The 144,179-nt window shown below is 40.2% G+C and overlaps 3 protein-coding genes, 1 long non-coding RNA gene and 1 pseudogene across 11 annotated transcripts; 2 read left to right on the top strand and 3 right to left on the bottom strand.

Annotated features, from left to right (window-relative positions):
- Positions 1-50,896: 50,896 nt before the first annotated feature.
- LOC133042366 (uncharacterized) lies at positions 50,897-69,884 on the bottom strand. Its single transcript, XR_009689479.1, has 3 exons — positions 69,752-69,884; positions 52,280-52,373; positions 50,897-51,602 (listed from the first exon to the last, which is right to left on the bottom strand). It is a non-coding gene; the product is annotated as an uncharacterized LOC133042366 (long non-coding RNA).
- A 6,897-nt stretch (positions 69,885-76,781) lies between these two features.
- CIBAR1 (CBY1 interacting BAR domain containing 1) lies at positions 76,782-99,980 on the top strand. Of its 2 annotated transcripts, XM_061123800.1 has the most exons (8): positions 76,782-76,910; positions 77,400-77,634; positions 80,191-80,259; positions 81,171-81,272; positions 85,256-85,360; positions 94,134-94,247; positions 97,990-98,109; positions 99,730-99,980. In XM_061123800.1, exons 1-8 carry the CDS (start codon positions 76,885-76,887, stop codon positions 99,817-99,819), a joined length of 861 nt encoding a protein of 286 aa, XP_060979783.1. In that variant the 5' UTR covers positions 76,782-76,884; the 3' UTR covers positions 99,820-99,980. The 2 variants fall into 2 exon arrangements, with proteins under 2 accessions (XP_060979783.1, XP_060979784.1); XM_061123801.1 differs by lacking the exon at positions 94,134-94,247.
- Positions 85,380-111,850, bottom strand: RBM12B (RNA binding motif protein 12B). 7 transcript variants are annotated; one of them, XR_009689592.1, is made up of 5 exons: positions 111,682-111,850; positions 108,454-108,498; positions 90,643-90,695; positions 87,411-87,643; positions 85,380-86,278 (listed from the first exon to the last, which is right to left on the bottom strand). XR_009689592.1 is itself a non-coding variant. In XM_061123798.1 (3 exons), the coding sequence occupies exon 3, from the start codon at positions 107,860-107,862 to the stop codon at positions 104,884-104,886; it is 2,979 nt and encodes a 992-aa protein (XP_060979781.1). In that variant the 5' UTR covers positions 107,863-107,890; positions 108,454-108,498; positions 111,682-111,847; the 3' UTR covers positions 100,568-104,883. The 7 variants fall into 7 exon arrangements, 2 of the variants coding, with proteins under 2 accessions (XP_060979781.1, XP_060979782.1); XR_009689590.1 differs by having other exon boundaries at positions 85,380-87,643; XR_009689591.1 differs by having other exon boundaries at positions 85,380-87,628.
- Positions 111,851-122,526: 10,676 nt separating this feature from the next.
- Positions 122,527-123,356, bottom strand: LOC133042365 (large ribosomal subunit protein uL30-like). Its single transcript, XM_061122868.1, has one exon. It carries the CDS (start codon positions 123,335-123,337, stop codon positions 122,591-122,593), a length of 747 nt encoding a protein of 248 aa, XP_060978851.1. The 5' UTR covers positions 123,338-123,356; the 3' UTR covers positions 122,527-122,590.
- Positions 123,357-126,793: 3,437 nt separating this feature from the next.
- Positions 126,794-128,052, top strand: LOC133042816 (large ribosomal subunit protein uL3-like; annotated as a pseudogene).
- Positions 128,053-144,179: the final 16,127 nt, after the last annotated feature.

Genomic DNA, 144,179 nt, shown 5'->3' with positions numbered 1-144,179 from the left:
ACAGGACTGATCACACAATAACAACCCTTCCAGATAGCTCCTCTAATTTGATATCGCTGCCTGTTCTAAATTACCGTGGAGTTTTAAAGAATACAGTGCATTTGTTTTTGAATACACAGTGTATTTTCCTCTAATTACATTCCGATCACATTTCACAGAGGAAAATACATCTGGCCTATCAATGGCATAAAATGGGTATTTCCTCAGGGGTGTGTAAAGGGTATATAAATCTCAGCTCCTGCCTGAGATTTGCAGAGATGCTAATACACAGGTCACTTGCACGCTGATTTTTCTTTGTGATCGGGAGCAATGCTTGTAAGCTCTCTGCAGTGTAATGAGATGGTCGGCAGTCTGGCTTACGTGGATAAAAATTTAGCTCTTTTGCAAGCAGTCCCTCTGCCCCTGTACGTTAGGTTCCTACATCGCCTTAATGTACCAGCCTCCCATTTCCATTTATTTGGGAAAAAAATAAAAACAGTATTTCCTTTAATTTACTCAGACTCACATGTATGCATACAGTTGTGTGCTACATAGATGATATTAAATAAATACATTACAGTGGCTTTCATTTTTAATGGCTCGGTTTTTTTTTTTCCTTTGATTGCTTTCACCAATAAAAGGGTAGTCTGTAGAAAAGCACCCTTCCGGATAATCCATTGTCTCATTTTAACTCATTTGTATCATGGAATTCCCCCTGCAGCCATCGCCACTGCCAGCCATTAGCCGTGCACATCTGCCCGCGGTAATGACCACTCCTGTGTACATACCTGCCTGCCATCCAATTTAGACCTCACCCACAGGACACTCACGCCACGTTCTCCAGGGCCAGCTAAATTCTAGACTGGTGGCGCGTTACGGTTATCACTTCATCTGGTCCTTGGAAGTGAATTAAGAGCCCCTGAGGTTGAAACTGGGTCAAATCCTTATGTGGGGGGCCCCTCATCTCACCCACGTGCAGGCTCAGGTATGTTCTTACAGAGTTTGCGTCAACATCACAGCCCCCAGAGCTGCAGCTGGGGTCAAAATAGCAGACCTTTTCAACCCAGTCCCTTCCTCTGTACAAGTGTAGGTACGTCAGTGTGATCACAAAGAAACATACTTTGCATCCATAATAGATCACTTATTAAAATGTGTGCTCTCTGACTTGTATTTCTCTTTGTTCTGTTTTCTTCTGTGAACGTGTCCCAATTTAAAGGAATTATTTAACTAAAGCAACAGAAATTAAAGGGATAATTTCAAAATTCTCATAAAATGCATCCATATCCCTGGGTTCAGACGCTGAACCTTCCATCTTTTCTAACTAAATTGTAAAGGACTAGAAGGCAGGGGCCCTAGAAGGACACTGTAGTCTCTCCTAAGGTGGGTGGACCGTCAGAAGACGTCAGCAAGGACCGTCCTAAAATGCCACTTGAAGGAGCCACTGAACAAGGGCGTTACTGGAGATGAGAATGGTCAAGAGGCAACCACAGGGATCCAGACAAGAAAGCATGATGCTTTGACTAACGCTAAGGATGTTTCAACAGATATTTTGGAAAAAGAAACAATAGGACTTGGATATGGACAATAAGGTTCTGGGAATGAGGCAGACTTCGACCTTAGCTCTGACATATAAAAATCTCAGAAGTCATCACTCTCATCCTTAAACGAGAAAAATCTGAACAAACTGACAGTCCCTTTTCTCGGATTTATCATAGAACAGGGGTAATGGGTGCGTGTCAAGTCGCCTCAGTCTTGTCCGACTCTTTGCGATTCTATGGACTGTAGCTCACCAGGCTCCTCTGTCCGTGGGATTCTCCAGGCAAGAATATTGGAGTGGCTTGCCAAAGGGTCTTCCGGGGACTGAACCCATGTCTCCTGCCTCTCCTGCATTGGCAGGTGGTTCTTTACCACTAGTGCCACCTGGGAAGCCATAGAACTGAGGTAGTAGGGTAAACCCAATTCCCTTCCATCTAGAGAGAGAGGCACATCCCAGGGAAGTAAAATTATCAAAATCAGTTTCCCCTGGAGCAGAAGCCACAGAAACCATAAACTTGTGCAACACTTAACAAGTAATGTTGACAAATTGCTGGAGGCTCAGTGTAGATGATGGAGAAGGCAATGGCAACCCACTCCAGTGCTCTTGCCTGGAAAATCCCATGGACAGAGGAGCCTGGTAGGCTGCAGTCCATGGGGTCGCTAAGAGTCAGACACGACTGAGTGACTTCACTTTCACTTTTCACTTTCATGCATTGAAGAAAGAAATGGTAACCCACTCCAGTGTTCTTGCCTGGAGAATCCCAGGGACAGGGGAGCCTGGTGGGCTGCCATCTATGGGGTCGCACAGAGTCGGACACAACTGAGGCAACTTAGCAGCAGCAGCAGCGTCAACGAGTGTAAGAGTGAGAGATTCCTGGGCGAGGAAACTTTCCTGAGCTTCCCCCCAGGAACCCCACCAGGTTCTCACACTGAGGATCTGAGAAAGACCTCGTCCCTCTCCGAGCCCTGGCATGGGGAGGGAAGGAGTAACTGCTGTGCAACCTACCCAGAGCCATCTCCACAAAATCCTCATCACCAGGGGAAAGGGCTTCACCTGAACACAATTTTGAAACCTTACCTCATCTGGGGAAGGAATTCCTTCCCATCCAGACTCCTCAAGTCTTCCTGTCACACAAGATTAAGGCGGGTGGGGGCAGAAATCCCATATTCACAAAGAATCAAGTTTCAAGAAAATTGATTGAGAAAACTGCAGCCCAGGAATGGAGTAGGGGGTATACATACCACTGGGGAAAGGATGGGAACCTTTGCAAAGGCCACAGCCTTGAGGTATAGGTTCCCTATGAGCCTCTGACTGAGACTTGAATTGAAGATGACAGAGCACCTCCCTCCCCCTCCCCCTACCACTGCACCAGGAGGCTCCAGTATAATGATAGTGAATTACAGCTAAAGAGCCAGAGATTAAATTGCCAACATCCTCTGGATCATCAAAAAAGCAAGTGAGTTCCAGAAAAACATCTACTTCTGCCTTATTGACTATGCCAAAGCCTTTGACTGTGTGCATCACAACAAACTGTGGAAAATTCTTAAAGAGATGGGAATACCAAACCATCTGACCTGCCTCCTGGGAAATCTGTATACAGGTCAGGAAGCAACAGTTAGAACTGGACATGGAACAACACACTGGTTCCAAATAGGAAAAGGAGTACCTCAAGGCTGTGTATTGTCACCCTGCTTATTTAACATGATGCAGAGTACATCATGAGAAACACTGGGCTGGATGAAGCGTAAGCTGGAATCAAGATTGCTGGGAGAAATATCAATAACCTTGGATATGCAGATGACACCATCCTTATGGCATAAAGCGAAGAACTAAAGAGCCTCTTGATGAAAATGAAAGAGAAGAGTGAAAAAGTTGGCTTAAAACTTAACGTTCAGAAAACTAAGATTATGGCATCTGGTCCCATTACTTCATGGCAAATAGATGGGGAAACAATGGAAACAGTGACAGACTTTATTTTGGGGGGCTCCAAAATCATTGCAGATGGTGACTGCAGCCATGAAATTAAAAGATGCTTGCTCCTTGGAAAAAGAAAAGCTATGACCAACCTAGACAGCATATTAAAAAACAGAGACATTACTTTGCCAACAAATGTCCATCTAGTCAGAGCTATGGTTTTTCCAGTAGTCATGTATGGATGTGAGAGTTGGACTATAAAGAAAGCTGAGCACTGAAGAATTGATGCTTTTGAACTGTTGGAGAAGACTCTTGAGAGTCCCTTGAACTGCAAGGAGATCCAACCAGTCCATCCTAAAGGAAATGATTCCTGAATATTCATTGGAAGGACTGATGTTGAAGCTGAAACTCTAATACTTTGGCCACCTGATTCGAAGAACTGACTCAGTGGAAAAGACCCTGTTGCTGGGAAAGATTGAAGTCAGGAGGAGAAGGGGATCACAGAGGATGAGATGGTTGGATGGCATCACTGATTCAGTGGATGTGCGTTTAAGTAAACTCAGGGAGTTGGTGATGGGCAGGGAAGCCTGGTGTGCTGCAGTCCAAGGGGTCACAAAGAGTCCGACACAACTGAGCAACTGAACTGAACTGACAGCTAAAGAAGTGAGAGATGAAAACTCCCTCCAAGGAGCAGAACATAGGGAAGCCTCAAAGCCAAAAGAGAACAAAAACAAGAACTAAAGGAAACTGAAGCCTCTGGCACATACAGCTGAAGTAAAGATTAAACACAGCCCAACTCTTACCCAGATTAATATAAATCCTTCCCCTAAAAACCCATTTCTCTCAATTCATAGTTTCCAAAACAACATGCCTGGCTTTCAACAAAAATTACTAGGTGTGACAAAAGACCAGAAAAAATAGTCTGAACAGAAAAAAAAAAAAAATCATCAAAACCATACACAAATTCCAACTCATATTTGAGTTGGAAGGCTACCCACATAGTATTCTTGAGCTTCTCTAGAGGCTCAGTCGATAAAGAATCCATGTGCAAGGCAGGAGACCTGGATTCAATCCCTGGGTTGGGAAGATCCCCTGGAGGAGGGCATGGCAACCCACTCCAGTATTCCTGCCTGGAGAATCCCATGAACAGAGGAGCCTGGTGGGCTACAAAGAGTTGGACACATGGGGTTGCAAAGAGTCGGACACAACTGAGCGACTGAGTACATAATATGTAAAGGGCACTAATAAAAAAATTTGTGGCTCAGTTGGTAAAGAATCCGCCTTCAATGCAGGAGACCTGGGTTCAATCCCTGAGTTGGGAAGATCCCCTGGAGAAAGGAAAGCCTACCCACTCTAGTATTCTGGCCTGGAGAATTTCACGGACTGTATAGTTCATGGCGTCGCAAAGAGTCGGACACGACTGAGCAACTTTCACTTCATTTCATACAAGAAAAGATGGGAAATGTAAACAAGGAGATGGAAATTCAAAGAAAAAGAAACAGAAGGAAATGATAGAAATCATAACACAGAATAGAAATGAAGAATGTCTTTTCATCAGTAGAGAGAGTGGAAGCTCAGCCTCAGGCGACAGAGCAGATGGTGTTGGCATTCAGCAAGAAAGGGAGACACAGACAGAGGAACCAGCTTAGGCCAAAGGTGATGTTTTTCATTTTTGACCTCAAAGAGGTGGTTTCCCAGGCAGGTGGTCATGAGGGCTAACAAGTGGAGATAAACTGAAAGAAGACATTCAAAAAGAAGGAATGGTTACGATGTCAAAAGAAAAGTGGTTTTAAAAAACTGTAAAAGTGCACCCTGTGTTTGGCATTAGATGGTTACTGGTGGTTAGAGTCAGAACATAAAAGCCAAGGCAGCTTCCCCGGGATGCTGGGGCAGGATCCAGATTGCAGGGGTGGTAAGGGGAAGCCAAGGAAGAGTGAGAGTGCATGCAGGAAGCCTGGGCTCCTCTTGAAGACTCCTGACGGGAATGGGGTGTGGCGGGGCGGAGAACAGGAGACTCAGGATGAAGAACTGGAGAAGGTTTCTAAAAATGTAAGCGTTGTGGGACTATTCATAAGTTTAGCACAAAAGATTAAATGTGTCAGTACAAAGAGAACTGATTTATGGAGGACGTAGTCAATATGAACTGGTAGGACTGGAACCCTAAATGCAGGAGAAAGAACCACCTTCAGAAAGAAGGCCATTCCTTCCACTGAAAGATCTCTCAATAGCAGGAGTGAAGGGGGAAATGAGGCTATGGATACAGTTAAGTGTGCAGAGGCAAGAAACCAAAGCATCCATGCAGACTGCTTGAGAGAGCCAGATTATTCTGTAGACTGGTCACTTTCAAACACTTTTCATTTTGTACTTGATTTGAGCACCTCCTCAAGATACGTATATCTACTTATATATCACACTAATGCCACTGTCAATATTTATTTAACTAAAGCTTAATTTCTTTCTGTGTCCAGATTAAAAGGCATTGTATACTCCATACACCACATACCCTAAGATCACTGTGCTCCCTCCCTACAGCAAGCATGAGGAAGGTACCGGTCTGCAGCAGTTAATTTTTTAATGGCTATGTGAGAGGAACTCAGCTACCAGAAGCCTAACTCTTCAACTTAGTACCTGAATCAACCTGACCGGCCACATGGACCTCAGCACAGCTCTCCCCAACACGCATGCCCACATGCCTTGGAGACCAACTCTTGGTACTCCAGCATCCATCTTGAGCCAAGCAACATTTGCCCAGTTTCCTATCCCAGCTTCCTTCCCAGGTCAGAGCTCTCTGATTTGGCAAATTGATGAACAACATTTAGAGATTCACGTCCTCCTGGCTTTATTCCCTCCGATGTCCCCTTCCTGTATGTGGTGCCTAAAGGCAATCCCCACACAGTCTTTCCTGGACTTGCAGACAACAGTCAACAATTCTGAACTAGTCTACAGCAGACCTGCGCTGCTGGCTGAGTTTTGTTGTGCCCTCTCTTGCTGTCAGCTGTCATTTCCCTCTTCCATTAGTATGATTGCGACTTGTAACTTCCTTGCCCTCTCCTAATCTGCTGTTTCTTAGCTGCTCTGGGCTGGGGACAAAAGACATCTGCAAATGTTGAGGCTAGAATACTAAGCGGGAATTGAGAATAAGTGCTGCAGGGCCCGGCTTTCCTGCACAAACATGACTCTCCTGCCTCATATCTTTAAGGCCGTTTCCACTTAGCTTTTTAGACCAAAGCTGTGCTCCAGACTGGCCTCTACATAAATGACATATCACCATATGTATCTCAAGTTTTCTTACAGCAAACTAAATATTCCTCCAACTAATAAAAAAATAAATAAATAAAAAACAAAAAAATAAAAAAAAATTAAAAAATAACCTCCAACTAATAAAAAAAAAAAAGAAAAAAGAAAAAAAAATAAATAAATAAAAAATAAATACCAACCTTCTTTATAATGCCAGCATCATGATCAAGCTGCAACAAAAGAAACAATTTATTGCCTCCCAAGAACTTGATAGAGAGAAGTTGTTCCAACGTAATGTATTCTTCACCCAGTTTTCTAATAAAATTAGTACAAATGGTCACCACTCATATACTTATGTTCTCCTTTAAGCTTTTATGTTAGGAGCGGCTCGTTTCACTCTGTACAATATGAACCAGTCGACAGAATTGATCACCATCTTCTGGGCGACCTTGACTCTGTGAAACCCAGAGAAGAGTTAAGGAAGCAAACACCCACGGAGCTGATTCCCCAGGAGTGCCCGGCTACAGAAGAGAGAAGCGTCTGGTCACTACTTCATCCGTGCCCACTCGCCTCATTTTTATTATAAGCCACAAATGGCAAAATCAATGGGGAGAGATGAAACTGGAATATAAAGAGGCCTGAAATGGCTGCAAATCACTGCTCTGCCCTAGGAGGCCTGAGCGGAAACTCCTTGGAGGGTTTCTCTGAGAGGCTCTGCTATTCAGCCACACTACTGAGTATCTCCCCTAGGACCTTACTCCCAAGTGGACAAACAGGCTCTGTGCTGCTCCCCGACCACCTGGCAAGGGAAGAGCGTCCCAGGCCCCAAGCTTCTGTAAGCCCGTGCCCAGGGGCGAGACCCACACACCAGGGAAGGGAGAAAAGCACAGCTGCTCTGCTTACCGAAGGCAAAGCAGCGCTTGGCCCTAAGCCTCCAGCCAGCAGGAAGGGGACCCAGTGGGCCAGCCACGGGGGTATAAAACAGGGTGGGGGGGGAGGGCTCACCCAGCTAGGCTGACTGTGTTCCTTGAACAGTTCCCTCTTGCTATGAAGAGAAGGGAATCACCCCAAAGTGGAATGCCTTCTAGCTCCCTGCTGCTCTTGACAGAAATCTTCCCGGAAATATCCAAGTCCCTCTTCTCCTAAATTCATTTTTAATTCTACAATAATTCATTCATCCACTATTCCAAATATTTAACAAAGTTTTAATGTATCATGAGAAACGCTGGGCTGGAGGAAGCACAAGCTGGAATCAAGATTGCTGGGAGAAATATCAGTAACCTCAGATATGCAGATGACACCATCCTTATGGAAGAAAGTGAAGAAGAACTAAAGAGCCTACTGAAGAAAGTGAAAGAAGAGAGTGAAAAAGTTGGCTTAAAGCTCAACATTCAGAAAACGAAGATCATAGCATCCGGTCCCATCACTTCATGGGAAATAGATGGGGAAACAGTGGAAACAGTGGCTGACTTTATTTTTCTGGGCTCCAAAATCACTGCAGATGGTGATTGCAACCATGAATTTAAAAGACGTTTACTCCTTGGAGGGAAAGTTATGACCAACCTAGACAGCATATTAAAAAGCAGAGACATTACTTTGCCAACAAAGGTCTGTCTAGTCAAGGCTATGGTTTTTCCAGTGGTCATGTATGGATGTGAGAGTTGGACTATAAAGAAAGCTGAGCGCCGAAGAATTGATGCTTTTGAACTGTGGTGTTGGAGAAGACTCTTGAGAGTCCCTTGGACTGCAAGGAGATCCAACCAGTCCATCTTAAAGGAGATCAGTCCTGGGTGTTCATTTGAGGGACAGATGTTGAAGCTGAAACTCCAATATTTTAGCCACCTGATGTGGAGAGCTGACTCATTTGAAAAGACCCTGATGCTAGGAAAGATTGAGGGCAGGAGGAGAAGGGGATGACAGAGGATGAGCTGGTTAGATGGCATCACCAACGCGATGGACGTGGGTTTGGGTGGACTCCAGGGGTCAGTGATGGACAGGGAGGCCTGGCATGCTGCAATCCATGGGGTCGCAAAGAGTCAGACATGACTGAGCAACTGAACTGAACTGAACTAATATGTATCAGGCATTTTTCCAGGTGCTGAATCCCTGTACATCCTAGATAGAGAACAAAAAGGCAAATAAATATGTAGTTTTAAAAAAAAGGAAATAAGTCAGGTGCCATGAAGGAAAATCAACAGGGTTAGTTATGGAAGAGAGAGCAATGGGGGCAGAAATGCCTCTCTAAGGAGATAAAGTCTGAGCAGGACCATGAAGAATAAACAAGAGCAGCCACAGGCAGATCTGGGAAGAAAGCTTCAGAGGGATTAGCAAGTAAACACAAAGTGTCCTAGTGGAAGCCAACAAGAGGTGCTAGTGGCTGGGATTAACCTGGCAGTGGTTAAGATAAGAGAAGTGGTTACATTCAGGACAGGTTATGAAACTGTAACAGACAGGATGTAATGTGGAGTAAAGGAGCAAGAGAGGAGTCAAGGAAAGCTCCAAAGGACTAAGCCTCGACACATGGATATATGGTGGTCCTCCCAGCAGAGATGAGGAAGAGAAAACACAAGGATGAACAGTGGTCCTCCATACCCAGATGGGGAAGCCAGAACACAAGGATGAATTGTGGTCCTAGAGACAGTGAAAAGAGACTGGATGGATGAATAGCGATCCTCCCAACATAAAGGAGGAAAAGCGTAAGGGTGAATGGGGGTCCACCCAACAGAGACAGGGAAGACTGAAGGAAGCACAGATGTGAAGGAGGTAAGCAAAAACTGCATTAGACCCTTTGATTAAGATTCATTATTCTGCCTGTCAAGGGAATCACAGCTGTTAGAATTCTGCCCCTTCCAAGTATGTTCATAATATAATATTTCCACTTCTTGGAACTAACTAATGAAAAGTGGGAAAGAATATATTCCAGGACCATCATTTGTTGTTCAGTCACTCACTAGTGTCTGACTCTTTGTGACCCCATGGATTGCAGCAGGTCAGTCTTCCCTGTCCTTCACAATCTCCTGGAGCTTGCTCAAACTCACGTCCATTGAGTCGGTGATGCCATCCAACCATTTCATCTTCTGTCATCCCCTTCTCCTCCTGCCCTCAGTCTTTCCTAGCATGAAGGTCTTTTCCAATGAGTCATCCATTCACATCAGGTGGCCAAATTATTGGAGCTTCAGCTACAGCACCAGTCGTTTCAATGAAGATTCAAGGTTGATTTCGTTTAGGATTGACTGGTTGGATCTCCTTGCAGTCCAAGGGACTGTCAAGAGTCTTCTCCAACTCCACAGTTCAAAAGCATCAATTCTTCAGTGATCAGCCTTCTTTATGGTCCAACTCTCACATCCATATGTGACTACTGGAAAAACCATAGCTTTGAATATAGGGACCTTTGTCAGCAAAGTGATGTCTCTGCTTTCTAATATGCTATCTAGGTTTGTCACAGCTTTTAATTTCATCTTTTAATTTCATGGCTGCAGTCACTGTCTTCAGTAATTTTAGGGCCCAAGAAAATAAAGTCTGTCACTGCTTCCATTTTTTCCCCCATCTATTTGCCATGAAGTGAGGGGATCAGATGCCATGATCTTAGTTTTTTGAATGTTGAATTTTAAACCAGTTTTTTCACTCTCCTCTTTCACCTTCATCAGGAAGCTCTTAGCTCCTCTTCATTTTCTGCCTTTAGCGTAGTATCATTTGTATATCTGAGGTTATTGATATTTCTCCCAGCAATCTTGATTCCAGCTTGTGATTCATCCAGGCTGGCATTTTCATACAGCTGCATACAAGTTACACAAGCAGGGTGACAATATACAGCCTTGAGGTAATCCTTTCCCAATTTGGAACCAATCTGTTGGTCCATGTCTGGTTCTAACTGTTGCTTCTTGACCTGCATACAGGTTTATCAGGAGGCAGGTAAGGTGGACTGGTAGTCCCATCTCTTCAAGAATTTCCCACAGTTTGTTTTGATCCACACAGTCAAAGACTTTATAGCATAGTCAACGAAGCAGAAGTAGAGGTTTTTCTGAATTTCCCTTGCTTTTTCTATGATCCAATGGATGTTGGCAACTTAATCTCTGGTTCCTCTGCCTTTTCTAAATCTATCTGTACATCAAGAAGTTCTTAGTTCACATACTGTTGAAGCCTAGTTTGAAGGATTTTGAGCATTACCTTGCCAGCATGTGACATGAGTGCAATTGTGTGGTAGTTTGAACATTCTCTGGCATTGCCCTTCTTTGGGATTGGAATGAAAACTGACATTTTTCCAGTCCTTTGGCCACTGCTGAGTTTTCCAAGTTTTCTGGCATATTGAGTGCAGGACTTTAACAGCATCATCTTTTAGGATTATATGTGCACAAAATATATAGATGGCCAGAAAGAAAGAGTGAGAGGGAGCAATGAGATGAGGTCTGTGGGCCAGGCAGGAGCCAGATCATGAAGCCTTACCAGCCGTGTTACAGCAGATGGCTACTTAACCCTCCTGGGCTTTAGTTTCTACATCTGCAAAATCAGGATGATGATAATAGTACATACCTGGGACTATTCATGAACTATGATTTGTAAAGTTCTTAGAATAATGACTAACATGCAATTAGTATTACAGAAAAGATTTTAATTTAACAAATAAGTAAAGTTTTGATCTCTTGCTAAGCAATGGGAAGAAATTATCAGGGAATGACATGATTAGATTGTACTAATAAAAAGAAAGCAAATGAACATTTAAATGTATTTTTTAGTTTAGTAAACAAAGTAGTGATGAAGATTATGGTATCTATATTTGAGAAGTCACTAAAATAATTATTAATACATTCCTTTTAAATACATTAAATTATAGCCTAGTGACCAAAATGATCTCAGGCCTACAAACTGTGTATGTAGAAACCAAAGCTTATATAAAGAGTATTTCCCAGATTCTGGACATGGAAATTGTCTCCAGAGCCCTTCCCAGGGTTCAGCAAATTCTCAAAGGCTTGTTTTTGTTCTTCTTACATACACTTTGGTGGGAGAATTGGTAACAATGAAGCATTTAAAAGGTGGAAAGTCAAAAGGAAGGAGAAATCTATGACCCTGGTGAAGATTGTCACTAGTCACCTTCTATCTCTGACCAGTTATTCTAAGCAACCCATGTGAGTGGCCCCCTTACCCAGTTGCTGAAGCACCTTATCCAGTGGCCATGTCACACTCATTTATCCAGGGATAATAAGACACGTTTGCCAAGCACATGTCTTATTCCTGGACAGGATATGACCATGAAAGGCTCTGGTTTACACACAGCCTCACTGAGAACAGTACAAAGATCAAAAGAGGTTTTCATGGGGAAGCAATATGTTGGCTTGTGTTTTGGACCAATAACCAGCAGGAATATGGAGGACGTGGAGTTGGGGAGATGGATTAAGAGGCTATGCATATAATCTAAGCCTAGTGATGAGAACCTGAGCTAAATCCTTAGCCATAAGGAAGCAAAGAGGAAGCTGAGTCCTGCTGACTGTAGAGAGGCAGACTGGACACATCTCCCCAGTTGTTTGGATACAGGTGAGGTTTCCAGCTTAGGACACTGGGGGATTGTGAAGTCCTGGAAAGAGGTCAGAACACAGGAAGACAGAAGTTCAGGAGGGAGGAAGCTCGTGGAAGTGGCTTCGGCCATGGTACACTCAAGCTCCGTGTAGCCAAAGTTGTGCCACAGTCAGTAGGTCATAGCCTCTTTCCCGTGTATTAACACCTTTCTGTCTCAAGAGCCATTCAGACAAGGGTGCAGAGTAGTTCAACAGTTTCATTAAACACCTGCTGTGTTCCATGACTGACGCAATGCTAAGCATTCATTATTTCACTTCGTCTACAGCCTCATCCCGTAGGTTTGTCAGCTCCATGTTGACATATGAGGAAGCTGTAGCTCAGAAAGCTTAATTAATTTTCCCAAGGCCAGAGAGTTCTTTGTGCCATGCTCTCCTCACTACTCACCTCTATAGCAACCCTGGGCTCCCCATTCTGGGTTCTCCCCATCTAGTCTCATGCTCTGAGTCCTTGGGGAAGAAAGGTGGTCCTCCATTTTTCCTGATTAGAAGTTTAAGAAATACTTGTGCTCAAAGAACTCAGGAGAAGAGTCCTCCTAAGCCTACCTCACAACTGCCGACCATTGAGAAGCAGCAGAGCACAGTGGTGATGGGCACAGACTCTGAAGTCAGCCTCCTGCCTTTCCACCCCTGCCCTCCCAATTACTAGCTGTGTAGCCTGTGGTAGGTTCTTTAACCTCTCTGTCCCTTGCTTTACCCACTTGTAATAAAGTAGTATTAGTACGAAACCAATATTGTTATTGTGGATATTGAGTTAACATAGAAAAAGAAAGTACTTAGAATAACATCTGGCACATGATATGTACTGTATACAGTATGTATACAATATACAGTATATATATATACAGTATACAGTATATTGTATACAATATGGAGCCATATTATGAAACTGACAGTCCTGTTAGAATATTCCTAGAGATACCAGTTTTACTGCCAGTCTCCTTGAGATTCTGTGGTCTAACAGAAGCTGGCAGGCAACCTGTGCCCTGGTAATAACTAAAGATACATCACTAAACTTTGTTATTAATGCTTCTTGTTAAATTTTTTATTCTACCTATTTAAGTCTACCCATTGATTCTGCAAAATCTTATTAATCCAGTGCAAAGTACCAGATTAGAGGTTGGCAAACTTAAGAAGTGAATCATAAAAATACCTGTTCAGAAGTAACTTACAGTATTAAGTAAACTCAGTCAAACACAGTGATCAACCTGTTTGAACAATCAGCCAATTCAGTAAAACCTGTTTTTTGGTCTATGTTTCCTTTTTCCTTAATCAGAACAAAGACAGGGTTTGAAGATGGTTCTTACTGATTTGGACATCAACATGGCATCACTATACTCTCAAGGAAGTTCAAGAAATCTCCCGCAGGTTCCATGGGGAAGTGTGAGCCACAGATGAGAAATGGTTTAGCCAAAGCCACCAGTCTGATCCCATCACAGGTGGAAATGAAATCCATCTCTCTAACTCCAAACATGGGGAGCTTTCCACTAAAACATGCTGATTTGATTTTCCACTCCCCTCTCTGCTAAATCACTGCTCAACATCCTTTTTTGATCCTTTTTTAACCCTTTTAGTAAAAAACAATTGAGCAGACAACACATATATGCATTATAAATATTCTACTATACCAATACATTAATTACACTATAAAAATGACACAAAACTATCAGTTTAAGAGTTGAGCTTTTTCTTGTGACCTAAGTGGATTATCTTGGGCACACCCAGGACATGATTCTCTCACTTTCAGAGACCACAGAGCTGTGTGCTGTCCAGAAAGCCCCTGGAAACAATATGGGACTATATTTGTATTCTATTGTCATTATAACTGATCATCACAAATTTAGCAGCTTAAAACTGCATATTTATTTTCCGAGCTCCATGAATCAGGAGTCCAGACATAGCAAAGCTCAGTTGGTTCTCTCTAAGTGTCTCACAAGGCTGAGATCAAGATACTGCTTTCCTCTCTGGAGGCGCTAAGGGAGAAGTCAGGTCCCTGAGGTTGTAGGACTAAGATCCCCATTTCCTTGCCAGCCTTTGACCAGGGATTGGTCTCAGCTTCTAGAGGCTGCTCGTCTTCCCAGGCTTGGAGCCATTCATCTTTGAAGCCAGAGATGGTAGGCTGAATCTTTCCTAGACTTCAAATCTCTCTGATTTCCCTTCTGCCTCATCTCTCTGACAGTCAAATCAGTCACTGAGACTCAATTTCTTCAACAGAAAAATAAGGAAAATAGCATCTACATCAGATAACTGATTTGAGGATTAAATGCAATAATAGATATGAAATTATTTTGAATACTGTGAAGCAATAGATGTGAGGAGAGGTGGGACTTGGGGAGAATTAAAAGGAAAAAGGACAAGGAAGCTTTCTCCACATTTAAGATGATTAGTATGACTCTGATGACAGAAGAGTAAGTGTCCACAGAACATTAAAAGTAAGGGAGATATTATGTTTAAAATAATTTGTAAGTGCTATAGTGATACATAAAAGTTGGAAATGTTTATAAAACATCATACACCACATGAAACACAAATTAACTTTAGGGTTTATAGAGATTTACCCTGTATCCCCAAAAGAATCAGAATTTAAAATATAAATGAGTAAAAGCTGAATATAAGCCTGCACAAGACCAGAGAGCCTGTAGATATGCAAATCCCATTTGGTGAGAACAAGTGTGTCTTGGGGTCAATTGCTTAACTTCATGTTTCAAATGTAAAATAGGAAGAATAATAACAATAACACCTATCTTAGGGTTGTGAGAATTAAACACACATGTAGGACACTCAGAATGGTACCAGTCTATAAATATTATCTATTACTTTATCATTGGACTCAAAAAAATGAGACTATGATCAGTGAGTCATAAAGCCCAAAGTAGGGCAACCAATAATCTATTGCTAACTCACAGCCCTTCAAGGCAATAAAAAGACTCACGTATCCTTCAAAAAATGATATGCAATAAGAATAAAAATCTTTCAAGTCACTGTAGATAATGGGTGTTTTACCCATTGTGTACCCTGATGCTGTCTTTTTTGTAGCTTGTAGAATTTGGAGCAATAATTCAGCTAAAGGCAAACGGTTGTATGAATTTGCAATTCTGGAAGATGCTTCCAGCAGGTGCATCTTCATCCTAAGAAGATTTAGTCAGGGCTCTGTTGCCTAGATGGTTAACACCTGGTGGTTTTTATAGCACATGCTCAACTAAGAGTAATGGCAAAGGAGAGGACCAGGCCTAGACAGATGTATTACACTCTGGGCGTGAGTAAACGCTGCGTTATCCAGCTGCACTTCACACATGCGAGGATTATACACACCGCAGCAACCATGCCCCAGTCCTGGCAGAATTTCAAGATGCTCTGAGCTTGAATGCCCCCCGAGAGACCTGTTGAGGAACCAAAAGAAAGTAAAAAGAGAGATTTAAAATATCAAATGCCTTACTGCCTGATGTGTTACTGTTTAACGGATGTAATTTAAAATGAAAATCAAAGGACTTATCCTTTCAATATGACAGGCCCAAGGGAAACTCTTAAAGTAGAAAATATGAAGCAAATCCAAGTAAAGATTCCGTGAGAAACAAAAGAAAGACAACACTGAGGGGAAAGTCAGTGAAAGAAGAACTATAAAAGGATAACTTATAAAGGAGACTTCAGAACGGCCAGAAATTTGGAGACTATTTGAAAAAATTCATTTCTTCATTGATGTTGTTGTTGTTCGGTCGCTAAGTCGTGTCTGACTCTGCAACCCCATGGACCGCAGCACGCCAGGCTTCCCTGTCCTTCACCATCTCCGAGAGTTTGCTCAAACTCATAGCCACACAACAGGCATTAAGTAAGCACCTACGGTGTATCAAGCCCTATGCTTGATAGAGAGAGCCTCAGAGAGCGAACCTACGGGGGGAGTCCTTAAACAGAGACGTACACTTCACGGCAAGAGGAAGTAAAAACAGAATGACCGGGAAAGGACAGAGAAGGGGCACCTAGCTCTGTGGCATCAGGGAAGCAGGAAGAAGATAAATGCGGGGAGACAAACGATGGTGAACAGAAGAGGGAGATAGAGTTGCCCCGACCAGAGGGACAACTCTCTGGCCCTCAGTTGTCCCAGGTATCAGAGAAGTGTCTCGGGCTGTGTAATTAGCTCAGGAATCCTGGGAATCCTGTAAGCAGAGGGGCGTCATTAACTCCTCTCATTCTTCACACTCCACCTTCAAAATGCTGGAAACGCCTCTCATTAAAAATCTATATCCAGAGTCTGACCTCTCGCTCTCCCCACCCACAGCTATCCCGGAGCCAAGCCAACGTCCCCTCTTGTCTGCCTTGATGCTACAGCCTCCTCACCAGGCTGCTTCTTACACTGCATCCTCAAGAGGAACAGGAGCGAGTCCATCCCCCAGGAGCATGGCCGTCCTCTGCCAGAGCGTTGCAATGCCTCCCCACTGCCCTCGGGCTCACGGACGCTACACCACTCTGCTCCACGTGACCTCCACTCGCCTCACCCCCCCTCACATGTTCCTCTCCTCTGGCCTATTTGCCATTCTTCCAACTCTCTCGCCTGGATGTCCTGTCTCTGCTCCAGCAGTTCCCTCTGCCAGAAAGGCCCTTGCTCTGGTTTCCCTCTGCTGATGTTCTTGACTCCCTCAAGGCTTTTCTCAAATTTTGTCACTGGGCTTATGGGGGCCTTCCTGGGACAGACCCCTCCCCTATAGCCTCTGCTTTAGCTCCTCTCTGAAGGACCTAGACAATAGCATCTGATGCATGTTTCCTGAGTTGTTTTACAGATTTGAAAACTTCCACCACATGGAAGATGTTAACCACTTGACCAAGAGCACGAATCCCCCAGGCCTCCTGGAGCCTCAGTTCAGCTCAGTTCAGTCGCTCAGTCATGTCTGACTCTTTGCAACCCCATGGACAGCAGCACTCCAGGCCTCCCTGTCCATCACCAGCTCCCAGAGTTTACTCAAACTCATGTCCATTGAGTCGGTGATGCCATCCAGTCACCTCATCCTCTGTCATCCCCTTCTCCTCCCGCCTTCAGTCTTTCCCAGCATCAGGGTCTTTTCCAATGAGTCAGCTCTTCACATCAGGTGGCCAAAATACTGGAGTTTCAGCTTCAGCATCAGTCCCTCCAATGAATATTCAGGACTGATTTCCTTTAGGATGGACTGGTTGGATCTCCTTGCTGGAGATCCTGGAGTCTGAGGACTGATAATGTCACTTCCCTTGTTACTTCACCTTCAGTCAACTGGAGAACTGTGCATGAGCTGGTTGGGATGCCCCTCCCCACCTTGCCTTTAAAAATTCGTTACTGAAAGCCATCAGGGAGTTGAGGTGTTTGGGGCGTTAGCTGCCCTGGACTCCTGGCAGGTCCTTGCCTTGGACCTGCAATAAACACTGCAGTTTCCTTCACCACAACATAGTGTCAGTAAATTGGCTTTACTGTGTGCAGAGGAGCAGACCCAAGTTTGATTTGGTAACAATTTCACCTTCTCTGCAAGGTCTACTCTAACCAACCAGGAAGCCCTACAAACAATCTACCCCTACATTCCTGATCCTCATCAGGAATTACTTATCTGTTGTGTGTATTGTTTACTGTCTCCCTTCTCTCCTCTAGAATGGAAGCTCGAAGAGGGGAGGGATCTTTCTTTTTTTTTCTTTTTCAATTTGAGGATAACTACTTTACAATGCTGTGTTAGTTTCTGCCATACAACTGCATGAATCAGCCATCCAACATACATTCCCTCCCTCATGAGCCTCCCTCCCAAACCCCCATCCTTCCCCTCTAGATCATTGCAGAACACCTGTTACACAGCAGCTTTGCTCTAGGGATCTATTTCACACGTGGTTTGTGGTGGCTTAGTTGTTCAGTCGTGTCTGACTCTTGCGACCCCATGGACAGTAGCCTGCCAGGCTCCTCTGTCCAGGGGATTCTCCAGGCAAGACTACTGGAGTGGTTTGCTATTTCCTTCTCCAGTTTTACACATGGTAGTGTTTATATATCAATGCTCCTCTCCCAGTTCATCCCACCTTCCCCTTCCCTTGCTATGTCCACAAGTCTGTTCTCTACGTCTGTGTCTCTATTTGAGGGCAGGGATCTTTGCCTGCTTTGCTAACTACTTATCTAGGACACGATAAACACTTGATAAATTATTTGTTGAGTGAGCAAATACACCAATCTGAAAACAGGTACAAAAGCTAGTAAATCACAGGATCTGCTGGTAAGGCTCCTGGTCATCTTCTTCTTCATCCAGGTCTCTGTGCTTAATAGAAGATAGGAGGGAAGAAGACAGGGCCTTACAGAGCCAGTGCCCCAGAGAGCCTGGCAGAGGGGAAGGGTACCGCTTCGGTTCAGTTCACTCGCTGAGTCGTGTGCGACTCTTTGCGACCCCATGGACTGCAGCACGCCAGGCCTCCCTGTCCAACACCAACTCCCAGAGTTTACTCAGACTCACATTCGTTGAGTTGGGGATGCCATCCAACCAACTCATCCTCTATCATCGCCTTCTCCTCCCACCTTCAATCTTTCCCAGCATCAGGGTCTTTTCAAATGAGTCAGTTCTTTGCATCAGGTGGCCAAAGTATTGGAGTTTCAGCTTCAGCATCAGTCCTTCCAATGAATATTCAGGACTGATTTCCTTTAGGATGGACTGGTTGGATCTCCTTGTAGTCCAAGGGACTCTCAAGAGTCTTCTCCAACACCACAGTTCAAAAGCATCAATTCTTCGGTGCTCAGCTTTCTTTATAGTCCAACTCATATCCATACATGACCACTGGAAAAACCATAGCTTTGACTAGACAGACCTCTGTTCACAAAGTAATGTCTCTGCTTTGTTGGCAAAGTAATGTCTCAGAGTACAGTTTAGGTTGTCTGAAACAGGATTCTAGTTTTGATTTGGCCACTTCTGTGTGACCTGGGCTTCAATTTTCTTGTTTATAAAAGTAGAGGTTAGATTAGACCAGGAAGAGGCTGCCTTGAGGCCAGATCCAGCCCACTTCCTGTTCTTAGCACATTGTCTAGAGCTGCTTAGTGTTGCAACTGCAGAGCTGAGCCGTGATGGAGACAGTACAGTCTTCAGAGCCTAAAAGGCTTACATTCCCAGCCCGTTTCAGAAAAAGTCTGCCAGCCCCTGGGCTAGACCACCTGAATATAAGAGCCAGTAAAGCAGACTTTGCTTAGTTCACCACTCTCCCTCCAATACTTAGACCTGGCACAAGGCAGGTGTTCAATATATATTTGAAGAACTCAAAGTTTTCAGGCTGTTTCACCGAGGCTTGAGCAGTTTACATAACAATAACAGTAGCTGATAGTATCAATACCACTTGTAAGACATGGCCTGGGGTCTTTTCTCATAGCTCAGTTGGTAAAGAATCCGCCTGCAATGCTGGAGACCCAGTTCGATTCTTGTGTCAGGAAGATCCACTGAGAAGGGATAGGCTACCCACTCCAGTATTCTTGGGCTTCCCTTGTGGCTCAGCTGGTAAAGAATCTGCCTGCAATGAGGAAGACCTGGGTTCAATCCCTGAGTTGGGAAGATCCCCTGGAAAAGGGAAAGGGTACCCACTCCAGTATTCTGGCCTGGAGAATTCCATGGACTCTATATAGTCCATGGGATCACAAAAAGTCAGACACGACTGAGTGATTTTCACTTTCAAGGCATGGCCTAAAAATGTAACTTATATCAACAACCCCATAAGAGAAGTTTTATTCTTATCTTCCCCATTTTATAGATGGAGAAATTGAGACACAAGAAGATTAAATAACTTGTCCTTCTAAGTAAGTGGGACAAGTCAGGACCTGAACTCAAGCTGCCCAACGCTACAGTTCATACTTGAACCGCTGTACACACTGCCTGTCACTTGGCCATAGGGACAAAGGCAGTTGCTCATTTATCTGTTTTATCTTTTGGTATCTACACTTGCTTTTCTTTAAAGAGGGGGTCTCTAAATTTTTTAAAGTTTGAAAATCTAATTAAGTCACTTCAACAGTCTAAAATATAGCTTTAGCAGAGTTACTCTAAAGGAGAAAGGAAAATTGCATCCTTCATCTTCGCTCTTCTCTTTACACATGGAGCCCTAAAGACATCTCTGCAAATTCCACAGCAGGACACCATCCCTCCCCCAACTGCACAGAATGAAGAAGATTCTCTGCTTCTCAAAGAAAGAAAAACTAAGAAAGCAATGGCAACTTTTATGTCCACTGCACTCTCTAAAAAATATAGGAAAGAACAGACTCAAAGGGACTTAGAACCTAATTCAACTCTCAATTGATTCACTTGTTGTAGAAGCTTAGAGGATGAGCTTGAAAGGTGCACAACCTATGAAGAATTCCAAATACTGAATCTGCAGCTAGGATAAGCACAGAGTGGCATGAAATTTCACTCCAAATTTCAAGGCTACTGCTCATGGCCCTGAGCTGCTCTCATTTTTCAGCATGTGAGCACATGTTTTCCAACACAGAGACATCAATAAGTCAAGCCAAGGATAATCTCTAGGTCATTAATTAAAGCCTGTGTACAGGCATGCACACGATATCATCATACATAGCATACGGAGCCATAAACACTACGTGGAACCAGCAGCTATAAATTATGAGCATATAATTCCCTTGAGCTTCATAAACCATAAAAATGAAGCTCAAGTGGTTTGTGTAGTCATTTGAATCCCAGAAGGAAATACAGCACCACGATTCAAAAGTTGCTTATTGTTTATTTTTATATAATGGATGGATCCTACTTGTCAATTCACGCGTGCCCTCCTCCCACCGGGGCCGTCCATCCTCACACTGACTCTCCGTCAGCCATCCCCTCCCAGCCTGGCTTTCCCCAAGGTCTCCCTTCTTCACAGAAAAGGCCCCCCTCCATGGCAGGAGCAGAAGCAGCAGCCTGGTGGGAGTTTGGGGCTTCTCATCCCACTAGCAAATGTTAATAATTCACGAGAGCAGTGTAACTCTGCAAATCATCAACAACTTTTTTTCATGGGATGCAGCATTTGAAACACTGCATTCCATGTATTATGACTTACTTACAGATTTGGAAAAACAACAGCTATTGAGCACTAATGTCTTCATGAAAGTATTGTTTTAAATGATGTCTTCCCAATCCCCTGTCCCCAAATTCCTCAAGTCTCCACTCAAAAATGTGAAATCCTTTCCTTAAATCCTGTGCATTCATCCACTCATTAACCTAACAACAAGAAATCAAATATTTAGTGATCACTGATTATATACTTGGAAATGTGCCATGCTTAGAAGGATGTTTTCCTCTCTCGAGAATGTGCAATCTGGTTTAAAAGTAAAATAAAAATACACTGCAGAGAATGAGAATTGGAGTCAGGTAAAAGAAAGTGAAAGTCGCTCAGTCGTGTCTGACTATTTGCAACCCCAAGAACCATACAGTCCATGGAATTCTCTAGGCCAGAATAGTGGAGTGGGTAGCCTTTCCCTTCTCCAGGGGATCTTCCCAACCCAGGGAACCCAGGAGTCAAGTAAACCAGGGTTATATTTGAACTCTGCTGCTTCTTAACTGTGTGGTATTAGGTATGACACTTAATTTCTCAGAACAATCATCTTCTCATCTAAATAAGTGAGGATGATAATATTTGCCTTTCTGAGTAGCTGAGAGTTAGTAACATATACCTCTTACTTGCTACATGCCCTTGGGTAAATTATGTAACCGCTCAGTGTCTCCATTTCCTAAGTCTGCAACATGGGGATTGTAAGTGTTCTTCTCATGTTATTCTGAAGATTAAATGTGTTATTAAGTGTAAAACATGCAGAAGAGAGCTTGATACATCATAAAAGCTCAACTGATGTTAGTGGCGCAGGTTGTTTCTCTACATAAAGTGCCTATATCATACCATTTAGTAGATATTTAAAGTATTATAAAATAATGTCAGTAACAAATGAGACAAGAAACTATTTCATACCAAATTATGTAACATAGTCTAAAATAATTTTTTTAAATAAACACCCCCCAAAGGACTGAACACAGGGACTCAAACCTATACATGTATGTTAATAGCAGCATTATTCACAACAGTCAAAAGGTAGAAGGAAACCAGGTGTCTGTCTACAGGTGAATAAACAAAGGTGGTACATACATACAGTGGGGTATTACTCAGCCTTAAAAAGGAAGGAAATTCTGACACATGCTACAACATGGATGAAAGCTGAAGAGTTTATGCCATGTGAAAGAAGCCATTTGCCCAAAGGCGCAAATATTGTACCTATTCCAGGCCCCTTTCTTTGTTATACCATCTAGAGGGCCCTATCTTCACAAAACAAAAAGGCTCATCTTCAAAGCTACTTCATGACCAGAATTTAAAAAATAAAAAAGTAAGCTCAGTTATATACAACGTTCAGCAGGAGATGAGTAGACCAGGTTCCTCTTTTCCTCCTTGAACAAAAGAGGAACCTGGTCTAAACACCAGAGGAATTTCTTTGAAGGCCCCTGAGTGACTCTAAGCAAGGGAGACACATTCGCTACTTACCGTCTCCGGCTTCAGTGGCTGCTGGGCCAATGCTACCTTCCGTCTCCTGCCTGACGAGAGGACTGGTCAGAAAGCTGCCAAAGCTTAGAGGTCTTACACGTTCTAATGGTCCAAAGTGCTTTCCAGTAACAGTTTCCTCTTAAGGAACACTGATTATTTTCCAGTATGTATGCTGCAGCTTCGCATCAAGGAATTTTGGCTACAGGTAGTGGGAAGCTCCCGGTCTAAAGATACATGGATGTTGAGGACAGTTACATGAGGAAATTACAACAGGTCGATGGATGGATGCTGTTATTTATGCCTCCAGGAGATGACAGTCTCGCTATTATCATCCCCCAACACAAAGGGGGAAACCAGGTCCCCTGAAAACAGGTTTGCCTATCAAGTGTAGACTGAGGGATGCAGATAGCACCATTGCTGTGCTAGGAGCACCCTCAGAACACCAAAAGGCTACACATGCCAAAAGGCTATGGAAAGAGAAGCAGAATTGTGTAATAATTAAGACAGTGTTTGCCGGTGCTGGACTTCCTTGGGGGAAAATTATTTCTCAGACAATCAACAAATAATTTTAGATGGGTGGACTACCCGCCGACTGATAATGGAGATTTTCACAAAACTCAAGTCATAAAACTCCAGGAAATGAAATAAAAAAGCAAGGTAAATCACCATCAGTTTATTTATGTTATTCGTAACATGCTAATTGTAAAACTCGATCTAAAGATGATCATCCCAGCAGGTTTCCAAGGTTCCATCTCAGCGCTCCCCACTGTTTCCAAATGCACACACACTCCTGCAAGCCCTCCCCCCACACACAGCAGCTCAGTGGTCCCCCAAGAAGGTGACGAACAAAGAGTTGGTCTCCCCTCCAAGCCCTGCATCACGAGCACCACTAAACAAAGGCCCTGGGGACCCTGAGCCTAGGAGAGCACACGTTTATTAGCTCTCTTCCAGAAAAAAAAAAAAAACCAACAAGGATCATAGAATGAATTCTGGAAAGACTCACTGATTTCTAAATGCCACTCCTAGGACCTGTGACCCTTTCTTACCAGTCCAAGGAAAAATGAGGAAAATAAGGATCATAGGATAAGTTTTCCAAAAGATAAGTTTGTTAAAGAAAAGGGTTTTTGGAGAAGGAAATGGCAATCCACTCCAGTATTCTTGCCTGGAAAAGTCCATGGACAGAGGAGCCTGGCGGGCTGCAGTCCATGGGGTTACATGACTGAGCATGTGTGCATGAGGGTGGAGGGAGATGGATTGGTAGTAATAAACTGGTAGAACTTAAAAAAAAAAAAGAAAAGAAAAAGTTTTTTTTATATGCTTCCTGTATTTTACAGATATGAATGTCATTTTATTCATAAAATGAAGGTTACACATCATATTAGATTTTTTTAATGCCTTTACAAAATATAATGGTCAGTCTCCAAACATTGCCTTTGAAATATTGCTGGCTGATGAGATTAAACAGGTTGGGAACTGCCCTCTGATCCAGCTTTTCTTTCTTTGCTTTAATCTTTCGGGCCACGGGTGACCCCTCAGCCCATGGAGTACTACCATCATCAATCCACACAAGGCGCCTCCCCTCATCCCTGTTTATATTCCTCCTCCACTCCTCCAGCTAAGCCCACCTTCGTAATAGTTAGCAAAAAAGATAAGCAACAGTCCATGTGCATTAAAGGAGTGTTTACACACAAGCATTATCATGTATTTTATAAGTATCTATATACACTTCCAAGAACCTACAGCAGTTCTCTCATTTTATGAATGGAGTCATTGAGGACCAAAGAAGCATAGTGACTTGCCCTTGGTCACAAGAAGGTATCTTGTACTCTCTCTATTTTTCAATAAGATTTTTGGCCATTTCCCTAAAAGAAAATACACATGTACACACTTTTAAAACCTCCATCATTAAATATCAAAATCAAAACTCCCCATGAATCTAGCTATTTCTCTAAGGTTATGCAGATCACTTGAAAGGTCATGTGGACTTGATTCACCTAGGATATCACAAATTGAAAGACAACTTAATAGGCATATTTTTAATGTAATATGCATAAATTATCTTTAGGGATCCCTTATGGGTCCTCAGAGGAGTTTTTGTTAAAAAAAAAAAAAAATGCACGGAACATTTTAAGCAAACAATGTCAAAAGTGATCTAGGATGCCTCTTAGCTCACCATTTTTCCAAGGCTCAGGTTCTATCTTCTCTGGTATTTCCTTCCCAGATCCCAAGAGAAAGCATTTTTCTCAAGGCTCACCACCACTTGCATTTTGCTTTCTATTTTCAAAGTTGGCTTTAGAAAATGTCTCCTTTAGATACGTCAGTGACACTGATGGTGTCTGTCAGTTTCCCCCATTGGATTTGTCCACAGCTGAAGCCACAGGTTAGAGCACAACTCTTTTATCACACTCTGATTCATGAAGTAACCGACTCCAGTATACACACCCAAAATATTTATAATTTGTTACTTCCAAATACACATCATAGGATAATTTCACCTGTTTAAAAATACTGTAGAGTAGCATCCTAGTGTTGCCTGTCCATCCACAAAAAACAGCGCCTTCACTGACTTCACCCTGTCCCATAGGTTCTGTCAAAGGATATGGCTTAATTGAAGACTTGTTTATTTTATAATGACTAGCAGGAAAAGCATCCCACTCTTGACTTGGAACTTAAACTGAAATCCCTCTGAAAGCCGGTAACCAATTCTATGACCTAACAGAGCCCAGCAATATATCACTGCAAGTCTGTAAAGCCAAGGGCAACCTTGAACATCTGCACTATCTCAAAAGCTTTAGTACTCCTTGGTTGAGAAGTGTCACAAGAATTAGGTTTTCCAATCACCAGCCTGAGACTGACACTGTGCAGTTTATTTCAGCAGAAGGGTTGCTATTTCACAGCAAGAATGGCTTTCACTGCTGTATGAAAGCAGACTTCCTTGTTTAACTATTTGCATCCAGCACTAATTATAGTCATCTGACTTCTTTCTACAAACCACTATCTGTTCTCAGCAGGACTATCCATCTATTAAAACACTTGGGGGTTAGATTCCTTCTTCCTTGGCTTTTCTGTGACCTCACTCTGAAGGAGGAGGCTTTAATCTCTTACACATATTGCTTCCACTGTATTTGTACACAGTAAACCTTCAGATGCAGTACTTGATGTTTTAAAAGACAAAACAGTGTTAAAATGAACAGACTTCTCATGGAATTTGATCCATTAAGGATAGCCACATAATCACTAATCTGATCTTTACACCAATTACAAAAGAAGGCCTTTGGGTCCATCTGCTTTGAGTAGCCATCCTACTTGGAAGGAAGGAAGGCCTGGTGCTAACCAGGGCTTGACAGCATGATGTGTATCCCCTGTGTACCTTGTTTTACATCCCCTCTGGGTAGGAGCCCAGAGTCATGCACACACGTGGATGACCTTTTCTCCAATCCAATTTCCCACCATTCTGAACAACCTTAAACCTGGATGCTCACTGGACAACAAACAGGGGTACCTGGAAATCCAGAGAAGCCCACGGTGTCATGGCTCCTGACCTGACCTCTGGGTCCACAGCTTTTCTCACATTTACTGACCACGTGCGTCCAAACCTACCTTACCAACCACAGACAGATCTGCAGCATGAGCAGCAGCTGCCTCTGTCTTCCAGGCTGCCACCAGGTTCAAGAAGGGGTGAGTAGAAAGATGGAAGGGAATCGAATCAAATAGAATCGCTCTTCATCCTTCCAGGGGATATAAGCCTCTTTGATTAAGTATAAACAAAATGTATGAAAACAGGACATCATAATCTTATCTCATTGGTTTGTTTGTTTGTTTTTCCCTTGTCACTCATGTCATAAGCAGCGTGGCTACCTAAAATGACATGTGACTTGAGAGTAGGTAAAAGGGCACACAACTCTCCCTAAGAAAAGATAAACGATGGTGAAAATAGATAGGCGTGGATACAGAGGAATGTAATTTTCATCCTTTAAAAAGAAAGAGGGAGATCGAGTGAGAAACAAAGAAACGTGGCCAGTGTCCTTGGTGACCCACACAGATCAAATTATACAGGATGGGGTAATGTGCTTGCTCGTTCTCAAAACAGCCCGCAGACCCGCCGCTGCTACTGCATGAGCTTCGAGTGACGGCAGAGCCCTGCTGGAAGTCCTACTAAAAGGGAATTACAATAATCAAGCCAGAAGCTCCGTCAGGGCGTGTGTTACTGCAGCAAAATTAAGGACAGAAGCACAACCTGCCTGAGGCCTCTAAATCACAAAACCATTGTCTTAACCTTCCAAACACTGTTCATTGAAAGAAGGGGTATCATTTAAAAAAAAAAATTAAGATTGAGCACAGCAGTCTTAGGCTGATTTTTTTTTTGTATGCATTTAAATCATTGGCTCCATTCATCTTTGCTAGTTCTTCCCCCTGATGGCCCCGTCCCTTGTTTATGCTACCCACTCAATCTTGACTTTCAGTCATGAGATTTCAATCATAAGATTGAAAGTCAAGGATTTAGAAATCATTTCCTTCACAGAACATTTTAAATAAAACATGTGTGGTAAACAGTTTTTATACACCTCAATAAATACACTTCCATCATCAAAAGCCATCTTGGAGCTTTTGAATAAAACGAACTAGAATCTTAGCTTTAGAAGAACTAAAGCTTCAACCACTAGGGAATCTGGTCGGTTCAGTCAAATCATTTTTACGTGCATGAAAACGTCAGTCAAATTCATCTTCACACTCTACGGATTAGTGATTTTCAAGCTGTGTTCTCAGAGCCGGAGAACTCCAGAGGACGAGCAGAGATTTCTCACCCTCAGCCCGGCCAACTCTACCTACCCATCTTCCCCATCCCACCCGTCACGTCTGTCACCACCGGGTACCAGCACTGTCCTTTCACCCAGACCACTGCACAAGCCCCTTACAGATTCCCTTGCTTCTTCACCGGCCCACTTCCATCTGTTTTTCACATGGCAGCCCCAGCATTCCTTTTAAAACATAGACTAGCTCATATTTCTTCCCTGTCTAAGCCCTTTCAAGGACTCCACATTTTATTTCAAAGAAAATTGAAGCTCCTTGCTTTGCCTTAAAAAACCCTGCAAAACCCATCCTCCAGTTTGTGCCCCTCTCTCTGACTCACAAAAGCTGCAGCTGAGAAAGAAAATACTTGCCCTTCTGTGCCTTGAAAACACCAGCTCCTTCTCACCACAAGGAGTGCAAACCTCAGGGCCTTTGCACATGCAACTCACTGTCTTTGCAGAGCTGGCCCCTCATCATCTTAAGTTTGAGCCTCCATGCCCCCTCCTCAAAAAACCTGTCCCTGACCACCCTATCAAGCCGTTTTTTTCCCCAGCATTGTTCTCTGTCACTGTATCCTGTTCATCTCTTTCACAGCAGCCATCACAAAGTGATTTATTCAACTTACTGATTTCACTGACTGTACCCCAACTAGACCGAGCTCCATGAGCAGTGACGCTAATGCCTGTTCACAGGTTCCTTGTGGGCCATGCACCTGCCTTATTTCACCATTAGGTTTTGGCAAAATGATAACACAATTGATGGTTGTAGCTAAATGAAGGAAGGAAGAAATCTATGGCTGACTCATGCTGATGTTTGGTAGAAACAAACACAATACTGTAAAGCAATTACTCGTCAAATAAAAAAAAAAAATAAGCAAATGAAGGAAGGAAGAAATGAGAGATTAAATCAGTCCATTTGTAACAAAGGCGTAAAAGGAGAACATATACAATAGGTAGGCTTCACCACTGCACTCATGTCATTACAGCCTGAAATTTAAATTGAAGGGAATTCTGCATAATCTGAAGTTTCTTTACATGCCCTTTCCTCCTACATTTTAGGGGAAGAGGACAATGAAAGGGATTAGAAGCAAGTCTTGGATCTGGTTCTCCCCACCCCAACCAGCCTTGCCTCCTGTTTGATGCGGACAAAACAAGGCAGGCACCTGGTTGAGCCCTTCCCCCAGCAGCTCTCGGGGTCCTGGTTTTGGCAGCAGCCTTTCCTTACTGGCCAATGGTCTTCCTTGCGTGTCACTCAGGCAGCAAGGTCCATGCTTCCTACCCAATTCTGTGAGGTCTCTTAGAGCACATATAACATCTGGCAGTACCCTGAAATCACAGGTCTGGATGTTGCAAAGGTATCTCCATATATCACCCTCCTGCTCTGCAGGGAAAAAAGTTATTTTTTCAGTTATGCCAGGTCAGAGGAAGTTCATCATCCCCATTGTTCAATTTTCCTCTGAGTCAATTTTTTTTAAATTTTGTTTTGCTCTAAAATTAAATATTTTTAATCTTTATTTTACATAGATATATAGCTAAAAGCAAAAGCATGTGTTTGAGACTAATGTACAAGAATGACTATGTACACATGCATATATATATATATACATATATATATATAAATTAAGTCATTTTAAATTCTGATCCACCATACAATGTCAATGGTTTCTACACAACCATTTATCACACAGTTTATCAATACAACTTACCATTTTTTTCAATTCTGTCTTCATCTGGAAAGATCAGCTACTAGAAAGTTTTAACTCAATACTATGAAGAGAGAAGAAACTGATTTATTGTCATAATTTTTTTTTTATTATTATTATTTTTTTTTCCAGTGGGTTTTGTCATACATTGATATGAATCAGCCATGGATTTACATGTATTCCCAATCCCGATCCCCCCTCCCACCTCCCTCTCCACTCGATTCCTCTGGGTCTTCCCAGTGCACCAGGCCGGAGCACTTGTCTCATGCATCCAGCCTGGGCTGGTGATCTGTTTCACCATAGATAGTATACATGCTGTTCTTTTGAAATATCCCACCCTCACCTTCTCCCACAGAGTTCTTAAAAGCTTTTGCACTACAAAGGAAACTATAAGTAAGGTGAAAAGACAGCCCTCAGATTGGGAGAAAATAATAGCAAATGAAGAAACAGACAAAGGATTAATCTCAAAAATATACAAGCAACTCCTGCAGCTCAATTCCAGAAAAATAAATGACCCAATCAAAAAATGGGCCAAAGAACTAAACAGACATTTCTCCAAAGAAGACATACAGATGGCTAACAAACACATGAAAAGATGCTCAACATCACTCATTATCAGAGAAATGCAAATCAAAACCACAATGAGGTACCATTACACGCCAGTCAGGATGGCTGCTATCCAAAAGTCTACAAGCAATAAATGCTGGAGAGGGTGTGGAGAAAAGGGAACCCTCTTACACTGTTGGTGGGAATGCAAACTAGTACAGCCGCTATGGAAAACAGTGTGGAGATTTCTTAAAAAACTAGAAATAGAACTGCCATATGACCCAGCAATCCCACTTCTGGGCATACACACTGAGGAAACCAGATCTGAAAGAGACACGTGCACCCCAATGTTCATCGCAGCACTGTTTATAATAGCCAGGACATGGAAGCAACCTAGATGCCCATCAGCAGATGAATGGATAAGGAAGCTGTGGTACATATACACCATGGAATATTACTCAACCATTAAAAAGAATTCATTTGAACCAGTCCTAATGAGATGGATGAAGCTGGAGCCCCTTATACAGAGTGAAGTAAGCCAGAAAGATAAAGAACATTACAGCATACTAACACATATATATGGAATTTAGAAAGGTGATAACGATAACCCTATATGCAAGGCAGAAAAAGAGACACAGAAATACAGAACAGACTATTGTCATAATTTTAAAAGAAAGTGATATAATAACAAACAAATGACATTCATTTTATTTTTTATTTTGATATTCATTTTAAAATGTAATGTCCATGCTCAGAGTTTGCAGACAAAATTATTGAGCATTCTGTCACCTTTACAGGCTAACAAAATTATAAAGCAATGTTCACACTATTTGGAAGAAATCCATGTTTTTCCATTTCTGTTTCAATAATTTGGTCAAATGTTGAGAAAATGGGACCTCAAAAGAATCATAAACTGTGAAAAAAGAATGATGATTGCAGGTCTTTTAAATACTGAAGTTAAAATCAAGCTAAATGGATTTTCTTGAAAAATAATTTGTGGCAGATATAATTTAAGCTCCCAAAAGAAAGAAATCATTTATCTGAGGATAACGATGTTTACATAGAAAGCTACGTGGTGACCAAACCCAGCTCTGTTATATTTTATTTCCTAAATCTTTCTCTTTATTTCTTTACCAATTAATAAATACTTTTCTCTTTTTCCTTTAATTTCCTTCTCCTCTTTTTCATTGCTTTGTGAAAAGTAAGAAGGGAAGAAGAAAAGGAAAGAAAAACTTAGGAGCGAGGGAAAGATTCCTCCATGCATAGCTTTTCCTGGGTCGTGTGATGAGTTGTAAGCACCAAAACATTTCCTGTCAAGGATGGTCACTTGAAAAATGGGGGCCTGGGCACACTGGGTCTTTGGCAGACCTCCCCCCCATCCACATCCTCCTTCCAGATGTAAGAGGCTTGCCTTCTCCCCATAGAGACACCCACTCTCCCATTCTAAATTTGGTTTGACTATTATTACAGTGCTTACCCTCTCAAAGCAATGTCTGACTGTTGCCTCCTCTCTACCTCCTTATTTTCATAATTTACTGACCTTGTGCCTCATTCTTTCAGAAATTGCCTTTCCGGAAGGCACTGAGACTCAGTGGAAAAGTGGACTCTGGAGTTAACACCTCTGAGTTTGAGTCTTAGCTTTGCAACTTATAGCTGTGTGACTTTGGGCAACTTACTCACCATCTCTGAGACCCAATTTCCCTGGATGTAAAAGTGGGGATAAGAATTTCTTCTGCATCTATTGTTAGGATGCTTTAGTATAATAAACTTACTGTGAAGGGATTTTTTACAGAGGCCGGCATACAGTAAGCACTTGATAAATGAAGATGGTAGCTATAATAATACTTGACATTTTAAATCTAACTTTCACTTTAGAAAATGTCTGATCAACAAATAAATGTAAACATATGAAGAGCTCATATAGAATAATGTTTTAGAACCTGTACTTTGCATTTTTCATCCTAAGGTCAGGCTTGAGTCATTCACAAAAACACTATGGGAAAAAAACATGTTTTATACTCATAAAGTTCCAGAGAAACGTGGTTGTAAATCAGAGCAACAATATTGAGATGAACAAATGTTTAGAAAGAAGGCACCAAAAAAGAGGAGAAGTATGCTATTATCCAAGAAATTTAGCCATTTATTCAGCAAAATTCACTTCAGGTCAGCAAACCCTCATAAAGGACCTGCCAAACACCGGGAATAGAGAGAGAATTAAAACACGCTCCCTGCCCTCGAGGAATCTGCACACCAGTGAGGGACACACATCAAACTGCTTCAGAAGATTTGGTTAAATGAAATTTACATGCTTCAGGGAGCAAAGAGGAGGGACCCTTCACCTAATCTGTGGTCAAGGAAAGGCTTTCCAGAAAAGTCAACACCTGAACTGTCTTTTTTTTTTTTTTTTAATTAGTTGGAGGCTAATCACTTCACAACATTTCAGTGGGTTTTGTCATACATTGACATGAATCAGCCATGGATTTACACGTATTCCCCATCCCCATCCCCATCCCCGCTCCCACCTCCCTCTCCACCCGATTCCTCTGGGTCTTCCCAGAGCACCAGGCCCGAGCACTTGTCTCATGCATCCCACCTGGGCTGGTGATCTGTTTCACCATAGATAATATACATGCTGTTCTTTCGAAACATCCCACCCTCACCTTCTCCCACAGAGTCCAAAAGTCTGTTCTGTATTTCTGTGTCTCTTTTTCTGCCTTGCATATAGGGTTATCGTTACCATCTTTCTAGATTCCATATATATATGTGTTAGTATGCTGTAATGTTCTTTATCCTTCTGGCTTACTTCACTGAACTGTCTTTAAAAATGAATCCAAGCGACTTGTGTGAAGAAGGATGGGCAGGCAACCACTGCAGGCAGAGCAAACTGCTGAAGGGAAGCAGGAAGCGTCAGAGCACGTGTGGAGAAGCGTCCAGCAAGAAGGTGTTACTAGAACGTCCGGCGTGCGGGGGACGGTGAGGACGCAGGGCCCGCGGAGCAGCGCGGCTCCACGGTGCCCGGAGGCCTGCTCTTGACTCTCGCCGGGACAGAGGCACGTGGAAGGGGCCCGCACGGGTGGGTTTGGTCTTGACGGATCGCGCTGGCTTGGGAGTGAAGACACAGGCTTAGGGACGGGGTGACCGGCAAACGGCCCACGAGGGGCGCAGAAATAAAGCCAGGCGTGGACGGCGAAACTCCAAGAGAGAGTCCCAGTTCTTCACCTGAGAGATGTTACAAGTGGGTTCCCGGAATGTTCAGAAAGCAAAACCGACAAGTTACACGTAAAACCTTGAAGAAATAATAAAGGTAAAAGCAAATATCAAAATGTCAGACTCTGACTGTGTGTGTGTGTGTGTGTGTGTGTGTGTGTGAGTGTGTGTGAGTGTGTGTGAGTGCATGCTAAGTCGCTTATGTCGTGCCTGACTCTTTGTGATCCTATGGACTATAGACAGCCAGGCCCCTCTGTCCACAGGGATTCTCCAGGCAAGAATACTGGAGTGGGTTGCCATGCCCTCCTCCAGGGGATCTTTCCGACCTGGGGATGGAACCCATGTCTCTTGTGTCTCCTGCACTAGCAGGCGGGTTCTTTACCACTAGCGCCACCTGGGAAGACTAAGACTTTGCCTAACAATTTCCAAACACTGGAAATGTTCACAAGAACACAAGGTACCCATATTAACTGCAGCTCCTGATTTGTGATCTATAAATCAATGTAATCATTACTCTCTACACCAGGAACATCTGTTTAATAAAATATTTTAAATTTCTATTGTCAATTTTTAACAAGCACATGGGGCTTTGGAAACTAGACACATAGCTAGATTCCAAAGTGGTGCTCCATTGAAATTCTTTTTGCATTAGGTCTTATTCCTTTCCCACCAGTTTTTAGATTAATTAATGTAAATATAAGACTATCCACACACTCAAATTATTTGATAAACTTGAATAAAATAACAAATGTTCTTGATCAAATAATCGCTTTTAACAGTGTTGGAAAAACTAAATTGACTCATCAATTCAATCAAGATGAATGAATTAGTTGTTCTGTTGACACAGTTTCTTTCAAAATAAAAAATGATCTGCCATTGCACAAAAGCCAAATGTTCTGCATTGGAGTTCGATGCATCAAAAAACAAACAAAAATTTCAAATGAGTGCCTAATCAAGGATCTTTAATCATAAGTGAGTACCAGGAAAATGTATAATAGATTTTTTAATCCATTAAAAATTAGTTGATAACTTTCCCTTAATAATAACCACACTGTTGAATAGAGATGTCCTAATGCATTCAGTATTTTAAAACACTGGTGGGTTAAATGCCAACCAATAGTGGAGTGGCTGAAAAATGGTACAAGGTTTCTTTTGGAGGTGATGAAAATATTCTAAAGTTAGATGGTGGTGGAAGTTATGTAACTCTGTAGGTATACTAACTAAAATTTATGAATTTGCATACTTAAAACAGGTATACTTTATAGTATGCAAATTATATCTAAATAAAGCTGTTTTATCTTAAAGCCAAAAGAGGAAGCAGCATTTGAAATTACACACCAGTCCTCTCTGAAGAAATGAGAGATTGCCAAATGAATAACAACCATAGTTTCAGGGGCAAAGATCAGTTGGAGGAGCAGTCATCAGAATCCTGAGGGAGAGAACAAATGCAATTGTCAACAACAACAACAAAGAACATATGGTGGGTAATTTGAAAAAAAAGATAATATTCTCAGCCTCAGGAATCTGAAATATTCTTGGGACGTTGCAGTGGTCACATGAGGCCATAATAAGAACACAAGGAAAGTCACGGGCTATCCATTAGAAATGCCAGCAAAGAACTTGCAGGAGGGAAAGGGCCATGTGGGCGCTGTTTGGGTAATAGTGCAGCTTTCCTGGGATTTGTTCCACATTTTGAATGAAGAATATGCTGAATTTGAGTAGTAAAACAAAGCTGGGTCAAAAAAGGTACGAAGAAGACCAAGAGGCGAAATGATGAAGGAAAGGCGTGCAGAGGCAGCAAGAAGTGCTGTCATTGTGGGGCTGGTAACAAGAATGACGCCGGTAAGGCTGGCATCTGTTATGATCTACCAGCAAAGTCTGTCTTTGCTCTTACCAGCATGCGTGTGCTTGCTATGTTGCTTCAGTCCTTTCTGACTCTTTGCAACCCTATGGACTGTAACCCACCAGGCTCCTCTGTCCTTGGGATTCTCCAGGCAAGAATACTGGAGTGGGTTTCCATGCCCTCCTCCAGGGGATCTTCCAGTCCCAGGGATCAGAGCCACATCTCTTATGGCTCCTGCATTGGCAGGTGGGTTCTTCACCACTAGCACCACCTGGGAAGCAGAGTCTAAACTTTTAAGTTCTGGGGAAGGTGAGAAAGAAATGTAAAAAACAATGTTGTGAATAGCTAATTTGAATTTTGACCCGTCAAATCCAGATGTGAAGAGGAGAGAATGAAAATATTTCAATAACCGAGAAGAGGAAATGTTTCAGAGAAAGAACCCAGCGACCACAAGAATTTAGAAGAGAAACAGGATAGAGGGAGAAGACTTCAATGGCCCATGGTTTCTGAGCCTGAAGGAAGGGACAAAGACAAGGGGGTTAAAAATACTGTGGTTTGGAAGAGAGAAAGGTTGGTTGGAATACTGAACTTGAGCACGGATCCCCTGAGTGAAGTTATTTTATCAAATCAGGACAGGTTAGGAGACATGAGGAGAGGAAGGAGCAAGAAGCAATGGTCCCTGCCTTTACCTTTCATATTTTTTTATTCCTACCTATAAAAGGACTGGGATTGGGTCCCAGAAAACTGTCTGACTCCTCAAAACTTCAGCTTTTAAAGATATCCGGCTTTCTCAAGTATGTGTAGTTATTAAACAAAATATGAATTAACAAGAATTCCAATGTCTTGAACATATAATTCAACAGCGATATATTATTGCTAGTTAAAGCAATTTTCAAGGCATGAACCATACTAGTTCTACAAGAACATTTGCTTCGTGTGTTTTTCTTCTAGAAAATTAATAATTTTGGCAATGTGTTTTGTGATGTTCTTTCTAACATGTGTTGTAGAAGGATATTGTTGCAACTGCTGCTTTGTGTATTCTGGCTCACAAAGATGATTTCACACTTACTAAGTTTGAAATTTAAATTGTGGGTTTGGCCGTGGCTATTGCCAGACAGCAATATCACAGAGTTACAATAAAGTTAAGAAAATTTTGTTGTCATTTTAGATTTTTAACTTTATTCAGAAAAAAAAAAACTACATAATTTCAGAATTACAGACATGTGAGGTATCGACTAATATTTTGCTTTAGACAAACAGTTTTTGCTAGTTCAGAGAGATCTGCAGGGCATGTGCTGTTGAAACAGCTCTTTCCCAAACTAAGCAATAAATCTGAATTGACAGCTACACAAAGCCATCATCAAGTCAGGAAGGACTGTGTCCACAGTGTAGGCATTCAGGTAGTTGAATAGGTAAGAGGGAAACAGTGAAATGACAGAACTCCACTGTTGCAAGAGATATCAGAGATCATTTTTAAATTATAATCCATTAAAAAAATCCTCATATTTGAGAGTATACAGAAGATCTTTAATTATTTTTAATGCTAATCACAGGGCTCATCAAAAATTTAATTCAACTCCTAAAATATTTAGGTTGTGTGTGCATGTATGCTCAGCTATGTTCAATTCATTGCAGCTCCATGAACTATAGCTCGCCAGGCTCCTCTGTCCATGGAATTTTCTAGGCAAGGGTACTGCAGAGGGTTGCCATTTCCTACTCCAGGGGATCTTCCCGACCCAGGGATTGAACCCAAGTTTCTTGTGTCTCCTGCACTGGCAGGTGGATTCTTTAACACTGGCACCACTTGGAAGCCTTAAAAACATTTAGGTTACCCTCTTAAACAACAGCACCAAGAACTGATTAATATTTTAATTAAAAAGACATTTTGCAAAAAAATCTATATGAATCAAGATTTTGCAGAAAAACTGAGTTTTAGAGACCTTTTCATTGGAAATTAAAATTATTTTATTTTATACATTTACAGTTTTGTTCTATTTTATTTTATACATTTACAGTTTTGGTCTTATGTGGTTTCTGGTCAAATACCAAGAAGAAAAGAAAAAAAGAATTTACATTTTTAAATATCCATTCAATGAAACACATAGAACTGTATGCTGGTAACATTAATCACCAGAGCTACAAAAAATATAAATTTATTAATGAATAGATAAATTTTCTTCAGATTCTCCATAACTTTGTTTTCCATGAAAATTCTTAAGACATCTCTCATGAAGTCATTTTTGAAATTTTTACAAATGATAGGCATATCTTCCTGAAGACTGTGAGTATATTTTAGATGGCTGTCATGATGATGTGTATATACACTCTATACTACTCCCTTTAACTTATTGGCACAGCATTGAGAGAAAAATGGCAATCTGTCTCCAGAAAACTGATTCTGAGCTGCATCTTTTAAGACTAAAGAATGTCTTTGGCTTAAAGAAAAAGAAATATACAAAAGGCATAAAAATCAAATGGGTGATGCAATTGGAAAAGTTTTTTTTTTTTTTCATTAGAAATAGAACTTCAGATATTTAGCTGGAAGATATTGTCAACTACACGTTTTTTTAAAATCTTTTTTCCAAAAGGCAACATCTCAACACCTCATGGAAGATGGCATGATTTCATGAGATCTGTAAGAAGCTGGTTTTCCCCATACTCTGGCATCACAATGAGAAAATAACTCTTTTACAGAAATATCCCAAATGAGGAAGCACTGTTTGCAAATTTTACATAAATTTATAAAATTACTGCCTGGAAGATATGATTACAAACAAGTGAAAATCAAATATTTCTTACCTAAGGTAGTTAAACACATAACTTCATATAGAAGACCTGAGAATTCCAATGACCATGGGCCGAGACCTCAATAGTAAACCAGCGCCATCTAGTGCCTGAAAATGGAAATAGCAACAGAAGCTATTTTATACGCGATTTGCAGAAGGCTCCGGGAAAGAGGGGATGAGGCTGACACAGGTGCAGATAATTCTGAAAACCAGGATGCTGAGGGTGAGTATTCTGCAGAGACTGAAGAGAAAGAAGAGAAGAAAAACAGAAAGAGGGGAGTTGTTTCGGCATAGGTGGTGACCCTGTAAAAATTCATGGCCAGGATGAGGTGAGGAGAAATGCAAGATCCTAGCTGTTACTAGCAAACATTAACTTTTACCCTCAGCGCTCAGCCCTTTTCAGAGAAGATCTCTCTCCTGTGCCTTTTACTGTATATATCTTTCTTTCTTCTTTCTTACCCTTTTCCCTAATTGCACCTTCTACAAATCTTTTCAGTCAGTTCAGTCAATCGCTCAGTCGTGTCTGACTCTTTGCGGCCCCATGGACAAATCTTTTAGGGCTGGAAATCTGTGGATGATACAAGATTTTTAAAATTGCCTCATGAATTAAGGAATTTCTGGCTTTAAGACAGTACAATAAACTTTTAAAACTACACTTATCCTTTATGGACCATCTACATTTAAGGAATGCAAGAAACTGAGGCTAGGAAAATTTAAGTGTCCTTGGAGTCACCCAGGTGGTGAGTGACAGAACTCAGACTGAATACAAGCTTTCCTCATGGACCAGGCCCAATGGGAAGGAATTTTCCTGCCAGGTGGGCACACCTACAAAATGTTCCTCAAAAGTTTTCCCACCTCTAGCCTATTTTTATTTGTTTTGCATATGTTTGGAATTTCGGACGCTTAGTAAAATTATATATTTTCCTCATTTTCTTTGAGCTACATTGAAGGAAATCAGAATTTAACATAAATGCATAGCTACCAGAAAAAATAAAATGGGCAGTTATCTCTGAGTTTGTGTATCCAATCCAATATGTTTCAGAAAAGAATGAACTGATTTAAATATAAATTCTGTGTTTTTATGGTCTTTTTTAACATGGTACAACAAAACACAACTTTTTATCTTTAATTCCTTCTATTTGTATGCAACTTTTTGCCATATTGTCATCTGCTGTAGAATGAAACTTTAGGAAGTAGTCTATAACTTTTTGTAAAGGAAGTAGCTTAGAGTGACCTAGATGTATACCTTTATGGTGAAGTTTTTAAATATTAATTTTGATTAATCAACATTTTAGAGAAGATTTATGTCTCCTACAATTCTCATTTGCAACAGTTAAACATGCAGTGCCTCTGCAAGTCAGCCGCCGTATAAACCAGGAAATCACATCCTTTAATACATATTACTATATCTGCAAGTAAAAAGCTTCAAACACACCTTTTTCTTTTTTTATGGGATATTTTACATATTCACATCCCACCCCCCAAGAACATCTTGGAGAGGGACTCTCAAATGTTAAAATTAGTAACCATCAGTTACTTTTCACCAATGAAAAATTCATTGTAATCTTTTTATAAAGAAAATAAAGCCAGAGTATTGTTCAAAATCATTCAAGGAAAGAAGCCGATGATGTTGAATTTGAACTGAGCCCTGTGCTCCTGGCAAACAGAGAAGGCTACAGGAGTTCTCCCATTCTTTGCGTTCTGGAAGACAGCTTCTTGCGAAGAACCAGCCTTCCCAAATGACTCGACACAGACGAGACTCGTAGATGCTCCCGTGTTTACCTATGGCAGGGCCAGCCTTGGCTTCATAAACGATCAGCCCAAGCCCTTGTCCCCACTGACCAAGCAGAACAGAATGTCTGGTGACCGAGCACTGGTTAAACCCCTCCTTTTCTCAGGTCCCTGGCCTTGTGCCTTCTCTCAGCCTGAGATAGCATACGGCCCCTATTTGTGGGTCCTTCCTGGAGAAAAGGCTGGTGTCAAGACAAACCACTCTCTCATCTGCTGTCCTATATGCCATCCTGTCATTCCACTTCCCCACACCAGGCGCTTTCTAGCTTTGTCTCCTTCTCTCATAAAAGCCCTTTTGCCTGACTCTGAAGACACTGCAGATGGTTGGATGGCATCACTGACTCAACGGATATGAGTTTGAGCAAACTCACGGAGACAGTCAAGGACAGGGAAGCCTGGCGTGCTGCAGTTCATGGGGTCGCCAAGAGTCAACTTAGCGCCTGAACAACGACTTCCTCTTATAAAAGCCCTTTTGCCTAACTCTTCAGACACTTCAAGTCCCATGGTCACTACTCTCTCTATGGCAATAGCCCCCTTACAACACTGTAATAGCCCCTTCCCCCTTTTGCAATTAAAGTCTCTCCTTATTAAGTCCATTTCTTGTTTGATAAAATCAAGAATTCTAATTAAAGCTGAGGGACATGGGCGACTAAATAAAGCAAACCAGGATGATAAAATAAAGTCTTCTGGCTCTAGAAGCAAAATCATACCATGTTCATGAGGGTAAATGTATTTCTCATATTTTTTTCTTTGCTCCAAGATAAAGTTTCACAACTTTTCAAGAGCAGTGCTTTCTGGAAAAGATCTGCATTCACATGAATAGTGAAATCTTTTCACAGATTATACTAAAAGTCCCAATATTTTCCAAGTTTCATTCTGGAATATCAAGTTGTCCCAATTTGCCCAGATCCAAGCTTACATTTAATAAGTGAAAAAAAAAAAAAAAAACACTTCTTCAGTAATAGCTCACTAAATCTTGCAATTCAGTATTGTATAGTGGGATGAGAAATCTAAATAGCTTTATTCAAAATTCCTGTCAAATTGCTCAGTACTCATTTTGTTTACCAGAGTAAAACATTTAATTTTTCAATGAGAAAAACCATACATTTCAAGGCCCAGTGCCACCACAAATCTCCAGGACATTTCTATGGTCAGAACTGACCAATACCATATGCCGTATTATGTAAACAAATACATACCAATAGGCTCAATTGTACAAACCACAGGAGGAAACAAAAATGATGAGATGAACAGATGTCTTAGAAGCATAATGATGTCTCTGACAATCCAGGAGACAAAGATCTATGTTTCCCTTTGGTCTGTAAAAATCAGTTGGAAATCTTCATAGATATCCAATCTTTATTTTTTTAATTTCATATATATACACACACACACATATATGAAACAGTGAAATGACTGGTTGGCGTTTCATAAACTTAGCATATCCAGGTAACTGAATTAATTTAGCTAGTGCCCTTCTACACGTGTTGGGGAAAAAAATCATTCATTTCCCTTGACATCAGTTCTAGGCTCAGATCCAGTGCCCGGGTACTCTGATTCATTTCTACTGCATTTATTTAATGCTGCTATTTATGCATTCCTTTATTTGTTAATACTAATTGAACACCTACTGTGTGCTAGCACTGAGGACACGATTCCGAACAAAATATAGACCAAAGTCTCTGTCCTCCCGGAATATGTAATTTAGACAGAAAACGAGCCACATTAATGAGTAAAATATAACCTATAGAAGACTAGGTGTATTTTGCACTCAGTACAAAAAATTAAGCAGGAAAGGGAGCTACAAAATGCCAGGGGGCAGGCAGGAGGATTTCAGGCACTGACAGGTGTATTTAAGCTGAGTCCTCAAGAAAGTGAAGAAATGCCAAGCAGGTATCTGGGGGAAGAACATTCCTGGCAAAGGGGTGGCAGGCGCAAAGGCCTGGAAGCAGGAACACTGACACATGTACTGCAGCGCTGAGCGCTACAGACCTTGTGAAGATGCGGAAATCATGTAAAGAAGCAGGGCTAGCTTTGTTGGACGAGGCAAGAGCAGAAGGTTTCTGAATCAGCTTGGTACCCCCATAGATTCAGCTGCGTTTCCTCCTCCCGCTCCACCACCCCCCCACTTTCCCGCTCATTCTCGTGGCATGCCAGCAGGAGACCCAGCTTGTCTAGGTCTCCTTCTTGCATTGACACATGGAGGGTCTTCTCAGTTGAGTTTTGTTGAGTCGAAGCCGGGAGCTGGTCACAGAGAGAGAGAGGAAACCGTGCTGCCCTCTGGTCGGCACGTGGCCTTGCCGATGTCTGTCTTTGTCCCGTGGCGGCGTGCGTCACCGCATGAACGCCTTGAGAACGGGGTTCCGGCCCGTGGTCTCCCCTCCTCCCCGGTCTCAGTGCAGGTGCTCATGCCAGCCTCCAGGCTGCCAAACAGCTCTCTGCTGGGTGGGCGCGCCCATCCCATCAGGCAGGAGACTGCTCTGTCCAGCCCCCTTCTGCTCCACCCATCCCATTCCAGTCCTTTCTAAGCCTTTTCCCTCCTGGATAAGCCCAGAGGATGGATACCTAGGATGGAGCCAGAACGGCCATAGAGTTAACATCAGGACAACCCTGCATGTCAGCCCTGCACTCAGGCCCCATCCCAGGGGCCGCTGCTCCCTAGTGAGAGGAAGTGCTGGCATCTAGTCGAGGTCATATGCGGAACCTCACCCAAGGTGTCTGAAGATCAACACGCTGTCACCCAGAAATGCTGCTCTGGCTTCCCAGCCAGCAGGGCTTCCCTGGACCCACACAGGCAGTGAGGGAACCCCTTCCCTTCCGGCAGGGGAGCCAGGTGGGTGGGAGATTTGGGACATCCGGACAGCATGGTGCAGGTTCACATGCTCTTGTCCTACCCCGAGCATCTTGGCCAGACGAAGGAACTTACGGAGCCCCGTGTTCAGCTACTTGGTCTTTTTATCATCTGCTCTGGAGAAGGAAATGGCAACCTACTCCAGTATTCTTGCCTGGAAAATCCCATGGACGGAGAAATCTGGTAGGCTACAGTTCATGGAATTCTCCAAGCCAGAATACTAGAGTGGGTAGCCGTTCCCTTCTGCAGGGCATCTTCCCAACCCAGGGATCGAACCCAGGTCTCCCGCTTTGCAGGCAGATTCTTTATCAGCTGAGCCACCAGGGAAAAGCTGGAAGAGAGATATAAACACGGTCCACAGCAGTTTAGATTCCATAACAACAACATAGTTGGGAAGAAAGCTCAGCAGGCTGGGGGGAGGAGGGGCTGGAGTTATAGACAGTGGATGGGGTGTCCCTAAACGAGCTCAAATCTGAGAGGAGTCCTGTACAAAGGATGTGGGCCAGTGACGCAGCACCCATGGTGCCAACTAGAGTTAGAACCATAGCAAGGGGAAATATAAATATTACATAGATATGTAAGTATATGAGTATGATATAAATTTATAAGTTACACAATGTTTATATTATATGCAAACTATGTTTGGGCATAACACTAAAAATATTGTTTCCCTGTGCGTAGAACATCCCTCGATTCCTCAGATGTATATATCAAAAGGGCCTCTTCTTAGGTTTGTAGTTTGAGACAAAGAAGTAGAAAATTCTCTGTCAGATACAAAGCCTTATTAATGGAGGTGGGATCCAGCATTAATTTAGGACCCAGAGGAGTTCTGATGATTATTTTCTCTCACCTCTGCAAAGGACAACCATTCAGCAGTACTATCATGAAATGTACACATTTCCTTCAGGCCCCCTACCTCTAACTGCAGGCCTCAGCTGCGCCCTCCTCCTTCCGGGGGTCTAAGCCCTGGCTGCTGGGCACACGCCCTCTCTGGGAACATCTCCACGCAACATGCCCATGCCCACTCCCCTCTCTTCCAAGCTCAGTCTGTGCCAGAGTCAGAAGGAGTCAAACAAGAGGAAGCGTGTCCCTGTACACGCTGCTGCATTCAAAATGGATCAGCAACAAGGTCCTGCCAAGGAGCACAGGGAACTCTGCTCCATGTTACGTGGGAGCCTGAATGGGAGGGGAGCTTGGGGCACATGTACATGGATACATGGATATGTACAGGATACATGTTTACGTGCGGCTGAGTTGCTCTGCTATGCACCTGAAACCATCACAACATTGTCAATCAGTTATACACCAATGTACAATAAAAAGTTTTTAAAAAAAATGTTTAAAAAGGCAAGTCCCTGGCCTCCATGAGGGGAGATTAGAGGAGGCCCCAGGAGGAAGGGCTTACAAAACGAGACCAGGAGGCTGAGCCCTGGGAGAAAGGCTAAATCCTGCTCCCTATCCTAAAGGAAATTAGCCAAGGAAATCTGTTATCCAAAAGCACTAATAATGTCTGGTAGTATAAATGTGTTTTCCCTCAAGCACACCTACTATTTTTAAGAGGCTGCTTTAAATAAAAGAAACGGACCTCGGGTGATGGCTTGCTGAGCGGAGGTTCTTGGAGAGGGGTCTTTGGAGCCCTTCCCAGCAGTAAGCCTGGGGGTTAGGCCTCAGGCGGACAGGCCAGTCCAAGGAAGCAAGACCCAGCAGTCTAGGGAGTAAAATTCACCTGAGTCCTGCCCCCACCCTTGCTCAGCAAGGGCCACCTGTCTCCTGCTGTCTCTTCTCACCCCACAGTAATTCCAAAGGGAACGCATTCCTCATTTTGGATTGATATCTGCCTGATGGTAAATAAATGAAATATGAATTCCCCTCAGTTTTAGAACTCATGTCCATCAGAATGTTAAGAATCCTGCGTTTCAATTCCAGTTCTTTCCATTGATTTGGAGAAATAACATTTAAGTATCAGTTTTCCCATTAGATTATCAAAGATTATTGAGTTGTTATTTATTAGTAAATGTCCCATTCTTCTATTCTCTGTATTATCCCTTTAAAAAGCTCTAAGAGCACCCTCAAATCTTCATTTACAGTACCTAACAATTGTACCTTTTTACAACACAGAAAACCTACGTTAATATTGCAGTTGATGTTCATGTTTCCCTACCACTTTCCTCCTTTTTGAATTCTTTAAAAAATATCTTGTATACATAAATTGAAATTCCATTTCTAATTTTATTCCACTCTCTTGTGAAAGCAGCAATTAAAATATTTGTAATGAACAGACATATTCTGGCATTTAAAATATAAAACCAAAGTTTAGAGATACTGATATTTAGATCAAGATTCAGATCAAGATGATGATAGTCCTTGTATAAATTTATTACCTCAAAGTAATATTTTTAAATATTCCTTTAACATGAAAGTAATTTTTTCTAAAAGCATAAAGAAAAGCCCAGGGAAGACTTCCATTTTCTTATTTTGGGTCTTATTAACTACAGTTAAGCAGTTTAAAAATCTATCTGCATTTTTTCACTTGCCCTACACATGGTTCAAAAGCAATCATTTGCTGCCCCCTGGCTGTAAAGAGATTCCTTATCTTTGAGTAAAATTATTTTCTTTAAAAGAAAAAAATACTGTATGTTGAAAAGGGGAGAATATAGAAAATCTGGAACTTCCCTGTAAGTCCAGGGGTTAAGACTCCACTCTTCCAATGCACAGGGTGTGGGTTCAATCCCTGGTTGGGGAAATAAGATCCCATATACTGCGCAGCAGCCAAAAGATCAAAAAAAAGAAAGGAAATAAAATCTATGACCTCCCAAATATATCAAGGTACTAATTAATACTCATTAAGAACCTACATTTTTAGATCAGACTGCCTACCATGTACTAGCTCTGTGATCTTAGTCAAATTACTGAACCTCTCTCTGAAGTTTCCTAATCCATGTTAAAGAAGCTAATGAGAATAATAATGCCTACCTCATACAATTGGTAACCCCAACTAGAGAAATCCTGGCATGCACACAATGAAGACCCAGAGCAGCCAAAAATAAAAACAAATAATTTATTTAAAAACAATAAATAAATAAATTGACATTGCCAAATTGCCCTCTAATCTTGCACTCCACCAACAGCCTGAGCCAAAACATCTGATTGACACAGAGGCAAAGCTGGGACCCAGCTTTGTTATTTTACAGTTCTACAGATGTGTGCTCAGTTATCTCAAGATTGTGTATTAAGTCCATTTATCTTTACCCACTAATTTGAAATATTATCTTCTACAAAGGTTTCTGTCTGTAATAGTAGCAAAGAAAAATGTTCACTATCAATATACAAAATAAAAAATTTAAAATCTGAGTGTCAAATTTTCATCAAAGCTACCTTCTTCTCCTCCCCTCAAATCTAGGAGTAAGCAATTTTATCTTGATGCTATGATGTATCAATCTATAAAAGGAACATGGAGAACAATTTAGATAAACATATTATTCATGGTCTAATTCTGAAAACATCACAACTAGCTGCTGCTCCCATAAGCATGAAAAACAAATGGTCACGTATGTTTTTATTAAAGTACTACTATATTGTGTTGTCTCTTTCTAAAATTCTGCAATTCTATGAAAGAACTATATAAAGATCTGTACTCACAATCCTGAGACTATGTCACAGTCAGGTCTAATGGGAGAAGAAACCCTTAATTGGGACATTTCTCCTTTGGCATCTGGCATTGAGCAATGCAAAGCATAAAGTAGATTACCAAAGGTCATGTTTTAGATCTGCATTGTCCGACACACACTCCATACTGTTGGTATTGGACTATACAGTAACCACTAGCCACACATGGCTTTCAAGCACCTGAAATGTAGACAGTCCAAAATAAGATTGGGTTGCAAAATACACACTGCTTTTCTAAGAAATTATAAAGAAAGAATGTAAGATACCTCAATAATTTTTATATTATTTACACATCAAAATGTTAAACTTTGTGTATATTCATTAAATAAAATATATTATGAAAATTTACTTTATTCTTTTACTTCTTTAATGCAGCTACTACAAGACTCATAATTACAAACATGTCTCATTTTGTATTTCTATTAGACCACGGTATCAGTTCACAGCAATACAACTTGTAACTTTAGGACATGACCTGAAGGATTAGCTGTGACTCTTGGAGACCACACATAGAAGCTGCAATCATAGGGATTCCTAAAAGTTCATTATGAATAGTAGATAACACAATACACTAGGAAGAAAGAATTATTCATTCTGCAAATAAGGATTAAGCACCAACTATTGCCAGGAACATGCCTGGCATTAGATCTGGACTATAGACTCCTTGGTAACTGTACAACTTTAACCTTGTCAAAGCATTAAATTTCTCTGAGTCCCGTGGCTTCATGTGTATAATTGGCCTTGCCTCAAGAGAAGAGATTGGAATGAATGCACTCTGGAAATTCTTTCTGCATCAAGATCTATGATTCTGTACATACTTCAACTTTGTAATCAAAGTCTCTAACTGCCTATAAAACTATATTAGAAAAGCTTATATCATAAATTTATAAACCACAATTTTTTACACATTATTTACTATGAACATTTTCTCTCAGCATGTAAATAAATTAATTCAGTGTATAAAACATTCAATTCTATAATGGAGAGTGAACTAAAAAGAAAAATAAAATCATATTTTGTACCATATTCTGACAGTTTTACTTTGAGGTACATAGATTTCTTTTCATTAACTTATTTAATATTTATATAATGAGTTTAAGGAAAGGTGCTATCGAGGAAACAAACATTCATAGGGAGAGTTCCTGTTCTTAAGTAACTCATCTCTGTGAAGCTTCTCTGGCCAGAGTTACTCCTAAAGGTAGATTTAATTACTCCATTGTTCATGTCTCTATTACAACATTCAACATATTTTCCCTTTTATATTTCTGCTTCCTCCCTTGACTGTAATCTCCTCGGCAAAGGGATTATCTTATTCATCTTTGAATCCAGTACTTAACAAACAAGGGATGCATGTTGAACGCTTGACATGTGGCTATTATCATAACCAATAAGGAAGAGATGGACAAGCCGTGCCCCAGATGTGATACCTTGAGAAGAGCACACCATCAGCTCTGCAGTATTTTTGCCAAGAATGCGTAACCTCAGTCTGTTATTAGGAAACATCTAACAAGCACAAAGTGATGAACATCCTACTAAGAAACTGAGGCACAGGGGATTACATTCTTACAAAATATTAATGTCATAAAAGACAAAGGAAGGTTGTGGAAATGTTCTATATCAAAGAAAGCTAAGGAAACATGACAATTAAATGCCATACCTTATCCTGGACTGGATCTTTTACTGGAGTGGAAAGATTCCTATCAGGGATATTATTAGGTCAATGGACTATGGAATATGAATGAAACTGGAATATGAATGATAGATTATGGTATTGCATCAATGCTAATTTATGAATTTGATAACTTCATTATAGTTATATAAAAAACTATTCCTATTTTTAGGATATACATGGAGATACCTTAAAGTATTGTAATATATGTAACCTTCAAATAGGTCAGCAAAAAATTATGTCTGCACACATACATGAACATACATGCATCACACATGTAAATACCCATGTAAACATGCATGGAGAGAGCAAATGATAAAGCAAAATAAACCTGGTAAAGAGTGTGTGCATACATTCCTTGTACTGTTTTTGTGTTTGCAGTTTTGAAATTATTTCCAAGTGAAATGTTTTTAAAAGGACAAACATATATATATATGATGCTCAGCTTCACTGCTGTTCACAGAAATGCAGATTAAAACAATGAGAAAGCATTATTCACTATTAGCAAAAATTTAAAGGATGGATAGTATTCAGTAAAGGCAAAGGTATAGAGAAAGTAATACTGTTTTCACATAATGTTGAAAGGAACAGAAATTGACAAATCATTTTAGAGGATAATTTAGCACTTTAATCTATTAACCCTTTAAACTTTTAAACCCAGAAGTTCACTTCTAGGAATTTTCCTTTAAAATTGCATGCAGTATGCATACTGACAAGGCAATATAAGGTGGTCACTTCAGTATTGTTTGTAATAGCAAAAAAATGGTGTGCTACTGTTAGTGCTAAGTCACTTCAGTCGTGTCCAACTCTTTGCGGCCCCTCGGACTGCAGCCCGCCAGGCTCCTCTATCCGTGGGATTCTCCAGGCAAGAATACTGGAGTAAGTTGCCATTTCCTTCTCCAGCGGATCTTCCCAAACCAGGGATCGAACCCGTGTCTCTTTTGTCTCCTGCATTGGCAGGCAGGTTCTTTACCACTAGCACCAGCTATAGATAACCTAAATAAGAAGAACTGGCAAGAATACACAGAAGAACTACACAAAAAAGATCTTCATGACCCAGATAATCATGATGGTGTGATCACTCACCTAGAGCCAGACATCCTAGAATGTGAAGTCAAGTGAGCCTTAGGAAGCATCACTACAAACAAAGCTAGTGGAGGTGATGGAATTCCAGTTGAGCTATTTCAAATCCTGAAAGATGATGCTCTGAAAGTGCTGCACTCAATATGCCAGCAAATTTGGAAAACTCAGCAGTGGCCACAGGACTGGAAAAGGTCAGTTTTCATTCCAATCCCAAAGAAAGGCAATGCCAAAGAATGTTCAAACTACCACACAATTGCACTCATCTCACACGCTAGTAAAGTAATGCTCAAAATTCTCCAAGCCAGGCTTTAATAATACATGAACCTTGAACTACCAGATGTTCAAGCTGGTTTTAGAAAAGAAAGAGGAACCAAAGATCAAATTGCCAACATCCGTTGAATCATCAAAAAAGCAAGAGAGTTCCAGAAAAACATCTATTTCTGCTTTATTCACTATGCCAAAGTCTTTGTGTAGATCACAATAAACTGTGGAAAATTCTGAAAGACATGGGAATACCAGACCACCTTACCTGCCTCTTGAGAAATCTGTATGTAGGTCAAGAAGCAACAGTTAGAACTGGACATGGAACAACAGACTGGTTCCAAATTGGAAAAGGAGTACATCAAGGCTGTATATTGTCACCCTGCTTATTTAACTTATATGCAGAGTACATCATGAGAAATGCTGGGCTGGATGAAGCACAGGCTGGAATCAAGATTCCCGGGAGAAATATCAATAACCTCAGATATGCAGGTGACACCACCCCTATGGCAGAAAGTGAAGAAGAACTAAAGAACCTCTTGATGTAAGGGAAAGAGGAGAGTAAAAAGTTGGCTTAAAGCTCAACACTCAGAAAACTAAGATCATGGCATCCAGTCCCATCACTTCATGGGAAATAGATAGGGAAACAGTGGAAACAGTGGCAGACTTTATTTTTGGGGGCTCCAAAATTACTGCAGATGGTGACTGCAGCCATGAAATTAAAAGACACTTATTCCTTGAAAGAAAAGTTATGACCAACCTAGACAGCATATTAAAAAGCAGAGACATTACTTTGCCAACAAAGGTCTGTCTAGTTAAGGCTATGGTTTTTCCAGTAGTCATGTATGGATGTGAGAGTTGAACTACAAAGAAAGCTGAGCACCGAAGAGTTGTAGCTTTTGAACTGTGGTGTTGGAGAAGACTCTTGAGAGTCCCTTGGACTGCAAGGAGATCCAACCAGTCTATCCCAAAGGAAATCAGTCCTGAATATCATTGGAAGGACTGATGTTGAAGCTGAAACTCCAATAGTTTGGCCACTGTTATGGTCTTCTTGACAGAACGGGACCTGGGAACAGGAGTCAACGAAAAGAAGGTGAAGAAAAGAAGGACGCAGGGGACCCAAGTCTCTAGTGGAACAAGGGTACTTTATTCATGGCAGCGTGTGCTTACATATTGTTATACAAGGAAGCTTTCAGCAGAAAAATAAAGTTGAGTAAAAAACACCAAAACCAGATGCATAACAACAGTAACTAAGGGAATAACAATAGTCATAGGGCCATAACAACAGTAACTAGGGGAATAACAATCGTCACAGGGCCATTGACAATCCATGTATTGGAAATAGGAACATCACTAAGTAGTTTTACAGAAAAGTAAAAGGTTACTGAAAGGAATCCATGTATGCATTCTGCCTCATGACCTCAGTCCTGAGAACTGTGTGCAGCTCTGCTTGTCCCTGTTTTCCAAGAACTGATAAGGAATAGAGGGCCCTTGAGAAACAGAAAACAACATATAGGATTCCTTAAAATTAAATGTTCCCTGACAAGTCCCCCTTTTTTATTTTTGTGAAAAAGGCCCTGACCAATTGAGTTTGTTTAGTTTGATCAATTTTTGTTGAAAGGCACAGTATACAACAAATATAATTACCAGGACAATTACCAATGTTACAGCACCAGACCCAATACTATGAGTAATATTTTGGAACCATCCTCGAGGGTCTAGCCCAGATAATTGATCAGCTAGCTGTTCAGCTAAAGTTTCCAGATTGTTGGAAGAGGGCAGACTTTTGGAGAAGGTTTCAAAGATTTCTTTTTGTAGTAACTGTACATTTAGGGAAGCATTATCATGTATGTCTTGCAAATGAAATTGTATTTTTTCCCTGTTGTAGGCACTATAGTTGAATTGAACAGGGGTAATACAAAATTGAGTAGAATTCCAATCACATTTTAGTACAATTTGTTTTTGTAAATCTGTTAATTGATCTCCAACCCATTTGATGGCTGTTTTTAGTTTCTGTATTTCATCTTAAACTTCCTCATCTATCTGAGCCTGAGTGGTCCACATAGTATGAGCATCTTTGATCTAATTTCGAATTAGTGTTTGAACTGAGGTTTGTAAAGCAATGTCTGTGACAGCAGCAGTGGTGCAAATGGCTATTAATCACAAAATGCCAAGAATTAACCATCCAATGAATCATTTAGATCACCAGAGTAATTAGTGTGTAGCCAGGAAGCAAGTCCTGCCATGGGACCCTCTTTCCATGGATTCATTTTTCAAAGAAACAGAGGAATCAAGACAAGTATACAATTTGTAATCTATACAAGTCACAAAAGGTAGAGTCTTATTAAATTGTAAGTTCTCTATAGCTGTAACAAAAGGAAGAGGAACATAAGCTTATATAAAATATGAATGACTATAATGAAAGGAATAGTTACTATGAGTTGACGAGCAAGCCCAACAGAACCATACCAGTCACAGTGATGCCCGTAAGGGACCAGCAGTTGAAGTGCTCTTGGCCCTTTGGGCTCTCAGTTGCTGTTTTGTTTCCGTAGAGTTCCACAAAAGTGTCCCAGCCACCGTTATCCTGAATCCAAGGCTCTAGGTGGTCATTTAGGTAAGTGGCCATCCAAGTTGTGATTTGACTTACCAATAGCTGCATATCCTTGTCTATACTTTCCATGCATAGTGCCCCACTGAAGGAAAAAAATGCCACAATGGTCTTTTGAAGCTTTTGCCGTGAAGGAGAATAAGTAGAAAATTTTTTCTTACAAATGTGAGTGTGTCTTAAAGGCTTATCATTGTCATTAAAAAAAGTATTGTCAGCTTTAGTGTCAAAAAAGGCCTCAGAAAAGTCATTGTCAGAGTCATTTTGTCCTTGAGTTAAGAGGACTTTCAGTTTGGTGTCCATTGCAAGAGGAGGAGGAACACTTGGGGCAGCCAGAGCAGGGCTGGTGGGATAATTTTGAAATATTTTATGTTATTTTAATTGGGCCTTTTGTAAAGTTTTATCATCTAATTCATATTTATGTAACAAGTGTTCTGCCTATTGTCAAATATCAGGGAGGCTAGAATTTCCTTGAAAAGGCAAAATCATGGCTTTAATGAGGGCCCATAAGAGCCAGAAATATATTGGAATATTTTTTCCCCGTCTTGTGGCTCATTTAACATTCTCTCTAACCCAGTTCCAAATCTTTAAATCAAAATTGCTGTCATCAGGGATCCAGGGATTATGTTCAATTACCGTTTGGAGACAAGCCTCTATTCGCTGACAGGAAACCGAAAGTCCTTGAACTTTCAATAAATAATGAAGCAAAGTAGAAAAGTGGTGGGGCTTTCCAGCCATTTGTCCCATAATCCCACACTTACTGACCTCAGTAGGTCCACAGTCACTCCATCCGCTTGCCAAGGGTGTACTCCCAGTCCCTGTTTAGGCGCCACTTGTTATGGTCTTGACAGACTGGGACCTGGGAACAGGAGTCGATGAAAAGAAGGCAAAGAAAAGAAGGACGGGGGGGACCCAAGTCTCTAGTGAAACAAGGGTACTTTATTCATGGCAGCGTGTGCTTATATATTGTTATACAAGGAAGCTTTCGGCAGAAAAATAAAGTTGAGTAAAAAAACACTGAAACCAGATGCATAACAACAGTAACTAAGGGAATAACAATAGTCATAGGGCCATAAAAACAGTAACTAGGGGAACAACAATCGTCACAGGGCCAGAAGACAGTCCATGTATTGGAAATAGGAACATTACTAAATAGTTTTACAGAAAAGTAAAAGGTTACTGAAAGGAATCCATGTATGCATTCTGCCTCATGACCTCAGTCCTGAGAACTGTGTGCAGCTCTGCTCATTCCTGTTTTCCAGGAACTGATAAGGAACAGAGGGCCCTTGAGAAACAGAAAACAACATATAGGATTCCTTAAAATTAAATATTCCCTGACAGGCCACCTGATGCAAAGAGCTGACTCATTTGAAAAGACCCTGATGCTGGGAAAGGTTGAAAGTGGGAGGAGAAGAGGATAACAGAGGATGAGATGGTTGGATGGCATCAATGGAAGTGAGTTTGAGTAAACTCCAGGAGTTGGTGATGGACAAGGAGGCCTGGCATGCTGCAGTTCATGGGGTCACAAAGAGTTGGACATGACTGAGCAACTGAACTGAACTGAACTGAACCTAAATATCCAACAATAGGTTAATAGTTAATGCATAATGAAACATTCATACCATGGAGTACTACATAACCACTAGATTGAATGAGCTAGGTGTATATTCTGTTATAAAAAAAATTTGCAAGTACATTGTCAATATTTTTTAAACAATTTCCAAAATAGCCTATGTAGTACAATCCCATTAAAAATGGGCTTGTTGTATTTTTATAGTAATAGAAATAAATATATATTTCTTTCTTATTGGCTGGAGTTTTATATAAAATAATTACCATAAACACATATTCATATATGTGTGTGTGTCTGTGTGTGTGTGTGTGTGTGTATATATATATATATGTGTATATATATATATATATATGTACCATATAACATGCTAGTCAATAGAAAAGGAATATTTACCAAATAAGAGAGATTAAGCTAGCAGATCAGGATAATGCTGGACTCACATTCCCTCATGAACACATCAAAACCACTACTACATATAGAACTACTCTTGCTGAAATTGACCTGAGAACTAGCAGAACAATTCTTCTACAACCAGGGTTATAAAGAAAGACCCACATGTAATCTGGTAGGAAGGGAGGAGAAGCAATCTGGTCAGGACCTGCACCCCTAGCAGGGGACAGAGAGGAGAGGATATTCCAGACTCAGGGATCCACCCTGGGGGAATAAGGGGTTTGAGCTACATGTTAGCAGAGAAAGCAATGGCATCCCAGTCCAGTACTCTTGCCTGGAAAATCCCATGGACGGAGGAGCCTGGTAGGCTGCAGACCACGGGGTCACTAAGAGTCAGAAACAACTGAGCAACTTCATTTTCACTTTTCACTTTCATGCATTGGAGAAGGAAATGGCAACCCACTCCAGAATTCTTGCCTGGAGAATCCCAGGGATGGGGGAGCCTGGCGGGCTGCCGTCTATGGGGTCACACAGAGTCGGACACGACTGAAGTGACTTAGCAGCAGCAGCAGCAGCTACATGTTAGACATGCCAACCCTGGGGTCTCACCCCATGAAGGTGAAGCCCCTTAGCTGGTCTAAAACCACTGGAGCTTATCAGAGGGCTGTAAGAAACTGAGACTCCACTCTTAAAGAGCATGCCTACAGACTTGCTTATTCATAATCACAGTGCTGAGGTAGCAGATTGAAAATTGCCTGGGGCTCTCCCCATGCCAAGGCCACCCCAGAGCACTTCCTACCCACACGGGCTCCTGCTGCAGTCCCTCTTGCTCCAAAACTGCTCCCCACTAAGAGGGAGATGGCCATAGACAACAAAAGTGCACAAACTTGGAGGAAATGGAGCCAACTTGCACACCGGCCCTGCCTCTAATCAGCAAGGAGACAGCCATTGCCAGCACGTGCCTTCTGATCACATGCAGCTGGAAGGGAATGAGGCTAACTCCAGAGCAGAGACCACCATCACCATAGCACGCATCCCTGTGTACACTTGGGGTAGGATAAGTCTAGCTCAGTGTTGACACCAACCCCTCCAGCTCACACAGAGAAACTAACCAGGGCTCTCACACCAAAAAGAAAAGTGAAATCAACACAGAAGTGCACCCCAAGTTCTCAGGCTCAGACCACATCCCAAACCAAAGACCACCATCACATCTGAGAGAAACCCACCTCCTTCAAAACTCCTACCCCAGCCCTGCGGGCCCTGCCCCAAGCCCTGATGTGGCAGTGACAGCCACCAATCATGGAAAAACTCCAACCTTCACCCGGCTCCAACCACTCCATCTCCAGTCCTACTTCCCACCAAAGTGGTGGCTGCCAGCACATCCTGGGGAAGACATGATTCCTGCTTACTTCAGTTCCAGTTCTCTGACCAGAGCTACTGGGCACAGATGGACTGCATAGGGATGTTCCCATATAAGCACATGCCTTCAAGACCAAGTAAGGTAACTGAGTCACCTAATTTCATGGAGATAAAGTTAAACAAAATAAGAAGACAGAGGAATATGTTTAAAATGAAAGAAAATGAAAGAAGCCCTGAAAAAAATCCTGATGAAACAAATAATTTACAACCACAACAACAACAAAAAAAAAGAGCTCAAAGTAATAATAAGCTGAACTGGAGAAAAGAACAGATGAACATAGTGAGAATGTGAACAAAGAACTAGAAAAAAAAAATTTTTTTAAAGAACTAGTGAGAGCTAAAGAATGCAATAACTGAAATGAAAAATATAACTAGAGGGAATTAACAGCAGATTAGGTGACAGAGAAGAACACATAAACAATCTGAAAGACAAAATAAAGAAATCACCCAATCAGAGCAGCAAGAAGAAAAACACATTTTCAAAAATGAAGATAGTTTAAGGGACCTCTGAGAATATATCAAGCATACTAAGAGTCACACCATAGGAGCCCCAGAAAAAAAGAAGAGAGAGAAATGGTTTAAAAAGGTATTTGATGAAATTATGGCTTAAAACTTCCTGAACCTGAAGAAGGAAACAGAAATCCAGGTCCAGTAAGCACAGAGAGTCCCAAACAAGATGAACAAAAAGAGAAGCATACCAAGACATATCATAACTGAAACGGCAAAACTAAAAATTAAAAAAAGAAGTACAAAGGCAGCAAAAGGAGAAAGAAAAGAGTGATATATAAGGGAACCCCAAAAGCTATCAGCTAACTTTTTCAGGAGAATCTTTGCAGGACAGAAGAGGGTGGCATTATATAAGTACTTAAAAGCAAAAGTAAACCTGAAACCTATGATGCTCTATCCAGCAAGGTCGTCATTCAGAATTAAAGAGGAGATAAAGAACTTCTCAAAGAAGCAAAAACTAAAAGAGTCCATCAATAGTAAACAAGTCTTACAACAAGTGTTAAGGGTTATTCTTTTTAAGAGGAAAGAAAAGGCTACAACAAGAAATAAGACATTATAGAAAAGGGAAAATCCTGCTGATAAAAACTGTGGATCAACCATTTAAAGCTAGTACAAAGGTTCAAAGACAAAAGCTGTCAAATCAACTATGACAGCAATAAACAGTTAAGGGATAGACATGAAGATGTAAAATACGACATCAAAAACATAAAACATTGTGGGGGAACTGAAATGTAGAGCTTTTAGAATGTGTTTGAACTTAAATGACCACCAGTTTTAAATAGAAATAGTTATAGATCAACATGTAAACACAAATCATAAAACCTACAATAGATATACAAAACTAGAAAGAAAGAAACACAAAGGTAACATAAAGAAAAGCATTAAATCACAAAACAAGGGACTAAAAGAAGAAAAAAGAAAGGAGAAAAACTATTAACAATCAGAGCACACATAGCAAAATGGCAATAAGTGCATACCTATCAATAACCTATCAATGACACTTTAAGTGTCAGTGGACTAAATACCTAATGAAAGGAAATGGGGTGGCTGACTGGATGAAAATCTAGGGTTCACCTATACATCGCATACAAGATACACACAGATCAAAAGTGAGGGAATGGAAAAAAATATTCCACCCAAATGGAAACAAAGAGAAAGCTGAGTAGCAATACTCATAGCAAACAAAACAGATTTTAAAACAAAGTCTATAATAAAAGACAAAGGGCATTATATAAAGATAAAGAGAACAATACAAGAAGAGGATATAATGTTCATAAACATATGCACAAATATTAATAGACATGAAGGGAGAAATTAACAATAACACAATAATAATAGGGGACTTTAACACCCTACTTATATCAATGGACACATTATCTGAAAGAAAATCAATTTAAAAAAAACCACTGTCCTTAAAAGACATATTATACCAGTTAGACTTTGTAGATATCTACAGGACATTCCATCTAATACCAGCAGAATACATATTCATTTCAAATGCACATGGAATGTTTCAAAACAAGTCTTAATAAATTTAAGAGGACAGAAATTATTTAAAGCATCTTTTTGACAACAATGATGAGAAGTTAGAAATAAATTACAAGAAGAAAAATGGGAATAAATAACATACTAATAAAAAACCAATGAAGTCAATAAAAGTCAATAAAAAACTGATGGGTCAATGAAGAAATCAAAAAGAAATCAATAAATACCTTGAGACCAATTGGAATAAAGCCATAACCTTCAAAAAAAATCTATTGGAGGCAGCAAAATTAACTCTAAGAGAGGAGTTTATACCAATACAGGCTATCTCATGAAACAAGAAAAATTTCAAACAAACCATTTAACCTATCATCTAAAGGAATTAGAAAAAGAAGAACAAGAAAATACCAAAGTCAGCAGAAGGAAGGAAATAATAAAGATCAAAGAGGAAATAAAATAGAGACAAGAAAATTATATAGATCAATGAAGCCAAGAACTGGTTCTTTGAATAGATAAATAAAATTGATAAGCCATTACCCACTCATTTAAAAAGGGGGGAGGAGAAGGAACAAAACGAACAAAATAAGAAATGAAAAAGGAGGAGTTACAAATGTATCACAGAAATATAAATAATCATTAGAGAATACTGTAAACAGTTATATGTTAACACACTGGATAATCTAGAAGAAATGGATAGATTCCTAGAAATATGCAATCTTCTGAGACTGAATCAGGAAGAAATAGATAATCTGAAAAGATCAATTACTAGTATTGGAATTGAATCAGTGATCAAAAACTCCCAACAAATAAAAGTCCAGGACCATTCAGGGGAATTCTACTAAATATAAAAGAATAGTTATTATATATATCTCTCAAACTATTCCAGAAAAATGAAGAGGTGAGAAAATTTCTAAATTTCTTCTGATACTAAAACCAGATACTACAAAAAAAGAAAGAAAGAAAAATACAGGCCAATATCCCTGATGAATGCAAATACAAAAACTCTCAACAAAAGAAAAGCAAATCAAAATCAACAACATATAAATAGGTCCATATACCATGATCAAGTTTGATTTCTTCCATGGATATAAGAATGATCCAATATCTGCAAATAAATTACTGTGATACTTCACGTTAACAAAAGGAGGGTTAAGAAAATGCATGATCATCTCAATAGATGCAGAAAAGCATTTGATAAAACTCAACACCCATTCATGATAAAAACGCTCAACAAAATAGGTGTAAAGGGAACATACCTCAACACAATAAAGGCTATATATGACCAGACTGCAGCTAACACCATATTCAATGGAGAAAAGCAGAATTTCCTTGAAGTTCAGGAATAAGCCAAGGATGACCACTCTCACCACTTTTACTCAACATAACACTGAAACTCCTAGTCACAGTAATAATCAAGAAAAAGAAACAAAATTCATCTGAACCAGAAGGGAAGAAGCAAAACTGTCACTAATTGCAAATGACACAATATTGCATATAGAAAACCCTAAAGTATCCACTAAAAAACTATTAGAACCAATAAACAAATTCAATAAAGTTGCAGGATACAAGGTTAATGTACAGAAATCTGTTGCTTTAAAAAAAAGAAGAAAATCTGGCTGTGCCACATAACTTGCAGGATCTTAGATCCCTGACCAGGAATCAAGCCCAGGCACAAATGATGAAAGTGCTGAAAGCAAGGATTTCATTCAGATTTGATGGAGAAATCAGAAGCTTTACAGACAAGCAAAAGCTAAGAGAATTCAACATCTCCAAACCAGCATTATAACAAATGCTAAAGGAACTGCTCTAGATAGGAAACACAAAGAAAAAGACCAAAAAAACAAACTCAAAACAATCAAGAAAATTACCAGTTAAGAGAATGGTAATAGAAACATATGTTAAATCACTTCAGTTGTGTCCAACTCTTTTGTGACCCCTGGGATTGTAGCCCACCATGCTCTTCTCTCCATGGGATTCTCCAGGCAAGAATATTGGAGTGGGTTGCCATGCCCTCCTCCAGGCAATCTTCCTGAACCAGGGAAGGAACCTGCATCATTTATGCTCTTGCATTGGCAGGCAGGATCTTCACCACTAGCCCCACCTGGGAAGCCCCTCATAGGAACATACATATCGACAATTATCTTAAATGTAAATGGATTAAATGCCCCAACCAAAAGACACAGACTGACTGAATGGATACAAAAATAAGATCCATGTATATGCTCCCTACAAGAGATGCACGTCAGCCCTAGAGACATATACAGACTGAAAGTGAGGGAATGGAAAAAGTTATACCATGCAAATAGGGAAAAAAAAAAGCTGGAGTAGGAGTACTCATATCAGACAAAATAGACCTTAAAACCTGTTACAAGAGATAAGAAAGGACACTACACAATAATAAGGGATTAATCCAAGAAGAAGATATAGCAATTATAAATATTTATGCACTCAACATAGGAGCACCTCAATATGTAAGACAATACATAAGACCATAAAAGGATAAATTGACAGTAACACAGTAACAGCGGGGGACTTTAACACCCCACTTACACCAATGGACTGATCATCTGAAAGAAAACAAATAAGGAAACACAAGCTTGAGATGACACAATAGACCAGATAGATTTAATTGATATTCTTAGGACATTCTACCCAAAAGCAGCAGAATACATTCTTCTCGAGTGCACAAGGAACATTCTCCAGGAAAGACCACATCTTGGGACACAAATCAAGCCTTGAAAAATTTAAGAAAATTGAAATTGTATCAAGCATCTTTTCCAACCACAATGCTATGAGATTAGAAATAAATTACAGGATTAAAAACTGAAAAAACCACAAATACATGGAGGCTAAATAGTGTACTGCTAAATAACCAAGAGATCACTGCAGAAATTGAAGAAGAAATTTAAAAATACATAGAAACAAATGACAATGAAAACTTGACAACCAAAATCTAGAATGCAGAAAAAGTAGTTCAAAGAGGGGAGTTTACAGCAATTCAATGTCATCTCAAGAAACAAGAAAAATCTCACATAAACAATCTATCCTTACACCTAATGCAACCAGAGAAAGAACAAAGAAAACCCAAAGTCAGTAGAAGGAAAGAAATCATTAAGATCAGAGCAGAAATAAGTGAAATAGAAATGAAGAAAATAATAGCAAAGATCAATAAAATAAAAGTTGGTTCTTTGAGAAGATAAAGAAAATTCATAAACCTTTAGCCAGACTTCTCAAGAAAAAACAGGGAGAGGACTCAAATTAATAAAACTAGAAATAAAAAAGGAGACATCACAACTGACACCATAGAAATACTGAGGATCATAAGAGACTACCACAGCAACTGTATGCCAATAAAACAGACAACCTGGAAGAAATGAACACATTCTCAGAAATGAACAAATTCTTCCAAGACCAAACCAGAAAGAATTAGAAAACATAAACATACCAATCAGATGTAAAGAAATTGAAACTGTGAATAAAAATCTTCCAACAAACAAAAGTCCAGGACCATATGACCTCACAACTAACTCTACCAAACATTTAAAGAAGAACTAATACCTATCCTTCTCAAACTCTTTCAAAAAATTGCAGAGGGTGGAACACTCTGAAATTCTTTCTATAAGGTCACCATCACCCTGATACCAAAACCAAAGCCATCATAAAAAAAGAAAATTATAGACCAATATCACTGTTGAATATAGATGTAAAAATCCTCAACAAAATACTATCATTCAGACTCTAACAACACATTAGGATCATACACCATGATCAAGTCATATTTATCAGGAATGCGAAGATTCTTCAACACATGCAAATCAATCAAGGTGATACAGCATATTAACAAATTAAAGAATAAAAACCATATGATCATCTCAATAGATGCAGAAAAATCTTTTTTACAAAATTCAATATCCATTTATGATAAAAACTCTTCAGAAAATGGGCATCAGGGGAACCTACTTCAACATAATAAATATCATATATGACAAACCTACATCAAACATCATACTTAATGATGAAAAACTGAAACCATTTCCCCTAAAAACAGGAACAAGACAAGGATGTTCACTCTCACCATTCTTACTCAACAGTTTTGAAAGTCCTGACTTCAGCAATCAGACAAGGAAAAAAGTAAAAGAAATACAAGTTGGAAAAGAAGTCAAACTGTCACTGTTTACAGATGACATGTTGCTATGCATAGAAAATCCTAAAGATGACACCAGAAAATTACTAGACCTAGTCAGTGAATTTGGCAAAGTTGTCAGATACAAAATTAATGACCGAAATGTCTTGCATTCCTATACACTAACAATGAAAAAAAGCAGAAAGAGAAATTAAGAAAATAATTCCATGTACAATTGCAACAAAAAGAATAAAATACCTAGGAATAAACCTACCTGAGCACCAAAAAAATTGATGCTTTTGAACTGTGGTGTTGGAGAAGACTCTTGAGAGTCCCTTGGACTGCAAGGAGATCCAACCAGTCCATCCTAAAGGAGATCAGTCCTGGGTGTTCATTGGAAGGACTGATGCTGAAGCTGAAACTCCAATACTTTGGCCACCTCATGCGAAGAGCTGACTCATTGGAAAAGACCCTGATGCTGGGAGGGGTTGGGGGCAGGAGGAGAAGGGGACGACAGAGGATGAGATGGTTGGATGGCATCACCGACTCAGTGGATATGGGTTTGGGTGGACTCTAGGAGTTGGTGATGGACAGGGAGGCCTGGCATGCTGCGATTCATGGGGTCACAAAGAGTCAGACACAACTGAGTGACTGAACTGAACTGAATCTATGACAAAGGAAGCAAGAATATACAGTTGTAAAAAAGACAATCTCTTCAATCAGTGGTGCTAGGAAAATTGGACAGTACATGTAAAAGAATGAAATTAGAACACTACCTAACACACAAAAATAAATTCAAAATGGATTACAGACCTAAATGTAAGATCAGACACTACAAAACTCTTGGAGGAAAAAAATCAGAAAAACATTGACATAAACCACAGCAAGATCTTTTTGGATCTTGCTAGAATAATGAAAATTAAAACAAAACTAAACAAATGGGATGTCATTAAACTTAAAAGCTCCTGCGTAACAAAGGAGACTGTAAACAAGGGGAAAATATAACCCTCAAAATGAGAGGAAATATTTGCAAACAAAGCAACAAAGGGTTAACCTCCAAAATATACAAACAGCTCATGCAGCTCAATATCAAAAAAACAAACAATCCAATCAAAAACTGGGCAGAAGACTTAAATAAATATGGCCAAGAAGCACATGAAAATATCCTCAACTTCACTAATTATTAGAGAAATGCAAATAAAAATTACAATGAAGTATCACCTCACACCAGTCAGAATGACCATCATAAAAAAATGTGCAAACAGTAAATGCTGGAGAGGGTGTGAAGAAAAGGGTACCCTCTTACACTGTAGGTGGGACTGTAAATTGGTTTAGCCACTGTGGATAACAATATGGAGGTTCCTCAAAAAACTAAAGGTAAAACTACCAAACAACCCAGAAATCCCACTACTGGGCATATACCCTGAGAAAACCGTAACTCAAAAAGACAGTTGTACCCCAGTGTTCATTGCAGCACTATTTACAATAGCCAGGACATGGAAATAGCCTAGATGTCTACCGACAGATGAATAGATAAAGAAGATGTAGTATGTATAGACAATGGAATATTACTCTGTCATAAAAAGGGATGAACTTGAATCAGCTGTAGTGATGTGGATGAACCTAGAGCCTGTCATACAGAGTGGAGTAAGTCAGAAAGAGAAAAACAAATATCATATTTTAAAGCATATATATGGAATCTAGAAAAACAGTACTAATGAGCCTATTTGTAGGGCAAGAACAGAGGTACGGATGTAGAGAATGGACTTGTGAACACAGCTGGGGAAGAAGAGGGTGGGACAAACCGAGAGAGTAGCACTGACATTATACACCACCATGTGTAAAGCAGATAGCTGGCAGGAAGCTGATGTATTGCACAGGCAGCTCAGCTTGCTGCTTTCTGGTGACCTAGAGGGGTGGAATAAGGGGGTGGGAGGGAGGCTCAAAAAGGAGAGGATATATGTATACCTATAGCTGATTTGAGTTGTTGTACAGGAGAAACTAACAAAATATTGTAAAGCAATTCCAACTTTTTTAAATGAGCAGAATACCTGAGTACACTTTTTCAAAAGAAGACATATAGATATGCATATATAAGACCATATCAATAGATGCAGAAAGGGCTTTTGGTAAAGTTCAACTCCATCATCTATTTATGATTTTTAAAAAATCTCCAGAGAGTGGGCATAGAGAGAATGTTGCTGTTGATGACGTTGTTATTACTATTTAGTTGCTAAGTCATATCTGATTCTTTGTGACCCCGTGAAGGGTAGCCCACCAGGCTCTTTTGTCCATGGGATTTCCCAGGCAAGAATATTGAAGCGGGTTGTCATTTCCTTCTCCAGGGGATCTTCCCAACCCAAGAATCAAACCCACGTCTCCTGCATTGGCAGGCAGGATCTTTGCTGCTGAGCCACCAGTGAGCCCACAGGGAGCATACCTCAGATAAGGACCATATATGACAAGCCCACATCTAACATCATACTTAGCAGTGAGAAGCTGAAAATAGTTCCTCTGAGATCAGGAGCAAGACAAGAAGGCCCATTCTCTTCACTCCTCTTCAACATAGTTTTGGAAGTTCTAGCTACAGAAATCAGAAAAGAAAAAGAAACACAAGGACCTCAAATTGTAAAGGAAGAAGTAAAAACTGTACCTGTTTGCAGATGACATGATACTATACATAGAAAATTCAAAAAAGACGCCACCATAAAACTACTAGAGCTCATCAATGAATTCATTAAAGCATCAAGATACAAAATTAATATATAGAAATACGTTGCACTTCTATGAACTAACAACAAATTATAAGAAAGAGAAATTAAGGAACAATCCTATGTACCATCACATCATAAAGAATAAAATACCTATGAACAAACCTACTTAAGGAGGTAAAAGACCTGTACTTTGAAAACTATAAGACATTGACTGTGAATTCCCTGGTGGTCCAGTGGTTAAGATTTCACACTTTCCAGGCAGAGGACACAGGTTTGATTCCTGGTTGGAGAACTGACATCCTGCATGCCATGGAGCACAGCCAAAAAGACAGACACCAATGAAAGAAATTGAAGATGACACAGAAAGATGGAAAGATATATCATTATCATGGATTGGAAGAATTAATATGGCTAAAATGAGCATAATGTCCAAGGCAATCTACAAATTCAATGCCATGCCTATCAAAATACCAATGGCATTTTTCACAGAAATAGAACAAATAATTTTAAAATTTGTATGGAAAAACACGATTCCTGGTAGTCAAAACAAGACTCCTGGTAGCCAAAACAATTTGAAGAAAGAAGAACAGGGCTGGAGAAATTATGCTCCCTGACTTCAAACTATTCTACAAAGCTACAGTAATCAAAACAGTATGGTACTGGCACAAAAACAGGCACATAGATCAATAGAACATAATAGAGAGTCCAGAGATAAAGAATCTACCTGCCAATGCAGAAGACACAGTTTCAATCCCTGATCTGGAAAGATCCCACATGCCATGGAGCAACTAAGCCTGTGTGCCACAACTATTGAGCCTGTGCTCTAGAGCCCAGGAGCTGCAACCACTAAGCCCACATGTTGCAACTACTGAAGCCTGTGCCCCCTAGAGCCCATGCTCAGTAACAAGAGAAGCTACCACAGTGAGAAGCCTGTGCATTGCAACAAAGAGTAGCCTCCACTCATTGCAGAAAGCCCACACAGCAACAAAACACAGCACAGCCAAAATTAAATAAATAAAATTAAATATAAAAAAAGAATAGAGAGCCCAGATATAATCCAACACTCATGGTCAATTAATCTATGACAAAGGAGACAAGAATATACAAAGGAGAAAAGACAGTCTCTTCAAAAAGTGGTGCTGGGGAAACTGGACAGCTACATGTAAAAGAATGAAATTAGAACATTCTCTAACATCATAAACAAAAATAAACCCAAAATTAATTAAAGACATAAATGTAAGATCAGATACTATAAAACTCCTAGAGGGAAAAAATATAAGCAGAACACTTTGGCATAACTACAGCAGAGTAGTTTTTCTTTTTCTTTTGTTTTCTTTTTTGGATTTGTCTCCTAAAGCAAAGGAAACAAAAGCAAAAGTAAACAAATGAGACCTAATTGAACTTAAAAGTTTTACACAGCAAAGAAAACCACTGACAAAACAAAAAGAAAATCTACTCAATGAGAGAAGATATTTGCAAGTGATATGACCAATAGGAATTAATATCCAGCATATATAAACAGTTCATACAACTTAACATCAAAAAATAATTCAATTAAAAAATGGGCAGAATTGAATAGACATTTTTCCAGAAAGAAAATACAGATAGCCAACAGGCACTGCACTGAAAAGATGTTCAACATTGCTATCATCAGGGAAACGCAAATCAAAACCACAAAAAGATGTTACTTCATACTTGTCAGAATGGCTTACAATTGAAAAGAACACAAATGACAAACATTGGTGAGAATGTGGAGAAAAGGGAAGCCTTGTTCATTGTTGGTGAGAATATAAATTTGTACAGTCACATTGGAAAACAGTATGGAGATTTCTCAAAAAACTAAAAACAGAGCTGCCATGCAACCCGGCAATTCCACTGTTGGGCATATATACATGACAAAAACACTAATTCAAAAAGACACACTTACTCCAATGTTCATTGTTTTTGTTGTTGTGTGTGACTCTTTGTGACCCCATGGATTGCAGCACGTCAGGCTTCCCTGTCCTTCACTGTCTCTCAGAGTTTGCTCAAACAAATGTATACTGAGTCAGGGATGGCATCCAACCATCTCATCCTCTGTCACCCCGTCTCCTCCTGCCCTCAATCTTTCCCAGCATCAGGGTCTTTTCCAACGAGTTGGCTCTTCACACCAGGTGGCCAAAGTATTGGAGCTTCAGCTTTAAAGCATCAGTTTTTCCAATGAATACTCAGGACTGATTTTCTTTAGTATTGATTGGTTAGATCTCCTTGCTGTCCAAGGGACTCTCAAGAGTCTCCTCCAGCACCACAGTTGAAAAGCATCAGTTCTGCAGCCCTCAGCCTTCTTTATGGTCTAACTCTCACATCCATACATGACTATTGGAAAAACTATAGCTTTGACTAGACAGACATTTGTCGGCAAAGTCATGGCTCTATTTTTTAATGTTCATAGCAGTATTATTTACAACTGCCAATGTATGAAAGCAACCTAAGTGTCCATCAACAGATGAATGAAGATGTGAGGTATATATATATACACACACATATATACACACACAATACAATACCATGCAACCATTAAAAATGAAAATAACTGCCATTTGTAACAACATGGGTGAACCTGGAAGTTATTATGCTAAATGAAATAAATCAGACAGAGACAGACAAATACTGTATGGTATCACTTACATGTGGAATACAAAAAATATAACAAACTAGTGATTATAACAAAAAGGAGCAAACTCACAGATATAGAGAACAAGCTATTCAATAGCATTGGGGAGAGGAGGTAATACAGGATCTGGTGATTAAGAAATACAGAGTATTATACATAAGCTACAAGAATAGATTGTACAACACAAGGCATGTAGCCAATATTTTATGATAACTATAAATGGAAGTATAACCTTTACAAATTGTAAGCTACTATATTATACACCTACAGCTTATACAATAGAATACATCAACCATAACTCAATAAAGAAAATATTACACCCAACTTTGAACCTATAGTCAACAATCTAGATAACACAGACTGGTAGGGAGCATTGAGTTGATGTAAATGTATAAGCAAGACTAAACCACTGTATGGGTTACAGTTTCAAATATATTGCTAGTAACATTGATAGCATGATATAAAAATATCATTAGTAAAAATAAAATGTGAGAAAAGGAAAGTGATAGGAATTATGAAGATGCTAATTTGCTTATTTTTTAAAGCAGAGTTAGTCATAGAATCTGAAATGTGTTTTTGAAAACATGTTTTCAAAATATAAAAATTTCCATTCATAATGACTTTTAAATCTTAGCTATTTTAGGAATTAACATCTTATGCAACAGGAATATCTTCTAAATTTCAAGAATCCTTAGATTGTATTTTATTTCTTTTTCTCTGTTATTAAATCTAATAAAGTTAATAGTTTAAAGCAATGACTTTAAAAATATCTTATCTTTCCCCCAATTTCAAAATTACAAGACAGGATAGTGCTGACTTCCCAGGTGGCACTAGTGGTAAAGAACCCACCTGCCAATGCAGGAGACATAAGAGACATGGTTTTAGTCTCTGGGTTGGGAAGATGCCCTGGAGGAGGGCATGGAAACCCACTCCAGTATTCTTGCCAAGAGAATCCCATGGACACAGGAGTCTGGCAGGCTACAGTCCATAGGGTTGCAAAGATCAGACAAGACTGAAGCGACTTAGCACACATAGTACTGGCATAAGGATCAACATATAAGTCAATGGCAGGAAGTTAAGATCCAGAAATTAACCCTTACATTAACAACCAATTATTTTCAACAAGGGTACCAAGACAATTTGGGGCGGGGGGTGGGGAATAGTCTCTTCTATGAATGTTCTGGAACAACTGAATAATCACATGCGAAAGAATGAAATTTGACCCTTCCTCACACTGTACACAAAATTTGGCTCAAATTAGATCATCAATAGATGTAAGTGCCCAAGCTTTAAAACTCTTAGAAGAAAATACAGGAGTGATTCTTCATGACCTTAGAAAGCTTTGCCTAACTTAAGCACCAAAAGCACTAGAAACAAAAGAAAAATTAGACAAACTGAACTTCATCAAAATTAAAATCTTTTGCACTTCAAAAAATACTATCAAACAAGTGAAAAAGACAATCCATATATTAGGAGAAAATGTTTGCAAATTCATATATCTGATCAGGGACTTACAATTAGAATCCATAAAGAACACACAATTCAGTAATAAAAGGGACAAATAATCCATTCTAAAAATAGACAAAAGTGCTAAATAGTTACTTCTCCACAGAAGATATACAAATGACCAATAAGAACATGAAAAGACATTCAACATTACTAGGCATTAGGAATATGAAAATCAAAACCATCATGAGATATCACTTCATACTCACTAGAAGAGCTAAAATCAATAAAGTCAGATAATAACAAATGTTGGTGAGGATGTGGAGAAACTGGAGCTCTCACTGCTAGTGAGAATGTATTAATAAAATGGTGCAGCCACTTTTCAAAACCACCTGGAAGTTCCCTAAAATGTTAAACACAGTATTATCAAAAGATCCAGTAATTCCACTCCTAGGTATATACCCAAGAGAAATGGAAACATGAGCCCACACAAAAACTTGTACACAAGCCTTCATAGCAGCATTATTAGTAATAGCCAAAAAATGAAAATAACCCAAATGTCTATAACAAAGGAATGGATAATTCAAGTTGGTATATTCATAGGATGGAATACTAATCAGCAGTAAAAAGAACAAAGCTCTAACACACATCATAAGATGAAGGACCCTTGAAAACAGTACCTTAGGTGAAAAAGGTCAATCACAAGACCACATTCTGTATGATTTCATTTATGTGATATGTTCCAAAGAAGTAAATCTATAGAACCTGAAAGTAGATTGTTGATTGCCTGGGACTGAAAGGATTGAGGAGAAATAGAGAGTGAACGCCAATGTGTGTGAAATTTCTTTGGGGGATGATAAAAATGTTCTAAAATTGATTGTGGTAATAGTTGTACATATCTGTATGCTAAGTCACTTCGGTTGTGTCCAGCTCTTTATGACCCTATGGACTATAGCCAGACAGGGGCTCCTCTGTCCATGGGATTCTCCAGGCAAGAATACTGAAGTGGCTTGCATGCCCTCCTCCAGGGATCGAACCCAGGTGTCCCACATTGCAGGTGGATTCTTTACCATCTGAGCCACCAGGGAAGCCATCAAGAACACTGGAGTGGTTAGCCTTTCCCTTCTCCAGGGGATCTTCCCGACCCAGGAATCAAACCAGGGTCTCCAGCATTACGGGCAGATTCTTTACCAACTGAGCTACCAGGGAAGCCCTAAATATGCTGTAGGGGTCAGTTAATTATTTTATGTGTGTTTGATATATTTCATAATGTAAAAGAATCAAATTGTGCCCAAAATAAAATTTTAAAACACATACAAAGATCCTGCTTTTATAAGATTGCTTGTCTGCATGCCTACTATATATGTATGTATGTATGTGTGTGTGTCTGAGTGTATATGTGTGTGTGTGTATATAAACATATATATGCTCTACCTCTGTAGATAGATCAATCTAGAAAAATGTTCACCTAAAATTAACATAACATTTTATCATACAGCATTGGCATTTATTTTCTTTACTATGCTTCGAAAGTTTGTATGGCACTTCTAATAACAAATACATACCTTTTTTTTCCCCTAAAAGTCAGAGTTTTGCTTTACTTTTTTCCATGCCTTATTCATATTTCCTTGATTTTTACTGACCATCCATTCCCTGTTCTAGGACCCACCCTATCCACTAGACCACATTACATTTAGTTGTCATGTCTCCTTAAGGTCCTCTGGGCTGAGCCAGTGTCTCAGACTTTCCTTATTTTTGGTGACCTTGACAAATTTTAGGAACACTGGTCACATATATTGCAAAGTGTCCCTGAACTGGGATTTATCCGATGGGTTTCTCATGATTACACTGGGGTTACAGGTTTTGAGGAGGAAGACCAGAAGGGTACGGTACACCCACATAAAGAGCATGTGCTAATAACGTGACTTACCACTGTTGATATCGACCTTGATCACCAGGCTGAGGTGGTGTTTCTCCGCTGTAAAGTTACCCCTTTTTTCCCTCTTTGGAAGAAAGTCACCATGTGCTCCTTACACTTAAGATGTAGGGAGCTGTCCTCCACATCTTTGAGGGCAGAATATCTACAAGAAATATTTGGAATCCTCAGCACGGGAGATTTGTCTCTTCTCCGTTTATTTATTTATTCCTTCCTTCCTCCAAGCATTTATTTATCTCAGCATGAACTCGGGGATATTTACTTTTTAACATGGATTATAATCACTTTATTGCTCAAATTATCCCAACCTTGGCCATTGGAATCTCTTTCAGTTGGCCCCTGTGTCCCTTTGACATAGCCCCTTCACCGTGTGGTTTTTGCTTTGTACCAATTTTTTCAGAGCAATATGCATAAAGATTAATGTACATTAATGATGCTATAGATATATTAGTAATGCATGGTACACTGTCAAACACACTTAAGTAAAATTATTGCTATAACTTAGCTTCTCTGATAGCTCAGTTGGTAAAGAATCCACCTGCAATGCAGGAGACCCTGGTTTGGCCACCTAATGCGAAGAACTGACTCACTGGAAAAGACCCTGATGCTGGGAACGATTGAAGGCAGGAAGAGGAGGGGACGACAGAGGATGAGATGGTTGGATGGCATCACTGACTCGATGGACATGAGTTTCAACAAGCTCTGGGGACTGGTGACGGACAGGGAGGCCTGGCGTGCTGCAGTCCGTGGGACTGCGAAGAGTCAGACAGGACTGAGAGACTAAACTGAACTTAGCTAACAATAATAGCTCAACAACAATATTATTTTTAAAAATTCCACCTTATTTAATTTTTCACATTGGAAAACACTGGCAGATTACCAAGAGCTAACCAACCTCTGTGGAGCACTTACTATGCATCTACTGTTCCATTTAATCCTCACAATAACCCTATGGCTAAACCTTGAGGAATATTTAATATAAGGTTAGTATTAACCTTATTTAATACAAGGCTTAGATTCACACTCTAGGAGTCAAGCAAGGCACTTCTCAAAGTGGGGTTCCTGTACCAGCAGCATCAGTAACACCTGAGAATTTTTTATGAATGCATATTCTTGGCTGTCACTCCAGACTTCCTGAATCAGAAACTCTGGGGTAGGGTTTAGAAGGTTGTGTTCTGACATACCCTCTGGACAGAGGATCCTGGCGGGCTACAGACCATGGGGTCGCAAAGAATCGAACTCAACTGAAGCGACTTAGCACACCCTGCACGCTAAGTGATTCCGAGTCAGTTCTTGAGAAAATGATGGAGTCTTGAGAAATGTCTTGAAAAAATGAAAAGTCTGTGTGCTTTATCACTTAATAATAGTTTCCCCTTAATCACTAAGAAGAAAATCAGTTATAGGTGATTTCTATTTAAAAAGTGGTGTTAAATGAGGTAGGATACTGGGGTAGTTTCATTCTGTACTCTGGGCTCCTACTGCGTGACCAAACAGTTTTAAGTACTCAGTTCACCACTAGAGAGAGACCCTATACCCCTCAAGTGTGAGCGTGTCTAGTTCCTCAGTTGTGTTCAACTCTGCGACACCACGGATTGTAGCTTTCCAAGCTCCTCTGTCCATGGGATTCTCCAGAGAAGAATACTGGAGCGGGCTGCCATCTTTACCTCCAGGGGATCTTCCCCACCCATGGATTGAACCCACATCTCCTACATCTCCTTGCATGGGCAGACAGATTCTTTATCACTGAGCCACCTGGGAAGCAAAAGTACTGAATATTTAAAGTGAAAAAATCACACACAAAAAACCTAAAATTTTACTGGAGAGAGATTTTATCTCTCTGCATCATCATTAAAACAATTTGCTTAAGCTTCTTAACATGGGACAGCTGCATTTGACGTTATATTGCTTAGTCGCTCAGTTGTGTCTGACTTTTTGCGACCCCACAGACTGGTTCCTCTGTCCACCAGGTTCCTCTGTCCACGGGATTCTCCAGGCAAGAATACTGGAGTGAGTTGCCATTTCCTTCTCCAGGGCATCTTCCTGATCCAGGGATCAAACCCAGGTCTCCTGCATTGCAGGCAGTTTCTTTACTGTCTGAGCTACAGGGAAGCCCATTTATTTAGGCATAAACACTAGCAAATAAATATATCACGGTTGGTCACTCAACATCTTTCTTCATTTCTAAAATGGGGCAAAAGCTTAGTGGAAGAGAATAACAAAATAATAATTAAAATAAATGATCTAATTCAAGCATCATCACCTCTAAAGTTCCAAAGCAATAAGAATAGAAAAAATTTTAATGATCCAGTTATGTGCATAGCTTTCCCTTTCCATGTTATTCAGAGAATTTAGGTTAAAGATTGGTAAATATAGCATCTGGTACATGGTGAGTTCTCAGTACGTAGGTCTGAATAAATGAGTAAATGGAGTTAATGTAACTCTTTGCCTTCACTGGTCCTTTCTTAAGCCATCGCACATTGGAATTCATTTAACTTTACACAAAATAAGATTGTGCTATTGTCACAATAAATATACAAATATTGCATAGTAGTTTATGAGAAGTCAGATTATACTGCTTATAACCTGGAACAATAATACTGAGAGATTTTGGAATGCTACACCCAATGATGGACACACACTGGTTATTCCAAACAAGAAAAGGCATTCATTAACTATTTAGTAATTTTTGTTTATGTTTGTTTAGCAACTTTAAAAAAAGAAAAAAGCATAATGAGAGGAGTGGAAACTGGTACAGTGGAAAGAGAGAGAAGATAAAGGATTTAATTCCAACTTCCCTACTATCTTATCACGTGACCTTGGCCATGGCCCTTGGCCTCCCCAGGTCCCCAGCTCCTCTTCTATGAAATGTGCCCTGGGATAAAATACAGCCTATAAGAAAGTGCCTCCAAACAGTGAAAGAGACTTGAGAACAATTGTGCTGATGCATGTTTCAAAATGTCTGTTGACAGAAGAGAAAGATCAGAGTCCAGATCTCAGGGGAAGAGTTCCTAGAATACATATGTTGGGTGGAGACTGAAAGAGTGCAGTTCAGTATATATTTGTTCGACAATTACTATACCATGTATGTGGCATCTGCCAAAAGATTTGAGTTACATGATGAATAAGATAGTCCCTGCTGCCATCAATATCTTCACACAGATACCAAGATAAGGACTATGATGATTAATCTGTGTCACTACGACTAAACTACAGGATGCCCACACATTTGGCCAAACATTTTACTGGATGAGTTTGTAGGGGTGTTCCTGGACAGGCTTAACATTTGAATTGGTAGGCTGAGTAAAATGGATTGCCTTCCCTGACATGAGTGGGTCTCATCCAATGAAAGACCTGACTAGAACAAAAAGGCTGAGGAAGAGGGAATTCCTCCTGCCTGACTGTATGGGCTGAGATTTGGGGGTTTTTTCCCAGTCTTCAGACCCAGCCAGGAACATTGGCTCTTCTTGGGTCTTGAGCCTGACAGCATTCATACTGGAATTCATGCCATCAGCTCTCCTGGGTCTCCAGCTTATTGACTATGTATCTTGGGACATGGTCTCCATAATTATATGAGCCAATTCTTTATAATAGAGCCATATATATGGTTTTCTCTGGAGAACCCTAATATAAGGACCAACCTCCTTAGCATGGCCAAATGCCCTACAAGACCTGGTCATACCTACTCTCCCACTATAACGCATATCACCCACTTCCTCTGCTCTAGCCTCACTAGTTTTCTTTCACATCCTCACATGCATCATGCATCCTCTGTTATGGGGTTTTCACTCACTCCTTTATTAATTAACAAGCTCTACTAATTATTGAGTTCCTACTATGAGCCAAAGGCTGTGGTGGCATAGGGAATATAGTATAAACATGATAGCAAAGTGCTTGGTTTCGTGGAGAATATATTCTAGTTATGGGAGGCAAATAGCATACAAACAGGCTAACTTCAGAGAGTAGCATGCACCTCAGAGGAAACAAAAAAGGAGGATATGGCAATAACAAGGTGATCAGAGAAAGTCTCACTCTGTAGGTGTCTTTTAAGTAGAATTTTATATGATGAAAAGGGCTAGTTATATGGAGACACAAGGAGTGTTCTAGGCAGAGAAAACAAAAACAAGACTGACTCTGAAATGAGCTTGATATATGCTAGGGATAGCATAGTGGGGTGGTGAGAGGAGGGAGATGGGTAAGTAAGAGCAAGATACAGCCTTCATAGCCACAGTAAGAATTCAAAATTTTATTTTAAGCATAATGGGAATGAGTCTTAGTCCCCTGAGCTGCTATAGCAAAAATGCCACAAACTGGGTAGCATATAAAAAAACAGAAATTTAAGTTCTGGAGGCTATTAAATCCAAGCACTGGCCTAGTCGGTGTCTGCAAAGAGCCTCTCCCTCATGGATGCCATCTTCTCAGTGTACAGAAGGAGACAGAGGAGCTCTCCAGTCTCTTATCAGAGCACTAACCCCATTCATGAGGCCTCTGCCCTCATGACCTAAGCATCATCCAAAGACCCTACATCCTTATATCATCACCTTAGACAGCAGGATTTCAACATGTGAATTTGGGGGAGACACAAACATTCGGACCCATCCAGTATAGGCCTTTGAACGGTTGGCATAATCCAACCCACACTTTTTATTTTGTATTGCCGTGTGTGACTACAGACACGGAAAGATCAGTAAGGACGGTTTGCAGTAAAGGTGGATGATGACAGGAGCTTGGATAATGGTGACATAGAAATGAAGAAGGAGTGGTTCAGGGGGTAGAACAGATGAGAACTGCCAGTGGGGAAAAGAAAGGATGACTGCTAGGTTTTTTATTTGAACAGTCAGCTGGAGGGTGTACCATCTTCTGAAACATGGAAGTTGAGTTCAAAATGGGAAGTGGCAAAGAGGAGTGGTGGGTATTTGCCTATGTCCTCTCTCTGGACTGTCTTTCTTCCTCTCTTCACCTAGTTACCCCCTTTCCAATCTTTGGATCTCAACTTAAGTGTCATTTTAGCAATGTAGTCCTTTTCCCCAATAGTTCAAAGCAAACTTCTATATTCAGTATATGCTCGCTTGGTGTCCTGTAGTTTTCCTTAGTTCTTGTGTCACATTGCAAAAGTGGCCCCTAACACGTTGTCTCTATTGTCCCTACTAACACCCTTCCCACCAGAAGACTTGGGCATGAGACCATCCTAGATCATCCAGCCACCAGCAGACCCACCAGCTCACCAGACAGGTATGAAAGAGCCCAGCTGAGCAAACTCAAAAGTAGAACCACCCAACCTACTCACAGTATCCTGAGTTAGCCAAAGGACTGCGGTAAACAACTAGGTTTTGTAGTGATTTGCTACATAGCAAAGAGTGATACAACAGTTGCAGTCTTACATGTTGCAATCTTAGTTGCAATCTTACATACATGTATGTATGTAAGACATGTATCTGTTTGTTTGATTAGTCTGCCCTTTGGGAGGAGACTGTGGGCTCTGTTAGAGTAAACACTATTCCGGTTTTCAGTTACCACTCAGAGCCGGCATAATATCTGAAACACATCAGGTATTCAATGGACAACTTGCTGAATGAATGCAGGGGGAGAAGAGAGGCATATTTGTAACAGGAGAGAAGAAAAGTTCTGTAAGAGAGGTAACAAAGATCTAGGGACATCCGTTTGTCCAAAACAAACTTTTATCAGCACACAATGCTGAGGATTACAAGACCCAGATTACCTTTCCTCTGCGTCCAAGAGCTTCAAGTCTAAACTAGGAGGCAGAAATATACCTAAATATACCAAAATCAACAGAATATATCGCCTTAGAAGGGGCTCTTAACACTGCCTGGAAGACGGAAGTGTCCAAGTCGTCACAGGAGGGTTCTTGAAAGACAGAAAGTCAAGATTTAGTCCCTTAGGGTTTACTTGGAAAAGGAGCACAAGCGAAGGCCAAGGACACGGGGTTTCGTTTGTTCAGTTCAGTTCCGTCACTCAGTCGTGTCTGACTCTTTGCGACGCCATGGACCGCAGCACGCCAGGCCTCCCTGTCCATCACCAACTCCCGGAGTCTACCCAAACTCATGTCCATTGGATTCGGTGATGCCATCCAAGCATCTCATTCTCTGTCGTCCCCTTCTCCTCCTGCCCTCATTCTTTCCCAGCCATCAGGGTCTTTTCCAAGGAGTCGGTTCTTCGCATCAAGTGGCCAGAGTACTGGAGTTTCAGCTTCAGCATCAGCCTTTCCAGAGAATATTCAGGACTGATTTCCTTTAGGATGGACCGGTTGGATCTCCTTGAAGTCCAAGAGACTTTCAAGAGTCTTCTCCAACACCACAGTTTGTTCTCTCGGGGTATATCGCTGAGGTCTGTCTCTCTCCTCATTAAACTCTAAGGCCCTTTAGGGATGGTGGGGGTTAGTAAGGGGCGGATTCTTCTCTTTGTAGTTGTTTTTCCCAGAGTCGAACATTCTGTTTTCCACAAAACGGGAGCTCAGTAAACATTTGCTGAAGAAACGAAAAGGGCGGAAAGCGCTGCTCCTTGCAAGAGCCTGCACTTTCGGCCTCCACACGGAGACTTGGACAAGCTGAGCGCAGGTTCTACGACTCAGCCGAGACCCGCCCTACCGCCGTTCGGTTCATCTCCCCCTCGTTACCGGCTGACCGGCTGTGCTCCCGGCCCAGTGAGCCGGGACAGAGGCGGAAGTTTGGTGGCGCGGCGCCTCAGGAGGGGCAGAGGCCCGGTGGCCACAAACAGTCCGCCAACCTGCCAAAGGCTTTCGCCCCCCGGGTACGCCGGGGCGGGCGCGGGTGGGCGTGCCCCGCGCGTGCCCGCATCCGGGCCCTTCCCGCGCTTCCGGGCGCCGACCGCGGGGGACGCCGGGGCGGACGCCGGGGGTCAGCGGACGCGAGTGGGCGCGCCCCGCGCGTGCCCGCATCCGGGCCCTTCCCGCGCTTCCGGACGCCGGTCGCGGGGGCGCGCGCCTCGTTGCCGTGGAAACGCGGAGGCCCTCGCGCCGGCGGCTGCGGCGGCGGCCGCGACGCGGGGGGCGGGCGCGCGCGGGGCGGGCTCTCGCGCCCCGGCGCACGTCCGGGCGCCGAGACCCTGTCGTTGGGCCTCAGCCCGGGGTCTCCAGCAGTGAGCAAGGCAGCATGTTGAGGCGCAGCTTGGAAAACCGGTAACCGCCGCCGGGAGGCCGCAGCGGCCCAGGGTCCCCCCACCACACACACACACACACACACACACACACACACACACACACACACACACACGGGCTCGGGTCGGGGCGCGAAGCCTTCCTCCGTGAGCCTGCGGACCGAGTTCGGGCCCTCAGGCCGGGCTCCGAGCGGCGCTCGCCGCGCTCTGGGCAAACCACCCTGGGCCCCAGCGGCGCCCCGCAACGCGGTCCCCGGGAGCCGGCCCGGCACTGCCGCGGATCTAGCGGGGCCTCTCGGGGCGCCGGCACTGCGGGATGTGCAGACCAGGCCCGGGATGGGGGCCCGGAGGAGACACAGGGGTGCTTGAAGGTTTGCGCCGGCGAAGCTGTAAACTACACCACCCCCCCCCCCGGGAATGTCGGCGTCATCACGTGTAACGCGAAGATGAAGTCATGTCACCTCATCAGATGAGAATGATTTGCTTTTTTGTGTGTCCCCTTTCTCTGTAGGGATGCTCAGACCAGACAACTGCAAGATGCTGTCACCAATGTGGAGAAACATTTCGGAGAGCTGTGCCAGATCTTTGCTGCTTACGTGCGGAAAACCGCCCGACTGCGAGACAAAGCGGATCTCCTGGTGAACGAAATCAACGTGTATGCCTCTACCGAGACCCCGCACTTAAAGCAGGGCCTGAAAAACTTTGCGGACGAGTTTGCCAAACTTCAGGATTATCGACAAGCCGAGGTATGGAGTGAGGTCACAGCGTCCTGTTAATGAGTGAGCCCTGAAGTGGTGGACAGAGGAGCCGTGAAGACGTGTAATCTACCCAACTGCAGTGGCGGGCACACACTTGATGATAAACGTGCATTGTCATGTCGGTAGCACTGTGTGAGTCATTAAAGGGAAGCTTCCTGTAATTTTTGCCGTTTTCAAACTAACCTCTAGGGTGTCTTGTCCTGAATTTCCCCACCTCATTTGCCAGCTTTTAGCCAAAGGGGTGACTGTTTACAGGGGGTAGTAAACATAGTACCCGAGGCAAGAAAAGGAGCTTGGCTTGTGTCTTGTCTGCCGGTAGATACATATTAAAGTAGTATATCTGGCGATGGAAGATATTGGGAGTGGTACTGTGAGTGGATAAGTAGTAACTGTACAGGAGATCTTTGTTGCTGCTTCCGAGCGCTGGAAGTTGAGCTATGTTTCATTGAGAGGAGGGCAAAAAAAAAAAAAAAGTGCACTGATTTCTATTACAATCAACAGTGAAACTTTGTGAAGTTCCCCACCCCACCCCAAAAGGACAGGGGTAGAAGATGGTGTTGTAATTGTTTAAATTGTTAAATCCCATTTACTTTTTTAACATTTATTTATTTATTTATTTTTGCCTGCGCTGGGTCTTCATTGCTCCCTGGGTTTTCTCTAGTTGGGGCCAGAGAGGCTACTCTTCCTTGCAGGGCGTGGGCTTCTCATTGCTGTAGCCTCTCTTGTCGCGGAGATGGGGCTCTAGGCCCAAGAGCTTCAGTAATTGTAGCAGGCGGGCTCAGTAGTTGGTGGCACATGGGCTTAGTGGCTCCACTGGGTGTGGGACCTTCCCACTCCAGGGATCGAACCCGTGTCCCCTTCATTAGTGCCTGGACACCTATCTATCCACTGCGCCATCAGGGAAACCCAGCCCATTACTTTAATACCTCGTTTGCACTTTCAGGTATATTTCTTTTAAGGTTCAAGACTCAGGTTGGAAGTTTTCACTTTAACTTTTAACTTGTCAGAAGTTGCCCGGTTTTTGAGCTGTATTGCTTCTTTTGTGCCTTTGGTTCTTTTTAAAAGCCTAAAACAAATTTCAATTATCCAAAAAAAAAAACCTTGAAATCAAAAAGAAGATAATGATCCTTGAAGCTATAACTGCTAATAATACAGAAATTTGAGTAGTAATTACTTTGGGGGGAAATGGTGGGTTCTTCTCATATGTTTTGTATGTAATAAACTTTCAGTTACGTGTAACTGGGAACTTGACTGTTTCATAAGTAGTTTATACTCACAGATAATCCTAAAATCCTACTTTAGCCAATAATTTCAGTGCCCCTTTCTAGAAAATCTTTATGCTATTTATCAAATAGCAAAGTGAATTGATTTACATGTGTTCTCCTTTTTATTTCCCTTGCTTACCAAATGGTGGAGGTGCTAAAGAACAATGAACAAAAAAGGTAGGCTACAAAAAGGAGAACAGAAAAAAGATCTAGCTAATCTTTACACTGAATAACCAGTGTATGGATTATTTGAAATGGAATAAATAATCCTGAATATTCATGGATTTGTTTTTAGGATTCCTAATATTTAAAAGCTTAGTGAGAACTTGATCTCTATTTTCCTAAAATCTTTTAAAATGAAGTATACATTCTGTTTATAGAAACTAAACAAAAACCATTATAAAGTTATATATACTCACTGATTATAAAAACATGTATCAGCAAAATAAAGGTTTTTTCCTGCTACAAAAGTAATACATGTTCATTTTAAACAATTAAATATATGTCATCTTGTATTACCTATCCTGAAAAAGAAAATTTTAATGTCCAGGAGTTGTTTTTCTTATATTTATTTAAAAAGCTATATACTTGCCTTTTAAAAAAACTCATTTCTTTAGTGCCTTCCACTAGTGCTATTAGTAAAAGGAGAAATTACTCAGAATCTGATAAATATTGCAATGTTTAAGAAAACTGTTTAGTTCTACTTAAAAGAGAGATTGACAGCTCAGCAACACTGAGACCATCTATCTTGTTCTTTAAGCTTTGATAATTTACAAATGTCTTCCCATAAAAAAAAAATTGCAGTTAATACAGTGGTCTCTAGGCTTTTTTTCTTTTTTTTTTTTTTTTTTTTGGCTTTTTTTCTTTTGAGGATGCAGTTGTTTTAAATGCTTCCAATATGCTATATTTTTCAGCTTCAATTTCCTTATCTGGAAGTTTGGGCTGTTATATTTCAGATATAATGTATGTAAAGTATCCATTCAGGTGTTAAACACACTGAAAGTGTAGCCACAATAAAATTTGAGATCTTAAAACTTACCAAAGCTACTGCACACTGTCACAGTTTTTAATATATTTGAGTTTAGATTCTGAGTTTTACCAATTTCCAGAGATTACCCTTTTATTTATAAATGTTGCTGACATTTTAATTTAAAAACTGTCAAATATTAATCAGTATAGTGATTATGGTCTGGATAGACAGCATAGGTTTTATTTCAGAATTTAAATTTTGATATGTCTATGTTTCTTTTCAGTTATATTTTATAATAATTCTCAATAGGTTGAAAGACTTGAAGCCAAAGTAGTTGAACCTTTGAAAGCTTATGGAACCATTGTAAAAATGAAGCGAGTAAGTAAATTCATTTTTTTCTATTATTTTTAGGTATTCTGGCAAAACACAAGGTTTCCAATAACTATCCTTTTGAGAAAAGGTACAGAGTAGTGTTCAGTCATTCTTATTACACTGAAGCATTATTTCTTAGAACTTTGAGAATAATGAAGTATTTTTATATACTACTATAGCATCATAGCATTATTTTGTTTATTGTGGAAACTTTAAAATATTTATAGTCATGAAGAATATATGGACAGAAATTATTTTACTAAATATTCGTATATTTTTGTTTTAAAGCAGGCAATAACGTGCAAACTAAAAGTCAGTGTAACAAAGCTTTTTTAAAAATTTTTTTCTTGAAGTACAACATAACGATTTGATGTTTGTATATATTGTGAAATGATTAAATAAGTCTAGTTCGCATCTGTCACAATATATAGTTTAAAAAATCTTTTCCTTGTGATGAGAACTTTTAAGACCTAGTATCTAACAACTTTCAAAATGCAGTACAGTATTATTAATTCTAGTCACCATGGTAGATATTACATTCCGAAAGTTCTATATTTCAAATCAATTTTATTGAGGCATAATTTACATGCAGTAAAATTCTCCTGTTTTAAATGTTTTAGTAAATGTGTATACACATGTAACTACCACCACAATCAAAATTTTGTATGTGTATATATACATATGTGTGTGTGTGTATATATAATTTTGCATTGCAATTCTGTCATTATTTAATAAGATATTAAATACACACATGCACATAGGCTTACATACAAAGCTACACACTGGTAATGTAATAACTCCAGTGATAGCGATGCCTGAATCAAATAGGGAATGTTTTTGCATTCTAAAACAGAGACGTGTGTATTTTAATTCTTAAATCAGAGATATTTATTAACAAAAAAAATGCCTTTTTGCAGGATGATCTCAAAGCAACATTAACAGCAAGAAATCGAGAAGCTAAACAGTTAACTCAGTTAGAAAGAACACGTCAGAGAAATCCATCTGATCGACATGTTATTGTATCCTTTGAATTTTGGTCTTTAAAAAAATATTTTGTAAGGTATGCTGTACAAAAGTAAATATATATGAAAATTATGCATTTATACTTTAAATCTGCAGAGAATATGAATATAAAGTTTGAAAAGAAACATGGGCATTTAAAATGCTTACTGTGGAAATTAGTTAATTTTAAAGAGAGTATACAACCTAAATCAGTCTTCTTGTGTTGTTTTCAACGATAGACATTCCAAATTTAAAACACTCATATGTATAGATATTTTATAAACAGTACATACAAAATTCTAAAATGATTGATGACTAAACAAATGATGATGAAATATTAATTATAAAAGTAACTTAAAGATCTGTCATTAATCCTAATAGATCAATGCCTTCTCAGCCCTGCATTTGAGGAAAGGAACAAACTATTTTTTCCCCAAAATTCCCTTCCTCTTAAGAAAACAACTACTTTGTGAAACTGCAATTATGACTTCTCGCCAAAGACACTTAGGATATTCAAGAGTTTTGAGATTCACAGCTGGACACAAGTCTTAATAGGCTTGTCTACTGTTACAAGGCTCTTCTGTTAAGAGCGATTATTTCTTAAACTTAGAATGTGCCTATTCAAAATTAAGCAAAAAAGAAAAATAGCACCTGACTTATTGTAAGCAACTGGGATAAATGCAATTGTAGAGAAAATACTAACTTACTGTGGGGCTTCACTGGTGGCTCAGCTGGTAAACAATCCGCCTGCAATGCAGGAGACCTGGGTTTGATCCAGGGAACCTAGATTTGTCCCCTGGGTGGGGAAGATTCCCTGGAGAAGGAAAGGCTACCTACTCCAGTATTCTGGCCTGGAGAATTCCATGGACTGTATAGTCCATGGGGTTGCAAAGAGTCAGACACGACTGAGTGACTTTCACTTCACGTTCAACTTACCCTGCTGCCTCTTTTCCCCATGCTTGCTTATGTCTCATGATTTTGACAACCTGAGACTAGAAAATAAAGAACAGTCTACATTTAGCTGGAACTCCAATACTTTGGCCACCTGATGCGAAGAGCTGACTCATTTGAAAAGACCCTGATGCTGGGAAAGATTGAGGGTGGGAGGAGAAGGGGATGACAGAGGATGAGATGGTTGGATGGCATCACCAACTCAACGGACATGAGTTTGAGTAAACTCCGGGAGTTGGTGATGGACAGGGAGGCCCAGCGTGCTGCGGTTCATGGGGTCGCAAAGAATCGGACACAACTGAGCTACTGAACTGAACTGAACTACATAGAAATGTATCCACTATAAATATAAAAATATTCAGTCATAGCATCAAAGAATATTTACCAGGATGACCCTTAAAATTCATCTCACTATTAAAAAGAAACACATTAATGTTCAGTATGTAAAATAAAAGAGGTATAAGAGGCTGGGGTGATGAAGAATCCTAGTGCACTACCTGGACCCCCCACAAGGCCCCTGGTAGCTTCTGAAAAGTTTCCTGCAGCACAATTTGAAAAGCACCAATCTGGCTCACTCTTTTATAGGCCATTTTGTACACAGACTAATTTCATTAAATACACTGATATCCTATTCATAAAGCATCATAATATTTTAATCAAAAGTATCTCCTACCCAAAGTAGTACGTTACATGATTTTGAAGAATTTTCAACAAAAGGAAGGAATACAGATCTGTATCCACTTTCCTAAAAATAGCTGTGTAACTTTGGGCAAGTTGCTATGCTGGAGTGAAAGGATTTGAGACTTTAAGAAATGAAAAATAGTTGCTGGAGGGTGGTAGGAGATTAAGATACAGCTGTCCCAGCTGTGGCTTCTGCTTCCTACTCTTTCCTAGTTTAACCAACTCTGCCTACCCTTCCAAATTTTAAACTGTCAAAAAATGGGGAAGGGAAACACATGTCAAAATTAAGTAGTCACGGTAAAAAATTGCATGAGTCACATGTATTGAACAGTATTCGAAAAATACTCTGCTTGAATATTTTCATTAGTAAAAGGTTAACATCATAACATTTAGAAAGTTTTTCATCATAATAAATCCTGTGATAGTTAACATTTTAAAAAATCCAAAGCCCAGTAATAAAGGGAACTGTTTTTGATTACTGGTTATGATTAAAAGTTTGCATGTAAAATTATGCAGGAAAACTTTACACCCTTTATAGTAAATGTACACACACAGATATATATGAGTATGTTTCAAAGCTTAGTTTCTTGAAATTGTATATCTGAATTAACCTAGTTAGTATATAATCAATATAAGTTATGATTAATGTATAGTCTAATTACAAGAGGATATAATTCTGTTAGAGCATATGATTTTAATTTATTGGAATAAATTGTTCTATTTGAAATGTATTTTTCCTTTATGAAAAATTTCAGTCACAGGTGGGTAATAAAGTGATGTGTCAAGAAATGGATCCCTGTAGTAAACCCTTTTACTTTATTTCCATTTATACATTTTCTTAAAAAAGAAAGCAAGAGTGTAAATGTTTTAATATTATGTGTCACAAAACTTTACTTACAACTGCAGATTTTTTCTATGCAATAATTATTAAGATGATGATATGTGATACTTTTCAGTGAACATAATACTAGCATAGGAAACAAAACATTATTAGAACTTAATCAGAAAATTGGGCCATGTTTTTAAAACATGTTTTATTAGTTCAACAAAAAATTTTAAATATTTTTGGACAACTGTTGTCATTAAGGAAGAAATGATATTTTAAAGAGAAATATATGCCACTAGCTATATATATGGCTGTTGAGCTCAAGAAATGGCAACTAGAATAACCAGCTTTTTAATTAATTTAAATGTAAATAGCTACATGTTGCTAGTGGCCACCATACTGATTGTACAGTGTGAATCTAAACAGTATCAGTACTTTGAAACAAAGCATTAAACTTTCCATATTATTTATTAGTTATTGGTGTGTATGTATATATTTTGTAATAAGCATTAACTAGTAATAGTGCAATATTACTAGCTTATAAGAAGAATATTCATAATACTGAATATATACTGAAATAAACATTTGTAGTGTATATTCTTTTTTGTTGTTGTTCAGTCACTCAGTCATGTCCGACTCTTTGTGACCCCATGGACTGCAGCACACCAGGCTTCCCTGTCCTTCACTATCTACTGAAGTTTGCTTAGACTCATGTCCATTGAGTCAATGATGCCATCCAACCATCTCATCCTCTGTCACCCCCTCTCCTCTTGCCCTTAATCTTTGCCAGCATAGGGTCTTTTCCAATCAGGCTGTTCACATCTGGTAGCGAAAGGATTGGAGCTTCAGCATCAGTCCTTCCAATGAATATTCAAGGTTGATTTCCTTTAGGATTGACTGGTTTGATCTTGCAGTCCAAGGGACTCTCAAGAGTCTTCTCTAGCACCACAGTTCGATAGCATCAACTCTTTGGTGCTCAACATTCTTTATATGTATATTCTCCTCTACCTGATTAGGATATTTCAGCAGTAGAAACATTTCATGCATTTGGAGAACTAGAAGATTGAAAATACTTAAGTCACAGGTCTTTTGGCAGGACAAAGCATTAAAGGGGAGAGAGAGAGTAAGAGGAAAAGGAGAGCATAATAAATGGCAGAGACTTGAAATATGGGAAAGCAGTAGAAAATATAGAAAATAGTTTTACAGTAAATCAAACAGGGTGATAGCAGGAAAAAGAATGGTTTGTATAAAAAAAGGGAAGGAATTTTGTTTTGAGATCATGAATCATATCATCTAATAAATTTAAAGTTTTTTATTCTGTGTTTATTACATAAATCGCTTTATGTGGTAATATGTATTTTTGAGTGATTTACACTGTTATGGCAAAAAGCCAGTATTGCATTTACAAATGCATTTACAGAACTGCATTTATAAAAAGCCAACACTGTATTTACAAAGGTAGCATTTACAGAAGGATGCAATCGAAAGGATTCTGACTTGATTTTTGTTTTTTGTATCTTTGGTTGGGGAATACTTTTGTAGGCAGAAACTGAATTGCAAAGAGCTACAATGGATGCTACCCGAACAACTCGTCATCTGGAGGAAACTATTGACAATTTTGAAAAGCAGAAAATAAAGGATATAAAGGTAACAAAATAACTATTACGGTTCAAAATATGTTTTCTAAATTAATTTTTTATTTAAATTTATGAAAAATTTAAATTACTGATTTTCTTTAGCTCATAGTCTGTGTGAGAAAGATAGAAACAAAATATATCAAATGTTATTTTCTTATGGAAACAACAGTATATAAAGGTACTACATTCCCAACCAGAGGCCAGATATTCAGATGTTATCAAAAATACTATTAACCACAGAAAAATAAAGTCTATTATGTTTTTATGTATCAGGTACTAGTCCAGGCACTTTACATAAATTATCTTTTAATCTTTACAGCAACCTCATAGTGTAGCATCTAAGTATACTATGTACCAGTATCTATCTCATTCCTTTTAATGGTGGAATAATATTCTGTTGTATGGATATTACCATGAAAGTGAGGTGATTAAGAAGAGATATAAGGCAGTATCATAGCCCACAGTTCAAAGTCTGAACTATAAACCAATTATATATTTTAAAAACCTGTGCTTTCCATTACTATACAGTATTGTTGCAGTAAGGGGGACCCCTTCCAGGGCCCGAAACTGGGCTCTTGTCTGACTCTCGGAAAAGAACTGTCTGAGGAGACACATGTGCTGAGAAAGCAAGAGATTTTATTGGAAAGGGTGCTCGGGTGGAGAGCAGCAGGGTCAGGGAACCCAGGAGAACAGCTTTGTCACATGGCTTGCATGGGTTTTATGGTGATGGGATTAGTTTCCAGGTTGTCTTTAGCCTTTTATTCTGACTCAGAGTCCTCCCTGGTTGTGCATGCCTTGTTCAGCCAAGATGGATGCCAGAGAGAAGGATTCTGGGAGGTGGTCGGAGATGTGGTGTCTCCTTTTGACCTTTCCCGAACTCTTCCTGTTGGTGGTGGCTTGTTTGTTCTATGTTCCTTACCAGGACCTCCTGTAGTAAAACAACTCATGCAAATGGTTACTATGGTGCCTGGCCAGGGTGGGCAGTTTCAGTCAGTGTGCTTCCCCTAACACTATTACTAATATTTTTGGCTTGTAGCTTTCTAATTCCTACATTATCAAATAAATAAGAGTAACTAACCACATAAACGTGCATCCACCGTAGCTATCCACTTAGCTATCCACAGGAAGAACAGCCTTATTTTATTGTAACACATCAGTAGACATTCAGGTTCCTGGACTTGAGATGGTATTTTTTTAATTGGAGGATAATTGCTTTACAATGTTGTAGTGGTTTCTACCATATAACAATGGAAGTCAGTCACAATTATATGTATATGCCCTCCCTCCAGAACCTCCCTCCCAAATCCCCAGACCTAAAGATGGTCTTCAGTGACTTATTCATCAATATTTTGGAAAGATTTGGAGGATTACTTATGACCATGTTGTGTCCTTTAAAACAAGTCACCTAAGGATGCCTTTTCACTCACTGCAAATTCTTCTGGAACAGCTTTTAAAGAGAAGTATTTTTTGTTATTTTCATAACTTACTAACAAATTATCCTTCTTTCAAAAGTTATGCCCTTATCAATAAAATCAGCATTACCTGCCACTTAATTGTACCATTCCTCTCTGCAATCAATGAAACATTTATTTGTCCTTTTATGTTTTTTAATTTCCTATCATAGGTTCATAGAATTCCAGAACTTTGATTTTTTCTGATAGCCAGGCTCAAAGGTCTCTACTTTGGTCCTGAAGGTTGAAGGGAAAAAAAAGTAAGCCTGTCAGTTCAGCACTCAGAGTGTAATGTAGATTGCTACTCAGGAAGAGCTCCGTAGCAGGCTGGCCTGAGACAACCCTTTTGCCGACATGGGGAGCACTGGCAGGGCGTAATGTAACTGCCAGCATCCTCTCTTAAATTGAGGGAGAAGGGAAGGAAGGTTGAAATAATTAGCTTTCATCTAAAAAAGACGATTGGAAACTTGTGAGATGGGCCTGATTCATTGCCACCTAAAGACTTCTTTAGTGACCTGGGAGCCCGATTCCTCACCCTACCGCTGTTCTTCATGCCTGCACACTTCTCTTTTACACCTGGCAATCTTTGTCTCTGATCTTTGGACTCACTTCCATGTTCTTCTTCTTGCATGCTGACCAACTCTACAGGCGTTTATAATCCCATGAGCAGCACCAGTTACAAAACGAGCAGAGACAGTGAGTGTAGAATTCCCGACTGCAGCCTGGGATTTCCTGAAGCAGCAGGACAGGGAGTCAGGCACTGCACAGTGGAGGGTGCATGGAGAAAAAACGTGCTTCCATGCTTCTCTGCCTGCGGTCTCATGCCCCTAGAAGAGGGAGGTCTTGTGGCGGTCACAAAAACAAAAAAGGAAAAATAGGAGAAAACCAAAAAAAAGCTAGAGGGATAATTCATATACCATACAATTCACCATACAGCTCAGCAGTTTCTAATATGTTCAGATATCTACAACCATCACCACTCCATTTTAGAACATTCTTATCATCTCAGAGTGAGGCCTAGTACACTTTAGCTTTTACCTCCCTGCTCCCACAGCCCCCACCCGCGGCCTAAGCAACTATCACTAATCTCATGTTTCTTTGGACTCTTCTGAATGTACATTTCATATGAATGGAATCATAAAATACATGGTTTTCATAACTGGTTTCTTTCACTTAGCGTGCTTTCAAGGTTTATCTATGGTGTAACATGTATCAATATCTGTCTCATTCCTTTGTATGGTGGAATAATATTCCATTTTATGGATATTACCATATTCTACCTTTTCGCTGTCATGATTAATGATATAAACATTCATGTACAAGTTTTTGTTGAGACATATTTCTCTTAGACATTTTTCATTTTAGTTTAACCATATACCCTGTTGAATTGCTGGCTCATAAGGTGACTCTATCTTTAATTACGTGAGAAACTGCCAGACTGTTTGCCAAAGTGGCTATGCCACTGTATTTTCCCAGCAGTATTATATGAGGCTTCTGATTGCTCTGCATCCTCCCCAATACTTGTTGCTCACCAAACTTTTTCATTATAGCCATCCTAGTGAGTGTAGAGTGGTGTCTTATTGTGGTTTTGATTTGCATTTTCCTGATGTTTATGGCCATTTGGATATCTTCCTTGAGAAAAAAATGTCTATTCAGATTATTTTAATTGGATCTTTTTTATTTCATTTTTAAGAGTTCTTTTTATATTCTGTATGCAAATCCTTTATCAAATGTTTTGCATTTATTTCCTTCCATTCTGTGAGTTCTTTTCACTATCTTGATGGTATCCCTTGAAGCACAAAGCTTTTTAATTTTGATGAAGTCCAGTTTATCTTTGGGCTTCCCTGATAGCTCAGCTGGCAAAGAATCTGCCTGTAATGCAGGAGACCGTGGTTCAATTCCTGGGTCTGGAAGTTCCCCTGGAGAAGGGAAAGGCTACCCACTCCAGTATTATTGGGCTTCCTTGGTGGCTCAGCTGGTAAAGAATCCACCTGCAGTGTGGGAGACCTGGGTTCGATCCCTGGGTTGGGAAGATCCCCTGGAGAAGGGAAAGGCTCCCCACTCCAGTATTCTGGCCTGGAGAATTCTGTGGACTGCGTCATTATCTAAGAATCCATTGCCAAATCCGAAATTATAAAGATTTATCCTGGTTTTCTTCTAACACTGTTATAGTTTTCACTATTAAGTCTTTGATCCGTTAATTTTTGTGTATCACGTGAACTGAAAGTTAAACCCCATTCTTTTCCATCTGTCCACGCAGTTGTTCCAGTGATTTGTTGAAGAGACTGTTTTTTAAGTCCTGGCACTCTTGTTGAAAGTTGACATGTTTTGTCTCTGAACTTCCATTCTCTTTTATTGATGTATGGTGGTGGTTTAGTCACTAACACATCTGACTCTTGCAAGCCCATAGACTGTAGCCTACCAAGCTCCTCTGTCCATGAGATTTCCCAGACAAGAATACTGGAGTAGTTTGCCATTTCCTTCTCCTTATTCCAGTACCATACTGTTTTAACAGTGTTTTGTAATAAGATTTAAAGTCAGGATGTATAAATTCTCTATTTTGTTCCTTTTTAAGATTCTTTTGATTATTCTGAATCTGTTGTAGTTTGGTGTGAATTTTGGAATCAGCTTATCAGTTTCCACAAGTCGGCTGGGATCCTGACAGTGTGCGCATGTGCATGCGTGGTCACTCAGTCATGTCCTACTCTCTGCAACCCCATGGACTGTTGCCGGACAGACTCGCCTGTCCATGGGGTTCTCTAAGCAAGAATACTGGAGTGCATAGCCACTCCCTTCTCCAGAGGATTGAACCCAGGTCTCCTGCATTGCAAGCAGATACCGTCTGAACCACCAAATTCTGATAGGGATTGCATCAAATCTGTAGATCAGTTTGGGGAGTAGTGCCTTTTTGGATGAATTCTTCCAATCCATGAACATGGGCTGTTTTTCCATTTAGTTAAAGCATCCTTATTTTATTTTATTTTATTTTATTTTTTTTTTAGTCTACCACTTTATTGCTACCAACCCATTTCCCTCCACACTCGTGCACACATGCTCAGTCATGTAATCCCATGGACTTAAGCCCGCCAGACTCCTCTGTCCATGGACTTTTCCAGGCAAGAATACTGGAGTGGGTTGCCATTTCCTTCTCCATAAAGCATCCTTATTTTAATAATGTATGTTTTGTGCTTTTTTAAACTTTTTCCTCAGTATTTCATAATTATTGATGCTACTATAAATGGAATTGTTTACTTCATTTCATTTCAGTTGTGCATTGCAAATACACAGAAATACAATTGATTTTTGTGTACTAACCTTGTATCTTGCAACCCTGCAGAACTCTTTTATTAGCTCTGATAGTTTTTTGCATATTCCTTTGGATTTTCTTTTCTTTTTTTTTTTTTGGATTTTCTATATATAAGATCATGTCATCTGTGAAAATGTACACTTTTAATACAAACTCTTATCAAAGTCCCAGAATTATCAGTTCCAGGAATCCATTCCAGTCTGTTAGGATTATGAATCTCCAATCTCTGTATCTTTCCTCCTTATCTGTCAAACTGTTCCTGTTCAAAGTTAAGCTTCATTTGAGATGTTTTATGACAAAGAAGGATGCACAAATCCTACACCCAAGAGCCTTAAAAATCAGATAAAAAGGGTTACTTTACCACACCCTTATTTCTAATAAAAACAGTATTCAGGTACTGCTGTGTTGATGTTAGCATGTCTTACAAACACTTCTATTTGTGAGACAAATTCTTGGAAAAAATCACTGATGCCACTCATATTTTGGGAGAAACACAGAACATTCTTTTTTTTTTAAGAATGTTCTTATTGTTACCTGTTTTCAGGCTACTGTTTCAGATGGAAGCAGAACTTCTGGGTGCTTCTTCCCTGAGGGTAGAAATGATTGACAATAGTGAGCACTGCTCATAATGTATTAACTATGAGGTGGGGTTTTTCAACAAGTCCATCTGAATTTTAGTAGCAGCATTAATTAGTAAGATAGCACAATTCTTAGTAAAAGACTTCATACAAACCTTGCAAAGTGTTTGTCTGAGAGAAGTTGCTATGAACTTACTTAGTTGTATAGAATGTGGAAGAAAACTCATAGTTCTATTTCTTTCCCATGTAATCGGAAAAGTCATCAGTTATATGTTGTCAAGGGAATTTTCTGACCTATGAAAAGGATCTTGATCAGGGGTCATTCCAGGGACAGATAGGGATAGCAATTCAGTATTGGTAAAGTAGCTGATGTGAACAAGAAACATCTTCAAGATTTAGTTTTTATCAGCTTTATTTTTCTTATAAATATAAAATGACCATAAATTCTCATAAAATTATGGAAGAAAACATAATTCCCTACTGAGAAATAATCAGCATCTTGGTTTATATCCTTCCAGACTTTTTTCCTATGAAACATACACAAGAAATATACTAAGGAGAATGACAACAACCAGTATTTCTTAAGACATTAACTATGCCACACATTCTAAGCATTTTATGTGGATAAACTCATTTCCTCCTCACAGTGTCTTATGAGAAAGGCAATATTATTACCCCTATACAGTTATATTTAAGTGGGACCACACTATATGTAGCATCTCTTTTTAAAATTTAATATATCATGGATATATTTGTGGTAAGAAACAAAGTTCCATATTGTCCTTTTTGGTATCCTTGTATTTTGCTATACTATATGGAGAATGGTATAGCTACATGGATATATTCATATGTTTAACCATCACCTGTTGGTGGACATCTAGATTATTTTTGCTATTATAGATCTCATTGCATCATTAAACATCCACCCTTTTGCTGGTTCAGTTATTTTGCGGGGGATAAATTACTGGAAGTAGCATTCTTGTTCAAAGAGCATACACACTTTCAATTTGGATAGCTATAACTTCTGTCCACAAATCTTTGACTAGTTTACATTTCTGCAGAACATTACATGAGCACCCAGTGTAACAGTGCTGAGTAGTAGTATTTTTAATAGTACCCAATGTGATAGTGTAAAATCAGTATCATTTTAATTTTCAGTTACTACTGTTGAGGAAGTGTTTTTTCATATATTTAATGACACTAAATTACTCACTTGACCTTAGCTTATATTTTTAGAGTGTTGGCATTTTTTGTTAATTTTTAAAAACTCTTCAGACTGAGAAAATTAACCTATTATATTAAAGAGAAGATATGTTGAAATATATTTTCCCATTTTGTTGCTTATGTTTTTGCCACCTTAGTCTTATTTTTTGCTGCCAGATCTATTGGTCTTCTCTTTCTGCCTTGATGTTGTATTTAGAAAGGAGTATTCATCCCTGAGATTATATAACTATTTGCTGTATTTTCTTCTAGTCTTTGTATGATTTTTTAGTATTTTAAATATTTAAATGTCTAAATTTATTATTTTCAAATGAATAGAAAGTTCTCCTGAAATCATTTATTGAATAGCCTTTACTCTAGAGAGCTGTCATTTTACCTTTATTTGCAAAAATTGTTAACAAGACCTTTAATGACTTTTTTGTTAAATGTTCTGCTTTCCAATTAAACCAGGATGGAGGTTTTAATGTTACATAAGGAACAATTTCTAATTTATCTGGCTTACTTCTTTAGCAATAAAATTAGCTAATTTGTGCTGAGCACTTACTCTAAGCCAGTAACCATACTATACTTTTTCTTGATTACATTTAACCCTTAAGGCAAAACCTATGATTTTGAAATTAAGGAAAAAGAACAGATAAAGTGCTTAATATTACTGATTTGTTTCAGTCTTGATTTGAACTCGTGTTAAGTCACTTCAGTCATGTTCGACTCTTTGCTACCCCATGGACCTTGCTCGCCAGGTCCGTGGGATTCTCCAGGCAAGAGCACTGGAGTGGATGCCCTCCTCCATGGGTTCTTCCCTACCCAGGGATTGAACCTGTGTCTCTTATGTCTTCTGCATTAGCAGTTAGGTTCTTTACCACTAACGCCATCTAGGAACCCCTGATTTGAAATCAGGTTAATCTTAATCCAGAGCCCCTATTTTTAACTGCTCTGCCACCTGCTTTACAGAATACTTGCCAATGAGTAGAGAATTCCATTAACTCCCCCATCCCCCACCAATAAAATTGAAGTACCCACCCAAATGGCCTTCTAGTCAAACAAAATTGAAAAGGGGGTAAACAAAACTCCTTGTATGCCCGTCTCTTACCATACTGACCCATTCCAGATTAGCAGATTACATGTGATCATTGAAAGATGTATTTATTTGAGGAAAATTATTTCTAAATATGATACTACAAGATAGCTGTATGGCTGTCTTCCAGGGTGCAGGACCACTCCTATCTGGGTGGTTAAGACAGGAGAGCAGAAATGAAGGAAAATGAGTATTTGACTCTTGCCTTTGAGCCTAACCCATTTCATCTATACTGCCCCTTTAAGGACAGTGCTTGAGTTATTTTCTGTCCTGTTCTTATTCTCTCCACTGCTCTCTATGTTACTGCTCCGATTTTTTTATCTTGATAAGAGACAAAATGATAGAAGGATGAGACCCTTTTTTATTGAAAACGTATCTGGCTTACATACTTTGTGCCTACCAGTTCTTCTCCCACCCCTGCTTAGATCAAGGTGCACACCCTTATTCATTCTCTTTTCTCATAGCCTTCCCGACCAAAAGTTGTCATCATCTTGCTGATAAGAGTTTACCTGCAGTGTATTTGCAAAGGAAATAATTGAGTCCAGTGAGAACAGCACAGTACAATGAGCAGGAGCTATAACCTTGAAGAATCAGACCCAAGTCTTAACATTGTAACTATGAGTAATGCTGAGCATGTCATATATTTGTAAACTGGAAAGCTCTATGCAAATGTATCATGCTGTTATCAGGAGTAGGAAATGTGGCTGGAGAATACAAGCAACATATAATATGTTGGGATGGAATTCTTGCCTAAAAACATTCCTTTAAACACCAGTTGGAGTTGCTAAAAAAAAAAAGAAAAAAAAGCATCAGAACTGAACTTCTTTAGCTAGTATTTATAGGCATTGAGCAACAGAGTACATAGTGACAAACATGTTAGTGATGTAGTGACAAACATCTTTTTTAAACATAAATGTCTAATAGAACATACTTAAAAACGGAAGTAAATAATAAGATACTAAATATTTTGTGTAATTTGAAAGTTTTGCTGCAGAAGATATCTGCAACTATTTTTATTCCAGTTGTCATTTGTACTTCATTTTCCCTGTTGAAAAACCTCTGTATTTAATAAAATGCCAAGACTATAGTAGAGAATAACTCTACTAAATTCATGAAGCAATTTGTTTAAATTCAAATCCTTGTTTTTTCAGACTATATTTTCAGAATTTATCACTATTGAAATGTTATTTCACGGCAAAGCTTTAGAGGTCTACACTGCTGCCTACCAAAATATACAAAAGATTGATGAAGAAGAAGATTTAGAGGTAGGACTATGTCTAAGCTCAGTTCTTCTATTGATATGGAAATATTTAAAAGAAACCATTACAGTTTGGGTAAAAATATCTTAAATTACAACACTACGTGGTTTAGATGTCATTGTATGCAGTTCCAAATAGCTGAACCTTTATGACTTTCTAGTTAACTTTTCAAATTAACCATGGTTAAGTTCAAAGGATTAATATCTAGTAAAACATAGAAACAAAGCCATAATGTGAAATAAGGTATCATTTTGACTAGTGGTGTAAGTCACTTATGTGTGTTAAAAATACGATTTATTGATTTAAGCCAAAATTTGAGTATTTATGCCACGCACAACACCGAAAGCTTTACATTTTCTCACTCACTCCTATAACTCAGGTGCTGTGATGATTCATTTACAACTAAAGAAAGCAGGTGTAGAGGCTTTAAGTAACTTAACTTGCCCTTGACCACTTAGCTAGTAAAAGAGCAGAATCTGGTTTCTAACTAGTTTTGTGAGGCTTAATCTGTAAGCTATGAAATAAGTGTAGATCTGTATATAGGTGGGGAGGGGGGGTGGCTGTGTGTGTGTTTCACTCAGTCGTGTCTGCCTCTGTGACCCTATGGATCGTAGCCTGCCAGGCTCCTATGTATGGGATTCTCCAGGCAATACTGGTTCTCCAGGCTTGCTTTGTGTTGATAGTTAAATGCAAATATTAACTCTTAAATATTCAAGATGTACTTTGTCCATATATCTCTACAGTAGAAGTGAGAACAGCCATGTATTCTCAAGATATAGCCAAAATTTTTTAATTATATAAGTTAATTCCATAATTTTCAAGGATCCATTTATTTTTTTAAGTAAAATATCTGAGATTCCCCAAGGCTTCACTTCCCACTACTCCACTGGTTTCAAGAAACAGGAATTCAGTAAAACCAGACTATACAGCTTGGCCAAAATGAAGAGAAGTACATGTTTTAGTATGTTTTCCAATGCCAAAATCTGATCTCACTTTTACCTCAGTAAAGCATACACAATCATCTTTCTATTACTATTTGTTAATAGAATGGTTTCTATTCCCTCCAAATACTAAAGCTAAGGTTTCTTCATTTTCACTCATTTTTACATCCTATTTTTTAAAAAAATAACCATCAAGCTTTTAACTGTAATTTATAAAAGAGCAAATGTTTATACAGTGGTTAACCAGCTACTGACCTGTGCATTTTCACTGTATTATTTTAATCCTACCATGAATTTTAATAAAAGTACTTACTGTCCTCATTTTTAAGGATGAAAAAACTGAGGCATAGTGAGGTTAAGGAACTTTGCAGAGGATCCCATAGCTAGTAACATAGCCGGAAGCCAAACAGTAGTCTGACTACAGACACTGTTTTTATCCTACCTACACTGCCAGAAGCATGGTTCTTGGTGAGTGACATGAACTATTTCCTGCAAGAAACAACACTGCATTGAGTGGCAGGTTTAAAACTGATCCCCCACTTTGGCTATAAGGTTGAAGTTCCCATTACAAGTATTTTCATTCTCCATTTTCTAACACCCTTGACTTAATGCACTTTCAAGTTCCTCAAGCCCTCTGGACTCAAAGATTTTCTTTCTTGTTCCATAGGTCCTAGGTATCTTCTTTTGTCACAGCACTTCCTTTACCACTTCTCTTAACACTATTCTTTATCAGCTAGCTAGGTAGCTTGTAGGAGAGATCCATAAGCACTCAAAATCTCAGTGCTGTCTAGATGTGTTTTTGAGTATCAACTTCCCCACTTTTTCTGATGGGACACTATTGAGCAAGTTAATTTCTTCACACTTCATTGCTTATCTCTAAAATGGAGATACTTATGTACATTCGTCAGCTGTTTACTGAGCATCTGTTATATGCCAGACACTGTTCTGAGTGCTGAGGATTCAGCACTATAGAGTTGGTCCAAGTTGTCAAAAAGCAGAAACTTTAAAAAAAAAGAGTTCAGGTGTTAAAAAAAAGATACATTTCATAATATGAAGGAAAAAATATAGAGATAACATACTGTTGTGCGAATGAGTGTATGTGATGGAGGATCCTAAATATTCTGGAGAATCAAAGAATGATTTCTTATTCGGAAGTTTGAGGGGTATGTCGAATCCCTATCTACAGTATCAGGCAGAGTACAGATAGTTATACAAAGGTCCTGAGGTATAATGCATTATGATGCCGTAACTTATGGAAAGGAGAGGAAAGCAGTCTGGGGAAGAGTTGTGTGGGACAAGCCAAAGTAAAATTACACCAGCTACCAAGGAGAGGAAGGACCCTTTAAACTTTAAATACAAAGTTTCTTGGAAACAAGTAGAGAAAATATGCAGAGAGGGACAGAGAAATAATTTCATATTCTTAGGTTCTAGTCCTTACTACATGAGAATTGCTGATTTATTCAGACAGCAGCTAGTTTTTTGCATCCAGTTACATCAGAAACCACCTTACCTGATTTGTTCTTCACATTAAAAGTACTATCATATTCCCCTTCAAAAGATCACCTCTGTACATTCAGTTCAGAGCATATTCGGATCTTGAGACTCACTCCTAGAAAAGATCTTGGACCATATATTGCAAAATGCAGTATTACCAATAAATATTCCTGTAAATATGTTCTTTTGCAGTAGATTAATATTTAACTGGTTTAGACTTTTATCCCAAGGGTGGTATATTATCTTCCATTTCCCACTTTTAACTTTATCTTTGCTAGAAAACCCAAAGAAAAGAATGTTGTTTTAACAAAAATGTATTTCTTCCAAATACCAGTGACTTCAGTCATCCACTTTTGATATCATACCAGGATGCCAGGGTTCATGTCTAGCACCAAAATATAACGGAGTCTTCAGTAAAACTCTTAAATAACTTAATTATCAGTATGCTTGGATTGCCCTAAAACACATCTTAGCTCTTTTGTTAAGTTTCATCCCTTGATTGCTTTTATGTGCTGTACTTTAATGTTTAAAAAAAGCAGAAAAAAGAGCAAGTTTTTGTTTGTTGGTTTGAAGTTTTAGCTAAGGGGAAGATGCACTGTGGAGACTCAGAATGATACCTGCTTTGTTTGTTGGTTTGAAGTTTTAGCTAAGGGGAAGATGCACTGTGGAGACTCAGAATGATACCTGCTTTAAAAAAGCAAAAAGAGAGCATGACGAGTTGAGGGGGAGATGAGGGAATATGAAGAAATTCACATCTGATAGACGTGCCTGTTTTACGTTACAAAGTGGTGGTGTAAAAGATAAATGACGAAGCTTAAGAGTGCAGTAATACTTGGAACTACTGCTTTAAGGAAAAAGAACTAACAATCAATGACATTTCAGATGCTGCTGACATTGGCATTTCATAGAATGGCTCCATTTACTCTTCTGTGATATATTGGGAAAGCACTGTAGTGAATTTAAACTGGTAAGAGTTGAGGACAGGCAGAACAGAAAGAATCAAAGGTGTGACTTACTGTCTCATTGGCTTGCATACTCTTTGAAGGTAGGAACTTTTCATGTTTCACCAGCAAAAGCTCTTAAGTAACTGTTTCAGGACCCGTCATCATTTTACATGGTTCAGTAGAATTTTTTAGCTTACATCTTTCCAACGTAAAATATTTCTTAAATTTTTGTTTTAAATTTGCAATAACGTCCCCGGGGTAGGGTGGGGGAGGGGAGTTGCTTCAACAAATTCTTCACTAAAGGGAACATGACTTTCTAGATTTCCAGTTTAGTATCTAGTTTATAACATTGTTTTATCATTGCAACAGGTTTTCCGACATTCTCTGTATCCCCAAGATTATCCATCCCGTTTAGATATTGTAAGAGCAAATTCGAAGTCACCTCTTCAAAGATCATTGTCAGCTAAGTGTGTATCTGGAACAGGACAGGTGAGCTAGAAACCATAATTTTAAGGAATGTAAGCTACTGCCTTTTGTTCAGTATTAAAAATGTTTTCCTTAAATCATAGGATCTTGAATAACCTGCTCTTCCCCTCTTATATATAAAATGATGTGAAACTGCAGTAGGTTCTGCTTTATTATTGATACTTCTTTTATCTGTGAGATAATGACTCTGAAGCAGAACATTCAGGAGCAAGGTAGAATGGGCAGGAGAATGCTAATTTACATTTGTTCTCTGGTATAATATGAAGATCAGATTCTGAAATCAAACTGCCTAGGGTTTAAATCCCACTAGCATGGCTTACTGGAAATTATACCTAGAAAGGACCTTTCCTGAATGTTACCATAGATCCAGAAGCATGTATCTTTAGGCAAAGCATCAATTTTCTCTTTTCTTCTATATCCAGAAAGCCTGAGGTACCTGGTATCTAGAGTAGGCAATATCCCTTTTTCCTCGGGAGCCAGAGAGAAAATACCAGGTTATGTGGACCACGTGGTCTCTGCCCCAACCAAGAGCAGCCACAAACAATACATTAACAAATCAACATGTTGTAATAAAACTTTATTTACAGAAACAAGACAAACTGGGCTTTAGCTTGCCAACTTCTGATTTAGAAAGCTATGGTCTTTTTCATATCTAGCCTTCAGAATTTAAAATTGAGCATTCAGTTGTATGTGACCCAATACCTTCTGTTCTCATTTATCTTCTAAGCACTTATTTACTGCTTTTTACTTACGCATCTCTCCCCCTAACCAAATTATACTTTTATTATTCCAATACTAAATAAATTCCATAAATCTGTAGTATATAGTACATAGAGAATTTTGACTATTTAGAGCTAATAGTATCACCTGTGTTAGCCAAGATCCGTGTAGCACTTTAGACTACATAATGCCAAGGTTTCTCAGCCTCAGCACTGTCAACTTTGAGCCAGATGATTTGGGGGACAGGGGTGTGGTATCTTGTCCTGTGCATTGGACAGATGCTGAGCAGCATTCCCAGCCTCTACCTACAGGAGCTCAGGAATGCCCTTACCCTCCCCAAGTAGTGACAATCAGGTGTCTCCAGACATTGCAGGTGTGCCCTGGGAGGTATAGTCACCCTCTGAAAAGTCTGAAGCAGGATGACCCAAGTGGCAACAAGTCAGAAATGAAAGCCAAGTCGTGAATTCAGATTCTCATCTCATTCATTTTAAATCACACTATGTTCAAAGTTTAATATTTTTGCCTAGTTGAAATATCCTTTTGTTCTGCCATCCCTTTGATGATTCTCATGTTTTTGTGACCTAAGAATTATTTAACTTAAAAATTTTTTAATATTTTATAATGTACTTTTCTCTGGAAGTATGTTATCAAAGTACTGATATCCAACTGGAGTTCAAATGGCTAATTTCACACTTTTGTTAAAAAAAAAATAACATGAATGAAAAAATTTTGTGACTGTTTTCAAACCTTTAAATACAATTCATAATTTAGAATTTTCATTACTAAATATTATTTATGGACATTTTTCTGATATTTGTTCTGTGTGCCCTTATATCTATCTATCAGGGCATAAAAAAGATATTTTTAAGTTAATGATTTTTAAAACATGTTAACTTTTAACAGGTATTGACCTGTCGACTAAGAAAGGATCAGCAAACAGAAGATGATGATGAAGAGGATGAAGACTTAGATGTTACAGAAGAAGAAAATTAAATTTCTTAAGTAAACTTTGCATTTCCATTTTCATCTTAAATGACCTGGAATCCAGAATTACTAAAACTGAAAAACATAATACTGGCTTGATATGTTAAACCTCAAATGAAATACTATTGGAAATGTAGAAATTATTAAAGGAAATTTATGCCAACCAAAAATGGAAGTTTTAAAAAATATTACCCATCAGTCATTTCAACATTTCTATCATCATACTATCTTTTTTATAGGTTCCATTGTTTTTTAAAAACAATGTATTTCGGAACTGTTTCAAATTAATGCACTAACCTAGTTGGTTGTAGTAGGTAAATAACAATAAAAAGAGATTTAACAATTCCACTTATTTCCTTTAGATTAAGACACCATGCTTTCAACACCAGAACAGGGTCCTAGATAGACATTCTGATTAAATACAAATTTTATTCCATAAAGCATTCATCAAAAAGACAAGCATTCTTTTTCCTTTGTACTTTCTTTTTCACTTTTACTACAACCTAAAGTTTCCTCATTCAGTATATAAATTTACTTTTCAACAAGAGTATTATAGTCACTCTCAAATAATAGGAATAGGGCACTATCTGTTTTACAGCTATACATAAGCATAAATTTTAGCTTTAAAAAGCTACATTCAGCTTGATTCTGGTTTTAAAACAAAACCACAGTCAAACTAAAGCACTATATATGGCACCACAACTTTTGGAAAGCTAGAATTTGTTGGAATGTTTCCCTTAAAAAATAGAGCAAATCATAAGTCAGTAAAAAGTTATATATTTTATCAGCCTACCATATAATCAATAAGAGTACAGTCACTTGCTTTCCTGAAAATAGAAAACAATTTAATCAAAGCCTTTCAGTATATCTCATGCTTTTATTTCTTTGGATGGAGAATTCTACTTATTATTTCATAGATCCCAGTCTGGCATATAAAAATTAGGAACTTGATATTATCTGGGATTACCACAAAAAGCAGTTATTCATAACAGAAAAATACTTTTCTAGAATGCTTTTTTGACTTTTGAAATTATTCGTGATCTGTTCTTAAAGCATTGCTTCCTGAAAATAGTCCTAAGTGATAGTTACTTAAGTAAATAAAATATTCAAAACATTTAAAAACTGTAAATAAATATCCCAGGTGGTGCTAGTGGTAAAGAACCCACCTGCCAATGTAGGAGATGTAAGAGAGGTTGATTTGATCCCTGGATTGGGAAGATGTCCTGAAGGGAATGGCAACCCACTCCAGTATTCTTGCCTGGAGAACCCAATGGACAGAGGAGCCTGAAGGGCTACAGTCCACAGCATCACAAAGAGTCAGATACAACTAAAGTGACTTAGCACACAGCATGCACAAATAAATTTACTTTCATAAAAAACTGAGGATGTCACTGCATTTTCTCAGTATTTAACCTTGGTATTGTAGCTTGGTGAAAAAAACAAGGTTATGGTATTTCTCTTGCAGATTATGATCGCAACTCACTTCTCTTGAGCATCAGTTGCCCTATTTGTAAAATTAAAATAGTGCCTGATATTTAAAGCAATCAAATTATGATATAAAACATATGCTCTATTTAAAAAAATATTCTAAGGACAAAAGGACTATTACACATAATACTTTCACATATAATTTTTAGGCCAGCAACAGGTTGGCAAACCTGAAAGGGTTGCTGTTTACTCGCTAAGTTGTGTCCAGCATTTGTGACCTCATGGACTGTAGCCCACCAGGGCTCTCTGTCCATGGGATTTCCCAGGCAAGAATACTGGAACGCATTGCCATTGCCTTCAAGGAATCTGCGTGGCCCAGGGATCAGACCCGTATCTCTTGCATTCGGAGGCCGGTTCTTTACCACTAAAGCCACAAGGTAAGGTCTTAAAAGGGTTATAAAGTAACTATTTCTACAGTTGGTGAACTGAGACAAAATCAAGGCTATTACATACTTAGGTAACCACACTTTAAAATATAAAAACCTTTTTAGCTTCCTTATAAAAAGACAGGCAACCAGTCTGACTAGTTGGTTGGCTACAGGCTTCCATTTGTCTCCAAAATAGGTATATTAGGGTTATTGAAACTATACAGTTAATTCATATATAAAGATCATATAGTACCTATTACAGTTCACTAAATATTAGCTAACATTTAATGCAGAGATGGAGGTGATAGTGTCACTGCTTAATAGGTGATATATGGACCAAGAGCCAATACTCATGACAGTATTGTCAGTAAGTGTGTTAAGTGTGCACTCCTCAGGACTCTTACTATCTCTTGGTTATGAGATTAAGCTTACTTTCTAGGCACTATCTGTATTTTTCAGATGCCTTAAGTCAAAAATGTTTGGCTTTAAGATAATTAAAATGCCACTGGATATTAAACTTGATAACCAATATGCCACTAAAATACCTAATAAATCTAGGAGAGGAAACACAACTGGCTACGAGATAATTATTGAAGCTGGGCAATGGGTTTATGAGGATTTAGTGCACTGTTCTCTTTTACATGTTTGAAATTGGTGGTGTGTTGGTAAACTGGTTCACTGAGGTGGAAAATGCCCTGATATTCTGCACTTACCAGTTTCCATGGTGTAAATAATTCCTATCATGGTCAATTTAAGTTACCAACATGTCAGTGAAGGCAAAGTTGTGAACAGATGTGCAGAAATGGCTCCCAAGCAGTAGAAGCCAGTTTTCTGTAGCAAACTTTAAAAAGTTAAAAAACATATTAAACTGAAGATCCAGTAATTATCAATTATCCAGTAATTTTACAATCAAAATACAAAGCCTGTGCTTACTATTGTGATAGCCTTTTAATTACCACCACCATTCCACCCTAGACTGAGAAGCAGTTCCATATTAAGTTATACTTCACCTTAAGCTTCATCGTAGCTTTCATTTATTTATATGTATTTGAGAAGCATTTTTAGGTCTTCCAATACACTTCTCAGTTAAGAGTGATCAAATAAACCATACAATCTCTGAGCACTTAAAAAAATCTTTTCTTCCTATTGTCATTTTCGTAGCTTGTAAGCTTACTAGTTTCAAGTGCCATACTGATGTACTTTTCTGAACCAAATTTACCAGTTAATTCATTTTACTAGCAAGCAGGATGTTCAACGTAATTAAAAACACAGAAACTTCGGTTGGTTTTTCTTAGACTTCTTTAAATCACTAAAGATGAGTACTGCAGTACTAAATGGCTAAATACTGAAAAGTATTCTACAGTACCCTCCAAACTACTGTATATAAATTCAAATTTTATTATTTGCTCAGTGTGGCAAATATCTATCACAAAATTGAGGGAAATAAACTTTTATGTAAATTATAAAAGACCAACCAAAATCAAACCATGTTTGATAAAATGAACAATTATATATTGTCTCAGAGAATCCCTGGATATATAATAACTTCTAATAACTTTGTCTTTTATTCACGATGTTTGGGCATATTAATTTCATATTTTTAATGCTATTTTTAAAGCAACAATGGAGGTAAGAAAATATCCTTTACTGTTTTGAAAATATTTTTAGCATGGTCTTCTTTAGTCACTTAAGTCGTGTCAGATTCTTTTGTGACCCCACGGACATAGCCTGCCAGGTTCCTCTGTCTGTGGGATTTCCAAGGCAAGAATCCTGGAGTAGGTTGCCATTTCCTTCTCGAGGGAATCTCCCGGACCCACGATTGAACCCACGTCTCCTGCACTGGCAGGCAGGTTCTTCACCACTGAGCCACCAAGAAAGCCCAGCATGGTCATACTAAAATTAAAAACTACCATTTAAGTTAGTAGGCCAAAGTATTAACAGCGTGAACTGGAGTAAGTCTGGTTGAAACTGGCTTTATAATTTACAACTATGACTTTAGGCAAGTTACTTAAACTCTGAATTTATCTCATTTGTGAAATAAATACTTGTAAGCCTCTTAGGGAATATTAAGATTGACATTATGCATGTAAAGCACTTACACTGCCTAGCACATAGAAAGTGTGCCCAATGTTAGCATTATTATTATGGTATGAAAAATCAAATCCAGTATTTGCAAAATCTCTACAGTGTCAAATATCAAAGAAGTAAAAATTCAATCTCACAAAATTCTTGTTATAGTTAGTCACTGAATCTTCGGATAAAAAAGTTTTGAAATTAAGAATAAAAAACCACAAGTTACATAAATCATCAGTAAATTCTTCCTATAAACACAAACTATGTCCATTTATCAGATTCGTCACAACAAGAACCTGAAGGCCCCCTTGTACCTACAATTACTTTTTTGTCTTTTAAGTACTGAGTAAATCTTATCAGTTTGGTTGATGAGATGTTGGAAGAAACCACAGAACTACACAAAGAACTCATATACTATTATAGAATGTCTGGTCCCTCCTGTCATATTATTTAATATAGCTGTTGAAAATCTTCACAAAAGCAGCTGTAATTCTTTTTTCTCTATATACAAATACAAGTTAATTAGTTCATCTATTCAGTTGCAATTTTTTTATTTTTATAAAAACTTTGAAAGTTAATTTCCTAAGCCTTTTACATAAGTAAACTTCAAGTTCACAGTCTGTCAATTTTGAACTATTTATGATTAAGGAGAGGCTTAACACAGTAATATCTCAGACAAGGAAGAGGGCATTAATTCTGCAGGCAGTTAGCAATAAAAATGCTAACCCTGAACAGTCAGTCACTGACCATTTCCTTATACAATATGAGTAGATGTAGACTACAGAGTGGAAACAAAAGTAAACATAAAACTTGTCTTCCCCAAACACAGTTTTCTACTTTATACAAGTCTTGACATTTACCCATGACATCAACAAAAATTACTGCACTCAGGGAATTAGTTCTCCCCCCAGCCCACCCCACCCCACCCCCATCAAAAAAGAAAAAGCATATATATTTTTAAGTTAGAAAAAGTGAATGGCAATTTGCAAGCAAAAGAAAACCAGGTTCACATTCTACTATTTACATTTCTTCTGTTCACAGGTCAAAATGTTTCTTTTCATTAGATAATTAAAAATAAACACTGAAAAATGCATTTTACCGCATCAATACTGTGGGGAGATAATTCTGAATTTAGAAATGCTCTCTAGAGCAAAATTAACTTAACCTTGCGGGGGCCAACCGGTCTATCATTCAGATCTTTAATAGCAGCCATAGCTTCATTGTAGTTTATCATGGCAACAATGGCTTCCCCTGTAGGTAACCCTTGCTCATTATACTGTATTGAAACTGAATCAGGTATGATTCTATAACCATGGAAAAAGTCTAAAATCTCATTAACATTAGCTTTAAATGGAAGATTCATTATCTTAATAGGTGTTACTCTACCTGAATTACAATTTAATTTTGGATCAGGCATAAATCTCCCCTCAGGAAAACTTCCCATATTACGCTTTCCAAAATCAAATTTGCCACCTTCTGGGCGACCAAAATTCACAAAAGGACGATGACTTCTAAAATCAGGGGGGCTTCTAAACTCCTCACCAGGAAGTCTAAAACTGTCAGGAACTCTGGAGTCCTCCTCTGGAGCTTCCCTGAGGTCTTCCTCCGGGAGCCGCCTGAAGTCCTCATCAGAAGGGCTTCTAAAATCTTCCTCCTGAGAACTCCTGAAGTCCTCTTCAGGAGGGTGCCTAAAGTCTTCATCCGGAGGGCCCCTGAAATCTTCATCCTGTGGGTGCCTAAAATCTTCCTCTCGAGGGCGCCTGAAATGTTCCTGGGGTGGCCGCCTGAAAAGCTCCTGAGGCGGTCGTCTAAAATGCTCCTGGGATGGCCGCCTGAAGTGCTCCTGCGGTGGCCGCCGGAAATGCTCCTGAGGCGGTCGCCGAAAGTGCTCCGGGGGCGGCCGACGGAAGTGCTCCGGGGGCGGCCGTCGGAAGTGCTCTGGGGGCGGCCGCCGGAAGTGCTCCGGGGGCGGCCGCCTGAAGTCGTCGGGAGAACCTCGGAAATCCTCCTCAGGAGACCGCCTGAAGTCATCCTCATGGGGCCGCCTTAAGTCCTCCTGGTGGGGTCGCCGGAAGTCCTCCTCAGGAAGTCTCCTGAAATCCTCCTCTAGGGGCCGCCTAAAGTCTTCCTCAGGTTGTCGCCTCCATTCCCCTGGGGGAAGTCGTCTGAAGTCTTCCTCAGGAGGCCGCCTCCAATCCTCCTCAGGTGGCCTCCTCAAGTCTCCCTCTGGGGGCCGCCTCCAGTCCTCCTCCTGGGGTCTCCTGAAATCTTCCTTGGGGGGTCGCCTGAAATCCTCCTCAGGTGGCCGCCTCCAGTCCTCCTCCCTTGGGTACCGGAAATCTTCCTCCCGAGAGTGCCTGAAGTCCTCCTCAGGAGGCCGCCTGAAGTGTTCCTCCCGAAGGCGCCTGAAGTTTTCCGGGGACCGCCTGAAATCCTCTGGGGAATGCCTAAAGTCTTCTGGAGGGCGTCTATCAGGTGGTCGGAAATCCCCCTGAGGATGCTTGAAATTGTCCAGTTGCCTCAAGTCCTCTTGCTGATGCCTAAAGTTTTCCGAAGGGCCAAATGCGTATATTGGTGGATCATTTGAGTCAAATGAATGGGAATGATCATCTCTATCACAAGACTGTGAATGGTCATGCATTCTTTCACTAGACATTGAAGAAAAATTTACACCAAACTCCTGCATTTGTGCCTCAGATATGAGCCTTAACAACACCTCTGTCCCCAGGAATCTCCGTCGGTTTAAACGTTCAGCTTTCACGGCCTGTTCTTCTGATTTGAATTTCACCAACGCTTCTCCTAGACCAACTCCTTTGTCATCATAAAGCAAGCAAATGTCATCCTCAGCAAGAGAAAAATCAGCAAAGAACTTCTGCACTTCAACTTTTGTAACATCAAATGGAAAATTTCTTATATATATGCACAGTTTCTGGCCAGAGTAGCCTTCTTGAGAGTGTTTTTGTGAGACCTGTCCAAGTCTCTCTTTCTCTGCTGATGCTGGTCTTTTCTTTTCATAACACTCAATGAACTTCAGCATCTGTTCCCTAGAAACTGGATCAATATAAACTGGACGATATTGTAAAACAGTCTTATGTAAACCCAGAGCAGTGTTATAGTCTTTCAGCGTCTTGAACATCACAAAGGCATATCTTGTTCTTCTTTCATCTTTATATAAAAACCTAATCTGTTCATTTGTCAGGTCAGTATCTCTAAAAAAATTTCTTAAGTCTCTTTTGTTGATACTTACAGACAGATTTTTTAAGTGAACATAAAATCCGAGAGGAGAACGAGAACATGTTCTTCTGGGAGATTTTGAATGAGATCGTTTCCGAAAATGTCTATCATTAATTCCTCTTGGTGGTGAATGTTCTTCAGTCCTCATAGAAGTCTCACCTTCCTTAATTAAATTACCTCCAAAATCAATCCACTGTTGTTCTGAGCCTTGCATTACTTCAATAAATCTTGAACCCATAAAACTTCTATGACATTTAAGACCTCCTGAAGCATCAATACATGAGGCAAATTTTACTATGGCATCACCATTATTTCGGCCATCATGATGCTTTAAGAAAATTACTCCGTCCACACATAAACCAGAGAAAAAGACACGTACATCATCTTCATTTACTAAGTAAGGCAAGCCTCGTAGAAACAAGTAAGGATTCTCAGCTTTCAATGGCCGTGTCTTTCTTGGCCTTAAATCACCATGTCCTGTACCATTAGTATGAAACCCAGCATCTTGATTAATCGGAGAACCATATCCAGAATTACTTCCTTCTTCTTTAATAGCCTCAACAAAATTAGATAAGCTGCCAACCCCTGATGCCCCAGATCCTGGTCTCTCTCTTCCCATGCGGTCAGTTCTTTTCATTTCTATAGTCTTCTGCATTTCTGCCTTACTACTAAGAAAGAGCTCTACAGATGAATCCTTGATAAACCCTCCTGAACGACTTACAGCACGTCTTGCATCTTCATCTGTTGCAAAAATAATAAAAGCCTCCCCAATTTCCCCTCCAATTATATGCACTCCTCCATCAGGAATAGTCAATCCCGTGAAGAAGTGACGGATATCCACAGGCCCCGCAATAAAAGGAAGCCCCAGTAAACGGATGACTACAGCCATGCTGAGCGCAAACCACAGCAATAATGACCTGCAGACAGAAAGGTACACAAAATAGCAAGTCTTATTTTTGAAGTACCTAATCCAAAACTAAGCTTAATAATTACTGGTCCCTACCTTCTTCAGCATTTATAAATGAAAACAAGATATGAGTTCACAAAGATATTGATTGTATCTAATTCTTTAAACAAATGGAATAAATTTTCTCCCAACTAAATATACAAATAAACCAGCTACTTTGAAGAAACATTTCCTATCACCTATCCTATACAGTGTGAGTAGAAAAAAATGTCACATCTCTGTAAGTCTGCCAAGTGCTACTTCACAACAAGACCAAACTATTTTCAGACAGATCTGCTAGTGAAACATGAGAGCTTTGTGGATTAAAGAATTTTACCAACCACAACAAATTTTACATACTTATAAAAGCCATCTATGGACAGTATATAATTTCTGCTCATGATAACAAACTGCCTACCACTAGTGCATCACTGGCCAGACATAAAGTACAGAAGCCATGCATACCCAGGTGTACTATTCTAATTTTCTTTTTCTCAAGCCTCTGTGAAAAGCCTTAAGCTCTGGATATCTTACCTTTTTATTTCTTGCAGACCTGTTAATTCTGTAAAAGCAACTTAACTGTGGAAAGAAAATGAAATATAATTAATCCTTGGACCCTGTAATTGACCTTAACGCCAAATTAGGATATTCACTTCACAATTACCTATTAAAAGTGAAGCAATATAAGGAGGCATAATTAAGGGTATTACAAAATGGTTGTCTTTGTTCCAAGGGGAAAATTAATCATCTTTTAGCAAAAAGGTAGAAATTCCAAGGAGACATCTGCAAATTATTTAGAAACAAAAAAATCTGAAAACTTAACAACTGGTCCTTAATTGAAAGTGGCCCCAGAAAAAGGTGACAGAAATGTTATATATTCTGATTGGACTACTGGTTACCTGAGAATATAAATTTATCAAGGCTAAATGAATCCATCCTTAAGGTCTGTGCATTTGACTGGATGTGAATTTTACAACCAATTTTTAAAAATCCTTTCTACAAGTAAAATGACAATTTAACACCAAAAATTCCCAAAACCCTATCTTCCACTTGAAGAAACCAATGTCTAATTCATCATTTCCAACTCTCCTGTAAATCTTTCAAATCATAAGAGCAAATCAAATTAATAAATGATACAATAAATGAAGAAAACCATTTTTAAAGCAATAAATCCAAACCAATGGCTACCATCTGGACATAATTTTAGGTTCTACAGAAACACCTCACACTTCCAAACATGGAACCCAATTTCCTGACTCCACTAAGACAAATAGTAAAATATCCCTAAAATCTCAAATCTCAATTTCTACTACTCTTATAGTCTACTATTGCTACTCTGTACCTTAAACTCAAATTTTATTATGCTAATAGGTTTACCCTATTTTGAACAACTGTCCTGCCTTCTGGGGAAACCCAAATGACTATGCAGAAAGGTAGAAACATAGTAAGAATACATTAATTTGGAGTATTTGGGGATATCAGTATTAACTATTGAAAAATCTCAAGACTCCTTACATCAAATACTTTCAGAGATACCCAAACTAAGTATTCTTACCAAGTATGTTTTTTAAGACCTGTTAAGTTAATGGTTATAAATTATGTCTTTAATGAGCAAGTGTTTTAATTCAGTACTTACACTTAAATACCACTCATCCACAAAGTGCTGTCTGAAAACCTGGCCTTTGAGGTCTGCAAAGTCTATTTTCCTTTGAAAAGGGTCCATAGACTACTTTTCAAACTACAACTAATGATGATATCAAGAAATTAACTGGCATTTTTTACACATTTGAATTATCAATGCCAAATTGATATTTAAAAGTATTAGTGAGGTTTACTAGAAAATACTAATGCATGAAAATGGTGGGGCGGACATAGGACATATCAAAAATCTTTGTATGTTCCACTAAATATTACTGTGAACATAAAAAATAGTTCTAAAACTTAGTCTATTAGACAATATCTGCATGATACCCCTCAACCACCCCAAAAATGAGTATAAGCTTAATTTCTTCAAAAAACCCACACCAACATTTTAATAAAAACTACAAATGGCTTCTGGAATAGTTGTTCACATTAATATTCCAAGACTCTTTCCTGGGCAAAATGACTTAGCTCCTGTTACTTTTAGAAAGTAGTGTAAAACATTTTATCTCTGCTAAACTTTTAAAAATGTGAAAGGAAACCTATCTACAAAAATAGCCGAAAACACTTCACAAAATAATTACCGTCAAATTTTTAAAAGTCTTATCATTTATCCTAATTTGAAAGCAATACTTTAAGTAGTTTCATGAGTACAAATTCATGAATTCCAATTCAAGAATATTAAAAAATTTTCTAATTTGCCACAGTGAAACATAACTATTGCTTAAACTTTTTTGCCCTTGAAATAGAAGGGTAATGTACTATTTATCCCTCTACAGAAATACACTTAGGAGATCACCTATAAGAAACCAGCTATCAAAATGAGCAACTTTCCTGTGGTTTCCACATGATTTTCCTAAGCAAATACCCCAGAAACTCTATTCTTAGAACACTACACAAAAAGCAAAAATCCCTACTCTACATTTAAAATGTTTCTTCTTATGAATGTAACAAAACCATCTTTATAGCTCTGTTGATTTAAAGACACTGAGCTATTACAACTTCTAACCTATAAAAAAAAAAAGGCAAGTGAATCCTTAAAAGCTCATTTAAGGGTAAGTGGCTGAAATTAACAAGCTCATTTTAAATAACTTAGCTGATTTTATCCAACGATTCATCCCACTTAATCATTATCACAAAAACCCCACGAAATGCTTATTTTCTAATCAAGCCTTAGAGGGAAAAGGGAGGAAAGCTAACTTGAAATGGTATTATCTCAGATCCATTTATCTTAACTAGAGAATAGCAAGTCACTTTCCAGACATGGTGAGGGAGAGATAACTACTATTTCTTAAAACCTAAAGTCATGATGAAGTACATTTAAAATGCAAGAGTGAACCCTGCAGGAAATAATCTACCCCACTCCATAAGGATTCTTTATGACGATTTGCCTTTTTATCCTTTTATAACGTAGATGATTAAAATCAAAAGCCAAAGGCATGACGACAGAGCCAAGTCCCCAGTAGAAACTGGAAATGAAGACGAATCCACACGGCACAGGAATTCCCATTAACATCCATCCTCCTCAAATGGGGATCATCCGAAGGCATTGCTTCTATAGCCCAAAAAGCCTTTGTCCATACTCCCAGGGGTCAGAGCTTCCTTCTTTTGCTCCAGGCCAAAGTTCCTATGTGGGATCCGATGCTCTTGCCAGACCTTCAGCCATATCAGCCTTCAAATCAACCTGGACCACCCAACCTCCGTGCCTTTCCGGTACACCGGCTCAAGGGCAAACATTCCGCCCCGACTCGCCCAAGGGTGAGCTGTCCCTACATCTAAACATTCGGGCTCCCCTCAAGCCTAAAACTAGCCGGGCCTCCAAGCGCTTTTCCTGCCACCACTGACTACGATGACATAGCAAAGAAAAACCAGTACCTATGGATTCCTTCCAGATCTCCACTCTCTCAAGCCGACTGGCAAGGGCACGCACAACACCACATGGAGGGTGCCGGGGAAGTCGGGTGCGTTTAGCAGGGAAAAGAGGGTGCCCTGACGGCAGAAGCTACGCTCGCTGCTGGCGCGGCCCCGCCTTTCCCTGCGCTTCGTTCCGGGCCGCCAAGCCCTCCCCACGCCCGACGCCCCTGCGTTAACTGCTTCGCACTCGGGCGATCAAACACACACCGCTGCCGCCGAGTCGGAACCCCAAGGCTGGGGGCGGGGAGCACTCCTCGTCCGCAGCAGCCTCCCCAGAGCCGGGAGAGCCCTCAGCGAGCCCAGAAGAAGATGGCGCCCACTCTCTCCCCTTCGCTCCGGACAAACGGACGTACACTGGCTCTGCCCATGCGCTCTGCAGGCGTCCCCCTACCCCCTCCCCCGCCGCCCCGGCCCTGTCTGCGCACGCGCCCTAACGCTCGCAGACTTCCCGTTGTCAAGAGGGAGGGAGGCGGCGCCTGGGGGCCCGGCGGGACCGACCTCTTGGTCATGCTCAGAGCCTGCGCCGCGCGGGACTTTCCTCCGGGCTGGCAGAGAGCTTCCGTTAACAGAAGTTTGCGGTCAGCACACGGCTGTGATGGGAAACCTGTGTAACAGCCGAAGTACACTGGACGAACGTTCGTGATTCCCAAGGGCTACGAAAAGACTCGCAAAAGCAGAGGAAACACTTTTGGATGCTGAGCAAGGCCCCATGGGACTCCTGGGCGCGGAGGCCTTTTTGTCCCCTTTTTGTTTCTTTGGCTTCCCTGGTGGCTCAGACGGTAAAGCGTCTGCCCGCAATGTGGGAGACCTGGGTTCGATCCCTGGGTCGGGAAGATCCCCTGGGGAAGGAAATGACAACCTACCCCCAATATTCTTGCCTGGAGAATCTTATGAACAGAGGAGCCTGGTAGGTTACAGTCCATGGAGTCGCAAAGAGTCGGACATGACTGAGCGACTTCAGTTTCCAGCCTCCATGGTCTTATCTCAATTCCAAAAGGCAGCCGTCAACATCAACAGTTATTCAAATAAGAGAATGATAATAATTATGGTATGGTGGGTGAAGTGAAGTCACTCAGTCGTGTCTGACTCTGCAGCCCCATGGACTGCAGCCTACCAAGCTCCTCTGTCCGCGGGATTCTCCGGGCAAGAGTACTGGAGTGGGTTGCCATTTCCTTCTCCAGAGGGTCTTCCCAACCCGGGGGTGGAACCCAGGTCTCCTGCATTGCAGGCAGATTGCTGTCTCCTAAACTGTAAAAGGCAGGAACGGTTCCTAGTCAGAGGAGGAACAGCAACGAAATCTCCACAGGCAGGATTTAAGGACCAGAGAAGCTCACCAAGATTAGGAGACTGGAATATTTTTGCTCGAACCTGTGCCTCCTGTGTCCTGCATTGGCAGGCAGATTCTTTGCCGCTGACCACCAGGGAAGACCCGCGTCACTCCTGATCATACACAAAGCTGTTTTCTTTGGGGTCTGCTTTCCTCAAACGGTTCACCACTTTCTGTACAACAACTTTATTTTTTCCAATCAGAAACAGTCAGCTGTAAGTCAGACCTATTTCCTTTTCCCTCGATAAAATTCAACTGATTCCACATGCCATCTTTACTGATAACTTACACCCTGCTTTCCTATTGTTTGCTGAAAATTTTTTATTTCTGTTAGCTTTAATCACATAGTTTTATTAGAATCCTCTTCTCTTAAAACCTTCATTTCTTGTGAAAATTAAGAAGTAAGCAATTAATGTCCTCTGCATTAGTATTTTGTAGACCAGTAACAAATACCAGTGATAATTTCTAAAAAAAAAAAAAAAAAGCTTTCGGATTGAGAACATTGCAGGTCGGCACCAAACATATTCATAATAGTGTTAAATATCTTTAGTTTCTCTGTAAAAGGAAGTCAGTGTTCAGTAATTAATGTTTCAGTATCTTATTTGGGAATGACCCAGATATTCAATAAACTTTCCTCACTTTTTTAATGCAACTCCAGAATTTTAAGTTAGCAAAATTGCAAAGACTATTTTAGAGATTTCCAAAGCATATTCATTCTTAACAGTTTATCTAAAAGTTCTAATCTCATTTACATTTTCTGTCCCTAAAAGTTTCTTTGTATTGAATTGGGCCACCACCAGCTGGAGATGTCGCTTATTTTGCTGATCCATTACAAAGAGCATACACTGAGGCTCTAGGACTACTCAACCATCTTGGATCTATTTGCCTCTAATCAGCCTACGTAATTTTCTTGGGTGATGTCTTTCTTTCAAAAGTTGTGCCCAGCCCCCTCCCCTCCTGTTTTATTTCCTACTCTCAGATATTTTACTCCCACATTCTTATGGGAAGCAGAGGGGTGACGGTCTGTCTTGTGTGTTTCAAGGCTGAGTAGGGGGCACCGACGCCGCCTGTCAGGGAATGAAGATCTCTGGATGCCTGATCGATGGGCCTCAGGGGCAGGACAGCTCCTTGTTGTAATTCACATGGGATGGAAACCTCACCTAGCCATCACTATGATGTGGAAATGTTGTGACTGCTTCCTTAGCCATCTTGTGAATCTCCTTAATAATCCTTTTTTGTAACAGCATCAGAGTACAAAAATGTACATAAATAACAAAAGATATGGTAAACATCTGATACATAAACTTGGTTACAGTAACCAGAATTATGAATGATTACATTTAACCTACAAAATAATTCTAGTTAAATATTTCTCGCTAGGAGAACTTTGGGGCACTGGAAAGTATCCCAAAGTTAGCTGGAACTCAAAAGAATTTTAATTACAATTTGATATTTGGGAAGCTTGCCAAAAAGTTTTAAAACACTTGGTCAAGCTCAATCATTGTAAGACAATACTCATTGCTTAGCCAAAGTAACCAGAGATCTCAAAAGCAAATATTAATACAAATCCCATAAAGGCAAAGATATTTACATAGTTTGTAGTAAAAAGCAGGGTTTCAACAATGCTGGAGGGAAAAACCAAAACTGTTGTAAAGAAGCCAATTCTGACTCTGTGTTGGAACAGTTTCTGGCTTTTCCTTGCTTTTGATATTCTGATCATACCTAAGGGCCTGCTTCAGAGGACTCTGTCCCTCGCCTGAGGGTAAACTGAAGTGCCTTTGTTCAGTTCTCAGAGAGAAGATCTGACCCTGCCCACCTGTGAATAGCTACAGTGAAAAGAGATTAAAACACCTATTCCGAAGGCTGGCCATTCCCTGGGAGATGTTTTGCAAGACTGAAGACACTTTCACTTTACTTCCCCACTGCCTCTCCCTGTCTGGTCTGTCTTTTGACTTTAGTTCCTCCTGGCTTCTTTCTCTTTGACTCTATGAAAAGAACCTCGCATCCAGACCCCAATAAGATGGTTATTTTGAGGCACTAACCTGCCATCTTCTTGGTCAGCTTGTTAGGGGAAGCACACTGATTGAAATCGCCCACCCTGGCCAGGCATCATAGTAACCATTTGCATGAGTTGTTTTATGACAGGAGATCCTGATAAGGAATACAGAACTAATAAGCCACCACCAGCCAGAAGAGTTCGGGAAAGGTTGAAAGAAGACACTGCGTGTCCATCCACTTCCCAGAATTCCGTCTCGCTAGCATCCATCTTGGCTGAGCGATGGGTGCGCCACCAGGAAAGACTCTGAATTAGAAGGATTGGCCAAAGACCACCCCGAAACTAATCCCATCACCATAAAACCCGAGACTGTGAGCGAGCGGCAGAGGAAACAGCATTATATTCAGAGTCTCACCCAGTGGACAGGACATTTTTTAATACTGAGGGCCAATACCCAGAGAAAAATAATTGATATAAATTATATTAAAAAAATTTCCTCATAATTTGGCAAATTTTAAGATAATTATATAATGTATTTATTTGATTTTTAAATTAAGAGAAAAAATGCAAGTGGTTTGTAATAAATATGAGTAAAATATGTACTGCAGTTTGATTCTAATGCTAAAAAAGATACAGAGAGCAAATGTCTAAAAAGACAGAAAATTAAGATGAAGAAGGAATTCATAGGGCCAGGACTCCATCTCAGGCCTGTCGGCTGCCTCTCCAGTGGACCCCTGAACTGTTAGTGCTTAGTGCCTGTGGAAATGACAATGGAAGGATAAGACCCCCTCCAGACAGGGGAATCTTGAAGATCACATCCAGGTTACTCATTGCCTAAGAGGAAGCATACCGTAATCACCCCTGTCTCCGGACAGGTCATAAACTTTTTCCGTATCTATCAGGATGTAATCACAGGCTTATTGATTATTAACTGGTTGGAATGTAACTGCGGGCTTATTGATTATTGACTGTTTGAACACATAACACGTGAATGATGGGGTTATTGTAGTTGTATTTACCCTACCTTTGTTTATGTAAGTCTCAAGGGAATTGGGGTGGTGGGTTTGGACATGTACACACGGGGTAGGTGGTGGGTTTGGACACGTACACATGGGGTATAAAAGATTTTCACAAATGCTGGACGGGGTCCTTGGCTAAGAGGAGACTCTGCCTTGGGCCCGCCAGTGTAATAAACTGCACTCCACTATCTGCATTGTCCTTCCGAGTGAGTCTGTTTCCCGGAAAGCATGGCTATAACAGACAAAAAGTAGGGACAAGGAGAAAGAGAGAAACAAGCTTGAACTTGGTAACATAGCCAGTCTTGTTCCAGCCCATTTTTAACAAAATCCATTTGACCAACTAAACTCAATCCAGTCTTAGAGAATCCTGATCATGCACAATTCAATATCTTTTATTCCTTATACCTTCCACGGAAAATGTTACCGAGCCCAGGCTTGCTCTGCTCATCACACAACAGGCCAACGACTCCGAAAAATGAGGTGTTGAGGCAAGGAAGAGACTTACCTCTCTGGGGAGTCAGGAGACTGAGAAGATGGCAGGCTAGCACCTAAAAATAACCATCTTATGGGGTCTGGATGCCAAGTTCTTTTTATCAATCAGAGAGAAAGAAGCAATGAGGAACTAAGACAAAAGGCAGAATAGAGAGGGAGATGCAGTGGGGAACTAAAGTGAAAGCGTCTTCAGTCCTGCAAAACGTCTCCAAGGGAATGGCCAGCCTTCAGAAGGGGTGTGTTAATCTCTTCTATTCACATGTGGGCAGGGACAAACTATCTCTCCATCAGCTGGACAAAGGCACTTTAGCTTACAGTCAAGCAGAGGGTCAGCGTCTTCCAGGCAAGTCACTGAGTGAGTATCATTATAAAAATAAAAGCAAGTCAAAGGAACAGTTTCCAACATGCAGTCAGCACTGGCTTCCTCCCTGCAACAAAAACTCACCTAGAGCCAGACATCCTAGAATGTGAAGTCAAGTGGGCCTTAGGAAGCATCACTATGAACAAAGCTAGTGGAGATGATGGAATTCCAGTTGAGCTATTTCAAATTCTGAAAGATGATGCTGTGAAAGTGCTGCACTCAATATGCTAGCAAATGTGGAAAACTCAGCAGTGGCCACAGGACTGGAAAAGGTCAGTTTTCATTCCAAATCCAAAGAAAGGCAATGCCAAAGAATGTTCAAACTACCGCACAATTGCACTCATCTCACACAATAGCAAAGTAATGTTCAAAATTCTCCAAGCCAGGCTTCAACAGTACGTGAATCATGAACTTCCAGATGTTCAAGCTGGATTTAGAAAAGAAAGAGGAACCAGAGATCAAATTGCCAACATCTGCTGGATCATCAAAAAAGCAAGAGAGTTCCAGAAAAACATCTATTTCTGCTTTATTGACTATGCCAAAGCCTTTGACTGTGTGGATCACAACAAACTGTGGAAAATTCTTAAAGAGATGGGAATACCAGACCACCTGACCTGCCTCTTGAGAAACCTGTATGCAGGTCAGGAAGCAACAGTTAAACTGGACATGGAACAACAGACTGGTTCCAAATAGGGAAAGGAGTGTGTCAAGGCTGTATATTGTCACCCTGCTTATTTAACTTATATGCAGAGTACATCATGAGAAACACTGGGCTGGAGGAAGCACAGGCTGGAATCAAGATTGCTGGGAGAAATATCAATAACCTCAGGCATGCAGATGACATCACCCCTATGGCAGAAAGTGAAGAACTAAAGAGCCTCTTGATGAAAGTGAAAGAGGAGAGTGAAAAAGTTGGCTTAAAACTCGACATTCAGAAAACTAAGATCATGGCATCTGGTCTCATCACTTCACGGCAAATAGATAGGGAAACAATGGAAACAGTGATAGACTTTATCACATGACTGCAGCCATGAAATTAAAAGATGCTTACTCCTTGAAAGAAAAGTTATGACCAACCTAGACAACATATTAAAAAGCAGAGACATTACTTTGCCAGCAAAGGTCCATCTAGTCAAGGCTATGGTTTTCCCAGTGGTCATGTATGGATGTGAGAGTTGAACTATAAAGAAAGCTGAGAGCCAAAGAAGTGATGCTTTTGAACTGTGGTGTTGGAGAAGACTCTTGAGAGTCCCTTAGACTGCCAGGAGATCCAATCTGTCCATTCTAAATGAAATCAGTCCAGAATATTCATTGGAAGTACTGATGCTGAAGCTAAAACTCTGATACTTTGGCCACCTGATTCGAAGAGCTGACTCATTTGAAAAGACCCTGATGCTGGGAAAGATTGAGGGCAGGGGGAGAAGGGGAGGACAGAGGATGAGATGGTTGGATGGCATCACCGACTCAATGGACATGAATTTGGGTAGATTCCGAGAGTTGGTGATGGACAGAGAGACCTGGCATGCTGCAGTCCATTGGGTCGCAAAGAGTCAGACAGAACTGAGCGACTGAACTGACTGCAACAAAAACACATATCTTGCTTTCCTTAAGTTTTGTGGGTTTTTTTACATTGAGTTACTTTTCTTGTTGACACATCTGTAACAGATAGAATAAGGTCTTATTTGACATGTAGTAAACTTACGTACAACAGAATTAAACTTAACATAGATAACTCTAAGGACATGTCTCTGTTAATCAAACCAACAAGCTTCAGCCACATTCAATAGCAGATATTAATTTAGTACTGAATATTTCCCAGAATACAGGTCCTAATATTTATCTTGGCCAATTTTCTATATATTTAGATTTAATTTCTAAGTGCTTGCTTTCAAGTTTCAAAATTCAGAACTTAGAGATACCAAGAAACTATTTCATGCAAACATAAGCAAAATAAAGACAGAAATGGAAAGGACCTAACAGATGCAGTGGAGATTAAGAACGGCAGGAATACACGGAAGAGCTGTACAAAAAAAAGTCTTTATGACCTGGATAGCCAGGATGGTGTGGTCACTCACCTGGAGCCAGACATCTTACAGTGTGAAGTTAAGCGGGCCTCAAACAAAGCTAGTGGAGGTGATGAAATTCCAGCTCAGCTATTTAAAAAGCTAAAAGATGATGCTGTTAAAGTACTGCACTCAATATGCCAGCAAATTTGGAAAACTCAAAAAGTCAGTTTTTATTCCAATCTCAAAGAAGGCAATGCCAAAGAATATTCCAACTACCGCACAATTGCACTTATTTCACATGCTAGCAAGGTCATGCTCAAAATCCTCCAAGCTAGGCTTCAACAGTATGTGAACTAAGAACTTCCAGATGTAGAAGCTGGATTTAGAAAAGTCAAAGGAGCCAGAGGAACCAATCCAATTGCCAGCATCCACTGGATCATAGAAAAAGCAAATGAATTCCAGAAAAACCTGCTTCATTTACCACCCTAAAGGCTTTGACTGTGTGCATCAAAACAAACTCTGGAAAATGTTTAAAGAGATGGGAATACCAGACCATCTTATATGCCTCCTGAGAAATCTGTATGCAGGTTAAGAAGCACTGGTTAGAAACACACATGGAAAAACTGACTGGTTCAAACCTGGAAAAGGAGTATGACAAGGCATATTGTCACCTTGGTTATTTAACTTGGATGCAGAGTACATTGTGCACAATGCCAGGCTAGAGGAAGCACAAGCTGGAATCAACATTGTCAGGAGAAATATTGACAACCTCAGATATGGAGATGATACCACTGTCAACTAAAAAGATATATAACTTGAGATTTGTGAGTTAAGTTTTATTTGGGGTGAAATGAGGGCCACAGCCCGGGAGGCAGCACCTCAGATAGCTCTGAGATACTGCCCCAAAGAGGGAGTCAGGGAAAGTCAATATATAAGATTTCAGTGAAGGGGGAGCTCAGTGCAATCGAGGGCTTACTTTACAAAAGTTTTGCTGCCGGTCACAAGGAGCTGATGTCACCAGAAAGGGATTAAGTGATTTTCTAGATTTGAAGAAGTGCAAAGATTGGGATCATGAAATCAGCTCCTGAAAATATCTAAAGACCTGTTCCACCAGATTCCCTGGAGCACAGAGTGCCTCATTCCACCCTGAACTCCTTCAGAGGGTGTTGAAGGTCAACAGCTGCAGCAGCACAGGGGTCAGTCTCCACAGAGGCAGATGGCAAATGCCCTTGTTGTTGTCGATCTTAAAGGAAATCAGCCCTGAATATTCATTGGAAGGACTGATGCTGAAGCTCCAATACTTCTCCTCTTCAGCCGCCTGAAGTGAAGAGCCAACTCATTGGAAAAGAACCTGATGCTGGGAAAGATTGAAGGCAGGAGAAGGGGGCAACAGACGATGAGATGGTTGAATGGCATCCCCCAATCAATGGACGTGAGTTTGAGCAAACTTCAGGAGATAGTGAAAGACAGGGAAGCCTGGCATACTGCCGTGGGGTTGCAAAGAGTTGGACATGACTGAGCAACTGAACAACTTTCAAGTCAATTATAATAGTTCATTTACAAAGTAAATTTTACATGAAGACCAAATCAGAAATCTCAGTTTTTTATGCTTGAGTTTTAAAAGCTTTTTCCTGCTCCCCACTTTTTCCCCTGAGGACCTGGGCACAAAGGGAGGGAAACTTCAGTCCAATTTCACATCCTGTGTCAGTAAAGGTCTAATTGTTAGTTTCAGACCCTTTTATTGGCTTTGAGTGAGTGAAAGTCACTCAGTCGTGTCTGACTCTTTGTGACCTCATGGACTCTAGCTGCCAGGCTCCTCTGTCCATGGAATTCTCCAGGCCAGAATATTGGAGTGGGTAGCCATTCCCTTCTCCAAGGGCTCTTCCCAACCCAGGGATCGAACCCAGGTGTCCTGCATTGCCAACAGATTTCTTTACTATCTGAACCACCAGGGAAACCCATAGGTTGACCAGTCATTTAAAACTTTTCCAAAGGGGTTCCCAGGTAAGGGGGTGGGTAGAACCTTAGAGGAAGCGCTTCCTATTTTAGCTCAAGCAGTTTGTACCAGATGTCTGCACACTCAAACCAATCATCAGGCTCAAACCAAAGCAACCAAACAAAACCAAAACCTCACCAGCTGGAAGTCATACTCAAAATAAAGGGCAAAGAAATACCCAGAAATCAAAAAGCGAAATGGTAAAAATGCCCCAAGAGGATGGCAAAGAGATGCTCAGAAGTCAAAGCCAAATGGTGTGAATGCCCCAAATATGATTTCCCATTCCCACTAGACCTGTGACCTTGTCCAAGGTGTGCCTTACAAACGGAATTGCCCTTCACAGGGAGAACTCCCCCAATTGAAATCAAAATTCTCTGGATTGGCACCAAAGTTCCCCAAATTGGAACCAAAGTTTCCCAAATTGAAACCAAAGTTCCCCAGAAGAGGCAAGGTCAAAGAGGTCCTGGTGTACACTGCACAAGACTTACCAAATTGCTGGCAGATATGTTGCAATGTAGGGATTCCCTGGTGGCTCAGAGGTTAAAGCGTCTGCCTGCAATGCAGGAGACCGGGGTTCGATCCCTGGGTCGGGAAGATCCCCTGGAGAAGGAAATGGCAACCCACTATTCTTACCTGGAGAATCCCATGGACAGAGGAGCCTGGTAGGCTAAGGTCCATGGAGTCGCAAAGAGTCAGACACACTGAGCGACTTCACGACAACAATGTTGCAATGTACCAAAGGCCCTCTTTCTAATCCTCCAAAAGTTAACCTCCTTTCAGAGTAGAAGTCTGTGGAGAAAGGCAAAGAAAGCCTGGGCAGCTGCTAGGGCGACCTCTCCCCTGTTCTCTGCCGCGAACTTGGAGTTCTGTACCCCAGACGGGGTGTGACCCTGGCAGAACCCTACAGCAGGGGGACCCTGAGGGCCTGACCTCAGAGAAATCTTCCAACCTTCCAATTCATGTGTTTGAGCAAGCTCCGGGAGTTGTTGATGGACAGGGAAGCCTGGCATGCTGCAGTTCATAGGGTCGCAAAGTCAGACACGACTGAGTGACTAAACTGAAGTGAACTGGGGGTCCTAGGGCGTCCATCTCCTAATCTTTTTGTTTTAGTTTATTTATTTGGCTGGGTCAGGTCTTGTAGCATGTGGGATCTTTACTGCTTCCTGTGGGATCTTTCATTGTCTGAACTCAAATGGAAAAAAACTGAGATTTCTGGATTGGTCTTTATGTAAAAGTTAACTTGTAAATGAACTATTTTAACTGACTTGAAAGTAAGTGCTTATAAATTAAATCTAAATCTATAAAGAACTGGCCAAGATAAATTTTAGAACCCATGATCTGGGAAATATTCTGTACTGAACTGATATCTGCTATTGAAGGTGGCTTAGGCTTGTTGGTTTGATTAATATAGACATGTCATTAGAGTAGTCAGTGTTAAGTATCTGTTGAAACTAGATTTACTAGAGGTCAAATAAGACCTTATTCCATCTGTTACATATTTGTTAACAATAAAAGCAACTCAGTGTAAGAAAAAAAATTTTAAGGAAAATAATATATGTGTTTTCAGTAGACGGTGCAAGGAATAAAAGATATTGAATTATGCATTATCAGAATTTGTAAGATTGGACTGTTTAGTTAGGTAAATGGATTTTATTAGAAATGGGCAAGAACAAGACTGGTTTTGATTTCTTCCTCTAGTATTCTTGAGATGTTGACTATGGCTGTATGAGTTTCTTTGCCTTTAAGGAATTTGTATTAATGTTTGCTTTTGAGATCCCTGGTTACTTTGGTTAAGGAATGGGTATTGTTACACAATGACTGATCTTGACCAAGTATTTTATTTTATTTATTTATTTTTTTCAATTTGTTTCAATTGTTTATTAACGGACCAGATTACAAAAATAATCCTGGTAGATACCTTAGTTCATCCTTCTAATAAGCCTGTTGATCTGGTCTTCCCTGTTGCCAGCATCTCCACCTTCTACAAAATGGGTGGTCTTTTTCTTCATTCCACCTCGTGGAGAAGACAATTTAAAGGGCCACAGGAAGTTGTTTGCTTCTTTGAAACGTTTTCCAACGGTATAGATCTCATGAATCAGATCCTCCATGCAGATGATTCCGTATTTCCCAAGAGATCGAGCAATCAATGCGTTGTCTGTCAGGGCAATTCGCTTTTTGTTGATTTTGCCATAACCACGCTTGTAGATCAATTCATTTACAGACTTCAGATTTGGGTACCCCCATGCAATGCATGGCTCCACAATTCTCAGCATGTTAACTGATGCCTTGTTGAGCTTCACAGAGGTGCCACTGAAGACCTGCCGGAGGCGAGGGAGCTGCAGCACCTTTCGAACCTTCGGGCTCACACCGTTGATACCTCTGATCCTGATGACAAATGCCAATTTGGGTTCCACGGGTACATAGAAGTTGCCAGCTTTCCGTGCCATACGAGCCATTCGAATTTCGGTTCTGTACATCTGCCTGTATTCCTTGTGGTAATGCTTAGCTTTTTCATAAATAAGCTTCCTCCTTGCCTTTCGAAGCATCTTTTGGGCAAACTTCTTTCTCAGGCGCTTGATCTTAAGCTCTGCGAAATTCTTTCGCTTTTTCTTAAGGGTTTCTGGCACAGCAGGAACCTTCTTTTTCTTCTCTTCTGCACCCTCCATGGTTCCAGCCGGGAAAGAGCTGATCTTGACCAAGTATTTTAAAACTTTTTGACGCACTTCCCACATATCAAGTTTTAATTAAAGTTCTTTTGAGTTTCAGCTAACTTTGGGATACCTTAGAGGGCCCCCTACAATTATTATAGAGCCAGCTCTTCCCATCAGATGGCCAAAGAATTGGAGTTTCAACTTCAGCATCAGTCCTTCCAATGAATATTCAAGACTGATTTCTTTTAGGATTGACTAGTTTGATTTCCTTGCAGTCCAAGTGACTCTCAAGAGCCTTCTCCAACAACCACAGTTCAAAAGCATCAATTCTTCAGCCCTCAGCTTTCTTTATGGTCCAACTCTCACATTCGTACATGACTATTGGAAAAACCATAGCTTTGACTAGACAGACCTTTGTCGGCAAAGTACTGTCTCTGCTTTTTAATATGCTGTCTAGGTTTGTCACTACTTTTCTTCGAAGGAGCAAGAGTCTTTTAATTCCGTGACTTCAGTCACCATCTGCAGTAATTTTGAGCCCAAGAAAATAAAGTCTCTGTTCCCATAGCTTTTCCATCTATTTGCCATGAAGTGATGGGACCGGATGCCATGATCTTCAAGAGCTGTCTTGTGCCTCAGCTCCTAAATCCAGTATCCAGAGATTTTTATGCCCTGACAGGCAATATCGATGCCTCTACTCAGCCTTGTAGCAGTTACAGAAGGTGGATGTCATCCCTCTGCTTCCCATAGGAATATGGGAGTCAAATCTTTTCAGAGGGAAATGAAGCAAGAGAGAAGGGGGAGGGCACAAACTTTGAAGGAATGGCATAGCTTAAGGACATGACATAGACTGATTAGAAGCAAGTAGGTCCAAAATGGTTTAGTAGTCCTTGCTCTTTGTAACAGATCAGCAAGCTAAGTAACCTGCTGCCAGTGGGTGGTGATGTAAAGAAAGTTTTAAGGATAGAAAATGTAAATGAGATAAGAGCTTTTAGATAAACTGTTAAGAATACTTATGTTTTGAAAATGTCTGTCTCTCCAGATTTTACTAACTTGAAATTTTAGAGTTGCAAACTAAGTGAAGGAAATTTATTGAAAAGCTGGGTCATTCTCAAAGAAAATAAGACACTGAGACATAAATGACTGTACATTGACTTCCTCTTACAAAGAAACTACATACATTATTAAATAGAATTATTAATGTTTGGTGCCATTCTGAGATGTTCTCAATCAAAAAGCAAGTTTTTTGTGTGTGTGTGTTTTTTAGAAATTAGCACTGATGTTTATTTACCAATCTACAACATACTAATGTAGACGACAGTTCATAATTGCTTACTTCTTAGTTTTCACAAGAATTTAAGGTTTTAAGAGATGAAGATTCTAATTTAAGCATGTGATTAAAGCTAACAGAAATAATAAAAAGCATTCAGGATAAAGAAGAGAAACCTTTCTAACATGGGAGGTACAATTAAGCAGTGTATTCCGACAGATTGGACAATTGTTAGCCACTATGCATCAGTTTGTGTTCCGTGGGTCCCCCCCTTTCCTGGATGCTCCCTAACATCTCTTCAAAGCAGGAGACTGGGAACTGCAGAAATTATGAAAAAGAGCAATGTGTGAGCAGCAGCTTGAAGAAAAATGGAAAAGATTCTATGCTCTTCAAGACTGAGGAGTATCAAACAAAAGGCAGGATTGATGCTGAGCAGGGCCCTGGGGGACTCCTGGACACGGAGGCCTTTTTGTCCCTCATTTCTTATAGGCAGGGGCTTGCCTGGTGGCTCAGCTGGTAAAGAATCTTCCTGCAATGCGGGAGACCTGGGTTCGATCCCTGGGTTAGGAAGATCCCCTGGAGAAGGGAAAGGCTATCCACTCCAGTATCCTGGCCTAGAGAATTCCATGGACTGTATAGTCCATGGGGTTGCAAAGAGCCGGACACGACTGAGCGACTTTCACTTCACTTCTTACAGGCAAAACCAAGGCTCCATGACATTCCCTCAGTTCCAAACAGCAGAACAGTTCCTAATCAAAGTAGAAGCAGCAACTAGACTACCTGGAGATTAAAAGACCAAACAGGCTCATCAAGATTAAAAGACCACCTAAGACCCTGCACACATCCTAATCTCAGCAGCAGAAGAAAACACAAGACTGTTACTGCCTTGTTCCTTATCACATACTCCTGCCTGTCTATATAACCTCTCCCTACTGATCAGAGAGGGGGGACACAGTTCTTGAGGCGCTAGCCTACTGAGTTCCCCCTTTGCCTGCCAAAGTAATAAAGCCACTCATTCCTTCTCCGTAACTCGGCCTCTGTTTTTCTGTTTGGCACTGGTGCACAGAGAGCTGAGATTTTGGCAACACTTTGTTTATCTTTTCATCGCTCCAGTTATTAGTGCTAAACATCTTCAGAAAGCCTCTTTGTAAATACTTTTTAAAAGGCCAGAGAAATATTAATGTTACTGCCTTAGATGTTCCAGGTACAAGGCCAGCACCCAAGGGGCTTAATAAGCATGTGCATATACAACGTTATAGACAGTTTTGAAGAAGTGCCTTTATAGAGTTATTCTTTCTACCTTTTGGGGGTTTTTTTGAAACATGAGAATACATAGGACAATTTTGAAAATTGGGAAGCGAGAAGCACAGCTCCAGGCATGCTCTGTGGTGCCTGCTTTGTAAGAACTGGGGAACGACCTTGTGCTATTATTCGCAAATAAACCAGCCCATCACATTTAATAGTTACATGATACATGTACAAGTGTATTCAAAGCTTACTGAGAAAGTGTTACTTTAAAGCACTGTTACATAGAGAAAAATATGAGTTTTCAAAATTTTTCTCACTGAAAAATAGCCATTCTCTTTGAGAAAGAAGAGGTAGTTTAACAAGTGAATAAAAGGTCGTTCTCTGAGTGAAGGCCACCATTTACTCGGGCAAATTACTTAGCCTCGCTACACTTCAGTCTCCTCATCTGTAAAATGGGAATATGGTTCTTTTCTCTTAAGGTTGCCAGAAATGTTGAATGAACAAATATCTGAGACCACATGACTGACTTGTTTTAAATGTCAAGGCGATCCCACAGACAAGCGGAAAATGTCACCTCAGAGAGTTAGGCCCAAGGACTAGGCAGCATTTACCTTGATTATTTCCAAAACTCCAGGGTTTGGTCCTAGCCTAGCAAGCTCAAGAATCTGAACTTAAAAGCTAATATTTATTGAGGCTTTATTATGTGCCAGCTCTTGTGCATTATCTCATTTTATTCTTATGAATACTTTTGGAGGTAGGTACTATTATTTTTCCTATCTTACAAATAACCGAAACTGAGGCATAAAGGATTGCATAGTTTGCCCAAGGTAACAGAGATAGTATAAACCAGGAATTGGACCCTAGTGGTTTGTTTCCAGAGAACACTGCCCTAATTCACACTGGGAGACGTTCTCTCCTCTGAGGCAGGCTTTCTTTTAAAAGCATACAGACTCTACCGGCAGCTTCCGATGGCGGTATGTCTCACAGAAAGTTCTCCGCTCCCAGGCACGGGTCCCTGGGCTTCCTGCCTCGGAAGCGCAGCAGCCGGCACCGCGGGAAGGTGAAGAGCTTCCCCAAGGATGACTCTTCCAAGCCCGTGCACCTTACCGCCTTCCTCGGCTACAAGGCTGGCATGACCCACATTGTGAGGGAGGTCGATAGGCCAGGGTCCAAGGTGAACAAGAAGGAAGTTGTGGAGGCTGTGACCATCGTGGAGACTCCGCCCATGGTGATTGTGGGCATCGTGGGCTACGTGGAAACACCCCGAGGCCTCCGGACCTTTAAGACCATCTTTGCTGAGCATATCAGTGACGAGTGCAAAAGGCGCTTCTACAAGAACTGGCATAAATCTAAGAAGAAGGCCTTCACCAAATACTGCAAGAAGTGGCAGGACGTAGATGGCAAGAAGCAACTGGAGAGGGACTTCAGCAGCATGAAGAAGTACTGTCAGGTCATCCGTGTCATTCATTGCCCACACCCAGATGTGCCTGCTTCCTCTGCGCCAGAAGAAGGCCCACCTCATGGAGATCCAGGTGAACGGAGGCACTGTGGCTGAAAAACTGGACTGGGCCCGCGAGAGGCTTGAGCAGCAGGTCCCTGTCAACCAAGTATTTGGCCAGGATGAGATGATTGATGTCATTGGGGTGACCAAGGGCAAAGGCTACAAAGGGGTCACCAGCCGTTGGCACACCAAGAAGCTACCCCGTAAGACCCACCAAGGGCTGCACAAGGTTGCCTGTATTGGGGTGTGGCATCCCGCCCGGGTGGCCTTCTCTGTGGCTCGGGCTGGGCAAAAAGGCTACCATCACCGCACTGAGATCAACAAGAAGATCTACAAGATTGGTCAGGGCTACCTCATCAAGGACGGCAAACTGATCAAGAACAATGCTTCTACTGATTACGATCTGTCTGACAAGAGCATCAACCCTCTGGGCGGCTTTGTCCACTACGGTGAGGTGACCAATGACTTCGTCATGCTCAAAGGCTGTGTGGTGGGAACCAAGAAGCGAGTGCTCACTCTGCGCAAGTCCTTGCTGGTGCAGACCAAACGCCGGGCCCTGGAGAAGATCGACCTCAAATTTATTGACACCACCTCCAAATTTGGTCATGGTCGCTTCCAGACTGTGGAGGAGAAGAAAGCCTTTATGGGACCACTTAAGAAGGACCGAATTGCCAAGGAAGAAGGGGCCTAATAGAACAGTACAGCTGGTAGAATCTCAATAAAATTATTTTCCAGTGAAAAAAAAAAAAAGCATACAGAAACAGTGCTCCAAAAGTCCATATTGTCAATATTAATTCACAAGAAGAAACACTAGTGTAGTGAACCTGAGCTCATCCCAGGCTGACCAGCACTTTACGGGCTGTGAACACTCTCTGCGTGCGTGCTGAGTTACGTCAGTCATGTCCGACTCTTTCAGCCTTGTGGACTGTAGCCCCCCAGGCTCCTCTGTCCATGGGATTCTCCAGGCAAGAATACTGGAGTAGGTAGCCATTACTTTCTCCAGAGGATCTTTCCAATCCAGTGATGGAACCCAGTCGCCTGCATTGCAGGTAGATTCTTTTCCATCTGAGCCACCAGGGAAGCCCAAGACACTTCTTGTATAAAGTCAAAGGATGAGAGGGTTATTTATGAAGCATGAAAATAGAACAGGAGTTACCTAATGTCAAAAAGTGTTTTTCAGTTAAGGGTACCTAAGAAAACCTTCTTAACAAAAGTAATGACTGTCATTTAATGAGTGCTTATTATAAGGCTCATCTGAACAAGTGTGCTTAGATCAGACTCCTTCCCTTGGAGATGCTTAGGCAGGTATTGCCAGCTGTCTTTGCTTTTCAGAGATGACCATCCCCCTTCTATCCACACAGATTTTCTCCAAACAGAACAGTATAGTAATTGCCTGTCTTTTCTAGTCTGCCTTCTGCCTTTCTCTGATGACTGCACCATTACCATCAAAAGAAGAAAATTCCAGAGAAGGTAATTGAGTTTAATACATGGGACTCTGGTTGTTGAACAGTTCCATGAGCCTTTAGTGTATCAACATGAAAACCTAATCATTTTTGAGAACAGAGAGAACAGTTCTGGAACAACAAAACTGAAGAAATTATACCCTGAAACATGGGAACTGCACTGAGGCATGGCCATTCTGGGGCTCTGCCTCGCCAACCAGTCAGCTTTGCTAAGTCAGCTTTGTTGCCGCCATGACAGCTCTCCCTACCCTCCTGCATGATTTTAGCATCAGATAGTTTTCAATTGTCCCTCCTAGCTCTTCAACATCCACAAGAACAGCATTGCATCACTTGGTCTCAGAGTTCCTCCATCTTCTAAACTCCAAGGACCCTCTTGCAAATCCTGATGTCCATGCAATTCTGCCAGCATTTAGTAAGCATAGACTGTGTGTCAGGAATCTTGCCACGGTTCCTGAAAGACAAAGCTGAATAAATCATAGTTCTCTTTTCTCAAGAAGTTCTTACTGTCACAGGAGAGAGAAGCCCACACAGGCAGCCCGTCGTCACACACAGGAGGACGTGGAGAACCTGGGACTATCAAGGCCATGGCTCTTGGATGAAGTAGATCCAACTCAAAATCCCAGCTCTGCCGCTTCAAGACTGTGGACAGATTCCTTATTCTTCAGCTTCTCCATTTGTAGAGGAAGCTAATAGTACCTTCCATGCAGGGCCAATATGAAATAATGAATGAAATAATTCCTGTATAGCACTTAAGAACAGTCCTTAACACACAGTAAACTCTAGTACATTTGTCCCTCAGTATCCTCAGGGGATTAGTTCCAGGCCCTAATACAGTGATATTCAAGTTCCTTATATGAAATGGCATAGTATTTGCATATAACCTATGCACATCCTTCTATATATGTTAAATCATCTGTTCAGTTCAGTTCAGTCACTCAGTTGTGTCCCACTCTTTGCGACCCCATGGACTGCAGCATGCCAGGCCTCCCTGTCCATCACCAACTCCTGAGCTTACTAAAACTCATGTCCCTTGAGTCAGTGATGCCATCCAACCCTCTCATCCTCTGTCGTCCTCTTCTCCTCCTGCCTTCAATCTTTCCCAGCATCAGGGTCTTTTCCAATGAGTCTGTTCTTCACATCAGGTGGCCAAAGTATTGGAGTTTCAGCTTCAGCATCAGTCCTTCCAATGAATATTCAGAACTGACTTCCTTTAGGATGAACTGGTTAGATCTCCTTGCAGTCCAAGGGACTCTCAAGAGTCTTCTTCAACACCACAGTTCAAAAGCATCAATTCTTCGGCACTCAGCTGTTTTTCATAGTCTAACTCTCACATCCATACATGACTACTGGAAAAACTATAGCTTTGACTAGACGGACCTTTGTTGGCAAAGTAATGTTTCTGCGTTTTAATATGCTGTCTAGGTTGGTCATAGCTTTTCTTCCAAGGAGCAAGTGTCTTTTAATTTCATGGCTGCATCTGCAGTGATTTTGGAACCCCCCAAAATAAAGTTTCTCACTGTTTCCATTATTTCCCCATCCATTTGCCATGAAGTGATGGGACCAGATGCCATGATCTTAGTTTTCTGAATGTTGAGTTTTAAGCCAACTTTTTCACTCTCCTCTTTCACTTTCAAGAGGCTCTTTAGTTCTTCACTTTCTGCCATGAGGGTGGTATCATCTGCCTATCTGAGGTTATTGATATTTTTTCATAATACTTAATACAGTATAAATGCTATGTAAATAGTTTCCATGCATATGTATTCAGTAGCTCAGTCATGTCCCACTCTTTGTGACCCCATGTCACTGTAGCCCACTAGGCTCCTCTGTCCCTGGAATTCTCCAGGCAAGAGTATTGGAGTTGCCATTTCCTCCTCCAGGGGATCTTCCCAACCCAGGCATCAAGTCTGAGTCTCCTGCATCTCCTGCTTTGCTGGTGGATTCTTTGCCACTGAACCACCAAGGAAGCTAAATAGTTGTCAGTGTGTGGCAAATTAAAGTTTTGCTTTTTGGAACTTTCTGAAATTTCACCCCAATTATTTTCAGGCTGCAGTTGGTTGAATCAATGGATGTGGAACCCATGGATACAAAGGGCCAACTGTATAACTTAGATATCAAGAAAGTAGGCTCAGAAATCAGAATACCATAGCTCAAAGCCTAAATCCAGCACTTGCTAACTGTATCATTTAAGTTGCTAAACCTCTCTAGTTTCTTCACCCATCAAATGAAGATGACAGTAGTAGAGTAGTTGTGTAAATAAAAGCACCAAGAAAAGCATATAACATGAGATCTTACATGTCACTCTGGTGGCCTGCATGCTCCTTTCCAGTTTGTCCCCTGCAGTGGTTCTCAGAAGCATGTCTACAAAACCTCTAGGGATCACTGGAGCAGTGTTTAGACACTACTGATTCCATAAAGGAACTGGCTCAGTTGTGTGTGTCTGAAGTCAGATCCAAAAGACTTAACAGAATCAATGGATGAAGTGTGGTCAATCAGATTTGAGGAGGACCCCTGCATTATAATTTGGATAACCTCTTACCTGATATAAATGACAGTCTTGTCTCCACTGTAGAAATATGGAGGTGACTGAGCTCTGAATAGTCCATAGATGCTATAGCTTAACTCCAAAAGGAGTCTTACCTGATATAAATGACAGTCTTGTCTCCACTGTAGAAATATGGAGGTGATTGAGTTCTGAATAGTCCATAGATGCTATAGCTTAACTCCAAAAGGAGTCATGCAGAATGGGTACTGGATAAAATCTCTGGGTTTTACTGATGAAGCTTCGACCCTGAATCTCACTGTAGAACCTACTTCTAGTGAATAGGCAAAACCATGTGTGAAACAAGATGTCTCATTCTCCTTAGGCTTTCTTCCCCTGGATTCCATCCAGACCTAAGAATGTAAAGCAAAAGGAAGAAGCAAGAGGAAGATCTAAGAGTCTATACTGAAATTCCAAAGAGAGAACATAAGGAGAAAGCCAAAAAATAAAAGAGAGAGAGAATCCAGAAGAACTCGCATTGGAAAAGGCAGTCTCATGGAGCCCCCACTCAGCTGCATAAGAATGGACCTCAGGTCTGGAACGCTTCCTCATCAACTGCTAAAGAGCCCATACAGACTATGTCTGGTTTATTACCTGTGTGGGAAAATCTTTCCTTGTTATAATCTCAATGAGTACTCTCGTCTCTGCTTAAAACACATGTGTCACATGGTACCTGGCCAATCCTAACTGTTGTGACATCCTCTGAGGTGAGGGAACAGGGTTCCTTTCACTGCAGCATGAATGGGTGCACGGCCTGGCGAATTACCTTGTGTTGGCAGCTGGGAGAGACCCGCTAGCTGTGGGGTACAGATGCCCACTATTAAAGCTGATCTCGTTCTGCCTCTTCTCTGTGTAAGTAAAATGCTGTCCCAAATAGGGCTTGACTGCACTGTATCTTTTTTTTTGGAAACTCCAGTCAATACCGAGATGCAATGGGCCGAAGTGTTTGGAGTTTTCCCCTAGGATCGATCATCAGGGCACGGTGCTCTGCTTGACACCATGCCGTGTGGACACCAAAAATTCTGGCCCTAAGGACTGTGACCAGAGGCCTGGTGGTCTAGGTCTAACCCACGTCGGTCCTCTGGCCCCTTCCCAGGGATGAAAGGCGAGGAGAGAGCACTGAGCTCCCTTTAGAGTTTGGAAGGTGACAATAAACCAGAGACTGAGGAAAAGAAGTGAGTTTTGACCCATTTTCAGTTCAACAAACGTGCTTTAAATGCTTATAATGCATGACACACAATTCCACGAGACAATGGTGAACAAAAATGGACATGGTCATTGCTCTCGTGAAGCCTGTAAGTCCAGGAGAAGAGAGGAAAACAAATGAAAGAATTATTCAGCTAAATGTAAATTTACAACAGGGATAAGAGTTATGAAAGGGAACTACATATTGCTCTAAGAGCATTTCATAAGAAGGGCTGGCCTGGTGGTGGAAGGCAGGGAGAGAGGCGGTAGATGAGCTGGAAGAAAAGGATGAGTTAATACGGGAAAGGGAACTTGCTGGGAAGCAGAGAGGAGGAGGGGTGATGCAGGCAGAGAAGTGCACAGGCTCAGTGGCCACAGAGGACCGAGAGAGACCAGTGTGGGCAGAGTGTCCAGGACAATGAGAGGCTGCAGGAAGAGGTCAGGCCCTGCTAGGGGTTGTGGGTCATGGTAAAGACTTTGAGCTTCCCACTGGAAAACCAGTGAACTATTTTCAGTAGAGAGGTGACACGTTAGATTTGCATTTCAAAAGATGACTCCAGCTGAGTTCTGGAGAATGGATTAGACTGTGGCAAGAGTATGTACACGTAGAGAGAGGTTAACAGGTTATTTTGACTTCCAGTTTAAGGTGACAGTTTGAACTGTATTTACTTTCACTCCTTTCAGAAGTCCTAATAAAATGTCAGAAAAGGAAGTTTTACAGGGTTTCTGACAAGAATAAAGGAGATAGGGTAGGAGACAGCAGCAATAAAACTTTGCAAGTGGGAAGCAGATGGATAGATTATCATTTCTTTTGTGAATCCAAGAGGATTCTGAATTGACAGTGGAAAAAGTTAAGACGTGACCTGATATTCAGCAAATAAGTTCTCAGAGGCTTAAGAGGCTTCAATACCTTCTGCTGGGGAAGGAAGTGAAAATAGCTGATTGAACATCAATTTATAAAGCACTGAAGACACACTCTTAAGGTTCTTTCCTACAAGAAACCTGTCTCTCCCAGACTATAGCACAAGATCGAAGGTTTATTCTCTGGAGAGAGTAAGACTAGCGGACAATGAGTATAGGTGAGATCAGGGGCTCAATATAGAAAAAAGGATATCATGTCAATGATGAAATTGAATCATGAAACACTCTATTTCCCCACTAAACCTGGCAGCCAGACATAAATCCTTCAGGGAGATTATTTCCGGGGAATTCGATCAGCACACAGGGGTGAAACTACCAAGTGTGGGGGAAGAGTAAAGATGCTTTCAGACATGCAAGTTCTCTAAAATTTACATGTTATGCACCCTCTCAGGAAGCTGGTGAAGTATGTACTTTGCCCAAACAAGGAAGTGAACCAAAAAAGAGAGGATATATATAATCCACTAAAATTGAGATCTCTCTTTTCCTCTTCCAGCTTAATAGACTGTGTATTCTCTTTAGTCTTGGTTTACTCCCTTACGGAGGGCTCACATAACACAGTGGTTAAGAACATGGGATGCCTGAGACACTAAAAGCAAAAATAAACTAGTGAGACTACATAAAACTAAAAACTCTTCGGCACAACAAAGGGAACCATGAATAAAATAAAATGAAAAGGCAACCTACCAAATGCAAATCATATATCTAATAAGCTTGCTCCTTGGAAGAAAAGCTATGACAAACCTAGACAATGTATTAAAAAGCAGAGACATTACTTTGCTGATAAAGGTCTGTCTAGTCAAATCTATGGTTTTTCCAGTAGTCATGTATGGATGTGAGAGTTGGACCATAAAGTAGGCTGAATGCCAAAGAACTGATGCTTTTGAACTGTGGTATTGACTCTTGAGAGTCTTGAGACTCTTGAGAGTCCCTTGGATGGCAAGGAGATCAAACCAGTCAATCCTAAAAGAAATCAGTCCTGAATATTCTTTGGAAGGGCTTACGCTGAAGCAGAAGCTCCAATACTTTGGCCATCTGAAGCGAAGAACTGACTCATTAGAAAAGACCCTGATGCTGGGAAAGATTGAAGGCAGAAGGGGACGACAGAGGATGAGATGGTTGGATGGCATCACCAACTAAATGGACATGAGTTTGAACAAGCTCTGGGAGTTGGTGAAGGACAGGGAAGCCTGGCGTGCTACAGTCCATGGGGTCTCAGAGTCGGGCATGACTGAGCAACTGAACAACAACAAATATCTAATAATAGTATCTGAAATATATAAACCACTCATACAATTCAATAGCAACTCCCCCCCAAATAATCTGATTTAAAAATGGGTATAAGATCTGAATAGAAATTTTCCCAAAGAAGACATACAGGTGGCCAACAGGCACGTGAAATGGAGCTCAACATCACTAATTATTCAGGAAATCAAAATCAAAATCACAATGGGATGATATCTAATATCTGTGAGAATGGTTATTATCAAAAAGACAAGAAAGAAGCATTATCCAGCATATAGAGAATAGAGAACACTTGTGCACTGTTGGTGGAAATTTAAATTGGTGAACCATTATGGAAAACAACATGGAGGTTCCTAAAAAGTTAAAAATAGAATTGTCATATGATCCAGCAATTCTACTTCTGAGTATTTACCTGAAGAAAATGAAAATACTAGTTCAAAAAGATGTATGCACCCCTATGTTCATTGTAGAACTTACAATAGCTAAGATATAAAAAATGACCTAAGCATCCATCAACAGATGAATGGATAATGAAATTGGGAGATAGGTATATATTCATTTATTCAAAATGGAATATCACTCAGCCACCAAAAAGACTGAAATCTTGCCATCTGCAATAACATAAATTAATCTTGAAGGCATTATACTAAATGATAAGTCTGACAGAGAATACCATATGATCATATGATTTCACTTATGTGTGAAATCTTAAAAAAAAAAACAAACAGAGATCATAGATACAAAGAGCAAATTGGTGGTTGCCAGAGGCAGGAGGTGAGAAAAAAGGGTGGAAGGCTTCAAAAGGTACAAACTTTCATTATAAAATAACTCATGGGGATATAATGTATAGCACTGTGTGTGTGTGTGTTAGTCACTCAGTTGTGTCCGACTCTTTGTGACCCCATGGACTGCAGCCCACCCAGCTCCTCTGTCCATGGGATTCTCCAGGCAAGAACACTGGAGTGGGTTGCCATCCCCTTCTCCAATAGCATTGTGAATATAATTAATAATACTGTAATGTATATTTGAAAGTTGCTAAAGAGAGTAGATCTTAAAAGTTTTCATCATAAGAAAAAAATTATACCTTTGTGTGGTGACAGACACCACACCTAGTCACTCCTAGAGCCATACATCCTGGAATGTGAAGTCAAGTGGGCCTTAGGAAGCATCACTGTGAACAAAGCTAGTGGATATGATGGAATTCCAGTTGAGCTATTTCAAATCCTGAAAGATGATGCTCTGAAAGTGCTGCACTCAATATGCTAGCAAATGTGGAAAACTCAGCAGTGGCCACAGGGCTGGAAAAGGTCAGTTTTCATTCCAATCCCAAAGATAGGCAATGCTAAAGAATGCTCAAACTACCACACAATTGCACTCATCTCACACGCTAGTAAAACGATGCTTAAAATTCTCCAAGCCAGGGTTCAGCAATACGTAAACCGTGAACTTCCAGATGTTCAAGCTGGTTTTAGAAAAGAAAGAGGAACCAGAGATCAAATTGCCAACATCCACTGGATCATCGAAAAAGCGAGAGTTCCAGAAAAACATCTATTTCTGCTTTATTGACTATGCCAAAGCCTTTGACTGTGTGGATCACAACAAACTGGAAAATTCTTAAGGAGATGGGAATACCAGACCACCTGACCTGCCTCTTGAGAAACCTGTATGCAGGTCAGGAAGTAACAGTTAGAACTGGACATGGAACAACAGACTGGTTCCAAATAGGGAAAGGAATGTGTCAAGACTGTATATTGTCATCCTGCTTATTTAACTTATATGCAGAGTACATCACGAGAAACGCTGGGCTGGAAGAAGCACAAGCTGGAATCAAGATTGCTGGGAGAAATATCAATAACCTCAGATATGCAGATGACACCACCCTTATGGCAGAAAGTGAAGAACTAAAGAGCCTCTTGGTGAAAGTGAAAGAGGAGAGTGAAAAAGTTGGCTTAAAACTCAACATTCAGAAAACTAAGATCATGGCATCTGGTCCCATCACTTCATGGCAAATAGATGGGGAAACAGTGGAAACAGTGGCTGACTTTATTTTTCTTGGCTCCAAAATCACTGCAGATGGTAATTGCAGTCATGAAATTAAAAGACGATTACTCCTTGGAAGGAAAGTTATGACCAACCTAGACAGCGTATTAAAAAGCAGAGACATTACTTTGCCAGCAAAGGTCCGTCTAGTCAAGGCTATGGTTTTCCCAGTGGTCATGTATGGATGTGAGGGTTGGACTGTAAAGAAAGCTGAGCACTGAAGAATTGATGTTTTTGAATTGTGGTGTTGGAGAAGACTCTTGAGAGTCCCTTGGACTGCAAGGAGATCCAACCAGTCCATCCTAAAGGAGATCAGTCCTGGATGTTCATTGGAAGGACTGATGCTGAAGCTGAAACTCCAAGGCTTTGGCCACCTGATGTGAAGAGTTGACTCTTTGGAAAAGACCGTGATGCTAGGAGGGATTGGGGGCATGAGGAGAAGGGAACGACAGAGGATGAGATGGCTGGATGGCATCACCGACTCATGGACGTGGGTTCAGGTGGACTCTGGGAGTTGGTGATGGACAGGGAGGCCTGGTGTGCTGCGATTCATGGGGTCGCAAAGAGTTGGACATGACTGAGCAATTGAACTGAACTGAACTGTGGTGACAGACTTTAGCTAAACTTATGGTGGTGATCATATTGCAATATATAAAAATATTGAATTCTTATGCTGTACACCTGAAACTAACTTAAGATTATCTGTCAGTTATACCTCAATAAAAGTAAATAAATAAATAAAATTAAGTATTTTCCTTAAAAAAGAAAAGGAATATAGTTGCCTGGATCCTAATATAAGTTCTTATTGGCTTGCTCTGTTCCTAAATTTCCTCATTTATAAATTGGATATAACAAGACCTACTTCAAAAGGCTGCTACTAAAGATCAAAACCACAGGAGAAGAATGTGGCACATAGTAAATGTACTGAATATACTTAAAGGAGAATCATAGTTCTAAGGACGAATTGAGGACGTTTTAATGATAGCACAAGATAATTAAAGTAACAAAGAAAACACTTATTCAAATAAGAGAATGGTAATAATTATGGTATGGTGAGTGAAGTGAAGTCACTCAGTCATGTCCGACTCTTTGTGACCCCATGGACTGTAGCCCACCAGGCTCCTCTGTCATGGGATTTTCCAGGCAAGAGTAATGGAGTGGGTTGCCATATCCTTCTCCAGGGGATCTTCCTGACCCAGGGATCGAAACTGGGTCTCTTGCATTGCAGGCAGAGGCTTTACTGTCTGAGCCACGAGGGAAGCCCTGGTATGGTACATGACTCAAATGTGACTAGCATTTAAACAATAGTGTAAAAAATGGTTACTACTCCAACTGAAAATGTAAAATAAATAATATATATTAGAAAGATGGAGAGGTCCAGAAAATGTGATAAAAAGCAAATCTTCGTCTTTCATAGCAGGCAGACAATGGATAATGCCTACAGCTGACAAATTAAGTTTAAAATAGACTGCTGCAGTAATTTAGAGGAGGGAAAGGTTGTACTTTGGGTGCCAGTGATGATAGAGACTAAGAAAAGTAAGATTTCAAAGGATATTTGTGCAATAAATTCAAGAGATATTTAGAAGATAAAAACCAAGAAGTCTTGCCAGTGGGCCGATATGCTAAGTTAAAGGAAAGTAAAGCATCAAAAGCTTCCCCTAGATTTTTGGCTTTTTTCGTGGTTTGATGACTGCCATTACCTGGTATGGAGTACACGTAGAAGAGGGCACGTTTGGGGAGTGCGGAAGAGGCTGGAGCCCATGAGCTGCTTTTGGACACTTGGACTGAAAGATGCTTCATTCCACCCAAATGGAGTTTTTCAGGAAAACAGTGGAAATACTGATTCAGAGCTCAGAAAATTTATTTGTCCTGAATTTACATACGTATGTGAGTCATCTGCAAAAAGTAGTCAATGAAGTCATGGACATGACTTTCCCCAGGAGGGGAAAATCAAAGAATGAGAGGAGTCAAAAGTCTAGGGCTGAGATCCGAGGGATTCCATATCTCATGGCTAGGTAACGGAGTCAGAGCGCAGGAATGACCGGAAGGTTTATTCTGGGAATAACCCGGAGGAAAACCGGAAGAGTGTTCTATCGTGGAAGTCAAGTTCCGTTTAGAACAGACTGAATACGAAGCAGCAGTTGTTTATAAGTCAGAGTCTGGAGACTGGGAAAGGGTGCGGGACTCACCACACAAAGGTGCCCCAACTGAGGGATCTTGACCTAATTCCTCTTTTGACCACAACCTCCACTTTTGCACTTTGAATTTGGCCTTCACATTCTTCGCAATATTTTAATTCCTTAATCCTCTCATGGACTCACTTGCCTTTTCCTTTTATTTATTAATGCCCAGGAAAGCACATCCAGGGATTCAGGAGCATGAGTAAAGAATCAGGGTTAAGAGCAGGTCAGTTGCCAGGGTTAGAATCATGATGTGAGTGTGACCCTAGAAAGTCACAGATGCTTTCTATGCCTTGGTTTTCTCATCTGTAAAGTAAAGGTGATGATAATGGTCCCAATTTAGTATGAAATGAGATATTGCAGTGCCTGGCACATTGAAAGCAAGCAATTAATATCAATTATTTCAATTATTATCCATGGTCCTAACTCCCACCAACATCCTAGAAGATTCCTGTAAATTGAATTTCTACTTTAATTTTTTTTTTAATTTGGTGAAAAGTCTTTATCTGCCCCAAGTATTTGCAATGTTCCTTTATTGTCACCATCCACCCAGCCACCTAAATCAGGAAACCTGGGAATGATCCTTGCTCCTATTCCATCCAAGTCTAAAATTCTCACAGTTCTTCCTCCTAAAACAGCTCTTTCATTTATCTTCTCCTGCTTCTCCCTTCTTCCCCTGCCCTTAGACCCTAGATTTCTGCTTTAACTTTGCAAGCCATCTCTACCTCTAGAGGTTTCCACGTGCTTTTTTTCTAGGATATTTTCTAAAATGCAAATCTGATCAACCGTAGAAGACAAATAATAAGCATTTAAGAACCTTCATTTTTATTTCTTTTTACCTTTCTAGCCTCATCTCCTGCCACTGACCACACACACCCCACACCTCAGGGATGCGGAGATACGTGTCATTTGCCCATGTGCCTGCTCCCTCGTGCCTCTGGTTCTGCTCTGGTGGAGCCACGACCTGTCCTGTCCTTTGAATCTTCACTGATCTCCCCCCTACCCACTAAGGCAGAGGTAATAACATCCTCCAGTTACACAGTCTCAATGACAGCATTTGTCTCAAAGTAATTGTTTCTATGTCTGTTTCTCTACAAGATTATGAAGCTGCTGAGCAAAAGCACCAGGGATAGCTCTTGTCTCCAGCAAGTGTCTACTCATGTATGTGTATGCTCAGTCACTTAGTTGTGTCCGGATTCTATGTGACCCCGTGGACTGTAGCCCGCCAGGCCCCTCTGTCCATAGAATTTTTCCAGGCAAGTATACTGGAGTGGGTAGCTATTTCCTCCTCCAGGAGATCTTCCTGACCCAGGGATCCAAGAAGTGCTCAACACATGTCTGGAAAATTCTCCACCAAAGATGAGCTGCCTTCTGACTTCTCACCTCAGATTCTCTTCTTCCCTTACGATTCTGCCTCTCTTAACTCCGTTTAGGGATTCAAATACACAATAGTCTTTGGGATACTCAAAATGATTTCCATTTCTGGTTCCAAACTCTTCATCAAGCCCGAGACCGTCACATCCATTTTTGTTATACCTCTCTACCTGAATAGGCAACTTGCTCGACATAATCAAACTACACTCATCTTCTCCATAAACTGTTCATTTTGACCCTAGAACCTTCCTAACCTACCCTCCGTCTGCTCCCACTCCAACATGATTCAGCCTTGTAGGTAAGATCTAGACTTGCTGCCAACTTTCACCTCTAGATGATTTTCCTTCCAATTATCTACTCTATCTTTTCAAAGAATTTCTTACTTTTACGTATGTTCTTTACTTAGAAAACTGATCTTACTCAACTTCTCTGATACCTAGTCCAAGATTTCTGGATGGCTTTACTTACCTTTCTCTTTTCTTCTAGTCTGAGAAAGAATGATTCTCTTCCCCTTAGGTGGTCCTTCTCCCAGTCTTACATCCAAGTCTTTGACCCCTTCCCAGAGGCTCAAGAGAGAGTCAATTATTCCTTCTTTATTTTGAATCTCTCTTCTACTACTCCTTTCCTTTTCTCTCCACTTATAGCCGTATTCTTCTTATCCTAAGAAAAAATCAAACTTCTTTTAGCTCAGTCCCTTCTTTTGTTTTCTTTTCAATGTCAAAATAATCTACATCTGTTGGTTACTCTTTCTTAGTACTGCTCTGTGACTTACTTCTACCCTTATCACTGTAATAACTGCACTGTAAAAGATAACTAACGATCCCCTAATTGCCAAATCCAAAGACTTTTTCTCCATCCTCAGCCCCTTGCCTTTCTGTAGCTTTTATATTGTCAGGACGCACAGCATTGTGGTTAAGCAGCCCTAAGAGTTAAACTGCCATAATTTAAAGTTACTTCTGTAAATTGAAATCTTTGTATTTTGGTAAGTTTGAAAAATCTCTTTGTTGCTCCATTAATCATCTATAAAAAGAAATGAGAATAACGGTATAGGTTTCATAAGGTTGTTGAGTGGATGATAATTTTGGTAACACATGTTGCAGTGCCTATCTCATAGATACTCAATAAGCATTTACAATTGTGTTTGAGCCCACCCTTTCACTTTTGGGGAGTAAAGTTCTTCCTAAGCTTATTTAAACCATGTTCTTCTTCTCATCCACTTCTATGTATAACTCTTTAACTTCTTAGCTGGGTGATATTGGGCAAGTCTTTAAGCCTGATAAATGGAGAATACTACTTATTCATAAAAAGATTGAAATGATGCATGTAAGAAGTTTAGCTTTAGCATAACATCTGGCATTAAGAAAATACTTGCTTTCCTGACTAAAGAGACAGAGAAAACATCTCTGATTCAGTAACTTTCCTTCTTCTTGTCTTAAATCTGAATGTTGATTTCTGATATAAGGCAATCACATGGCAAGTAGGAGGGAAAAACCAAGAGAACTGCAGAGATGACCATCTGATATGATTGAATAAACGTCAGCAGCCCCTATGTCAGAATTTTCATGTTTGCTTTTGTTAAGCCTTTGTGAACTGGCTTAAACTATGTGATTTTCTATTACTTGCAGTGAAAATATTCCTAAAGATATAGTCCCAGTTTATGCTTCACGGTTTTAGCTGACAGTCTTTCTGTTATCCTTCTAGGCAATTTATAAAGATGAACCCAGAGTATCCACAGTTATTTCAAATTTAACTACATCTATTTTGAATACTTCTGCTACAAATAAACTCTCTATTTAGCTCTTTGGGAAAGATTTTTTTTTAGGTGCAATGCTGGAAGGTCTTAGACAACCATAGTTCCCCTGCTTGTGGTGTAAAATGGCAGTATCATCTTGTTAACTAAAGACAACAGGTTTGTCCTGCATATACAATATGCAAGATTTTTTTTTTCCAAACTATTCCCCAAAGAAGTCACTTAGTAGATTGAAAAGATAACAGGTTTAGGAGTTGGTCAGATGGAGATAAAGTTTGATTTCACCACTTCCTAAAATGTAACTTTTTTGATCTTCAGTTTCTTTGATTATAAAGTACCCAAAAAAGGGGGGAAAGTATTCCTGCAGAAGGTTATTATGAAGAGTTAACGTTAATGCTGCCAAGTGCCTAGCACAGTACACAGTGTGGAACACAAATAACCTGCTCTTTTACTGCTTCAATTATATAGTAGACAGTGAGTAAATATTACCACCCTGAAGCCTCTCACGGAGCATTAAAAAAGATGAGTTAAAATTCACCCATAAGAAGCTTTTGTAGATTAATCTCAACTATTCTGACCGTACCCTTTCTGAGCTCCTATTAACATTTGTACAGTCATATGTTTTTCAAAAATTTTTTCAGATAAATAACTTCTACTTCAAATTATAGACTTTAACAACATGGTAATTACTCAAAAACATCTTTTATAATGCCTGGTTAAGGAAGAGTTTTCAGAATATACACCTCTTTCTGTCATAGACATTAGCAACAGAATGAATGCTGGTCTTTTGCAGATGGTCACATGACAAATACTAGGCCTAAATATGGTTAATAAATTTATCTAAATTTCTTAGATGTATTTTCCCACACATACTGAAGATATTATGTGTGTGTGTGTGTGTGTGTGTTCTCCTTAATAGTAATAAGCCATCATTTTCATTACAAAGTTTGTGGTTTTGGGGGGAAGCTGAAAGTCATTTCAAGATATACTGATGAATAAGGTGGTTTCAAAATATGCCAGGTTTATTGGGGAGGAAGGACAAAATAAAACAATAAAACAAACAGAATACAACAAAAGAGGAGATGAAATTTAAATATTAAGAAACAGAAACTGGCTTTGAAGGTAATTCTAAAATGTTTCGGGCCCAACAGCCTCTAAGAGTGCCCATTTTGAAAGAGAACAATCATGTATGTGTATATTTGACTTAAAAAATAGATTCCTTCTTTATTTACAACTGGACTAAAGATCTCATTTTATGAACATGATTTCTATGCTCAAAACAAAGAACATAGAAACACAAAAAAAGGTCTGTCAGGAAAGATCTTTTTTCGGTGAAGTGAAAGTCACTCAGTCGTGTCCCACTCTTTGCAATCCCATGGAGTGTAGCCCACCAGGCTTCTCCGTCCACAGGATTTTCCTGGCAAGAGTACTGGAGCCGGTTTCATCCCCAGCAGCCGGTTTCATCCCCAACAGCCGGTTTCTCTGGGGATCTTCCTGATCCAGGGATTGAACCTGGATATCCGGCATTGCAGGTAGATTCTTTACCATCTAAGCTACCAGGGAAGCCCTCTTTTTCAGTGTTCGAGCCAATCATCCAACATTGCATATTTCAAATCAGTGTTGTTTTTTTCCCCTACTTTTTGGACAAGTGTATTTGGACAAATACATTGTTGGGCTGTGTCCTTTAACATGAAAATGACCATAAGTTTTAATGAAAGTATCATTTAACGACTTAATGAAACAATACTTTTAATTTGTGTGGTAAAATCAGATATTTTCTTGGCTGCGGTTACCTATTTTGCGACTTCTGAAATTGATTTCACGTCCGGCAAACGGGTCGCTTCCTAGAGTCTGAAATCTGGCCGTGCCTGCCAGGCTCCAGGGTTAGCTTGCCTCTAATTGATGCTTTTGAATTGTAGTGTTGGAGAAGACTCTTGAGAGTCCCTTGGACAGCAAGGAGATCCAACCAGTCCACCCTAAAGGAAATCAGTCCTGAATATTCAATGGAAGGACTGATGCTGAAGCAGAAGCTCCAATACTTTGGCAACCTGATGCGAAGAACTGACTCATTGGAAAAGACCCTGATGCTGGGAATGATTGAAGGCGGCAGAAGGGGACGGCAGAGGATGAGATGGTTGGATGGCATC

The sequence above is a fragment of the Dama dama genome, chromosome 21, assembly GCF_033118175.1.
Source record: "Dama dama isolate Ldn47 chromosome 21, ASM3311817v1, whole genome shotgun sequence".
NCBI classification, from domain to species: Eukaryota; Metazoa; Chordata; class Mammalia; order Artiodactyla; family Cervidae; genus Dama; species Dama dama.
This window is presented reverse-complemented; position numbering and strand designations above follow the sequence as displayed.

Excerpts from the sequence above, each read along its gene's own strand:
- CIBAR1 (XM_061123800.1), top strand. The coding sequence starts at position 76,885 with ATGTTGAGGCGCAGCTTGGAAAACCG. Across the intron at positions 81,273-85,255 it reads CATCTGATCGACATGTTATT|GCAGAAACTGAATTGCAAAG; the intron begins GTATCCTTTGAA and ends ATACTTTTGTAG. Across the intron at positions 94,248-97,989 it reads ATGAAGAAGAAGATTTAGAG|GTTTTCCGACATTCTCTGTA; the intron begins GTAGGACTATGT and ends TCATTGCAACAG.
- RBM12B (XM_061123798.1), bottom strand. The coding sequence starts at position 107,862 with ATGGCTGTAGTCATCCGTTTACTGGGGCTTCCTTTTATTGCGGGGCCT.
- LOC133042365 (XM_061122868.1), bottom strand. The coding sequence starts at position 123,337 with ATGGAGGGTGCAGAAGAGAAGAAAAAGAAGGTTCCTGCTGTGCCAGAA.